Source organism: Caretta caretta, chromosome 25 (genome assembly GCF_965140235.1).
Source record: "Caretta caretta isolate rCarCar2 chromosome 25, rCarCar1.hap1, whole genome shotgun sequence".
NCBI lineage: Eukaryota > Metazoa > Chordata > Testudines > Cheloniidae > Caretta > Caretta caretta.
In genome coordinates this window covers 5,260,533-5,373,994 of record NC_134230.1, presented here as the reverse complement: position 1 = coordinate 5,373,994, position 113,462 = coordinate 5,260,533, and the positions used below count along the sequence as shown (strand labels likewise).

Here is a 113,462-nt window from a genome sequence, read left to right as displayed (position 1 = left end):
GCTCCGCCCTACCCCCCAGTGTTTGCCACCCACCAGCAGGCCTCACAGATCAGTGCCTCCCACCCTCCAGGATCAGCTGTTTCACAGTGTGCAGGAGGCTTTGTGAGGGAGGGGAAGGAGCGAGGAGGAGGAATGGGGTGGGAAGATGTGGGGTGGGGGCTTTGTAGGAAGGGGTCGAGTGGGGGCAAGGCCTGAGGGAGAGCCAGGGTTTGAGCACCCCCCAGCACATTAGAAGGTCGGCGTCTGTGTCACTAAGGTCAATTGCATGGTGCATCTGTGCACAGCTAACTTAGCTGCACTCTACAGCCCCCAGGGCTGGATTTCCAATTAGGCACAGCAAGCAAGTGCCTGGGGTGCCAGCATTCTAGGGGCGCCTTACTGCTCTAAAACTGTGTGCAACACGAAGGTCAACTGTAGGCAGGAGGGTGCTGAAGATGCTGTCCTAAAGTGTAAATCCGGCCCTGAAGCCTCCATTTGCAAAAGTGTCCGCTCATTTTGGATGCTCAATTTTTGGATAGCCACATAGGGTTCAGTTTTGTCCTCAGTTACCTTAGCAGACTCTGTAAAGACCTAATTTTAGACTAGGGCATCACATCCAAAGGTGCTGAGCACCTGCAGAGTCCATGGACTTCAGCTGGAGTTGTAGGTGCTCAGTTCCCTGAAAATATCAAACCCTTGGTGTCTGAACTTGGATGTCCAAAAATGGAGGCCCCAAAATTCATTTTTGAAAGTGTAGGCAAATTGAATCCTCCTGTCCCATGAATTACTCCAAAATGTTTCTGGGAAACACAGGATCTGTTAAAACAAGCCCTTGGACACATGCAGTCTACTGCTCTGCATTCCCATGAAAATGGCCTCTTTCCCTGTGAGAATGAGCACTGGGTTGGGAGCCAGGAGATCTTGAGTTACTTTGTCACCTCTTCCACTGAAAGGTCTCACTTCTCTTTGCCTCACAACCCTATAGTCCTAACCTAGGAAAATAGGCAAATATCATTACTCCCATTACAGATTGTGAAGTTAAGGTTAAGCAAGTCATACAAGGGCACAGAAAGCCTGGGACAAAGCTGGGAACAGAACCCAGAGCTCTGAAATGAGACACTGGTCTTATTCACTACAATATCTCTTGGAGAGATTCAAATCTATGTGCTTAGTCACACTGCCTGTAAAATGGGGTTACCCATGCTGAGCCACCTTTATGTGCTTTAAGATACAGAGGCAAAAAGTGCCATGCACATGCAGGGTATTAAGCCCATTCTACATGGACAAACATAGATATAAAGGTTGCACGATTTGCAGTGGCTGCACTTAGGATTGAGGACTGGGTATTCTGCGGCCAAAGACATTTTCAACAGGTGTTAACTCAGGGGTATTTTGTTAGTTCTAAGGGATATGAACACATACATTAGTTAGGACTTCTTTGTGAGGACATTGCTAGAATCCTTGGGCCAGGTTGGCCAAGTGAAAGTTGGAGTAAGTGGGTCCTGCCCCCATGGACACAAACAGTAGGGTCAGTGCAGCAGGTGTAGGGTTTAGCACTCAAGACAAATGTGTAAGAATGCAATTTATGTATCATGGATTCAATTCAGCCGTCACTATCAGGTGCAGCAATCAGTGAAGTTGCACACCTTTAAATGAGAGAAAACTTCAACCCCGAAGGTTCACACCCACGTTCTTGAGGGCAGAATTAGGCCTCGACAGGACAGAGGTCAGGCCCTCAGGGAGAGATGTAGCAAGAAAACTAACCAACAGGAAGATTTAAGATACATTTTAAAGCTGCATCCCTGACTGTATCTTACACTCAGACCATCCTCAGCGTTCCCACTTGCACTTGCTTATGATAGTCATGAACTGGTCCCCACAATACCAAATACATGTAAGTTACACTCATTTTGCACACCCCTTGCATGGCAAATCAGTGCAAGTTACAGATCTCTGTGACTTTCATTTGCTTTATGGCCAGCTTGCAGCCCCTGCATAACTCTCGCCATTTATTCAATGTGGACTTTGGCTCTTCTTCACTTACTTTATTTTTATGAAGTAAGCAATTCATTGAGAGGTTTTGGACACAAGAAACTGTACTAGCTGTAGTTGCACTGAAGTGAAGGGAATTACTATAGTCATATGATTATTGTATGGTTTTTCTAAGACATGTTAGAGTCTGTGACCCCAGATTAGATTAAACTGATATTTAAACACAACAGTGGTGTGACTACAAAGCAGAGTTAAGGTTGTTTGAGTGCCCTAACTCTACATTTCTGTATCTTAAGGTTAAAGTTAAAACAAATCTCAATGTGTTGATTGCAAATTTCCTCAGTTTAGCATGCTTAGTTTGGGGATAATTATAACATCTAGTAACGTATTTTACCCTAAGTTACCGATACCCGAAGGTTACGATTCTGCCACGGAGGTCACAGATTCCATCATTTTCCAGGACCTCTGGGACATTTTCTGGACCAGGGCTGGAGCAGCTGTTAGCCCCAGGGCCGCCAGAACAGCTGACCAGCGGCCACCCCAGGGCCATTGGGGCAGCAGTCCCCAGGCAGACAGTGGCTGGGGTTGAGCCACAGGAGCAGCGATGGGGCTGGAGCAGCTGCAAGCCCCAGCAGCGCTCTGTCCTCCCCACCACCTCCGGGTAGTTTTAGTAAAAGTCAGGGATGGGTCGTAAGCCTCCATGAAATTTTGTTTATTGCCTGCGACCTGTCCCTGATTTTTACTAAAAATACCCGTTACCAAATCTCAACCTTACTGATACGTGCGCTCAGAGTTAACTCCATCTTACTGTAGTTTATGTCAGGGAATTTCCTTTTAATTAAAAAAGTCACACATGAATACTGAGCAATGATTTGGAGATATGATGTAACAATCAGTTTTTAAATGTCAACTTTTATGGCCAAATTCACCTGTATACTCTGGCTGGTTTGCCCTCACCCTGGAGCAGCTCGAGGCAGCCAAAGCATACAGGCCAGTTAGCTGTTTTGCCAAAGCAGTCGCAGTGTACATCTCACTTTCGCCCTCCCTACTCTTCTCCGTTATGCAGATAGTACATGATCCTAGAGGTAGCTTTTGGAATTATCTATTTAGGATTAATGGTGTTATTTTGCCATTATTTTTCATAACTAAAACTTTGGGCTTGGCTACACTTGCGAGTTACAGCACATTAAAGGAGCCCTGGGCACCCTCGCTCACTCCCCGTCCACGCTGGCCAGGCACATAGAGCGCTCTGACTCCACGGCTACAGCGCTGCTGGTTTCCACCTGGCGAGTGGAATAACGTTTGCTGCGCCCCCACTAGAGCGCCACGGCACCAGGTCTGTTGGTGCACCGTGATCGGCCTCCAGAAGTGTCCCACAATGCCAGTTCTAGCCACGCTGGGCATCACTTTGAGCTCTACTGCCCTGCCCTCAGGTGATCAACCATCAGACCCGCCCTTTAAAGCATCTGGGAATTCTGAAAATCCCCTTCCTGTTTCTCAGCCAGGCGTGGAATGCTCTCAGCGCATCTTCCCAGGTGACCATGCCTCCACGGGCCAGGCGAACCCCACTATGGAGCAACGGCGAGGTGCTGGACCTCATCAGTGTTTGGGGGGAGGAAGCTATCCAGTCCCAGCTGTGCTCCAGCCATAGGAATTACGAAACCTTTGGGCAGATATCAAGGGCCATGCTGGAAAGGGGCCATGACCAGGACGCACTGCAGGGCAGGGATAAAGTGAAGGAGCTGCGGAACGCCTACCACAAGCCCACGAGGCAAACCGCTGCTCCAGTGCTGCCCCCGCGATCTGCTGTTTTTACAAAGAGCTGGACACGATACTTGGGGGCAACCCCACCTTCATGCCGAATACCACCATGGACACCTCAGAGGCCAATGCAACAAGGCAGGAGGAGGAGGAGCAGCAGCAGCAGCAAAGCGGGAGCCAGAGTGCTCCGGCGGAGGAAGACACCCCAGCATCCCTAGGTGCATGCAGCCAGGAGCTGTTCTCAAGCCAGGAGGAGGGTAGCCAGTCACGGCGGCCGGTGCTTGGGGAAGGACAAACACCAGAGGAGGTTCCCGGTAAGCGGCTTTTGTTTAGGGAAGGAAGTTATTGGGTGCGGGCTCTTGGGGCGAGGAGGGTTAGGGCTGCATGCATGCCTAGATGCGGAATAGGGCATTGATCCTTGTCCCAGTCAGGCTAACTTGTCTGCGCCACTGTGCCATGAGAGGCGGCGGGACCATTGCTGCATACAGGCAAGCTGCATATGGGCCAGGGCAGAAGCCATATTGCAGTACAAGACCCTCCCTTGCTTCCCAGGTCACCCTCAGCAGCGAGATCTCTTCCAGGACAAACTCCTGTAGAAAATGTGGGGACAGTGTTCAGTATAGAGGCCCCCTGCCACTGTTGGCTCTCCCCAAGGCACAGAAACCCAGAGGGCAGTACAGCCATGAAACTATCAGTGCCCCTTGCCCCTGTGCTTATTCACCATTTTGGGGCTCCCGTGGGTTGTGTGTGCTTGCTTTGGGACGGGCAAATTATGCCATTGCGTAGACTGTGCTTGCCCTTAAGTACGGGGGAATCATTGCTCTGTCTGGTGTGAACAATGCTGCCTCTGTGAAATGTTGTATTTTGCCTGTACAGATGCAACCTTGAGATCTCAGCCATCCGTGTTAGCACCGGCTGCAAGTTGTGTTTCTTTTCAATAAATGGATTTTTTAGCTTTGAAAACATTCTTTATTACTGCATAAAGTAAAAGATACCTTAGCCCAGGAAAGACACAGGCACTGCAAGTCAGCGTAGCAAACACAGATTCCTACTAACATTGGAACCACTACAATTCACTCCCATGCAGGGCAGCAGACATTACTGGTGGCTTTCAGCCTCAAATTGCTCCCTCAAGGTATCCCTAATCCTTGCAGCCCCGCACGGGGCCCCTCTAACAGCCCTGCTCTCTGGCTGTTCAAATTTAGCCTCCAGGTGTTGAACCTCCGAGTTCCATGCCTGAGTGAATCGTTCACCCTTCCTTTCACAAATGTTATGGAGGGTACAGCACGCGGATATAACCACAGGGATGCTGTCATCGGCCAGGTCCAACTTCCCATACAGAGAGCGCCAGCAGCCCTTTAACAGCCAAAAGCACACTCCACAGTCATTCTGCACTGGCTCAGCCTGTTGTTGAACCGCTCCTTGCTGCTGTCAATGCTCCCTGTGTAGGGTTTCATGAGCCACGGCATCAAAGGGTAAGCAGGGTCTCCAAGGATCACAAGGGGCATTTCGACTTCCCCTATGGTGATCTTCTGGTCTGGGAAAAAAGTCCCAGCTTGCAGCTGCCTGAACAGGCCAGTGTTCCAAGAGGCATGTGTCATGCACCTTTCCGGGCCAGCCTGCGTTAATGTCAATGAAACGCCCACAGTGATCCACAAGTGCTGGAGAACCATAGAGAAATACCCCTTCCGATTAATGTACTCGGAGGTTAGGTGGGCTGTTGCCAGAATTGGACTACGCATCACATCTGTTGCCCCACCGCAGTTAGGGAAACCCATTTGTGCAAAGCCAGCCACAGTGTCATGCACATTACCCAGAGTCATGGTTCTTCTGAGTAGGATGAGATTAATGGCCCTGCAAACTTGCATCAACACAATTCCAACGGTCGACTTTCCCACTCCAAACTGGTTAGCGACCGATCAGTAGCTGTCTGGAGTTGCCAGCTTCCAGACTGCAATAGCCACCCGCTTCTCCACCATCAGGGCAGCGCTCAATCTCGTGTCCTTGCGCCGCAGGGTGGGGGCGAGCTCCTCACACAGTCCCATGAAAGTGGTTCTTCTCATCCGAAAGTTCTGCAGCCACTGCTCATCATCCCAGACTTGCATGACGATGTGATTCCACCACTCAGTGCTTGTTTCCTGAGCCCAAAAGCAGCGTTCCACAGTGGTGAGCATGTCCGTGAATGCCAAAAACAAACTTGTGTCATATGCGTTACTCGAGTCGATATCATCGTCAGAATCCTCACTGTCACTTTCGATCATAAGGAATAACTCGACTGCCAAACATGACGTGCTGGTGAGACTCATCAGCATACTCCTCAGCAGTTCGGGCTCCATTCCCGCAGACCGAAAGGGAAGACAGAGCGCGTTGTACAAAAACCGTTGAAAGATGGCGCCAAATGTGGACAGAAGCAAAGGGAATGCTGGGATGCGAACCGATGCATCACGGGGCATTGGGACAGGACCCAGAATGCCCCGCACCCCCTGCCCCCTTCCCACAGCGCCAGAATGGGAAGAGGTGCTCTGTGGGATAGCTGCCCATAATGCACTGCTCCCAATGCCGCTGCAAGTGCTGCAAATGTGGCCACGCCAGTGTGCTTGCAGCTGTCATTGGGGACTGACTGCACCGCTTTCCCTACTGCGCTCTCGGAAGGCGGGTTTAACTCAAAGCGCTCTATATCTGCAAGTGTAGCCATGCCCTTTTGTCAGCTGAGGCTGGTACGTAAAATCTTCTCCTTAACGGTAACTCCCAAAGATTTATCCTTTTTTCAGAATGGTTATCGTCTCCCATTGTTCTCAGTGGGACTGAAGTCATGAGCTACCCTCAGCTAAGCGTCTTTCAAAACGGCCAGTGCTTCCCATTGTTCCCAGCAAGAGTGAAGCCAAGCTGCCTTCAGAGAAGATGTTGACCACCTATGCTGTCAGCAGGCTGAGGGAAAAATCTCTGAGGAGCAGCTGAAGAGAGAGAGCAGCCATGTTTGCTCAAGGGTTCTTGTGGCCTTAGTCCCCTGAGAACAAGAGGTGGCAGTCATTTTGAAAGTGCAGTTCTACTCTGAATTCTCTGTAGTAAAATATTCTTCAGCCTCAGCTGTAGAAAACATTTTTGGTTTTGCAGAGTGATAGGGAAAAATGACTACTAATTCTAAACGAAAAATTCTTCATATGCCACTTACAGACAAGATTAGTGAGTTTTAACTATATGGGAAGTTTCAGACATCTGTTTCATTCCTTATGGCCATGGGAGGGGCAGGGGGGAAGGAGATCTGACATATTCTACATAGAATCATAGAATCATAGAATATAAGGGTTGGAAGGGACCCCAGAAGGTCATCTAGTCCAACCCCCTGCTCGAAGCAGGACCAATTCCCAGTTAAATCATCCCAGCCAGGGCTTTGTCAAGCCTGACCTTAAAAACCTCTAAGGAAGGAGATTCTACCACCTCCCTAGGTAACGCATTCCAGTGTTTCACCACCCTCTTAGTGAAAAAGTTTTTCCTAATATCCAATCTAAACCTCCCCCACTGCAGCTTGAGACCATTACTCCTCGTTCTGTCATCTGATACCATTGAGAACAGTCTAGAGCCATCCTCTTTGGAACCCCCTTTCAGGTAGTTGAAAGCAGCTATCAAATCCCCCCTCATTCTTCTCTTCTGCAGGCTAAACAATCCCAGCTCCCTCAGCCTCTCCTCATAACTCATGTGTTCCAGACCCCTAATCATTTTTGTTGCCCTTTGCTGGACTCTCTCCAATTTATCCACATCCTTCTTGAAGTGTGGGGCCCAAAACTGGACACAGTACTCCAGATGAGGCCTCACCAATGTCGAATAGAGGGGAACGATCACGTCCCTCGATCTGCTCGCTATGCCCCTACTTATACATCCCAAAATGCCATTGGCCTTCTTGGCAACAAGGGCACACTGCTGACTCATATCCAGCTTCTCGTCCACTGTCACCCCTAGGTCCTTTTCCGCAGAACTGCTGCCTAGCCATTCGGTCCCTAGTCTGTAGCTGTGCATTGGGTTCTTCCGTCCTAAGTGCAGGACCCTGCACTTATCCTTATTGAACCTCATCAGATTTCTTTTGGCCCAATCCTCCAATTTGTCTAGGTCCTTCTGTATCCTATCTCTCCCCTCCAGCGTATCTACCACTCCTCCCAGTTTAGTATCATCCGCAAATTTGCTGAGAGTGCAATCCACACCATCCTCCAGATCATTTATGAAGATATTGAACAAAACCGGCCCCAGGACCGACCCTTGGGGCACTCCACTTGATACCGGCTGCCAACTAGACATGGAGCCATTGATAACTACCCGTTGAGCCCGACAATCTAGCCAGCTTTCTACCCACCTTGTAGTGCATTCATCCAGCCCATACTTCCTTAACTTGCTGACAAGAATACTGTGGGACATTTTTTAAAGACCCATTTTAAAAATAATTTTAATTGCTATACTAATCAATGGATTTACTTGTAAATTCTCAGAAAATTCATTCTATGCTCAAAGAGTACGAGCTGTAATTTTGGGAAAGATAATGCTCTATTTTCCATACATAACAAAGAGGCTGAAGCCCTCTTTTAAGTGCAAAATTCAACTCAATGAGGATCTGCAACTGTTGCCTGCAGAACACTGCCTAGTTCAACTGAGATGCCAAGTTATATTACCTGACCCACTATGAGGCCAACATTTCCCATAACGTATGCATGAATGTGCGCACCCCACCCCAGTCCCTTCACATAGACACATTGAAGATAAACTATTACACCCATTGGTCAAGAAACATTTAACTCTATTTGGCCAAGAGAGTAACAAAAACAAGAAATACATTTCCATAAAAAATAACTACCCTCGGACTTCAGAGGCAGGATCACAATGCTGTTTATTACCACCGAGTTCTAAGGAGATACTAGTACAGCATGGCTATTCCGAGCTATTGCTGTGTTACACAGTGAAAGTCTGAAATGTGAGCTGGAGGTCATATTACATACAAAAATGTATGAAAAAATATGGATTTTAAATAAAGAATTATCACAACTTGAACTTTTTACAATACATTCTTGCTGAGATTTCCAAAGTAGTCTAGGAACAGAGACATCTTCCACGAAAATTTGTCTAGATTAATTTGAAAATTTCATGCCATGTCTTCCAAGGGCCACCCCACTCCGCTGACTCCTTCTTCAGGAAACTCCTTTCTTCCTGGTGAGGTCAGTCCAAAGTACCTAGAAATTCAAAAGGAAATTCAAAAGGGGCAAAGGCAGACTGCACAGATAGACATGAACAAACAGTGGAAACTACTTTACAAGCAAGCAAGGGAAGATGCTTTAACTTATCAAAGCTTAACTAGATCACAAAATTCTAAGAACAAATCTCCCTGAAAGGTATTTCATTGCTGGTGTTCCACTTCACACCTCAATTCAATGTTTTGAATGCTGAATTTCAAATGTTACCAAGACAAGTGGCACATTTGTAGTTGGGCCACTAGCTATTACTAAACTGAAGTCAAAACAGAAAGATCTGCAAATATCTGCTCTCCCTCTGTCAATATGGAGACAATGTATGCAAAAAATTAAACCAAAATTAAACCAACCAGAAACTCACCTTCCAGAAAAGCAAACTCATCAATAACTTCAATGGCATTATCTGTAAAACAAAGTGAATTGAAAACAATTGGCATAGATAAACCAATTCAAGTGCAGAGATATTTTATACACATCAGTATATGATTTTAACAATGACTTTTTAAAAATAGGTTTATTCATTTTGGAGACTATGGGGAGGGGAAGGGGAATATTTTACAGTGTAATATTTGGCAGAAGAGAACTTTTTTCTTTTCATTTCTGGGAACAAGATAAAACTGTTTTAAATCTGCACCCACAATGCCACAAAACACATGGAATCGTCTGGAAAGAGCCTTCAGTCAAATAACATTATTGACAAAGGTTAGCATAACAAAAATGATCTTCTTACCCAAGTCTTTCCTTTGCAGAGTTTTCCTTTTTCCTTGTTGAGCATACACATAAGCATCTTTAGCTATGGTTTCAACAAACAACTCCTACAGGATGGAAGAGACAGATTGTTACAACAAGTGAAAGGTGTGACTGCAACCTGTTGTTACAAGCACAGTTGAGCTCTGAAGGATTAAAGGACAAAATTACACCCTCTCCCCCTCTAGATGCTCCCTTTCTATTGATCAGCTCTAAGAATATTCTATGAAACCTTTAAACTAGACAATTACTGCATATCAGGGACAAGTGTTATTATGGTGCCGGGGGCGGGGGGAAGGGTTGTCTTTAGAGGTCCCTGTGTATATCTGGAGGTGAGGGAAAGGAGTTTCAGAGTAACAGCCGTGTTAGTCTGTATTCGCAAAAAGAAAAGGAGTACTTGTGGCACCTTAGAGACTAACCAATTTATTTGAGCATGAGCTTTCGCGAAATTTATTTGAGCACGAAAGCTCATGCTCAAATAAATTGGTTAGTCTCTAGGGAAAGGAGTGTGAGTCTTGCTTTTCTTCTCTCTCAAAACATCACACTTGAACATGCAACATACTTTTCTGATTCTGTGAACCAGTTATCCACTTTCATGGATTACTGAGGCCCATGGTTAATATTCCTACCCCAGGACCTGCAACTTGCAAAATTATGACATTTGATGATTTGAGCTTAGCAGGCTTTGCTATCCAAAGTAAGTATTTGTCAGGGATACCAGCTACCAACTGCCCATCACTGCACCTTCTGAGAGCCAGTCATATCTGCACAACTTTCAATGGACAATGTAGAATAACCTATCTATAAGTACCTCCACCTACCACCAAATGAGCTTCTTAGTTGCAGCAAATAAATACATCTTGTACTGTGCCCTGAAGTACATGGAACCCAGGCTCTGACTGATCAGAAGAGGGAACAAATTCCACAGCTAGACACTCTCCACTGCCCAGACACCAGACTACAAGAGCACAACCACTGGAACGGAGAGCAAGAGTAGCTCAGCTGATCTCATCAGGGCACAGAGAGACCATTTACAGCCTATCAATCATAACACTTGGAACTGCAACCAGAAGCAAGCTGGAATCGAGTGCAGAGCAGAGGTGTACGGTGCTCACGTCAGCCTGGTGCACTAAGAAAGTGGGTTGCCACATTCTGCACTAGCTAAAGCTCCCAAGTGCTCTTCCAGGATAGCCTTGAGAACATTATAGCAATTCTGCATGCAAGTGACAAAGGATTTCTGCAGCAAAGTCTGCAACCTCCTAGACAGCACTTATAGCCACCACTATAATCTCAAATTAGGAGAACCCGAGGTTGTGGAATTCTTTGACAAAGGGCAGACATGCACCTTTAACAGAGGGAGTAAACAACCTCCTACCAACTCTCCAGACTCTTCTCCCTTCCAGCATCCTCGAGTTCAGGCTGAGCCTTACCCAGCTCATGATCATCCAGGTCCCTATCTTGGCCAAACAAGGCAATGCAGAGGTAGCATAACCTGCTATAGGGAGATGACAGACAGGACCTTCAGCAACTGAACTGCTGAAGCATTCTGGGCTTCTACAATTTCCCTTAATGGTTTCACAAACACTAAACAGCTAAAGGAACAGGAGTACTTGTGGCACCTTAGAGACCATCTTAATTAATTAGCCTCTGACAGTTGGTATGGCTACTTCCACCTTTTCATGTTCTCTGTGTGTGTGTGTATATATATATATATATATATTTATTTTCTTACTATATGTTCCATTCTATATATCCGATGAAGTAGGCTGTAGCCCACGAAAGCTTATGCTCAAATAAATTTGTTAGTCTCTAAGGTGCCACAAGTACTCCTGTTCTTTTTGCGGATACAGACTAACACATCTGCTACTCTGAAACTAAACAGCAAGACTGTTGTGCTCTAAAAAGAGAAAGTTTGAGACCAGGTTGTAACTGACAAGGCAAATAATAGCAAGTGGTGATTTTCTGAGCAAGGTTATAAGCACTGCTTATTAAGGAGAGATTTATCTTGCTCCCTGAGAAGAGGCACCCACTATCCCATTCAGTATTAGATTGGCCAGCTCCCCGCTGGCTGGCAAGAGTCCATCTGACAGGCTGTCATACACCGTCCCGCAGCACGCACAGGCACTTGTTGAGCAGGACCGGTGACATTCAGCTTCAATGCTGCAAATGTGAAACCTGGCAAATCTGCCTCAGGTCTTCTGATCCAATCAGCAAATGTAACTTCTCATAAAACAAGCCCTTAAATGATTGCACCTTTATGCGTACATGTAAAGAGATTTCTATTCTCTTCTGCCACTTTTTCCACGGCACAGGAATGCAGAATTTTTATATGCTACAGTCAGATTCAGAGCAAGCTGATCATCACAGGCCTTCAAGTCAAATTATCTGCCCTAAACCATGGTAACCTGCAACAAAAATCCAGGAAGGGAGAAAAGTGCAGGCTACTCTGTCAGCCAGGAAGAATAAGTGACATTAATAAAATGAAGGAAGCTAATAGATAAGATGAGTTAAACAGGATAATTAGTGAGGGTAACTGAAAGAGAGCTGGAAGAGCCCTGAAAGAGACGATAATAAAGCCACACAAGCCTCAGCACCAATCTAAATGAAAAAGTCTCACAACCAAGACAGAAAATGGACTGACTATTGAATGAAAGCGGAAGCTGGATTATACAGCCAAAATCTCTGCAAAAGGGCTGCCGGAGATATTGCTCTCCAATGGGAGCAAGTGACTGAACGAAACATTCTAAGGGTCCTACAAGGCAATTCATTCACATGCTCATTTTGGAGGTGGCATAGAGCTGCCCCACTCAAGCAGAATTGCTCCTGGAATTCTCCAGGACAGAGGCGTGCACACTGGACCGCTCCGTGGGATGGTGCAGTATGCTTCCCCGCTCTGTGTCCAGAGAGTTCTAATGGCAGCTGCAGGAGTCACTGAGTCACGCCCTGCCTACTCCTCATCACCTGTCGGGTTAGTTTGCCTCCTAGGGGATGCTAAGAAGGAAGTTATCTTAGCTCTTGCCTACATTTCCAAATGGGTCTCTTACTGCTCTGCTCCCTAACAATTCCTAGCCACGTCTCTGACAACTGCCTCCTGCCTTTAATGCTCCTGCTATGCATGGAATAACCTCCCTATTCTGGTCTGTCAAGCTACATTCTCTTGCCATTCAAATCCATCCTAATGGCTCACTTCTTCCACAATGCCCAAGAAGGAAATTAACAACATTACCACTTTTTAAAAAAAATCCTAGTCATTCCCTCTTCTGTTGTTCCCAAAGCATCCTATCTTCTACAGAAAGAGGGATTCTAGATGGACTCCTCCTGAAGGTCGAAACAGCAGACTGGACTTCTACATAGAGTGCTTCTGCCAACGTGCACGGGCTGAAATTGTGGAAAAGCAGCATCACTTACCCCATAACCTCAGCCATGCGGAACGCAATGCCATCCACAGCCTCAGAAACAACTCTGACATCATAATCAAAAAGGCTGACAAAGGAGGTGCTGTTGTCATCATGAATAGGTCGGAATATGAACAAGAGGCTGCTCGGCAGCTCTCCAACACGAGTTTCTACAAGCCATTACCCTATGATCCCACTGAGAGTTACCAAAAGCAACTACAGCATTTGCTCAAGAAACTTCCTGAAAAAGCACAAGATCAAATCCGCACAGACACACCCCTGGAACCCCGACCTGGGATATTCTATCTACTACCCAAGATCCATAAACCTGGAAATCCTGGGCGTCCCATCATCTCAGGCATTGGCACCCTGACAGCAGGATTGTCTGGCTATGTAGACTCCCTCCTCAGGCCCTACGCTACCAGCACTCCCAGCTACCTTCGAGACACCACTGACTTCCTGAGGAAACTTCAATCCATCGGTGATCTTCCTGATAACACCATCCTGGCTACTATGGATGTAGAAGCCCTCTACACCAACATTCCACAGAAAGATGGATTACAAGCCGTCAAGAACACTATCCCCGATAATGTCACGGCTAACCTGGTGGCTGAACTTTGTGACTTTGTCCTTACCCATAACTATTTCACATTTGGGGACAATGTATACCTTCAGATCAGCGGCACTGCTATGGGTACCCGCATGGCCCCACAGTATGCCAACATTTTTATGGCTGATTTAGAACAACGCTTCCTCAGCTCTCGTCCCCTAAAGCCCCTACTCTACTTGTGCTACATTGATGACATCTTCATCATCTGGACCCATGGAAAAGAAGCCCTTGAGGAATTCCACCATGATTTCAACAATTTCCATCCCACCACCAACCTCAGCCTGGTCCAGTCCACACAAGAGATCCACTTCCTGGACACTACAGTGCTAATAAACAATGGCCACATAAACACCACCCTATACCGGAAACCTACTGACCGCTATTCCTACCTGCATGCCTCCAGCTTTCACCCTGACCACACCACACGATCCATCGTCTACAGCCAAGCTCTGCGATACAACTGCATTTGCTCCAACCCCTCAGACAGAGACAAACACCTACAAGATCTCTGTCAAGCTTTCTTACAACTACAATACCCACCTGCAGAAGTAAAGAAACAGATTGATAGAGCCAGAAGAGTTCCCAGAAGTTACCTACTACAGGACAGGCCTAACAAAGAAAATAACAGAACGCCACTAGCCATCACCTTCAGCCCCCAACTAAAACCCCTCCAACGCATTATTAAGGATCTACAACCTATCCTAAAGGATGACCCAACACTCTCACAAGTCTTGGGAGACAGGCCAGTCCTTGCCTACAGACAGCCCCGCAACCTGAAGCAAATACTCACCAACAACCACATACCACACAACAGAACCACTAACCCAGGAACTTATCCTTGCAACAAAGCCCGTTGCCAATTGTGCCCACACATCTATTCAGGGGACACCATCACAGGGCCTAATAACATCAGCCACACTATCAGAGGCTCGTTCACCTGCACATCCACCAATGTGATATATGCCATCATGTGCCAGCAATGCCCCTCTGCCATGTACATTGGTCAAACTGGACAGTCTCTACGTAAAAGAATAAATGGACACAAATCAGATGTCAAGAATTATAACATTCATAAACCAGTCGGAGAACACTTCAATCTCTCTGGTCACGCAATCACAGTCATGAAGGTCGCCATCTTAAAACAAAAAAACTTCAAATCCAGACTCCAGCGAGAAACTGCTGAATTGGAATTCATTTGCAAATTGGATACTATTAATTTAGGCTTAAATAGAGACTGGGAGTGGCTAAGTCATTATGCAAGGTAGCCTGTTTTCTCTTGTTTTTTCCTACCCCCCTTCCCCCCCCCCAGATTTTCTGGTTTAACTTGGATTTAAACTTGGAGAGTGGTCAGTTTAGATGAGCTATTACCAGCAGGAGAGTGAGTTTGTGTGTGTATGGGGGTAGGGGGGATGTGAGAAAACCTGGATTTATGCAGGAAATAGCCCGACTTGATTATGTAAAGAGTTGTCATTTTGGATGGGCTAGCACCAGCAGGAGAGTGAATTTGTGTGGGGGGGTGGAGGGTGAGAAAACCTGGATTTGTGCTGGAAATGGCCCACCTGATGATCACTTTAGATAAGCTATTACCAGCAGGACAGTGGGGTGGGAGGAGGTATTGTTTCATATTCTCTGTGTATATATAAAGTCTGCTGCAGTTTCCACGGTATGCATCTGATGAAGTGAGCTGTAGCTCACGAAAGCTCATGCTCAAATAAATTGGTTAGTCTCTAAGGTGCCACAAGTACTCCTTTTCTTTTTGCGAATACAGACTAACACGGCTGTTACTCTGAAACCTATCTTCTCTGTGTCTCTTGTTTAAACAGTAATCTCCCTGGAGCAGAGACTGTCTGAGCTCGGTGTTCCATAAAGTGTTGAGCACACAGTCAGCAGTTAAATAATAATAAATATGCCATAGCCCAGGGGTCTCCAACGCAGTGCCCGCGGGCGCAATGGCACCCGCTGGGGCAGTTGTGCGCGCCCGCAGGATACCGTGCCGCCGAAATGCCGCCGCTGAGCGCAGCTGCAGAAGAACCGCCTGCCGAAATGCTTCTTGCCACTGCTGCTTCTCGGCAGCATTTCGGCGGCGGGGTGTCTGGCGCCCGCCACAGTCTTCTGGGAATAGGAATATGCTATTCCCACAGAAAGGTTGGGGACCACTGCCATAGCCTACAGCCACAGGCTTCTTATCAGATTAACGAACATCACAAGTCCGTACCTGGGGCACTGAAAGTCCCTTCTCCTGCTTCTTGTAGGATGACAGCCTCCCCACTGGATCAAGTCCAGAATTAACTTCAAATCTTAATCCTCCACTGCATCTATCATCTCAGAGTCATGTTCCTCTGGGACCCAATATTGCTGTTAGTAACAGGCAAACAGTGACAGGGGAAGCTGTACAACCTAAACAGGTTATTTTCAGTTTTGCTTTGCCATAAGAGAGGCATGGACACAGCCCATGTTGTGGCACCATCCAAACTCTAGGAGGCTGTTGTGGGGTAGAGGCCAGAAGAGAAGAGGGAAATTTTTTTAAGAGAGTCTTATTTTACATTGCAACCAGAGAAGTTTACTTTAGTTTCAAATTATATACGAAAAGTTCTTCCAGGGGACAATGTTTCCCTGAAATGCAGCTGTGTGTTAGCAGGATCAGGCTCTGATCTGATCTGACTAAGAATCTCTTGAACACTCAAGTATCAGAGGGGTAGCCGTGTTAGTCTGGATTTGTAAAAGCAGCAAAGAGTCCTGTGGCACCTTATAGACTAACAGACGTATTGGAGCATGAGCTTTCGTGGGTGAATACATGTTGCATCCAACAAAGTGGGTATTAATCTCTAAGGTGCCACAGGACTCTTTGCCGCTTGAATACTCAAGGGTTTCAAAACAGTCTGGCATCTCTTATTTGGTCTTGTTTATGCGGAGACAGTGGAGAGAACTGTGCTAATTTATGCCAATAACTGGAAAGACTTGCTGCAAATAACTGATTTTGCAAATTGATGACACTGACCAATCTCAATTGAAAAAGCAGATTCTGTACCTTAAAGCGCATTTCTCTCTACTTATTTTGAGAGGGTTTTTACAATCTTGGGTATATGCTAGTAAGTGTTCTGTAATGTTTTGTAAAAGTAAAAAAGTTTCAATAGTAAGAGATCTCACTGCTGCCCTATAGGTAAATCATATGTGGAAGTGACAGTTTTATGTGTGAATTATAGAGTGCAGATTAATAACACTACCTAGCTTTTATCTAGCACTTTTTGTCAGTATGCCTCAAAGCACTTTACAAATGAGATCAGTGTCATTATCCCCATTTTACAGATGGAGAAACTGAGTCACAGAGAAGTGAAGTGATTTGCTCAAGATCATACAGCAGGGCAGAGGCTGAGCTGGAGCCCAGTGGTCTGTCCACTGGGCTATACACTGAGATTATGATGGCCTGGCTCTTTGTTGCTTGTGCATGAAAATAAGCAATAATCTGAAATGGACAAGGATCTGTGGGTTACAGTGGGTCACAAATTGAATATGAGCCAATGTCATGATGCAGTTGTGAGAAAGGTGAATATCACTCTGGGGTATATTAACAGGAGCGAGGTATGTCAGACACAGGAGGTAACTGTCCCTCTCTACTCTGCACTGGTGAGGCCTCAGCCAGAGTAATACGTCCAGTTTTGGGCACCACGTGTTAGGAAAGACATGGACAAATTGGAGCAAGTCTAGAGGAGAGCTACAAAAATGATAAATGGTTTAGCAAACTTGTCCTATGAGGAAAGATTAAAAAAACTGGGCATGTGAGAAAAAGCGGAGCGGGGACCCGACAAGAGTCTTCAAACATAAGGGCTGTTATAAAGAAGACCGTGATCACTGGTTCTCCACGTCCACTGAAGGTAGGACAAAAAGAACAGGAGGACTTGTGGCACGCTGGAGACTAACAAATTTATTTAACATTCTATGCATCCGATAAAGTGAGCTGTAGCCCACGAAAGCTTATGCTCTAATAAATTGGTTAGTCTCTAAGGTGCCACAAGTACTCCTGTTCTTTTTGAGGATACAGACTAACACAGCTGCTACTCTGAAACCTGAAGGTAAGACAAGAAGTAATGGGCTTAATCTGCAGCAAGAAAGATTTAGGTAGGTACTAGGGAAAACTTTCTAAACATACGGATAGTAAGAAGTGGAATAGGCTTCCAAGAGAAACTGTGCAATCCCCGTCACTGGAGGTTTTTAAGGACAGGCTGGATAGACACCTGTCAGGGATGGCCTAGGTTTACTTGCCCTGCTCAGTGCAGGGGACTGAACTTGACCACCTACGTTTCTGTGATTCTAAATTCTTCAGGCTTTGAAGCACAGAGTACTTCAGCCACCAAAGAGCACGCCAGTCAGTTTCACATTGGGGCGGGAACATGTGTTGCCTAAATGACAGCAGGACCTATTGCCTGTGACCAGTGCAAGTAACTGACCTGATGCCAAATACAATATAAATCAACGTGTATCCAAGGGCAGCGGTGACCAGCACAGCTTCACTGAAAAAAGCTAAAAGCTGCCTGGGGCAGGCAGTTCAGAAAGGGAGAGAGGGAGGAGAGGAAAGCCGCAAACAGAAGAAATAGCGGAAGAGAGTCAGAGTGTAACGCAAGAGGAAAAGCAAAGTTCAGAAATAGGACAGACCCAAAGCCTCCCCGTGGGCACCCACCCCCAGCTCTGGGTGCTCCCCCCATGGGCATCCCACTTCCCCCATGAGCACCCCACCCCCACCTCTGGGTGCTCCCCCCACCGGCACCCTACCCCCACCCGTGTGTGCTCCCCCCACAGGCACCCCACTCCCCCCACAGGCACCCCACTCCCCCCACAGGCACCCCACCCCCACCTCTGGGTGCTCCCCCCACACGCACCCCACTTCCCCCACACGCACCCCACCCCCACCTCTGGGTGCTCCCCCCACAGGCACCCTACCCGTGTGTGCTCCCCCCACAGGCACCCCACTCCCCCCACACGCACCCCACCTCTGGGTGCTCCCCACCCAGGCACCCCACTTCCCCCACCTATGGGCACCCCCCGGGCTGCCGGGCCGAGGGAGAAGGGGACGGCGGATCTGCGCACCCCCAGCGCCCGGGCAATCGGCCCCGGACGCCCCTCACCGTGGCCCGGGCCAGGACGAACACGGCCTCCTGGCTGGCCAGGCTCACGTCAGGGTCGGCTTTGACCAGCGCCTTCACCCGGGCCAGGGGCAGCCGCGCCAGGCGCAGCGGAGCCGCGCACAGCGACCCCGAGCCCGGCTCCTCCGCGGGGGGCGCGGCCCCAGCTCCCGCCTCCGCTGCCGCCGCCGCCGCCGCCATGCTGGACACGGGCGCCCAGCGCGCCTGCGCACCAGCCGCCCGCGCGCCCCACCGACGAGACCGCGCGTGACCTCCCCGGGAGCGCGCGCGCGCGCTTCCCCCAGGGTCCCCCGCGCGCCCCTTCAGCCCGGGCCCCTCCCCCTCGTGACTCCGGGCCCACGTGTCTCCCCCCGGGAAGGTGGCGCGCAGCCCGGCCCGCTCGGGGGCGCTCGGGGGGTCCCCGGGGGCTGCGCTGTCCGGCCTCCCCAGAGCGGCCAGCGGGGCCAGAGCAAGGGGCGGCCGGGCCGGGTGCTGGAGGGGGAGTGACCGGAGCGGGGCGGGCAGCGGGGGCTCCTGGGCACCGGGGGCGGGGGTTCGTGGCCGGCTAACAGCCATGACAGGCCGGGGCCCTCTCGCGTTCCCCCCGAGCCCCCCGCCCCTGGGCCCCCCACACCCACCCCGAGCCCCCCGCCCCTGGGCCCCCCGCCCTCTCCCCGAGCCCCCCGCCCCTCGGCCCCCCGCCTCCGAGCCCCCGCCCCCTCCCCGAGCGCCCCCGCCCCCTCCCCGAGCGCCCCCGACCGCCCCCGAGCCCCCCGCCCCTGAGCCCCCGCCCCCTCCCCGAGCGCCCCGCCTCCCCGCCCTCTCCCCGAGCCCCCCGCCTCCGAGCCCCCCGCCCTCTCCCCGAGCCCCCCGCCCCTGACCCCCCGCCTCCCCGAGCCCCCCGCCCGCCTCCGAGCGCCCCTGAGCCCCCCCACCTCCCCGAGCGCCCCCGAGCCCCCCGCCCCTGAGCCCCCCCGCCTCCACGAGCGCCCCCGACCGCCCCCGAGCCCCCCGCCCCTGAGCCCCCGCCCCCTCCCCGCGCGCCCCCGAGCCCCCCGCCCCTGAGCCCCCCCGCCTCAGAGCCCCCCGAGGGCCCCCGAACCCGCCGCCCTCTCCCCGAGCGCCCCCGAGCCCCCCTGCCTCCGAGCCCCCCGAGTACCCCTGCCCCCGAGCGCCCCCGCCCCCGTGACCCCAGTGCCCCCGAGCACCCCCACCCCCGAGCCCCCTGCCCCTTCCCCGAGTGCCCCCGACCGCCGCCGCCTCCGAGCCCCCCACCCTCTCCCCGAGCGCCTCCGAGCCCCGCGTGCCCCCGACCGCCCGAGCCCTCCGCCCTCTCCCCGAGTGCCCCCGAGCCCCCCCGCCTCCAAGCTCCCCGAGCGCCCCCGCCCCCGAGACCCCAGTGCCTCCCAGCCCCCCGCACCCCTAGTGCCCCCGAGCCCCCCGCCCTCTCCCTGAGCCCCCCGCCCCTGAGCCCCCCGCCCTCTCCCCGAGCGCCCCCGAGCCCCCCGCCCCTGAGACCCCCGCCCTCTCCCCGAGCGCCCCTGAGCCCCCCTGCCTCCGAGCCCCCCGCCCCTGAGCCCCCTCCCCGAGCTCCCCCGCCCCTGAGCCCCCCCGCCTCAGAGCCCCCCGAGCCCCCCGCCCTCTCCCCGAGCGCCCCCGAGCCCCCCGCCCCTGAGCCCCCCCGCCTCCCCGAGGGCCCCCGAGCCCCCCCACCTCCGAGCCCCCTGCCCCCTCCCCGACCGCCCCCGAGCCCCCCGCCCCTGAGCCCCCCCGCCTCCGAGCCCCCGCCCCTGGGCCCCCCGCCCCCGACCGCCCCCCGCCTCCGAGTCCCCCGCCCTCTCCCCGACCGCCCCCGAGCCCCCCCACCTCTGAGCCTCCCTGCCCCCGAGCCCTCCGCCCTCTCCCCGAGCGCCCCCCGCCCCTGAGCCCCCCCGCCTCCGAGGGCCCCGAGCGCCCCCGAGCCCCCCGCCCTCTCCCTGAGCCCCCCCGCCTCAGAGCCCCCCTCACCCACCCCGAGCGCCCCTGAGCCCCCCCTTCCCGAGCCCTGAGCGCCCCCGCCTCCGAGCCCCCCGCCCTCTCCCCGAGCCCCCCCGCCTCCGAGCCCCCCGCCCTCTCCCCAAGCGCCCCCGAGCCCCTCCGCCTCCGAGCCCCCCGCCCTCTCCCCGAGCGCCCGAGCCCCCCGCCCTCTCCCCGAGCCCCGAGCGCCCCCGAGCCCTCCGCCTCCTGCCTGAGCGCCCCCGAGCCCCCCGCCTCTGAGCTCCCCAAGCCCCGAGTGCCCCCGAGTATCCCTGCCCCCGCGACCCCAGTGCCCCCGAGCGCCCCCACCCCTGACCCCCCTGCCCCTTCCCCGAGTGCCCCCGACCGCCCCCGCCTCCGAGCCCCCCACCCTCTCCCCGAGCGCCCCCGAGCCCCCCCGCCTCCAAGCCCCCCGCCCCCTCCCTGAGCCCCGAGTGCCCCCGACCGCCCGAGCCCTCCGCCCTCTCCCCGAGTGCCCCCGAACCCCCTGCCCGAGCGCCCTCTCCCCGAGCCCCCCGCCCCTGAGCCCCCCCGCCTCAGAGCCCCCCGAGGGCCCCGAGCGCCCGAGCCCCCCGCACCCGCCCCGAGCCCTCCGCCTCCTGCCCGAGCGCCCCCGAGCCCCCCCGCCTCCGAGCTCCCCAAGCCCTGAGTGCCCCCGAGTACCCCTGCCCCCGCGACCCCAGTGCCCCCGACCGCCCCCGCCTCCGACCCCCCTGCCCCTTCCCCGAGTGCCCCCGACCGCCCCCGCCTCCGAGCCCCCCACCCTCTCCCCGAGCGCCCCCGCGCCCCCCGCCCCTGAGCCCCCCCGCGCCCCCGAGCGCCCCCGACCGCCCGAGCCCTCCGCCCTCTCCCCGAGCCCCCTGCCCGAGCGCCCGAGCCCCCCGCCCCTGAGCCCCCCGAGGGCCCCGAGCGCCCCCGCCCCCGAGCCCCCCGCCCTCTCCCCGAGCGCCCCCGCCTCCGAGCCCCCCGCCCTCTCCCCGAGCGCCCCCGCCTCCGAGCCTCCTGCCCCTTCCCCGAGTGCCCCCAACCGCCCCCGCCTCCGAGCCCCCCACCCTCTCCCCGAGCGCCCCCGAGCCCCCCGCCTCCAAGCCCCCCGCCCCCTCCCCGAGCCCCGAGTGCCCCCGACCGCCCGAGCCCTCCGCCCTCTCCCCGAGTGCCCCCGAGCCCCCTGCCCGAGAGCCCCCGCCCCGAGGCCCCCCGCCCTCTCCCCGAGCGCCCCTGAGCCCCCCCACCTCTGAGCGCCCCCGAGACCCCAGTGCCTCCCAGCCCCCCGCACCCCTAGTGCCCGCGAGTGCCCCCGCCCCCGAGTGCCCCCGAGCCCCCCGCCCTCTCCCCGAGCGCCCCCGAGCCCCCCCTCTCCCCGAGCGCCCCCGAGCCCCCCCGCCTCCGAGCCCCCCGTCCCCTCCCCGAGCCCCGTGTGCCCCCGCCCTCTCCCCGAGCGCCCCCGAGCCCCCCGCCTCCGAGCTCCCCGAGTGCCCCCGAGTGCCCCTGCCCCCGAGCGCCCCCGAGCCCCCTGCCCTCTCCCCGAGCGCCCCACCCCCAAGCCCCCCGCATCCGAGCCCTCTACAACCGAAGCTCCGAGCGCCCCCGAGCCCCCCGTCCTCTCCCCGAGCGTCCCCGAGCCCCCCCGCCTCCGAGCCCCCCGCCTCCTCCCCGAGCCCTCCGCCCTCTCCCCGAGCCCCCCCGCCTCTGAGCTCCCCGAGTCCCGAGTGCCCCCGAATGCCCCCGAGCCCCCGCCCCCTCCCCGAGTGCCCCCGAGCCCTAGCCCCCCGCCCCCTCCCCGAGCGCCCCCGCCCCCGAGCCCCCCACCCTCTCCCCGAGCGCCCCCGACCCCCCCGCCTCCGAGCTCCCCAAGCCCTGAGTGCCCCCGAATGCCCCCGAGCCCCCTGCCTCCGAGCCCCCCGCCCCCTCCCCGAGCGCCCCCGAGCCCCCCCGCCTCCGAGCTCCCCGCCCTCTCCCCGAGTGCCCCTGAGCCCCCTGCCCGAGCGCCCCCGCCCCCGAGACCCCAGTGCCCCCGAGCCCCCCGCACCCCCAGTGCCCCCGAGCGCCCCCACCCCCGAGCCCCCCGCCCTCTCCCCGAGCGCCCCCGAGCCCCCTGCCCCCTCCCCGAGTGCCCCCACCCCCGACCGAAGCTCCGAGCGCCCCCGAGCCCCCTGCCCCCTCCCCGAGCGCCCCCGAGACCCCAGTGCCCCCAAGCACCCCGCCCCCGAGACCCCTGCGGCCGGAGCCCCAAGTGCCCCTGAGCCCCCCGAGCCCCCTGCCCCCTACCCGAGCGCCCCCGAGCCCCCAGTGCCCCCGAGCCCTCTGCGGCTGGAGCCCCGAGTGCCCCCGAGCCCCCCCGCCCTCTCCCCGAGTACTCCCGAGCCCCCTGGCCCCTCCCCGAGTGCCCCGAGTGGCGCCGAGCGCCTGAGCCCTGAGTGCCCCTGAGACCCCAGTGCCCCCGAGCCCCCCCTGCTCCCTCCCCGAGTGCCCCCGAGCCCCGAGTGCCCCCGAGCCCTCTGTGGCCGGAGCCCCGAGTGTCCCCGAGCCCCCCCTGAGCTCCCTGCCCCCTCCCCGAGCCACCAGTGCCCCCGAGCCCTCTGCGGCCGGAGCCCCGAGTGCCCCCGAGCCCCCCCGCCTTCTCCCCGAGCGGCCCTGAGCGCCCCCGCCCCCGAGCCCTCTGCGGCTGGAGCCTCGAGTGCCCCCGAGACCCCAATGTCCCCGAGACCCCTGCCCCCTTCCCCAAGCGCCCCCGAGTGCCCGAGCCCTCTGTGGCCGGAGCCCCGAGTGCCCCCGAGTCCCCTGCCTCCTCCCCGAGCCCCCAGTGCCCCCGAGCGCCCCTGAGCCCTCTGCGGCTGGAGCCCCGAGTGCCCCGAGCCCCCCCTGCCCCCGAGACCCCAGTGCCCCTGAGCGCCCCCGCCCCTGAGACCCCTGCGGCCGGAGCCCCGAGTGCCCCCGAACCCCCAAGCGCCTCCGCCCCCGAGCCCCCTGCCCCCTCCCCAAGTGCCCCCGAGCACCCCCGAGCCCTCTGCGGCCGGAGCCCCGAGTGCCCCCAAGCGCCTCCGCCCCCGAGCCCCCTGCCCCCTCCCCGAGCACCCCCGAGTCCCCCGCCCCCGAGCCTCCTGCGGCCGGAGCCCCGAGTGCCCCCGCCCCACAGGGCAGAAGGAGCCCCCGCCGGCCTGCCCCAGCCGTGCCCGCTGGCCCCACCCCTGGGCTGGCCTGAGCACCGCCCCGGCCACGCCCCAAGCTCCAGAGCGGAACGGGGGAGCTGAACCCCGGCTTGCCTCAGAGGAGGGGGGCACAGCCTGGAAGGGGCCACAGCCTAGGTTAGGGAAGGCTTAGCCTTCCCTGGCCTATGATACCCGGCCCCCCTGCTTTTAGCCTTCACAACATCCCCAGCCAAGGGGTTCCCCAGGATGTCTGTGCCTTGTGTGAAGCACTTCCTGAGGTTTGCTTTAAACCTGCTGCCGATTCATGTCATTGGGTGACCCCTAGTTCTTGTGTTATGAGAAGGAGTAAATGACACTTCTCTAGTCACTTCCTCCACCCCAGTCATGATTTCATAGACCCCTTTCATAGTGCCCCCAGGTCGTCTGTTTCTAAGATGAAGAATCCCAGTCGTCATAGGGAAGCTTTTCCAGCTATCCGATCCTTTTTGTTGCCCTTCTCTTTACATTTGTTAATTCTAATTATTTTTTAGATGGGGCGACCAGAACTGCCCACAGTGTTCGAAGTGTGGGCATACCATGGATTTATGCAGTAGCATTATGATTTTTTTTCTGTTTTCTTATTTAGCCCTTTCCTCATGGGAAGTGGAGCCCCACCTCAGGGAGGCTAGCCTCTGGCTCCACCCCTTGCGCCCCCCTCCCTTGCAGCCGGAGCCCCGATACCCCTGCCTGCCCCACATCCCTCTCCCTGAGACCCCCTCCTCGGCCCGAGACTCCCCTCTGTGGCCAGACCCCGAGACCCCCTCCCTCTGTGGCCAAAGACTGCCCTGCCACAGCCCAAGCCCCGAGACCTCCTCCCCGCCCCCCCGCAGCCAGAGCCCTGAACCCCCCTGACCTCCCTCTGTTGCCAGAGCCCCCTGGCCCCCCGAAGCCTGAGCCCATCTCCAGGGCTGGAGCCCCAAGACCCCCTGCTCCTCCCCCACAGCTGGAGCCCTGAGACTCCCTGCCCTGCCCCCTGCAGCCAGAGCCCCAAGACCCCCACACCCCCATAGCCCAAGCTCCAAGACCCTCTCCCCGCTCTGCGGCCGGAGCACAGCCCTGAGACCCTCCTCTGCAGCTGGAGCCCCGAGAACCCCTCCATGGCTGAAGCCTCGAGACCCCCCTCCTCCCCCATGGCTGGAGTCCCTCCCGGTCATCACAACCCAACTCTCTAGACTTCAAGTTCTAACAAGTGAATCCTGCATTACTGTCTCCTGTTTCTTCCTATCCTTGCAACAAAGCCCGTTGCCAACTGTGTCAACATATCTATTCAGGGGACACCATCACAGGGCCTAATCACATCAGCCACACTATCAGAGGCTTGTTCACCTGCACATCCACCAATGTGATATATGCCATCATGTGCCAGCAATGCCCCTCTGCCATGTACATTGGTCAAACTGGACAGTCTCTACGTAAAAGAATAAATAGACACAAATCAGATGTCAAGAATTATAACATTCAAAACCCGGTCGGAGAACACTTCAATCTCTTTGGTCACTCGATTACAGACCTAAAAGTGGCAATTCTTCAACAAAAAAACTTCAAAAACAGACTCCAAGGAGAGACTGCTGAATTGGAATTAATTTGCAAACTGGATACAATTAACTTAGGCTTGAATAAAGACTGGGAGTGGATGGGTCATTACACAAAGTAAAGCTATTTCCCCTTGAAAAGGAGTACTTGTGGCACCTTAGAGACTAACCAATTTATTTGAGCATAAGCATCCGATGAAGTGAGCTGTAGCTCATGAAAGCTTATGCTCAAATAAATTGGTTAGTCTCTAAGGTACCACAAGTACTCCTTTTCTTTTTGCGAATACAGACTAACACGGCTGTTCCTCTGAAATCTGACTCCTTCCCTGAGGCTTTCATCCTCCCCAACAGCACAGAGGCTGCCAGACTGGGACTGGGCCCGCTCTGCTGTGTCCTGGAAAGTCTGGTCTGTCTCGCTGAGCTCCTCTGGTTCAGCCCATATTCAGCCTCTGAGGGCCAGGAGCTGCATGCACCAAATGCACACATAGACCACCTGCCCACAAGGCAGGTAATTGTATATGCTGCATTCAGTGCATATCCCCCACCCTGTTGCTGGCCATCTGCTTATATTATTTTGACTCTTGCAGGGTTTTTGTTCGTTTCTTTGTTCTTTGTTTTTAAGGGGGATATTATGGCTAAGTTTAGCATACGTTTGTTAGGTGTGTCTGGCTCTCATGCACCCTCAAAATTCCCTTGCAAAATTCCCATTTGCTGCTCCACTGGTCACTTAGGAGCTGACTTTTTAAACCCCTCTTCTTCCTGAGTTAGCCCCACCCCTCCTCAAGGGTTCCTAAAGGGAATAGGGATCAAAGGATGCTAGGTAGGGTAGTATTTTCTGCATTTTACAGATGGGGAAACTGAAGCACAGATGGATTAAGTGACTTGGCCAAGCTCATATAGGAAATCTGTGGTAGAGCAGGGAATTGCACCCTGAGCTCCCGAGTCCTAAAGTCTCTGGGTCTGTCTACACAGCAGTTTGGAGTGAGTGGGAGTGAGCCTACTAGCCGGGGTTTGACAAACTCGAGCTAGCAGGGCTAGTGCTGTTGACACTCTAAAAACAGCTGCTCTGACACTTAGGGGGTGGGGTGGGTTTCAGAGCCCGAGCTCCAGCCTGAGGTGCAACTTCAGCTATTTCTAGAATGCTAGTGTGAGCCCCACGAACCTGTCTGTTGACCCAGATGGGGAGGCTTGTGTCTGCTTGCTCCAAAGTGTAGACATACCCTTAACCCCAAGGCCATCCTCTTCCTAAAGTTCATGGGGTGTTCTCTGCATAGAGCTCAGATGGCAGACCAGGGCTTGCCTCCTGCTTCGGAAGCCCATTCGTTCCCTGCCCTCTTGAACCCCGTGTACAGCTGCCGCCTCTGAGACAGCAAAACTGGCCACTGGCCACCCCGCAACAAGAAGAATGGTCTTAGTGCTGACCATAGCGAATTATTACTAACATGTTTAGAGAGCCAGTTTACACACAGGTTTCAGAGTCGCAGCCGTGTTAGTCTGTATTCGCAAAAAGAAAAGGAGGACTTGTGGCACCTTAGAGACTAACCAATGTATTTGTAAGCAGAGTCAGGATGAGCTCCACCCTGACATCTGGTGGTGAGGTGTGGCAAGTTGTGGAAAAGAACTTCAGGGGCTGATCTCATTTGCATAGGCACACCCACCCCACCTAGCATGAGCCCATAGCTGCCCAAATGGTCACTTTGGCTGTTGTGGGATCCCCAGTGTCTCTGTTATTGGGTCAGGAAGAATAAATTGTTATTACCCTGACTATGGGAACTGTGCTTGGAACTGTACTGGGCCTTTTGTTATGATGGAGGGACTCACCATCAACTAAGCAGCACTCGCTATGCAAGAGACATGGGTTCCAAAACTCTGTGAATAGAGAGAGGTTGGGGATAAGTATTAATACTTGGTGGTATGGGCCTCTTGGTGAGGTTCTTGCATGCTAATTGCACTTCGTCCTCTCTCCACTGTGGAATATCAGAGCTAATTTTGATTCCATTAGGAGTCTAGTTACAGGCTGCTGAGCTGAATTCACTTTGGGCTAATGGTGCACCAGCACTGAGGCTCCCCTACTACAAGCTGAATTCACCTAAGAGCTGAAATCACTGAGCGTTGTGTTAAGTAGGCGGGGGAGCCTGAAGATATACTGTGGAGGAGTTTGCAAGGAGTGCTGGAGTGCCTTGTGGACAGGCTGGTGGAGCAGTTTGTAGGACGGTGGGAGCTGCTTGTGGGATGCGGAGCGGAGCAGTTTGTGGGATGGCGGGAGCTGCTTGTGGGGAGCAGAGCCGAGCTGAGCGAAGCAGTTTGTGGGGCAGCTGGCGGGGCGGAGCGAAGCGAAGGCCTGTGGGGCGGTCAGTTTCAGATCATGTAAGATGCCCCTTACCTCTCTCTCTCTCCCCCCCGCCCCCCAGTTGGGAGGTAAAGCTCTGCAGATAAACTTTCGAACTCTGGGGCTGCCCTGACCAGGGACAGAGACTTTTGGGCCACTGGACTTTTGGCACTTTAGGTGATTTGGGGTTGCTGGACTCAAGAACCAAAGGGAAAGGACAAGCCCCAGTTTGCTTGGGGTGCGTTTTTTGCTCATGGGTTGTGTTATGAATCCTGTTGGTGGTGTTTCCCCAACATAATGCCACATTGTTTCTCTCTGTTATTAAAAGGCTTTTTGCTACACTCAGACTACGTGCTTGCGAGAGGGGAAGTACTGCCTCTTGGAGGCGCCCAGCGGGGGTGGTATATATTTGTCCCAGGTCACTGGGTGGGGGCTCAAGCCGGTTTGTATTGTGTTATTGGAATGAATCCCCTAGATATTGAACCCGGCCTTTGTTGCTGCCAACTCTGACGGGCGGAAGGGTTACATATTTGAGCATAAGCTTTCGTGGGCTAGAGCTCACTTCATCGGATGCATTCAGGTTCCTAATGGTCAGGGCTACAAGAGGAGGGTATAACAGTTCTTCATTTTAGGGTAACTTTGTTTTCTGTGGGTCTCTTGTTGTTCTTGTGCTGCTCCTTGGGGTGTTTCCAATGCTTGGCATTGTGCAATAATAAACTAGTGCCCAGAGCTCTATCTTGGTGGAGAAAGGCCATTTGAGATGTTTTCTGGAGCTGAGGCAATACTTAAAGCACATGTTCAGTGCTTTGTTAAATTGTGATCTTAATGCTGTTGAGCACCATGGGTCAGATATTTAGGGAGCTAAAGATGCAGATTGGTGCTCAATGGGGTTTTCAAAAGCAGCTAGGCATCCCACATGGCGCTTTAAAAATCTGCCCGTCTCCTCAGAGTTTTCATCTCCGGACTGGACTACAGATGCCAGAATTACCTTGGGCCCTAGTTACAGCGATTTTCCAATTGCAACTTCTCAGATCCTTTCTTTCCAATAATTCATTAAAATATAAACCTCAGGGAACAGGAATAAGCATATGAAAACCAGCAATGTTTCATAGTAAAGCCCCTTGGAGGGCGGGGGAAGGAAAGTATTTCCAGTATTTGGGGAAGGGCCTCACTTTATTTTCCACTGAATGCATCCGATGAAGTGAGCTGTAGCTCACGAAAGCTTATGCTCAAATAAATTGGTTAGTCTCTAAGGTGCCACGAGTACTCCTTTTCTTTTTACACACAATTGGTGTATTTTGCTGTTGTTTTATCATTTTTCTTAGCTTATCCTAACATGGCACCGCCATCCAGAATACAGGCCTGTACACTGTCGAGAGCTTGAATGTGCTCAAGTGAAAAAAAAGCGGGCACTTTAAATCTTTTAACCAGCAAGGTGGTATAGCCACCAGCCAGCTGGCAACTGCCCTGCTCCACAACTCTCCATAAGCCTTCCCATCCCCCACTTTTGGCACATTCCAACCTCTCACTGTTGCTAGAACCCCCAGTCCAGTGCTAGGTCACTCACACAGCACGTATTATTTGTTTCCCAAATGTCAGTTAATGTGTCCGACCCCACAGAGGCAGGGCAGTACTGTTACCCCCCATTTTGCACAGAGAACTGAGGCTCAGTGAGATTAAGATCAGAAGCAGGTGACAGTTGCAGCTGATCTGTTTTAACTGTCTCAACCAATATCCCATAGGAAGTCTCTGGTAAGCCAGGGACAGAGCCCAGATCTCAAGGGGAGCAGGTGTATGAAGCTACTTCCTTGATCACAAACAAGATCATCCCTTTCCTTCCTATAGGCCTTTTCCTTGGTCATTGCACTGACGTTATTCATAGGTAGCTATTTGCTATCTGCAGTGTGTCTCGGTGCTTCAGAGAAGTGAGTATGCCGGGTTGCTCTACTGTGCACACAAGGTGGCCTGTGGGAAGAGTTATTTTGCTCTGGGCGAGTCCTTGATTCTGCTCCAAGCTGTCAGGTACTTGCCCTACCTGTTCACAGAACGATCTGACTTTTTGGGTAGGTTTTAGAAGATGCAAATCTGCAAATCCGCTTTTAAGCAAAATCTGCTTTAACAGAATTGACAAAAAAAAAGTCCTGATGTGGAACCATACTGTCCCCTCATGGATCAGCAGCAGGGTTTAAATAGAGGCCCTCAGATTTACATCGCAGACAGGTACCCTTCGAGCTGGCATACACTTTGCTCGTGAGCTAAGCGATTATTTGCTCAACAGCAGTAAAAAGGGGTTGGAATCAGGATTCCTGGGTTCTGTTCCTGGCTATGGGAGGAGAATGAGGTCTGGTGTTTAGAACAGAGAATGAAAACAAGGCCTAGCACATTCATTTCAAAAGGCAGTGTAGCTATGCGGAGGAGACTGGAGTCTGCCATATTTAAGACCTTCCAGCTCTACCAACAGTGACTTTCGGCAACTGCTCTAAAATGGGGGAAAGGATAACGGAGGACCCTAAGGTAGCGCGATAACAATAGATGACTGTGAGCTCACATTATCATTACATGACAGCATTAGGGGAGGCAGCATGGTCCAGCAGTGCGTGTGCTAGGCTGGGACTCCAGATACCTGAGTTCTTTCCCTGGTTTTGACACTGCAAAGTCACTTAATGTTTCTCTATCTGTAAAACAGGGGCATTGATACTGGCCTCCTTTGGAAAATGCTGTGTTACCATCCCCTCAGGAACAACTCCCTGCCCTGGCAACACAGTTGCTGATCGCGAATGCCTTGTGCTCTCTGCAAATCTCTTGATGCTCTGAGAAGCAGGAGCAGTGCATTCAGTTTGGCCATTGTAATACTATATGACTCACTAACAAAACTTGTCCAGATAGTCACCCACAGGAGTGTAACCATCTCCCTGTAGTATAAAGAGAGAACCTGAGACATGAGGCATGGTATAAGGGGCCTGAAGTGACGCCTAAGGCCTGAACTAAAGTCAGGCCCTGCTGATATAAAGCAAAGTTAGCAAGAGTCAGGCCCTGTTATAAAACAGATGCCTGTTTACAGGTGCACTGTCCGGCACAGGAACTTGGCAACAACATGGCTTCGTTCCAAAACCACAAGCACTCTTAGGCACTAGATATTCACATAAACACATTCCAGAAGGGTGGTACCAGGACACCCTGATACAAGGTTATGGTATAAACACACTCCCCAAAGATAATACAGGACACACTGACCCCTCCTAAAGAGATAGTAGGATGACAGGGTGATGGCTGGAGATGTTTTGATCGAGCCAACATGCACAAGGTAAAGGGTGGGAACTAACCACATCAGAGGGACAATATGTAACTTGGTTGTATCAGCATAAAAAGGGGCCACAGAGGGGGTGTCTTTGTCTGGCCTAGTGGGGGGCAGAAGATCCTGTCGCTCACCGAGCGGAGTCCATTGTCATGGGCATACATGTATTAGTGGCCCCATAGAGTCTGCCAGGTACTAGTACTGTGCTTTCTCAGCAATAAACCTGGCTGAGCACCTTCGCTACTAAACCAAGTCTGTGGCCTTCTTGGGCAGTTCAATCAAGATCAGCTGTACGGGCTGTCTGCGCAGAGCTGGTGCAGCACATGGAGAGAACACACGCAGCCAACAACTGATAACACATACTTCAACTTCAAATCAATATAAAGTTCTTACATCCAAAGGAGAGCTAAGGGAAGAACTGAGGGTTTGGTTTGATGGCTGAACTGAAAAATCGAGAAAAAATTTGGTTAGTCACAAAACAAAACGGAATTTTTAAATTTTTTCTTGACAAAATGAAATAATTCAGGTCAAAGGAAACACTGTGAATGTTGTCTTGAAATGAAATGCCAACATTTTCTACAAAAGTTTCAAAGTGGTTTGTTTTGAAAATGTCAACACAAAGCATCCTGACATTTGCAATTTTGGTTTTTGGGTTTTTTTTCAGACGAACTATTTGCCAAAGTTGACCCAAATTTGCCAATAATTTTGGACCCTGAAAGATGCATTTTTTGGAGTGAAATTTCTATTTGCCAGAAAACAATTGTCCAACTCTACTCCAAAGAACCAAGGCTGTGTAGCTACGCCCAGCTCAGTGTCAGCAGGACCCGGTGCTACCACTCTGGCACCGACTGAAGCTAGGTCAGAAAGAGCTGCTCCCCCGCCCCTCGCTGCTTTTCATACAGACCACAACTACTTCCTGAAGTTAGACAGTCGCTTGTCACGCACCTGGCAAAAGCCTTTGGTTTGAAGATGCAGTGAAGGCAGGGGGTGATCAGGCAACATACAAATGCTGGATCCCAACCTCCCACGGGCAATTCTGCGTGAGGACATTTGAATCTACATGGAGAGAGGGAGAGAAGCAAGCATGCGGTGACAGAAAATGGTGAGTAATTTACTGTGTCTGAGTTGTTCACACCTGGTCTGTGAGGAACACAAGGGCAGGAGAACAGGACACAGCCAGTGGGGCAGGATTCCTCCATAGCAGTAGGAAAGATGGAGTGTCTTATTGCCAGCCAGACTCAGCAAGAGCAACACAGGGTGAGCCTTGCTCCAGGTCAGAGGAGCAGCAAAAAGCATTGTGCAACACATCCCCGTGGACAGTAGGACTTTTGCATTTGTCCAATGTGGTGCACAAAGAACCACCAGAGGATATCAGATTGCTTTGCAGTGTGAGATGTAAACCAGATGGGGATCACTTCACTCAGCACTGAAATGCAGCCGCCTTCTGGTCAAACCCAGAAGCTGGATAGAGGCACACAGCGACACTAAACAAACTAGGTCAAGATGTGATGTCTTTTTCAAAGCTACACTCTAGTTCAATCACAAGCTGTTGGGCTCGATGCAGGAATCACAGGGCAAAACTGGCTTGTGCAGGGCATCAGACTAGTACAGGGGTTCTCAACCCGGGGGTCGGGACCCCTCAGGGAGTCGCGAGGTTATTACATAGGGGGTCGCGAGCTGTCAACCTCCACCCCAAATCCTGCTTTGCCTCCACCATTTATAATGGTGTTAAATACATAAAAAAGTGTTTTTAATTTATGGGGGGGGGGGTCGCACTCAGAGGCTTGCTAGGTGAAAGGGGTCACCAGTAAAAAAGTTTGAGAGCCACTGGACTAGAAGATTGGGTCCCTTCTTGCTTTAAAATCTATGAAAGCAGAGAAGATTACTGTACACGAGTGACACCAAAGAGGCATTTAGGGAGGTAGAATACAACAACCTGAGTTGGAATTTGATCGGGATATGGGGGTATCAGCAGCTTTAGTTCATAACTGGACTTTTTTTCCATCCTTTTTTTTTTTTTTGGAATTCATGAAATGGCTGCAAAATGGACATTGGCGTGGTTCAAAAAGCAATTCTGGGTCAAATATTCGCACTTGTGAATCTTGAAAAAGCTGGTTTATACAGTTGCTTCTTCAGAAGCCACCTGGCCTGTGGGGGAAGTAAAGACTTGGAGGACAGATGCCACGTTCTGTCTCCATCTGTGCTACTGCTGGCCCGTAACAATACTCATCTTGCAACTGCTGGGGATAGTGGCTACTTCCGTGCCTGCTCCCCTTGATGCCAAAGAAAGCTGGGAGTGCTCCCAGCTTTAGAGATCAGGCAACTCATTTAGGTGCCTACATTTAAGCACTCAAGTTTTAAAATTTTGCCTTTATCTTCTTTGTGTCCAATCCCCCATCTGTAAAACTAAATCATGTACAAGTACAAAGTACAATTTAGGTCTGGGAGTAGCAGGGGGAAGAGCAAAGAGCTTTGGGAGAGCAAATCCAAACGTGCTGATTAGCTGTTTTGTAAAGGGACAAAATAGGTATTGCACGGGCTGGGAAATGACTGGTGGGCAGCTCACGGGATGACCCCTTTGTGGGGATGCGGTCCATGCGATACAAAATTTACAATACAAGCTTTACAAAATTCCAACTACATTACACCTGCTGCTCTCTGGCATGCACTAGTTTGGCAGTGCTACCCCAAAAGCAATCAAGGCAGCCATTCCCCGGGGATTTCCAACACAGAGGTTTCTAGGCCATTTGGGCAGCTCTGAAATGCTTTTGTAGAGGCCAGCCCCTCGCTGGTGCAGTTACTAGCCTGCCTCACTTCACAGTGTGAGCTGAGCACAATACTAACCGCACAGGAAACTCACCAGGCACTGCTCTGAAAAGCGTGAGGAGCTCCTCCCACACAAACACAGGACTCGCTCTCCCAGATGGCGGTGACAGCGAGGGCAAGGTGACGAGCAGAGGCATGCAACTGGGACTGCCTCTGCCTACAGCTGCAGCGGTCACTAGTGAGGCCATGGTTCCCAAATGGCAGCCTAAGCTGACACCCTTGAGTCAGGCTATTGCACCTGCCAGGCTTTGCAAAGAAAAATGCAACTGGGGTACAAGTGAGCTGCCTGCTAGAGCCATGGCCAGTCAGCTGCACCCAGGAGGGAATTTTTCAAAGGGGTGTGTGACTCAAGGGATGCACCTAAGAGCAAGCGGGTTTTAGGGCACAAATACTTTGCACTGGAAATTGCACTTGTAATAGGGTGCAGCCGACACCAGCAACTCTGCATTACCTGTCCAGAGAGGCCCAGCCACACAGCAGCCAATGTCTCCAGGCAGCAGCGGGCTCTCAGTTCACACGGCAGCCAGGCTGACAGGTTCCCTGGGAATCGCTTTGCAGCAAGATGGTCCCAGAGGGACCAGGAGCAGGATGGAGAGGGAATGTGGCTGTCTCCTGACTCCCCTCATTTTGCCATTGACTTCGATTGGGGTTGGGAGCAGGACTGGGCCCTTTGCTCCCTTCCAAACCCTGTGCAGTGTCTGGATACTAAATTCTACTCTTCGCTCTGTTGGTGTCAGCGTGAAGTAACCCCACGGGGTCAGAGTGCCCCTCCCATTGGAACCCCTTCGGAGGGCACCGCGGGAGAAGGAACAGAGGAGAAAAACTCCCCGAGAGTGACCCATGGAGCTTCTCCAGGTTGTTCTGTTGGGGGCTGGGTGCTTATCTTTGCCCCCATCCGCAGAACAAGCAGGAGGTTCAACCTGAGATTATTCAGCCACTGCCATCAGCATCGAGGCCCCGTGGCTCCGCAGCCACGCCAGGGCCCCGTTGGCTGTTTGGACTGTAGGCTCTTTCTCTCCAGTTTTGTGCCGATCCTTACGTAATGGGACCTCTAGTTGTTACTATAATACAAAGAATGATCGTTTGCCAGGTGGGATGTGAAATGTTTGTGGTTTTAATTAATTTTACTCCATGGACATTGTCAGGGTGATTGCCTAGAACTGTCCTTAATGATCCTCAGACACATGTGGAAATTAACGTTGTCTATTCTGTCCTAGGAAGGAGAACGTGTTAAGCACCTACGGGCCAAGTTCCAAGGGAACAGGCAAAAATTCTCTGAAATGAGCAACAGGCCAGGGAGTCAGCTTGCAGCCTCACTTGCAAAGGAGGAGACACACGCACTTAAACCTGGATCTGAGAGGGACCAATCTACTAAATTACCCAAAACCAGGAGGATGGGTTTGAAAAATGCTCCTTTATGTCAGGATGACGTTCCAGGCTTGGGGCCCCTTTGTGAAGACCCAGCATGGGTGACTAACTCCAAGGATGGAAATGCTATGGAATCCAGCCTCCACGCAGCCGTTCTGCAAACAGGAATACGAGAGGCACCCCCTGAACAAAAGGGCACAAGGTGGAATTCAAACCTTCCTGAGAGAAGCCGGACTCAGCAGACCTGGCCACTGATCAAACATGCTAGGAATCAAGGGGTAAATGCTGGTGCCCCCCTGGTTCCTGCCAAAGGGACAGCTGTCCCATCCCTACTGGACTCTCCAAGAAGCATACCAGAGAAATGGCAACCTAAGGTTCCTAAGAGAAAGCCGCTGCCACATGCAACAGCACTGGGAGTCAAGCCAATGAAACCCCAGCGCCCTCCTGAGGTGGATCTAGAGGGGTTCTGGAAGGCTGCTGCTATCAGAACACATGCTTATCCTGCACCAGAGCCAGGGAGAGGCATGAGGCATGGTATGTACAGGAGTACTTTGGTTACATGCGAACCCCCAGGCAGCTAGAGGAGAGCAGCCCTGCAGGATGGGGAGTCACTAGTGCAGGAAGGAAAAGCTGCTAAATTAGGATCTGGAATTTCTTTGAGTGGAAGGGAAAGATGCGGTTCTGGGAAAGAAGAGGCAGGTTTTATAAACATAACAGGATGGGGGAAGAACTAGAGAGGAAGTCGATCCATTAATAAATGAGAAGATGGAGGAAATTAATGAGGACTCAGAAATTACTGAGATGCTGTGCTTGTTTTTGCCTGTAGCAAAAGAAAGACCAGAGTGGTGCCTAGTTAGGAAGTGAGCTGGAGAGAGCTGCTTACACACTGGTTGGCTTAGGTAGGGTTACCATACACCGGTATTTTCCCGGACATGTCTGGCTTTTTGGTTCTTAAATCACCATCCAGGAGGAATTTTTAAATATCTAAAAACATCCGCGATTTTGCCATTATTATTTTTCCCCAAAGAAGAGTTGATCATTCAAGAAAGAGAGTGAATGTTGATTACTCAAGAGAGTGCCCGTTTTTTCCCCCTAGCTCCCAGTGCTTGCGCCACAGAACAGCTGTTTTGTGTGGCTGGGAGGGAGAGGGGAGAAGGGAGAATGCGGCGTGCTCAGGGGAGGAGGCGGGGCCAGGGCGGGGATTTGGGGAAGGGGTCCAATGGGGCAGGGAGGGGTCAGAGTTGGGGCGGGGACTTTGGGGAAGGGGTTGGAATGGGGGCAGGAAAAGGGTGGAGTTGGGGCAGGGGCAGGAGAGGGTGCGAGCAAATCCCTCTTCCCCCGCCCCATGGAGTGTCCTCTTTTTTGAATTTTCAAATATGGTAACCTGAGCTTAGGGAACTAATGAACTTCTCTGTAGCTGGCAGTAACTCACCGGGAACAATCTCCCCCCCCCCAGACAGCCCTGCATGCTCTCTGATACTTTTGTGTAGCGGGTGGAATTGGGAAGGGTACTCTGAGCCAGCAGGAGCATCCGAGTGGGGCCCAGACAGTTGTCATGTTCCTGCTTTTTGTGTCCAGCCTGAATTGCCAGAAGCCACCTTTGGTATTAGTGACTGCAAAGACTTTTGTGTTGGCTCAGTCTGGCAACACTCCTCCCCACGTAGGCAGGGAACAGTGCTCTGCTGAGGTCCTCAGGGTCTAAGCAACTTGCATAAGATCACTGCCCTGCTGATCTTAGCTCTTTTCACAACCCCCTCATTCCACAAGCTTGCTGGGGGCTTTGCTCTCCTTCGCACTGCTCTGAAGGATGGACGTTGGGCCCTTTAGCCAGTTCGTGCTCCGTGTCTTACACTTGGGGCCGGGACGCTGGAGCCTGTGTAGAAGTGGTGGTACCACGGGTGCCCGAGCTGTGGCCTTGCCCCCTGCTCCCCCTCTTCCCCCAGGGCCCTGCCCCTTGGCCAGGCCGGAAGCCAGAGGCTGGCCATGGCAAGAGCCACCCAGGGAACCAGAGCTGCTGTGCGGAGCCCTGAACCCTCGACCTGCGCTGGGCGCTGGGGTGCCCGAGAGCAGACCCCGACCCGTGTCTCCAGTCCCAAAGGTGTGCCGCCCAGCTTCTCAGCTTTCCTACCATGAAGCACAGCAGCCCCTGCTGCCACTCTGCGCCTGCCCAAGGCAGCTACACCCATGTTAAAAAGTGGACAGGCATGGCCCTGCAACCTCCCGATTCTGGCGCCCCTGACTTGGGGCCCTCCTCTGAACTGCACTCTGCTGGTCTCAGGTACTTCTGGCCTCCATTGCTGTAACATCTGAGCACATCACAGTCATTCATATATTTATCCTCGCTACATCCCCTGGGGTAGTGCAGTACTGTTATGGCCCTTGTACAGGTGGGGAAGGCAAGCAAAGAGAGAGTGAGTGACTTGTGTAAGGTCACACAGACCCTATGTGGGGGAAGCAGGGAATCAAACCCTGTTCTTATGAGTGTTAAGGGGTGCCCCTAAACACTGAGCCTAAATCCATACCATAATCAGGAGCCTAAATCCATACCATAATCCTTGTGTCAGCCACGCTCTTCTCCTGCATCCCTGGTGCATTTTCACTCTGAGATGTCTTGCAGACAGGTTCCTCATTCGCTATAATTAGAATCTTTTCCTTACAGGTTTCAGCCGAAACAAATGGTTTCTGTAACTCTTTTACCACTTCAAAGTGTAATTCTTACATGTACAGCTCAGTGATAAGAATAATCACATAACCTTAGTTTGATTTCACACTGTTGCAAAGCTGGGTTTCCTTCTTGTCAGTAATTGGTGCAGTTATTAGGTCACATGACAGTCCTTTCTGAGACAGAATTTCCTTACCTGGCTGTTTGCCAGGGTGCACACGTCAGGGTTTTCCTGGTGTTCTATCTGCACCTATAATAAAGACTATGGATACATCAGGTGTGCTGGCCTCTTTTGCCTTCATCCAAATGGACCTTGTTTTGCTACCTGTGCAGTCAGTAGGCTTTCGTAAAAAGGTTTATCTCCGTCTCTGGACATGTCTCTCTGCCCTCACCCACTGACTATCACACAATAATGATGCACAGTAATTTCAATGCACAATAGTTTCTGCATTGTCCTCTTTTCCTGCTGTTTGTCTTTTCTTTTCTGTGCAGGTGTCCCCCCACTACATTACTGGTTTTGCCTGGGTTGGGCTGAATTCATTTTTCAGGCACAAATTTATAATGTAGCGAATCTAGCTTGGCCTCTCCTCACATCTGAGCCCTGGCATCTGCATCTCTTGTGTCCAGTGCCATGTCGTCTTGTATCAGTTTACCATGCAATGACCAGACATGCCTGCCAGCTGATTCCTGGGTTTGGAATGTCCCTGGCCGGTTGGGTTAAGTGCATTCATACAGTATGTTCCTGGATGGCTGGAAGAGCTTCTCCTGCGCTGCCAGGGGCTCTGTAACAACCTGCTGCTGCGCTCCAGGCAGCATGGGAAGCTGGTAAATATGGGAGCAGGCTGTTCACAGCAAGCCTTACCGAAGGAGCTCCCTTGTCCAGTTCACTTGCAACTTCACAGGCTTCCCATTATGGCTGAAGAAATGCCTGGCTTGCCCTCTAAGGCAACTGGATTTATTTCCGAACACTCAAGCTTCCTCACAGCAAGTCCAGCCCTCTCTGCCTTCATAGAATCATAGAATATCAAGGTTGGAAGGGACCTCAGGAGGTCATCTAGTCCAACCCCCTGCTCAAAGCAGGACCAATCCCCAATTTTTGCCCCAGATCCCTAAATGGCCCCCTCAAGGATTGAACTCGTAACCCTGGGTTTAGCAGGCAAATGCTCAAACCACTGAGCTATCCTTCCCCCCCAAAAAGCCACAACTGTGCATTGGCCAGGAATCGAACCCGGGCCTCCCGCGTGGCAGGCGAGAATTCTACCACTGAACCACCAATGCTATTTGCTGGATATGTGCTGGATATAGGAAGGCGGGCAGTCCAAGGGTGTTAGGGAGCCGGGCCTGGGGAGGATCCATTTCTGGACAATGCTGTCTTTGGGCTGGAAGCTGATTTGTTCTTTACTTGGGGGTCTAAAAACACTCAAATCGTCCCACATTTCAGCAAAGGCATTTCAAACAGCAGTGCTACTGTCCTGGACAGCCACTAGGGGGTGCCAGACACTGGTACTCAATGCCCAGTCTGGTAGCTGGGGACCCAGGTGTGTGCAGGGTCTGGCCGGGGGAGGGAGTCAGTCCAGGGGAGCGCTGGATATAGGAAGGAGGGCAGTCCAAGGGTGTTAGGGAGCCGGGCCTGGGGAGGATCCATTTCTGGACAATGGAAGGGAGAGAGCTGGAATGAAGCTATAATAGAAACCCCTCTAGAATGAGACGGGCTGAGTGTGATGTGCGTTGTCACTGTAGTGCTCTCTGTTGTAGGCTCTTTCACCCATCGGGGGCGGGGGGAGGCTGCGCCTTCCTGCAGACTTTCTGGGATTTTTGCAATGCAAGTCAATACGATCTTGGATTCCGGTGTACGGTGACGTATGGCCTGTGGAGGGCTGGCAGTGGGGTCATCAGGGAAGGCAAGCCTCTTTCACTTTCTTCTGAGAACTGTAAGACTTAATCGCTGCCAGTGATGCAGTCTTCAGGGTTCTGGTTTAATAGCACTTGGGAGCTGTGCAAGGGGCAGGAACCCCCGACCTTAAAAAGTAGGGACTGTGCTGCTTGGACACCATTGATCACTCTGGCCACTAGACCTGCCTCTAGGCCAGTACCGCTTTTCCTTTGGTCCATAGGGAGAACTCGGGTTGTGTGGGGTAGCTACACTTCTGTGTGACCAGCTCTGAAACCATTGTGATGATGTCCTAGTTTGGGCAACTGCCCCCGGTATGTTCTGCTCCGGGGTCCAGCCAGGGCACCCACTCTAGGCTCCAGCCCCTCAGCCATCACCTCTCTTGGGTAGAGACCAAGTCTCTTGCCCTCCTGACCAGGGTTGTTCCAAGCTGCTCACTTCCCTGCCTACACTGTGAGCTCCCCAGCAAGTCAGACTGCCTCAGCCAGCCTGCTTGGCCTTCCTTCCTCAGAGGCTATCAGCAGGGTAATTGCATCATTAGCAGTCACCAGACAGCCCTTTCTAAGGGTAGTGTCTACACTACAGCTTATGTCAGAATAACTTCTGTGGCTCAGGGGTGTAAATAAACCACGCCCCCGAGTGACATAGGTTACACCCACAGACACGCCGGCGTGGGCAGTGCTGTCTGTGGGAGAGCTTCTCCTGCTGCCCGCAGAGGCAGTTTTATTACACCAACAGGCGACACAGCACCCGACTCATTCACTGCAATGCACCGTACAAGCTGTACGTCCAGTGACCTCCCCCAGCGCCTTTCTGCAGCGACTGTGGCCGGGTCTACATGAGACACTTTTTTTGCTACATTTCTATGCCAGCAAAAGCCTTCATGTAGACACTGTTATGCAGTTAGAGTGGCATAAAAGTGTTTTTGCAAAAAGTGGAAACCCACTCTTTTACCAGTCTCAGCTGCATCTCCACTAGGCGGGCTTGCCGGCATAGCTATTCCAGCAAACCCTTCCTAGCATAGACAAGGGCTTTCTCGCTGCCTTTTCTCTCCTTCTCCCAGGGCCAATGGAGAGGGGCTATTAGGGGTCAGTTCTGCTCTGTTCCCACATGCCCTGAAGCCTGGCCTCTCCCTCCCCTCTTCCCAGGGCTGATGGAAGCTTGTGATGGATGGAGTGTGAAGCATGGGGGGGGGGGGGGTGTTTGTGGTTACTGCACCTTGAAGGACTGGCACACAGTGTTGTAAATGGTCACAATTTTATCTCACAAATGAGGTGATATTTAGTGCACTTTGTAAAGCCCCAGCTCATGGGTCATGCAATCAGCTTGCATTTAAAAAGAAAAGTAGCTTTCTAGGCCCAGTGTTTTTTGAGGAAAGCTTGAAAACATGGCCAGAGAGTGCCTTAAAAGAGCAAAAAGAACCCCAGATTTATTAGGATTAAAAAATCCTCTTGTGATTTTTAAGCCAATCTTGAGATTTTGGGGGGCCTGATTCATGGTTTTTCATTGCTTGGGGTTGACGATGCTGTATAGAGACATGTCGTTGGTCAGTGGCTGCAGTTGCAATTAGTTGGCTACTGAACCCAAGATGGAACGAGTGGGCTGGGAGTAGCTTTTTACTTGGGAGCCCCTCACTGTGCTAAGGAGATTTGTATGTATTGTTCCAAGCCAGTGAAAGGCCCTGTAGTTCATCCCAGGGGTGGGCTTGGCTGAATAGAATTCCTGGGAGCAGTGATGGGTGGGAGCAGCCTTTTAATGGGAGACTTTTTGAAACAGCAAGGTGACCGGTGAGGCAGCATGATTAAGAGACCAGAGAACTGCCCTGGCCAGGAGACTGTGGAGGAGTCCATGACTGTGCCTTGCCTAGCGGGCTGGTTTGGGCACAGACCACATCTCCCTTCTTTTCCTCCCCTGCTTTCATGGCCCTCTCCAGTGGGGAAGGCAGGACGACCCTGCATATAGAATGGTCGGGGGCAGATCTGGAATCTAAATACGAGTTTCTTGGTGGGGGTGGAGGTTTGCATTGCCCTGACAAACCCAGGAAACTGGCTTGAAGCCATCAGTGAACTGGCTTTCCCCTCTACCCCTCCCCGTCCCCACAACCTTTGCCATAGGTCACCTGAAGCCAAATTCTGCTGGGTCTTCCCCAGTCCGACTTGCACCTCAAGCTGCTTCATCTCCTCGTGTCCTGAGGTCAGCGGCGGAAGTACTGAGATGGTAAATCTTTCTTATTCTTGCTTTGCACCCCCAGCTGCAAGATGGGCTGCTGCTGACCAAAGGCCAGAGCTGCGGATACAGTCCAGCATTTTCAGAAGTGGCCCCTGAGGTTCTGGATGCTGCAGTTTCTGGGTGCCACATGTGAGACACCTCAGGTTGGATTCCCTGTTGGACAGTCATTCAGACCAGAGCTCAGTGTCGCCATTCTGCTATGGGGGTGTTTCGTACCCACGGTGCACGAGACTAAATGGCACAAGCTGCAGGGCAGAGGAGAATCAGACCTCCGGGGTGTGATTCTTCCGTGATGCTGAGGACCGTGATCTCCAAATGAAATCAATGGGAGCGTCCAGAGAGCAGTAGCAGCCCGAGGTGTCTCATGTGGGAGACCTAGTCACTGGGGGACCAGATAATTTTGAAACCTCTGGCGCTGGTCTCCCTCTGTAGCTCAGGTACCGATCACCATCTAGCACACACCCTGTTGTGGTTCATTGCTACAAGGGAGGCGCAGCACTCTGCAAAATGACGGCACAGCCTGCAGCCCCAAACCACACTCCTTGTGGTGCCTTACAGTGTTGCATGGTCCTGTCCCTGCTGCAGCCCACTGCCAGCCCCAGGGACATTTTGGCCTCCTGCCCCTTGCCATCCACCCTCTTGCAGTGCTGATGTTTGTGACAGTCTGTTAAACTCGGCTCTTGCACTGCAATCACACCCACCACAGCTCAGCTCCCTAATCCCATTCTTTCTGCTGCCCCAGTCACCAAGAGCAGATATATGATGATGTGGAAGCAGTTGGGCCAATTGGCATAGGGAAAGGACGTCCGTTATCGTCTGCTTCCCGGCTCCCAGCAAGTCCCCGCTCTGGAACAGGTACGTACCCCAGACTGGAGCAGGGGTTATGGCAGGGGGTATGTAGCCAGCACTGCAAATAAAAAGGTGGCCACTGCCCACTAGACACTGTTCAGAGCACAGCTCGCGAGGAGCTCACCATCCACTACAAGTGTAGTGTGCAGCTCCACTCTGAAAAGTGAGTGTGCAAACCTGAACCCCCCCTCCTCCCCCGCTCCCTGTGTGCATCAGAGACATTTCTGATCAGCTCGGACCAGGGCAGATGCCATACACTGCCCGAGTCCCTCAGTGGGGGCCCGAATAGCACCTGGCTGAGCTTTTGAGAACTCAAGTCAGAGCGAATAGAAACTGTGTCTTGTGCTTCTGCAGCCTGCTAGCGCAGCATGGGGGAAAGGGGCTGTATTAGCACTGTCAGAGCCTGGCACCAAGGTGCCCTCCCCCATCCACTGCCCCAGGAGTTCAGACACCAGAGGGGTCGTTGTACTGTCCAAGCAGCCACAGGTGCCCAGGAGCAGCTGGCTGAAGGGTCTTGAGGCCATGGGGTGGACGCGGAAGGCAATGGCATCTGGGCCTTGGCTATGTGGCAAAGTTTTATCATACAGTGTAACCCACAAGGGAACCCTCCTGTTCCCTTATAACACTGGCATTTTCTGTTTACCTTAATCCCGTCCCAAGAGACATAAACAGGACTGCTCATACCAGAGTCAGAATGTCCACATGCAGGGATAGAGCAGTCTAAGATACACACCTTGGGTTAGACCCCAAATCCTTCCCCTTGTACCCAAGGATAACAGCTGCACCTGGAGAGCACAGCACCCTCTAGCAGTGGGGTTTGGAAACCTCAAGGGCCAGGGGCCTAGCTGAGTCGTGAGTCAGCTTGGGCACCCAGTGCTAAGAGCAGATTTTCAAAGACAAAGCACAATCCACCTCTGCTTTGAAAGTTCCCCTTTTTGGCTGAACACCCAAAATCCTTTGCAGAGCCCCAAGGTAAAGTCCTCGGTCTCTGTTTCCTGCTGGGCAGAGGCAGGAGCGTGAGTGAATGCGCAGTCAGTGCACGGATGACCGACAGTGCTGTCGAGCAGGGTACCGTGTTATTATGGTGATGTGGTGGGATTCTGGGGAAGCGATGGCTGGAGTTCTGAGTTCCAGCCACATCAGTATCAGAAAGATGTGCATCAATTCGGGGGCGGGGAAGTCAGAGCCAAAGTGAAGGGGCTGGAGAGACCGATTACTGACCCTTCCTAAAGACTGGCTAAGCAACAGCAAAGGAGGGACCTGAGAATAGTCTCCAGGTATTTGCAGAGGACAACATCATAGAAGAAAGAAACTACTAGGGCATTCAGTGCCCTCCTGCCAGTCCAGGATGCCCCCTGCAAGGGGGAGAGGGGCAGGGTAAAATGTAAGCCTTCCTGACAGAGAGAGGGCTCTAGCTGTGGAGTCATCTCCACACAGGAAGCCCCATCATTTGGCACAGAGAAGACAGGGTAAAACCCTGGGGGCCAGGCTCTAGGGCTGGATGGGACCCAGCCTCCACCTCCGATGCCGGCAAAGCATTCCCGCCAGCCACCCCTTTGAGCTTGTCTCAGCACGCGGCTTTGCCACACCAGCCTCACTGACTCCTCTCCATGCACTGTTTGTTTGTACAGGTGCCAAGCTGACCCTTGACAGATTTCCCCCACCGCCCACTGAGCCCAGGTAATCAATGGATTTATTTATTCAATGCTGCTCACATGCCAAAACATTGGGCATCACCTAGCGCATTTGCTGTGCTTCTGCAAGGGCCGCTGTTTTAGCTGAGCCCTGCGGGACTGAACCGGGCAACCACAAGAGCTATAAGCGTGCGGCTATAGCATGAGCCACAGCTGCCTAGCCAGGGCTCCAACAGCGTCCTCTGCTCTGGGGATCTGCAGAGAGGCCCCGTAAGAGCCTCAGGCAGCCAGCACGGTCAGGTCACATTTCCAAAGTTCTCTCTTTTCCAGCATGGATCTCACCCTATGGCCAGGGCCAGACTACAGCGGGACAGCGCCACGTCCCACACCAGCGGAAGGGGTTTTCCTGTCAGTGCAGTTCACCCTCCTCTCCAAGGGGCAGCAGTGGGGTTGACAGACACTTCTGTTGACCTAGCTGTGTCTATAGCTGGGGTTAGCTTGATCCACCCACGTCTCACAGGGTTTGAAATTTTTCACAGCCCTGAGCGATGTGGCTAGGTCGGTCTCATTTTTGGATGTAGACCAAGCCTAAACTGCACAGCTGCAGAACTGCAGAGCAGACGTGGCTCTGGGCAGAGATTTCCAGCTGGGCCAAAACAGGACAGAAGACTGAGCTCCCCACTCATGGGATCAGCACAAACTTCTCTTACTAGGGCTCTGTGCTAAATGCCCTGTGTGTCTCTAGGGGCCCTGGGCTCAGTCCCTATCCAAATGCTTATGTGTGTGTTGGTGCCGTTCCCAGTCCCCTGGGCCAAGCTGGGCAGGCGGAAGGGAAGCACTGTTTGGTTGATAAAGGTAACTGTGTAGATGTGACATGATTTTTGCTTGGGAAACTCAGCCATGAATTCGGTAGAGCACTCTGTATAACTGTGCATTTGGCTGTATTAAAATTCAACAAACCCAAATGTTTCAACCCTACCTGAATGAAATACTTTGTTTTACTTTTTCTGATGGAAAATTAAGGATTCAGCAAAATTAAAATTTTCCCACTGAAAATTTTGAATTATCAAAAAGCTGCATTTTCCACTATTTGGATGAAAAATTCCTGACTCGCTCTCTCCATGGGGTTGCCAGCTCAGTCTGGGCCTCAGGGCTCTGTGGGGCATTGGTTCTCCGAGTCCTTGTTATCCAGACGGAAGTGAGAGCCCGGGAGCTATAATATAAGAAAACAATTTTAAAAGCCTATTTAAAACAGTCTGTATCATAAAGAAGCCTGATGGTTATAACCCCATGTTTGGCTTTGCAGTTCATCTTTGAATAAGAGGCCCCCACATGGGTGGCGTTAAAGAAAGGAACTGAGCCTTCACCTTTAAAATTTCAAGTTGTAGTTTCTTTATCTTCACACTGCATTAAAGCCAGGGCTTGCTGTGGTGGTTTGCATGGAATATACCTTAGCTTAGCAAATGGATTGGTGCAGATTGATTCTCCAGGTCATCTATGGGCTCGATTCACTATAGACCCGCCTCTTGCGCAGTCATTTACATCAGACATGGGAGTGCAAAACAGGCCAGGGATGTTTCACTCTGGCTCTGTGCCGGAGTAAATACCTGAACACACTGCAGGGCTGTGAGTCAGGCCTGATAAAGTTAAACACAAAGGCACTGATTCTGTGCTCCAGTTCACTGGCGTAAAGCTGACACAGAACCAAGTGGAGAATCTGGCCCGAACAGTTTAACTTCTCTGCTAGTTTGGAACGCAGCCCCAAAGCCCTGGACAGATGGAGACCTTGGGCTGTAGTGAGGCATCCCCAGCAGTGGAAGCGGGCTGCGGTGTTATTGCCATGGATGATTTATTATGAACTGGACAAGGGAGGATTGGGGGGGCGGGCTGCCTCTCCTGAACATTCCGGAAGATCACTGAGACTTTTCCTGGCTCTGCAGAAAAGCCCAGATTTCAGAGCTAAGCAGGAAACATGTGAAGAATCTCAAACAGTGCAAGAAAGAAGAGCAGACGGACAAGGAATTTCGGAAGAAATTCAAGGTGAGCAGCAATGGGCCCTTCTTCACAGCAATCCCCCCATGAGGTGCAGTCAGTCATTCATTCCCCTCCTGCAGCCACAGTGAAGGTGGTGCCCTATGTGACAGGGATTTCGCACAAAGCTAGAGAGAGATCTCCTCTATAAAACAACTCTTAATAGGAACCCAGACCAAAATCTTTGTTAGCTTAGACTTAACAGTCTTAGGTCCCCCACTACAAGATCTGCCCTAGCTCAAGTAGAAATGATGGGCTCAGTGAAGAAATAACAGTGTCAGGTTCCCAGCGGTGAAGTCCTGAATGGCCACCTGCCAGAACACCCCACCAGCGTGACCTCACACACCCCGTACTTGCAAGGTCACGTTCTGCAGCCAAAGTGCCGGTCCGCCATTCCGGTGTGATCCGGCCCCATCCAGCACAGCCGTTCTCTGGCCAGTGCCGTCCAGCCATTGCCGTGCAGGAGGTGAGAGATGATCTTAGAGATCCGGCCTGGCCTTACAGTCTCTGGTGGCATATGAGCACCTCTCAGTCTTTAACATGTGTATCCCCTTAACTTTCCCGCACACGCAGTGCTGCTAGCCTCAGGTTGCCGATGGGGAGCTGAGGCACAGAGAGGCTTGGCCAAGGTCCCCCAGGACGTCTGTAGGCCAACAGGAATTGCAGCGAGGCCTCCTGCCTCCCAAGCTAGTGCCCAAAGCACTGGGCCATCCTTTCACTCTGTCAGAGCCATGGCTGATTTGGGCGCTTTTCCTGTCAATGCAGCCCTTCCTCCACCGCATCCCCTGCAGAGCTGTCTTCATCCCCACAGGCGCTCTGCCCCCAGCCTCCTCCCATCCCACATTCTTCAACATGCCCTCGCACCATGCGACACCACTTCCCTCCCACATCCACTGTCTGCTTCCTGAGACGTGGCCTACGGGTGAGAGCGGACTGGGACAGTGGGCCGTGGCGGGGGGGAGGAGTTGCTGGGGAATGAGGCTGTGTCAGGGTGCAAGGGGGAGCACGGCTGTGAGCAGGGGTATGGGGCTGTGGAGAGTGCATGGTAATGGGGGCATATGGAGAAATGGGCCACTATCTGGGGGCTGGGGGAAGGGAGATGAAGAGAGAGCTCGTCTCTTCTCCACTTCTTCTACCCCAGTCTCACCCCCCAGCTCACTTCCCACGTCTCCCCCATGCTGCCTCCACAGAACTGCTCTGTCTGCCCTCGCCAGCTCCCTCATTCACACTGGGTCATGTGAAGCTGCCACCTGGTGGGGAGGGGGGGCGAGCGGGGACGTGGGAGGGGATGACGGAGGGGAGCGGAAACATGGGGAGGGAATGATGAGGGTGAGTGGGGACATGGGACGGGATGATGGGGGGTGAGCGGGAACATGGGGAGGGAATGATGGGGGCAAGCGGGAACATGGGGAGGGAATGATGGGGGGCGAGCGGGAACATGGGGAGGGAATGATGGGGGCAAGCGGGAACATGGGAGAGGATGACGGGGGGCAAGCGGGAACATGGGGAGGGAATGATGGGAGCGAGCGGGAACATGGGGAGGGAATGATGGGGGCGAGCGGGAACATGGGGAGGGAATGATGGGGGCGAGCGGGAACATGGGGAGGGAATGATGGGGGAGAGTGGGGACGTGGGACAGGACGATGGGGCGTGAGTGGGAACATGGGGAGGGAATGATGGGGGTGAGCAGGGACATGGGAGAGGATGACGGGGGGTGAGCGGGAACATGGGGAGGGAATGATGGGGGAGAGCGGGGATGTGGGAGGGGACGATGGGGGGAGCAGGAACATGGGGAGGGAATGATGGGGGAGAGCCGGGACGTAGGACGGGATGGGGGGGGCGAGCGGGAACATGGGGAGGGAATGATGGGGGAGAGCGGAGATGTGGGAGGGAATGATGGGGGTGAGTGGAGATGTGGGAGGGAACGATGGGGGGTGAGCGGGTATGTGGGAAGGGAAGACGGTGGGTGAACAGGGACACAGAAGGGGATGACAGGGGTGAGTGAGGACATGGGTGAGCGGGGACATAGGAGGGGAAGACGGTGGGTGAACATGGACACGGAAGGGGATGACTGGGTGACCGAGGACCTGGGCGAGCAGGGACGTGGGAGGAAATGACGGGGCGAGCGGGAACGTGGGTGGGGATGACGGGGGTGAGCAAGGATGTGGGTACAGTGCCAAAAGTGAAATCTCTGCAAGCTGTGTGGAAACTTTTTAAATACACCATAATAGAGGCTCAACTTAAATGTATACCCCAAATTAAAAAACATAGTGAGAGAACCAAAAAAGGGCCACCGTGGCTAAACAACAAAGTAAGAGGAGCAGTGAGAGGCAAAAAGGCATCCTTTAAAAAGTGGAAGTTAAATCCTAGTGAGGAAAATAGAAAGGCGCATAAAGGCTGGCAAGCAAAGTGTAAAAATATAATTAGGAAGGCCAAAAAAGAATTTGAAGAACAGTTAGCCAAAGACTCAAAAACTAATAGCAAATTTTTTTAAGTACATCAGAAGCAGGAAGCCTGCTAAACAACCAGTGGGGGCACTGGACGATCGAGATGCTAAAGGAGCACTCAAGGATGATAAGGCCATTGAGGAGAAACTAAATTAATTCTTTGCATCAGTCTTCACAGCTGAGGATGTGAGGGAGATTCCCAAACCCAAGCAATTCTTTTTAGGTGACAGATCTGAGGAACTGTCCCAGATTGAGGTATCATTAGAGGAGGTTTTGGAAAAAATTGATAAATTAAACAGCAATAAGTCAATAAGACCAGATGATATTCATCCAAGAGTTCTGAAGGAACTCAAATGTGAAATTGCAGAACTACTAACTGTAGTCTGTGATCTACCACTTAAATCAGCTTCTGTATCAGATGACTGGAGGATGGCTAATGTGACGCCAATTTTTAAAAAGGGCTCCAGAGGTGATCCCGGCAATTACAGGCCTGTAAGCCTGACTTCAGTACCAGGCAAACTGGTTGAAACTGTAATAAAGAACAATATTGTCAGACATATAGATGAACATAATTTCTTGAGGCAGAGTCAACGTGGTTTTAGTAAAGGGAAATCATACCTCACCAATCTGCTAGAATTCTTTGAGGGAGTCAACAAGCATGTGGACCAAGGGCATCCAGTGGATAAAGTATCCTTAGATTTTCAGAAAGCCTTTGACAATGTCCGTCAGCAAAGGCTCTTATGCAAAGTAAGCTGCCACAGGATAAGAGGGAAGGTGCACTTCTGGATTGATAACTGGTTAAAAGATAGGAAACAAAGGGTAGGTATAAATGGTCAGTTTTCAGAATGGAGAGAGGTAAATAGCAATGTCCCCCAGGAGTCTATTCTGGGCCCAGTCCTATTCAACATATTCATAAATGATCTGGTAAAAGGTGAGATGGCAAAATTTGTAGATGATACAAAATCACTAAAGATAGTTAAGACCTAGGCAGACTGCGAAGAACGACAAAAGGATCTCTCAAACCTGGGTGACTGGGCAACAAAATGGCAGATGAAATTTAACGTTGATAAATGCAAAGTAATGCACCTTGGAAAGTATAATCCCAACTATACATATAAAATCATGGGGTCTAAATTAGCTGTTACCACTCAAGGAAGAGCTCTTGGAGTCATTGTGGATAGTTCTCTGAAAACATCCACTCAATGTGCAGCAGCAGTCAAAAAAGCAAACAGAATGTTGGGAATCATTAAGAAAAGGATAGATAATAAGACAGAAAATATCATGTTGCCTCTATATAAATCCATGGTACACCCATATCTTGAATACTGTGTGCAGATGTGGTCGGCCCATCTACAAAAAGATATATTGATTTTGGAAAAGGTTCAGAAAAGGGCAACAAAAATGATTAGGGGTATGGAACAGCTTCCGTATAAGGAGAGATTAACAAGACTGGTACTTTTCAGCTTGGAAAAGAGATGGCTAAGGGGGGATATGATTGAGGTCTATAAAATCATGACTGGTGTAGAGAAAGCAGATATGGAAGTGTTGTTTACTCCTTCTCATAACACAAGAACTAGGGGTCACCAAATGAAATTAATAGGCAGCAGGTTTAAAAAAAATAAAAGGAAGTATTTCTTCATATAATGCAGTCAACCTGTGGAACTCCTTGCCAGAGGATGTTGTGAAGGCCAAGACCATAAGAGGGTTAAAAAAAAAAAGTAGATAAATTCATGGCTATTAGCCAGGATGGGCAGGAATGGTGTCCCTAGCCTCTGTTTGCCAGAAGCTGGGAATGAGGGACAGGGGATGGATCACTTGATGATTACCTGTTCTGTTCATTCTCTCTGGGGCACCTGGCACTGGCCACTGTCGGAAGACAGGATACTGGGCTAGATGGAGCTTTGGTCTGACTCAGTATGGCCATTCTTATGTTCTTATGTTCTTATGTGGGTGAGCGGGGACATGGGAGGGAACAACAGGGGTGCGCAGGGATCTGGGAGGGAATGACGGGACTGAGGAGGGCATGTGAAGGGACAACGGGGGTGAGCGGGGACATGGGGAGGGGATGACGGGGTGAATGGGGACGTGGGAAGGGATGATGGGGGGTGAGTGTGGACATGGGAGGGAACAACAGGGGTGAGCAGGGACATGGGAGGGAATGATGGGGGTGAGCGGGGACGTGTGAGGGGAGAACCGGGGTGAGCGGGGACATGGGGAGGGGATCATGGGGTGAGTGGAGACATAGGGAGGGGATGACGGGGTAAGTGGGAACATCTGAGGGGAAGATGTGGGCAAGTGGGCGGAGGGGACGATAGGGGCAAGCAGGGATGTGGGAGGGGACGACGGGGGTGAGCAGGGATGTGGGAGGGGACGACGGGGATGAGCAGGGATCTGGGAGGGAATGACGGGACTGAGGGGGGCGTGTGAAGGGACAACGGGGGTGAGCGGGGACATGGGGAGGGGATGACGGGGTGAATGGGGACGTGGGAAGGGATGATGGGGGGTGAGTGTGGACATGGGAGGGAACAACAGGGGTGAGCGGGGACGTGTGAGGGGAGAACCGGGGTGAGCGGGGACATGGGGAGGGGATCATGGGGTGAGTGGAGACATAGGGAGGGGATGACAGGGTAAGTGGGAACATCTGAGGGGAAGATGTGGGCAAGTGGGGGGAGGGGACGATAGGGGCAAGCAGGGATGTGGGAGGGGACGACGCGGGTGAGCAGGGATGTGGGAGGGGACGACGGGGGTAAGCAGGGATGTGGGAGGGGACGACGGGGGTGAGCAGGGATGTGGGAGGGGACGATGGGGGTAAGCGGTGATATGGGGAAGGGGTGAGCGGGGCTGTGTGCAAACCCCTAATATGGATGCATCAGATCAGCACAAAGACAGGTATTAAGCAAGTTTCCAAATTACACCCCACTTTGTGCCAGTGAAGGACGTCTATATTAGGGGTTTGGACCAGAGAGTACATTGATGCAGTTGCAAAAGGGCAAATTCCCTTAACAGAGACCAGGCTTCACGTTCAGGAATTTACCCAATGAGGTAGGGCAGTGTTATCTGTAGCGGGGTCAGAACCCAGAATTCTCTGCCAAGGAAAATTCCACAATTAGGAAGGGAATTGCTCCGCATCAGAACAATATCTTGAAATGTCAGTTTCCCACGGACTGGAATTTTCAACACTGTTCAGAAAAATCAAAACAAGATTATGTTCCAACCTTTGCAAAATATTTCCCCAGCTCCCATCCTAGAAGCCCCAAGAATCCCAGCTCAAGCAGAGGCTTCCAGGGTCCCAGCTCCACAGCTGCCCCCCAGGCAGGGGGCTGGGAAGATGAGAGAGCGGACAGGAAACCAGGCTGGCTTCCCTCAGAAACCCACCTCCATTCCCACTCGCCACATTCCCGTGACACGTTTGGATTTGGATGAATCCAAAGGAGAAGCAGCCTGACCAGCTCCAGTGCTCACTCCTTTCACCCCGGGGGAACAAGGCACAGACAGGCTGACGGAACAAGCCTGGCAGAGCAAGGATTACAACCCCTCTCGCCTGACGCTTAGTTCTGCACTTTTAGCTCCAGCCCATTCTCCCGGAGGAAAGACCCTCCCCGCTGCACCCCAGTAGGTCTAGAGCACCAGTAGCTGCAGGGCCCAAGCAGTTTCTCTGTCAGCCTCTCCGTGGATTCCCTCCCATTCTCCAATGAGGTGATGACTGATGTGAAGTCTGCTTGTCCATTCTGGTACTCTGACCATGCCAGCTGGACTTGTGGGGGACTCAGCTCCCAACCACAGTCCCTGTTCAGTGCCACTCGTGGCTACCCCAGACCCAACGTCCAGGAGTGTCGTCCCTGACTGCTCCCTGTGGCTGTCGGCAGCCCCTGCAGAGCGTTCGGAGAGTGACATGCTAGTGATGGGCACAGTGCTGTCAGGTATGACGGTTAGCACCAGTTGTGAGAAATGAAGACCTGTAAAAAGGAGCCTGGCCTAAGCATGGAGGCATCTTCAGGGCTGCTGTGCCCCCAACTCCATCCACCTATAGGGAAAGTATGTTAAACTAGGTCACCACGGCTGGGGAAACAGTTCCTAGTCCACTGGCCTCCTGGGAGTGACCCCGCCGAGGAAAGACACGGCCACACCAGAACTGCTTGGCCAGCCCTCACCTCGGACAGGCATCTTGAGCCATCATCAGTGATGGAGCCATTTGCAGTGTGTCTCCTTCCTGCTCGCATTACAGTTCGAAGGGGAAATCCGTGCTCTGACCCGAATGATGGTCGATCCCAACGTTGCTGAGAAGAAAGGGGGAGGGAAGAATCTGCCGCTCAAACGAGGAGAGATTCTGGATGTCATTCAGTTTACGAGTCCCAAGAGACTACTCTGCCGGAACAACCAGTGGAAGTGTAAGTCTGAGGCGTTCCGGTGCCCAGTGTAATGCCTTGCTTCTCGGGTGGGTTGCTGGTACCAGGGATCGAACCGGGGATATAGGGCTCTGAAAAGCCCACACCGCCAGCACCTGAACTGACACACCCAGCTCTGTCAGCCCTGGCCGTAGGAGCTCATCAGCCTCTCCCTGTGACCCAGCCACCACTGGAGGGAGACAGTACCCTGCGGAGACAGTACCCTGCGGAGACAGTACCCCGCTGAGACAGTACCCCACTGAGACAGTACCCTGCGGAGACAGTACCCTGCGGAGACAGTACCCCTGAGACAGTACCCCGCTGAGACAGTACCCCACTGAGACAGTACCCTGCGGAGACAGTACCCTGCGGAGACAGTACCCCTGAGACAGTACCCCACGGAGACAGTACCCCACGGAGACAGTACCCCTGAGACAGTACCCCGCGGAGACAGTACCCCGCGGAGACAGTACCCCTGAGACAGTAACCCGCTGAGACAGTACCACTGAGACAGTACCACTGAGACAGTACCCCGTGGAGACAGTACCCCACTGAGACAGTACCACTGAGACAGTACCCCGCGGAGACAGTACCCCGCAGAGACAGTACCCCTGAGACAGTACCCCGTGGAGACAGTACCCCACTGAGACAGTACCACTGAGACAGTACCCCGCGGAGACAGTACCCCTGAGACAGTACCCCGCTGAGACAGTACCCTGTGGAGACAATACCCCTGAGACAGTACCCCGCTGAGACAGTACCCCTGAGACAGTACCACTGAGACAGTACCCCGTGGAGACAGTACCCCGCGGAGACAGTACCCCTGAGACAGTAACCCGCTGAGACAGTACCCCACTGAGACAGTACCACTGAGACAGTACCCCGCGGAGACAGTACCCTGCTGAGACAGTACCCCGCGGAGACAGTACCCCGCGGAGACAGTACCCCTGAGACAGTACCACTGAGACAGTACCCCGTGGAGACAGTACCCCGCGGAGACAGTACCCCGCGGAGACAGTACCCCTGAGACAGTAACCCGCTGAGACAGTACCCCACTGAGACAGTACCACTGAGACAGTACCCCGCGGAGACAGTACCCTGCTGAGACAGTACCCCGCGGAGACAGTACCCCGCGGAGACAGTACCACTGAGACAGTACCCTGCTGAGACAGTACCCTGCTGAGACAGTACCCCGCGGAGACAGTACCCCTGAGACAGTAGCCCGCTGAGACAGTACCCCGCGGAGACAGTACCCTGCTGAGACAGTACCCCGCGGAGACAGTACCCCTGAGACAGTAGCCCGCTGAGACAGTACCCCGCGGAGACAGTACCCCTGAGACAGTACCCCGCGGAGACAGTACCCCTGAGACAGTACCCCTGAGACAGTACCCCACTGAGACAGTACCACTGAGACAGTACCCCGCGGAGACAGTACCCTGCTGAGACAGTACCCCTGAGACAGTACCCCGCGGAGACAGTACCCTGTGGAGACAATACCCCTGAGACAGTACCCCGCTGAGACAGTACCCCTGAGACAGTACCACTGAGACAGTACCCTGTGGAGACAGTACCCCGCGGAGACAGTACCCTGCTGAGACAGTACCCCTGAGACAGTACCCCGCTGAGACATTACCCCACTGAGACAGTACCACTGAGACAGTACCCTGTGGAGACAATACCCCTGAGACAGTACCCCGCTGAGACAGTACCCCTGAGACAGTACCACTGAGACAGTACCCCGCGGAGACAGTACCCCGCGGAGACAGTACCACTGAGACAGTACCCCGCGGAGACAGTACCCTGCTGAGACAGTACCCCTGAGACAGTACCCCGCTGAGACATTACCCCACTGAGACAGTACCACTGAGACAGTACCCTGTGGAGACAATACCCCTGAGACAGTACCCCGCTGAGACAGTACCCCTGAGACAGTACCACTGAGACAGTACCCCGCTGAGACAGTACCCCGCGGAGACAGTACCCTGCTGAGACAGTACCCCGCTGAGACAGTACCCCGCTGAGACAGTACCCCGCGGAGACAGTACCCCTGAGACAGTACCCCGCGGAGACAGTACCCCGCGGAGACAGTACCCCACGGAGACAGTACCCCGCGGAGCGGGGGTGGGTTATGTGGACGTGGTATGCATGCCAGCTAGGCAGATATGGAGACGGGCTGTTAATGGCTCTTTCAGCAACCCCGGACAGTAAAACACCTGGCTTCATACCTGCATTTTGAACTGAAGGAAAATCTACGCCAGGAGACTGTGAAATCTGCCACTGGGGAGAACAGACCCAAGTTTTATCCTAGATCTCAAACATTTCCAAATTTAGGGGCCAAAAAGCTCAGTTCAGTGTCCTGCTTTTCCTTCCCCACAGCCCCAGCATTTGCTGAAAACCAGCTGGCGGCCTTGGCTGCTGACAGTCTGGCATCTCTCCTGGGCCAGCTGCAGCCTGCACATCGTAAGAGCTCCAGGGCTTCCTGGTGGGATGTGTGTGTGCCCGAGTGAGGGGGAGGGCCTCTTTCATCTCATTCCTGTCACAGCCAAGAGCCAGAGCCAAACCGTCCGTGCTGTGCCCAACGTGTCATTAAGAGGGGGGCTGCTGGCGGGCTGGGGATCCTGGGAATGGAGAGATGGAGCCTGGGGAAAGGACAAAGGAAATGGATGAGTGGGTTGGAGGAGGATGGGAAAGGGTTGAGTGGCTTGGAGGAGGATGGGAAGGGGATGAGGGGGTTGGAGGAGGATGGCGAAGGGATGCTCAGGAGGATTTGAATCCTGGGGGCTTCTCCAAAACTCCAGCCTGTTGGAGTTCTCGTTGCTCCAGTCACAAGACTCAAAATAGCCCTATTTCCACTCATGCACATTCTGATTAAATGGGCCTTGGAGCCACCAGACGTCAGGGCCCTGCCACACACTGGACCTTCTTCTTGGTCCTGTGGCTACCCCCAGCAGAGGCAGACTCTTCCCAGCCCTTCAACCTTCATAGCAGGTAGACTCTTCCCATCTCTTTCAGCACGGGGTGTCCTTTTCTAGACTGCCAGACTTTGCTAGTGAGATTCCAGCCAATAGGGCAGGCTGGGTGGAGCTTCCCTAGATCAAAGTGTCTCTCACTTTGCTGCCCCCTTTGGCCACTGCCAGAGACCACACTGGCTGCTCAACAGAGGATCCAGCTTAGCTTCTCCAGGCCAGTCTTGCTTTTGGTGCAGGCTTGCAGGGTTGTTACTGTTCTCCCTTGCACACCCAGATCTAGGGCCTGGCACTTACACCAGCCCCATACAGCCTGCGTCAGTCTCCAGTCCCAGCACTGACTTTCTGTGCATCCATCTCCTGCCCTGCTCTGCTGCCCCCTCTGAGAGTGGACATTCTGCTGAGGTTGTGGCCCTCTAGGTCTGCTTGCCTGATTCCTTCACTGCCTGGGTGAGAATTTATATTTCCATTAAATGTGTTCCTTCTGCTGTCTGTTCCAGATGGCTACGTCCCCAGGGTGACGCTGCTGCAGCTGTGAGTACAGATACCTTTCTCTCTTGGTTAGACATTTATTTTCAAGCTCTAAAGATCAACCAGACTAGCTGACAATGGACAATAACAGGCCCAAAAAATGCCACCATGGCTAAACGACAGAGTAAAACAGGAAATTAGAGGCAAAAAGGCATCCTTTAAAAATTGGAAGTCAAATCCTAGTGAGGAAAATAGAAAAGAACGTAAACTCTAGCATGTCAAGTGTAAAAGTATAATCAGGCAGGACAGAAAAGAATTTTAAGAGCAACTACAAAAAGACACAAAAACTGACAGCAAAATTATTTTTAAGTACATCAGAAGCAGGAAGTCTGCCACACAATCAGTGGGGCCACGGGACAATCCAGGTGCTAAAGGAGCATTCAGGGAAGACAAGGCTGTTGCAGAGAAGTGAAATGAATTCTTTGCATCAGTCTTCACTGGAGAGGATGTGAGGGAAAGTCCCAAACCTGAGCCATTCCTTCTAGATAACAATTCTGAGGAACTGTCCCAGATTGACCTGTCAATAGAGGAGATTTTGGAACAAATTGATAAACAGTAATAAGTCACCAGGACCAGATGGTATTCACCCCAAGAGTTATGAAGGAACACAAATGTGAAATTGCAGAACTGTGTTCTGCAACCTAACATTTAAATCAGACTCTGTACCAGATGACTGGAGGATAAATAATGCAATGCTGATTTTTTAAAAAGGCTCCAGAGGCAATCCTGGCAATTACAGGCCGGTAAGCCTAACTTCAGTACCAGCAAATTTGTTAAAACTATAGTAAAAAAGAGAATTATCAGACACATAGATGAACATGATTTGTTGAGGAAGAGTCAACATGGTTTTTGTAAAGGGAAACCATGTCTCATCAATCTACTAGAATTCTCTGAGGCAGTCAAGAAGCATGTGGACAAGGGGGATCCAGTGGATATAGTATACTTAGATTTTCAAAAAGCCTTGGACAAGGTCCCTCACCAAAGGCTCTTTAGCAAAGTAAGCTGTCATGGGATAAGAGGGAAGTGCCTCTCCTGGATCAGCAAATGGTTAAAAGATAGGAAACAAAGGGTCGGAATAAATAGTTTTCAGAATGGAGAGAGGTAAATAGTGGTGTGCCCCAAGGATTTGTACTGGGACCAGTCCTGTTCAACATAGTCATAAATGATCTGGAAAAAGGGGTAAACAGTGAGGTGGCAAAATTTGCCGATGATACAAAACTACTCGAGATAGTTAAGTCCAAAGCAGACTGCAAAGACTTACAAAGGGATCTCACAAAATGGGGTGACTGGGCAACAAAATGGCAGATGAAATTCATTGTTGATAAATGCAAAGTAATGCACATTGAAAACATAATCCCAAGTACACATATAAAATGATGGGGTCTAAATTAGCTGTTACCACTCAAGAAAGATCTTGGAGTCATTGTGGATAGTTCTCTGAAAACATCCACTCAATCATAGAATGATAGAATATCAGAGTTGGAAGGGACCTCAGGAGGTCATCTAGTCCAACCCCCTGCCTAGAGCAGGACCAATCCCAACGAAATCATCCCAGCTAGGGCTTTGTCAAGCCTGACCTTAAAAACTTCTAAGGAAGGGGATTCCACCACCTCCCTAGGTAACGCATTCCAGTGTTTCACCACCCTCCTAGTGAAAAAGTTTTTCCTAATATCCAGATGATGGGATGGATCACTCAATAATTGCCCTGTTCATTCCCTCTGAAGCATCTGGCCCTGGCCACTGTTGGAAGACAGGATAATGGGCTAGATGGACCATTGATCTGACTTACTATGGCCATTCTTATGTTCTTATGACCTTGATATATTAGGCATCACTGAAACATAGTGGAATGACACAGCTCACTGGAACACGGGCCGACTACCCCAGGAGAATAGGTCAGGTTGTGGAGGTGGGAGAGTAGCGCGTTACCACAAAGAAATCATCTGAAAAACTCTTTAATCTGCATTAGTCTAAGGATGTCCGGGAGAGACCATCCTGCACCTAGTCTTTTCAGGTACAAAGCTGAGATGCTGTCTGGTATTTAAGGTGTCACAAGGGAGCATACTGGATCAAACCGATACATTAGAGATCAGCAAATCCTCACGACGGGTTGGTCTATCTGTGAGTTCTGGACACTTGCCCAGCTCTGTCCAGTGACCGGAATGGTCTGACACGGATGGCAACACACCAAGAGTAGCCCACATCAGCCCATTCACTCAGCAACTTGGAAGGGACCCTCCCTGTCATGCAGCAGACTGTGGGGTTCTACAGTCCCTTGGGTTATAGAGGCAGAGCCTGGAAGGCACCAAGACCCAAATCTCAAAGGTCTGAAATTTTGGAGGATTTGTGCTCAATATCTTTAGCCTATCAGCTCCTCCTGTGACTTGTGAGCAGGCTTAGTCCACCTGTTACTCTCCAGCCTGGAGGATTCCTTCTGTGAGTGAGAAAAATGGATAAAGGAGACTTTTAGATGACGTAATTTTGAAGCCTCTGACAAAGTCTCTCCAATGAGGCTACAAAAGAAGGGAAGGGAAGGGAAGGGAAGGGAAGGGAAGTAGTTGCGGTCCGAGAGGTGATGTATTATCATGGATCTAAAGCTGTCTGAGACAAAAACAAAGAGGAGGAATCAGTGGTTAGTTTTCAGCACAGGAAAGGTTCAACAGGGGGATGTCCCAAAGTCCTGTAAATGGACCACTGGTATTTCATAGCCTTAGTAGTGGTCTTGAAAAGAGGGCGAATGCCATTTATAGATGACATAACATGAAATAGGTTACTCAAGACTCGAGAAAAATGTGAGGAACTTTAGAGGGAGCCAACAAAGGTAGGTGAATGGATAGCACAATGGCAGATGGAATTCACCATTGACAAAGGCACCGTAGTGGACATTGGAGGGGATGATTAGATGACTCATACACATTCATCATCAATCACACGTAGTCTACGACGGACCACTGCGCCAGCCAAAGTGACCAAGGGTGATGGTGTTGCACTTGGCTTTGTGTAGTGAAGTTCCCAGATGTGGTTCAATCCCGTGAATCCACGAATCTCTGGGGTGGCCTGGCACCGGGTAGGGTCAGAGCGCACACCCCTTTGCGTGTCAGTGCAGATTTTGAGAGCTCAGGGTGCAGGGATGTTTTTGTCCATCCTGGCCACACAGCTGAAGAACATGCAATACCACTGCTGAATATAATGAGCAGCTGAAGGAAGGCCAAGTCTTTGCGAGACTGTGACATTTTGCACAGTCAAACCACTTGATGCTCAGGATTTGGTGCTGACAGTGCATATGGACTGCCTCTAGCTGTTCCAAGTCTGCCTATAAGAGGGTCCAGGTCTCTGACTCATATAGCAATACAGATGGTACACAGGTCTGCTAGATCCTACATATTGACAGGTTCTAACGCAATATTAGCTTGCATAAGGAATGTGACTGAAGATAATGCTGAAAATGCTATAATGCCAGTATATAAAAAAGGGAAGGCTCTGAGTTACTACAGTGAATTCTTTCCATGTGTCTGGCTGGTAGGTCTTCCCGACATGCTGAGGATCTAACTGATCACCATATTTGGGGTCAGGAGGGAATTTCCCCCCCAGTCAAATTGGCAGAGACCCTGGGGTTTTTTGCCTTCCTCGGCAGCATTGGGCACGGGGCACTTGCTGGTTGAAACTAGTGTAAATGGTGGATTCTCTGTAACTTGAAGTCTTTAAATCATGATTTGAGGATGTCAGTAACTCAGTCAGAGGTTCTGGGCCCATTGCAGGAGTGGCTGGGTGAGGTTCCGTCGCTTGTGATGTGCAGGAGGTCAGACTAGATGTTCACAATGGTACTTTCTGGACTTAAAGCCCATGAGTCTATGTAAATCAGTACCCCTCCCCGCCTCAGAGAGCTGTGTTCAGTTCTGATGTTTCATATCCATCTCCAAAGGCTGCCGAGGAAATAGAGAGAGGTTCAGAGACAGGCCACAAAATTGATTTAGAGGCCTGGAAACCTCTCCTGTGAAACAAGATTGAAAATATAGCGACAGTTAAATCCAGACAGGAGACAAATCCAGAAGGGACATGAGAGAGGAACAGAAAATAACAAATGGCTTAGGGAAAAGAAAAGGAGTACTAGTGGCACCTTAGAGACTAACCAATTTATTTGAGCATAAGCTTTCGTGAGCTACAGTTCACATCGATGAAGTGGGCTGTAGCTCACAAAAGCTTATGCTCAAATAAATTGGTTAGTCTCTAAGGTGCCACAAGTACTCCTTTTCTTTTTGCGAATACAGACTAACGCGGCTGCTACTCTGAAACCTGGCTTAGAGAAAGTCAGACACCCATTCCTATTTGCCCTTTCTTATAATGCAAGAAATCAAAAAGTAAGACATTGGAAAATGATAAAAGGAAGTACATGATGCAAAATTAACCCATAGAACTAGCTGCCACTACATACCACTGAGACCAAGAGCCCTGGAGGATTCACAAAAGGACTGGACCTTTACTATGGATAATGAGAACACCATTGTTACATTAGAAACGTATACCACCTGTGTCAGGCCTCATCTGGAGTATGTGTCCAGTTTTGGGCCCCACGCTACAAGAAGGATGTGGAAAAATTGGAAAATGTCCAGCGGAGGGCAACAAAAATTATTAGGGGACTGGAGCACATGACTTATGAGGAGAGGCTGAGGGAATTGGGATTGTTTAGTCTGCGGAAGAGAAGAATGAGGGGGGATTTGATAGCTGCTTTCAACTACCTGAAAGGGGGTTCCAAAGAGGATGGATCTAGACTGTTCTCAGTGGGAGCTGATGACAGAACAAGGCGTAATGGTCTCAAGTTGCAGTGGGGGAGGTTTAGGTTGGATATTAGGAAAAACTTTTTCACTAGGAGGGTGGTGAAACACTGGAATGCGTTACCTGGGGAGGTGGTGGAATCTCCTTCCTTAGATATTTTTAAGGTCAGGCTTGACAAAGCCCTGGCTGGGATGATTTAGTTGGGGATTGGTCCTGCTTTGAGCAGGGGGTTGGACTAGATGACCTCCTGAGGTCCCTTCCAACCCTGATATTCTATGATTCTATGACAGGACACTGGGCTAGAAGGACCTTGGGTCTGATCTGGTCTTGTTATTCCCATGTTCCTATGCTCTGTATTTAAAGCTTTTTTAACTTATTACATGCCCGTGTGACTCTGCCTCTACCTGTCCATGGCTTCCCAGAGACACATGAGAGAAGCAAAACAGCTGTCCAAAGGCCATAAATCTCACAGTACCTTGTTCTTTTCAATCGTAGGGACACTGACATTTACGATGACGTTGCCTTTTGTGGTAGGTATCCAAATTAACCCCACTTCCCCTTCCCCACCCCAGATTCAGAGGTGACTACAGGGCTAAGCGCTTGTAATTTACAGTGAGACAAGTAGCCTAGCTCACTGGAGATATTTGAGTCTGGATATGATGCCTCCTGCCCACCTCCCATCATGGCTAGTGGCATTAATTTCATCTGCAGGGGAGTAGAGCAGATCCTTTGCAATGCAGAGACTGCTCTGTGGAGGGTCCTACCAGACCTGCCCATGTTGGGCCGCCAAATATGCGTACTATTTGCTTATTAATAGTAGATAGGAATTTGAGTATATTACATTGCCCAGTCTCCAGGAACCAGACAGCAGGCTCACCCTTGCCCTCTCCAGGATCTCACTCCCCTTCTCCCTTCTTTGGGGTTTCCTTCTCCCCAGTCTCTCTTCCCTGAGAGACCCCATCTCTCTCTCTCCTCCCCAGAGGTTTCTGAGCTCCTGGCAAGTTTGACCTGCTTTGTTTCCCTTCTCATATGGCTTTCCCCCACTGTCTCTTCAGCTCACCCCCTCTGCCCACCTCCCTTGAATCCACAAAGAACCACATGAGAGCAGATCCACTCTTTGCCGCTTTTATGAGAGCAGATGTTACTGGTTGGGCTGGCTGAGCCCTTTCACCTTTTCCTGGCCAGTTGTTCAGTGAGTTCGCTAACTCTGACTGCTCCCCGGCAGACATGTAGAGTGGGAACTGGGGAGAAAAGCTCTGCATACCTACACGGATGGGTGGGTGCAGATCTGCTCTGTACAGCAGATCTTTAATTATTAGCTCTCTAATGGATACATATATTCTCTGCTTATCTTCCTCAGATGAAATTAATTCTTCCACCAAAGTCAGCAAGTGATTTCACCAGCAGAGGGGGGAGGCTGTGAGGACAGAAACATGAAAACATTAAATGCAAGTTTCCTTCTTCGAAATGGGAGTTGCCTTCTCCACAGTTAGTGTTCCAAAAGCAACGTGTCCTTTGTAACATGGCAGGGTGGTTCATTTTTTAATATGTTGGGCTTCTGGAAGGATTTTGCCCCGCATTCAGCAAAACTACTCAAAAGTAGGACAGGAACCACAATAGTGTTCAGAGAAACAGGTTACAAGTGAGCTGCAAATAAAGAATCTGCTGTGTGTCTTGTTTTTGTCTATGTAAAGTATGGTGATGACCTGAGAGTTTTTTTGGGTTTTTTTAATTTTGCTGGTTGTTTAGCTTAGAAATCCAGATCTCGTCCGTCTTGTTTTTCCTGAGAAGAATCTGATATCTCTGCTTCCAAGTATGTGAAGCCTCAGCAACTTAGGGCTTGTCTACACTGGCAATTTACTGTAATTGTCTACACTGGCAATTGAAAAAACACCCCCTCTGAGTGCAGCAAGTTTCAGCGCTAGTGTAGACAGTGCCCCACTACTGGTAGCTACGCCCCTCATGGAGGTAGTTTTCTTAGAGCTCTTGGAGAGCTCTCTCCCAGCGCTGCACCGCGACCACACAAACCACGCTAAAGCACCGCCAGCGGAGACTAGCCCTGAGAAGGGACGGAGAGTCCAGTAACACTGAGTTACACAGGTGCAAATACAAAACCCAGTTGGGAGGAAGGATATCTTTGTTAATGATTCAAAGCCCCATCCCTTGAACTGAGATCTGAGAAGGCTCCTGCTCCATTTCTGCCACCCGCTAAGGTGGCATGTAGCAAAACTAGGAAAGGCCAAACAGGATAGTCCTGATAGCTTGAGGGGAAAGACAAGGGGAGTTTTCAAAAACCATTTAGGCCTTGATAGCTCAGAATGGAATAAAAAGGGACAAGCCCAATTTCTTGTTCTTTGCAAGTGAGCTCGTGACAATCCAGTTGAGTCTTCCCCTGGCAGCTGGCCACAGAGAGATAGAGGTTGATCTTGTGATTAAAGCCCTGTCCTGGGATTTGGGAGATTTGGTTTCAGTTCTTGGCTCTGCCACAGACTCCCTGTACAATCTTTGTACCGTGCTCTGCCTTGTTTCCCATTTGTGAAATGGGGAAACTGGTTCTTCTTCTGTCTCTCCTGTTTGATTGTGAACCCTTCGGGGCAGGGACTGTCCCTTACTATGTATATGTACAGCGCCTAGCACTGTGGGGCCTGAACTTGGCTGGGGCCTCTAGGCACCACTGCAAGACAAATAAAGATACTAATACCCTGCCGCCTTTCAGTACCTAATTAACAACATTCTTTGAGGCATCCTAGACCAAAATGTGGTTGCATATCTGGATGATATTCTAATGTACTCCAAAAAGAAAAGGAGTACTTGTGGCACCTTAGAGACTAACCAATTTATTTGAGCATAAGCTTTCATGAGCACGAAAGCTTATGCTCAAATAAATTGGTTAGTCTCTAAGGTGCCACAAGTACTCCTTTTCTTTTTGCGAATACAGACTAACACGGCTGCTACTCTGAAACCTGCCGTAATATACTCCAGTGACCAAGCAAGCCATGACCAACATGTCTGCAAAGTTCTCACAAGATTACACCAGCATGAGTTGTGCGCAAAGCTGGAAAAGAGCAATTCAATAAGTGATCCTCACATTTTGGGGGTTCATCCATCAGCAGGAGGGCTATGGATGGATCCTCAGAAGGTGTCAGCGGCTCAGGACTGGGCAGAGCTCTGGATTATTTGACACATTCAGAAATTCATGGGATTTGCCAACTTCTATAGATTTATCTCCGACTTTTCAAACGTCACATTTCCCATAACCACCATCCTTCATAAACCTGCTAAATTTCACTGACTTCCCGAGGCCTGTCGAGCTTTTGAACTTGTGAAGGTAGACTTCACCTCAGCCCCAGTGCTAGCCCACTCTGACCCCAACCAATCTTTTATCCTTAAAACTGATGCCTCTGATGTAGACATTGGGGCGGTACTGTCCCAAAGAACGGGGTCCCAACAGGAGATGCATCCCTGTCCTTCCCCCCCCCCCCCTCAAAAACTTACTTCAGCTGAATGCAATTATGAAATAGCTGACAAGGAATTACTCACAATCAAGGCAGGGCTCAAGACATGGCAACTCTACCTCAAAGGGGCAAAACACCCCATACTAGTCTTAACAGATCACAAAAACCTGGAATATATATGATCCATCAAGGCTGTGAATCAGCAGCTGTTATGCTGGGCCTTGTTCTTTTCAAGGTTTGACTTCACAATCGCTTACTGCCCAGGCCACAAAAAGGGTAAGGCAGATGCCCTTTCACGGAAGGGAGATAACTATATGGAACCTGTGAATCCCGAAGAACCACCACCCAACATAGTAAAACCACACCTTTGCCTTTGTGGAACTGTCATCGGGCTTCTTTACCTCACGTCAAGTAGCTCTTCCTCATGGTCCTTTTGTAAAGCTCGTAACATTATCCAAGGAGGGCCTCCTTGGGACCACCCTACACCATTACTTCTGGTCCGACAAGCTCTTCTATGTTAATGACCACCTGTATATCCCCGAGGGTCCCCTGTGACTCGAGGTACTGCACATTCACCATGCCACCCCTTGGGTGGGTCAGTTTGGACAGTCCTAGACTTGGCGTGCAGTAGCTCGCTCATTCTGGTGGCTGCAGATGCAGGATGATGTGAGGTCCTATGACACCTGCACTCTAAGACCTCCAAAAGCAAGTCTTTCAGCCTGATACCATCCAAAACCTCTTCCTGACCATGGTCAGATATAACTCTTGATTTCTTAGTCGTACAGAAGCAGAACAACACAATATCATATTAGCCATATTCGATCAGCTCACCAAAATGGTGCATCTTCTTCCACGTGTACACCTCTCAAACACAGATACTACCCACAACTCCTAATTATGCATGCTTTTCAACTCCATAGTCTCCCCAATCATCTTACCGCAGATTGGGGCTCTCAGTTGACATCCAGGTTTTGGAAGGAAACGTTTCACCTCCTGGATTTCCGTTCTCATACATCCACCTCCCATCAGCCCCAGACAGCTGGCCAATCAAAACAAGTCAACCAGGTACTTGAGCAGTAGCTACACAGTTTCCTGAACCAATGCCAAAATCACTACATTGCATTACTCCCATTAGCCGAATTTACTTATAATAATGCAAAACATGCTTCTACCAAATTCAGTCCTTTTTACTCCAAGTATGGTTTTCATCCGTGGCTCCTTCCCTCTGTCCCCCACCACCTGTGGCAGTTTCTGCTGCCTCAGATCTGGTACAGTCTATTCATAAGATCCTAACCTAAAGGAGCACGTAGAGCAGGGGTGGGCAAACTATGGCCTGTGGGCCAGATCCGGCCCGCCAGCCGTTTTAAGCCAGCCCTCGAGCTCCCGCTGGGGAGCGGGGTCAGGGGCTTGCCCTGCTCCGGCACTCTGGCGCTCCAGCCAGGGAGCAGGGTCAGGGACCACTTCATGCTGCCCCCGGAAGCAGCGGCATGGCCCCACTCCAGCTCCTATGTGTAGGGGCAGCCACGGGGCTTCACTCTGTATGCTGCCCCCACCACAAGCGCCACCCCCAGAGCTCCCATTGGCCAGGAACTGCGGCCAATGGGAGCTGCAGGGGCAGTGCCTGCAGACAGGGCAGCACGCAGAGCCACCTGGCCTTGGTTCCGTGGAGGAGCCGGAGAGGGGACATGGCCGCTGCTTCCGGGAGCCGCATGAGGTAAGCACCGCCCAGACCCTGCACCCCTGAGCCTCCCCATGGCCCAACTCCTGCCCCAGCCCTGACCCCTCTCCCGCCCTCCGAACCCCTTGATCCCAGCCCAGAGCACCCTCCTGCACCCCAAACCCCTCATCCCCAGCCTCACCCCAGAACCCATACCCCCGGCCGGAGCATCAACCCTTTCCCACATCCCAACCCCCTGCCCCAGCCCTGATCCCCCTCCCACCCTCTGAACCCCTCGGTCCCAGCCCAGAGCACCCTCCTACACCCCAAACTCCTCATGCCCAGCCCCACCCCCAACCCTGCACCCTACTCCCCCACCCCAGCCCCGAGTCCCCTCCTGAACTCCACATTTCTGGCCCCACCCTGGAGCCCACATTCCCAACCAGAGCCCTCACCCTCTCCCATACCCCAACCCCAATTCTGTGAGCATTCATGGCCTGTCATACAGTTTCTATTCCCAAGTGTGGCCCTTGGGCCAAAAAGTTTGCCCACCCCTGATGTAGAAGCTGCCAAAATAGCCTACAAATGTCACACTGACAAAAACTGCCAAGAGGCCCCACCTCGGAAGGATGGTCAAAAAGTACGGCTGTCCACTAAATGTCTAGATTGGCCAATCTGCACACAAATTGGGCAACTGAAACACAGGCCCTTACCCCATTCTTCGGCAAATCAATCTGGTGGCATTTGAATTGATCCCTCGATTCTGAAAGGTCCATCCAGCATTTCATGGATGCCTCCTGAAGCTGTTCCTGGATGATCTGGTTCCACTACCGCTGCCCCCCATTCGCGTCCAGGCCCACAAGGACTATGCACTTCGGAACGTGCTGGGTTCCCAGACGCAGAAAGTGCCGCACTGTTTGCTTCTCTGGGGAGGTTAGGGGCCTGAAGAACGTCCTTGGAGCCAGCCCATCATGTTCATGCCCCTGCAAAACCATGGGCCGCCCTGAAAAAAGCTTCACCCGAAGGTACCTCTCCAGGGGGAGGGCAGGTGTCAGTCACTAGAGGTCTCGACCCCAGGCTGGTGGGTTTAGTAAGTAGGAGCCTTACTCACTACACCACCAGGCTGCAAGGCCACTGCAGGAAACTGTCGCTGATGCCCCACGACAGAGGCTACTGCTGACTCAGTGGGATCAGCTGAGTAGTTCTTAACATAAAGCTTCCTGTTCCTGTCAAACACCTGTTGGCCAGACCCCCGAGACCAAGTTCCTGCTCCCTTGTCCGAACCCCAGTCACGACTCTGGCTTTGACCCTGGGCGTGGCTTCTCCCTGGGATACTGCTTTGACCCTGTGTGTGATTCTGGCCCAAGACCATGGCTGTTGGAATTATTAATAATATTTGAAATCACTATTAATATGGGAAAACACCAATTTAACTGTAAATTCCTTTATTAAATCCAAAGGCCAAATGGTACTTTGAGCAGCTGCTCTAAACATGCCTAAAAAGCCTAACTAATAAGTAATTTACTACACTCAAACAGTAACAAAAATTTTCTAAGAATTTGTTCAAGATACTCACAAATGGGCGAACCCCAGAGGTGCTTAGACCCTTATTGGTCAGCTCCAGCATGGTCAGGCAGGTATTAGCAATGAACCCTTTCAGAAATTACTCTTTATACCCTTTAACAAACAAGTTGTTGGGGACACTGGGGCATGGCCACTAGGTAACTCGAGGGGATGGAAGACCACGAGTGTCGATGAAGCCCCCTCGCACTAGGCCCAGGTGTCCTTGGCCCCCCCTCCCGCCTTGAGGCACTCACAGCAGCTCTGCGTACTAGGCCCAAGTGTCCTTGGCCCCCCCGCCTGGAGGCACACACAGCAGTTATGCTGAGAATCTGCAACAATATGTTCCAGAGTCAGACTGCCTGAAACTAAACAAGGCCACACAGGGCAGATATGGAAGAACAATGTTGAATAAAGCAGCTTTATGTATAGTTTAACAAATGATACAGAGAACCAGGGAACTAGCTGGGAACTGGATTGGCTGGCTATATGGATACTTGGGGCAGCTTGCTGTTGGATAAGTATGCTGGGAAAAAGGATGTATAAAAGCCTGTGTAACTTCCTGCTCTGTGTACAGGATTTGAGATTCAAATCTCCCTGTACCTTTTTGAAGCTTCAAATAAACTTTTCTGCTTCTCCACCCTGTTGTGATTATTGGGTGTAGCACACCAGGTAACGAACCAACTTCAGCTGTTGTTTAGCCTCTTGGCACTGGGTGCCGGCAACAAAGTGATGTTATTGCCAATGATTGACCGTCTAAAAACCAATCTGAGATAGTTCCCCCTTATTTCCAGTCTTAATCCAGATAAGATTTACAACTGCCTTTCTCCCCAAGGCCTTCCTTCTACTTGAGTCAGGGTCTTTCTTTGGAGCACAGATATATTTCCTTAACCAAAGCTAAATTAACTTTAATTCTTTAATTGTATACTTATCCTGCAACAACTCTTCTCTGGGCTTTTTATCATGTATGAGCCCTGACAGATCTTTTCTGACCCTTCTGGGCGCACGGGGGATTATTGGAAGGCACTCAAGGACGAGCACCACTGGCATGGAGCAAGCCTGTGCTCACGCTGCGTAATGGTTGTGTTAGCAGCCGACAAATTATGCTCACTTGGGCTATGCCCCTGGTGAGCCAGCTTACTCAAGCAAAGAGGTTTAGCATGGGGACAGGATTCAAGTTGACTTGAGTTAACTTTGCAGTGAAGGCAAGCCCTAAGATATGATTACATCAAGGGACACTGCTCCTAACAAGACCTCCTGTGGACCTCGGTATTTTCCATCTGTCTTGTAACAGGCTTTGCTAAGCTTAACAGTTGCACAGTTTTAGCTCTCTGTTCACACATTTCTGACAATACCGTGTTTTACCTAAAGAAAACTTATCTTTGCATTAAGAAAAGGAGGACTTGTGGCACCTTAGAGACTAACCAGTTTATTTGAGCATAAGCTTTCATGAGCTACAGCTCACTTCATCGGATGCTTATGCTCAAATACATTTGTTAGTCTCTAAGGTGCCACAAGTCCTCCTTTTCTTTTTGTGAATACAGACTCACACGGCTGCTACTCTGAAACCTATCTTTGCATTATAGCTTTAGAAAATCTTGTAATATCTCAGGTGACTGTATCTTTCACATCACCCTTAGGTGTTGTATAGGTTGGGATCTTGGTACTACTTTAATTCTTTGATTTGCCTTATTAATGATCATAGTGAATATTCTTAGTTTTGCAAATCTCTCTTATGCTGCAGAGACCCTTATATTGATCCATCAGTGGGACTTTGGGGCTACAGTAAGAACAAAAGCTGCAGGATCTAATTATGATTAAACAAAGATATTGCAGGGGCACCCAGAGGCCCCAGACAGGCCTTGTTATATTAGGGACCAAGAAGGAAATGTGCAGATCTCGGTTCTCATGATCCAAGTTCCAGTCACTGCTGTCAGCCTACTAAAGCCCCAGTGTGTGGGGACGCTCGACCTGTGACCCTGTGCAAAGCTCGTACACCCCAGTGAAAGCTCTGTAGGATCGACCATCCAGGACTAGCTTCCTGGGCAGTGTGAACGTCCTCTAACCTCTCTGATTCCATGTCCACGGGGAGCGCTGCGGAGAGTGTACCTGGTGCAACCACATAGCAATGAAGGGGTTAACCTATGCATGTTTTTGTCATCAACCTTTCTTCCAGCCAGCTAGAAAGCTTGGATTAACTAGTCTAACATGTCACTTTCCATTAAGGCGAATGGGTCCCAAATAGCAGTATAACACTGGTTCTCCCTTTGGTATTATGTGAGAGAGAGTTCTCTGATTCTGATCTGGTTTCTGGTGGGTTCTGAACCTGGCAAAGGGAAATGATTCTGCAGAACAAGAAAGATCACTAATGATGACTACTAGCAACCTTGGGAATATTAGCAGCATCAAAGAGACATTTTGCTCGGAGTGGAACTTTCTGGACCTCTGAAGAGGATCATGTGGGAACGTATTAAAAAAGCCTTGTTAAACTCACTTTCCGTTAGCTGCTCGGCCATCTGGAACTGGATCCGAGCTTTCTGGAGAAAGAATGGCCTCTTGACTCTTTCGATGCTCTCTGTTGTAACTGGATGCCTGCTCGGATTTTCGCTAAGCGTTCTGGAGCTGACAGAGCTGGTAAGTGGCAGAAACACGTTGTATGTGCAAAAAAATTGGGGTGGGATCACAGGCGGACTGGGGGGGGGTGTTTCAAACTCCTCAGTGTAAAGAAGCTGTTGCTATAACACTTCTTTTGTGTAGAAATGTGTTAAGCTGCACTAAATTAAACCTCACACTATGAATTGTGCAGAGGAAAACACCCGCTCATCTCATCCCTGCTCCCCAGCAGAGCTGTAGCCGCAGAGCCAGCCCATTAGCAGGCTCTCTTAGAACTAATGCTTATTTATTTTCACAAAAGGTACTGATTGGCACAGCCTGAAGGTTTGCATAGGAATCCAACCTAAACTGCAACTGCCAGACTAAAGGCCCCTTTGGTGGGGAATCCTCCATGCAGTCTCAACGTTTCTCCACTTACTGATCTACAGAAATCATTCACTCACAGTGGGGCAAACCCTGCCCCTCCCTCTGCTAGGGCGGTGTCCCTGTCTGAGGAACCAGTGCAGTTCCATTGCACAAGATGGGGACAGGGCAAGCCAGCATGGTATGCAGCCCAGTTCTGCAAGGGCTCCTTGTCTGGCAGTGTGCAGATAGGTGTAGGACACTGTGTCCAGTTTTGGGCCCCACACTACAAGAAGGATGTGGAAAAATTGGAAAGAGTCCAGCGGAGGGCAACAAAAATGATTAGGGGGCTGGAGCACATGACTTATGAGGAGAGACTGAAGGAACTGGGCTTATTTAGTCTGCAGAAGAGAAGAATGGGGGGCGGGATTTGATAGCTGCTTTCAACTACCTGAAAGGGGGTTCCAAAGAGGATGGATCTAGACTGTTCTCAGTGGTAGCTGATGACAGAACAAGGAGTAATGGTCTCAAGTTGCAGTGGGGGAGGTTTAGGTTGGATATTAGGAAAAACTTTTTCACTAGGAGGGTGGTGAAGCACTGGAATGGGTTCCCTAGGGAGGTGGTAGAATCTCCTTCCTTAGAGGTTTTTAAGGTCAGGCTTGACAAAGCCCTGGCTGGGGGATGATTTAGTTGAGGATTGGTCCTGCTTTGAGCAGGGGGTTGGACTAGATGACCTCCTGAGGTCCCTTCCAACCCTGATATTCTATGATTCTATGACATGGGTAGGTAAGGGGAGAGGCAGGGCTAGCTTACCCAGTGCTGTCTGGTCTTTCCCTGGGAGAGGCTACGCCAAGTTACTCCACCAAGGAGCTACAGCAGCCTTGGGAAATAGTTCATTTCACCACCCCCTCTCCACACATCTGCCCTGTTCCTGGTTCAGTTACTCAGGCTCGCTGCTGGGGGCAGGATTTTCTCCACTGTGCAAATGAGCCAGGTTCTGTTGTCATAGTACTTAGCACATGCATAGCGCTTTACATCTCTGTCCAAAGTCTGAGGAATCCTCCCACCAGCTCTGGGAAGTGTGTCAATAAATAGTGAGCCCCATTATAGGGATCTGGCAACTGAGATGAAGAGATTTGCCCAAAGCCACACCACTAGTCAGTGGCAGAGGTGGGATTAGAATTTAGCAATTTCTGATACCTGCCATCATGCTGCCTCTTGTCTGTGAGCTTCTTGTAGAGGAATTAACTGAGCCAAAATGTAATATACTAATCCGATCTTTCAGCATTTCCCAGGACCCTTTGGACCATGGACAAGGAATCTGGCTCTGATGCAGTGCTAATGAATAACATAAATTAAAAATACGTGTTAGATTCATTGGTTCTCTTAGAATATACAACAACTCTCTCCCGATTTTTGACAAAGGCATTATTTTAGCTGGCTCTGATGCTAGGTAGCTGAGAGGCGCCTTTGTTTGGTTGTTACCTCTCAGAGCTCCGCTCATTCTGGAACAACCTTATTTAATCTGGCAGGATTTAGAAATGTCTGTCACTTCAATTATGTCTCCCAGCATGCTGCCCATAGCAGAGATAAGCTGGTTACTTAAGTGGAGCAAGCCCCAAGCCTGGTGATTCTCAGGGCCCAGTGACACCCCATCTGACACGTCTGCTGAGCTTTGGAGGGAGTCTCCCTGCCTGCTGAGCGTCTGTGCCCAATGACCCACTGAGGTTCAGTTTGCTGTGTTCCCGTGCCCAATGAGCCCATGTGCCCCAGGGCTAGGGCCCTATCAAATTCATGTTCCATTTTGGACAATTTCACAGTCAAGGATTTAAAAAATCATGCATTTCATGATTTCAGCTATTTAAATCTGAAATTTCACGGTGTTGTAACTGTAGGGGCCTTGACCCAAAAAGGAGTTGGGGGGGGGGTCACAAGGTTATCGTGAGGGGGTTGCGGTATTGCTACCATAAAAGGTGATGCTAGGGAGGGGCAGGAATGGTCACATGCCCCTCCCCAAAAAGAAAAGGAGGACTTGTGGCACCTTAGAAACTAACAAATTTATTTGAGTATAAGCTTTTGTGAGCTACAGCTCACTTCATTGGATGCATGCTGTCAAGGTTCCTCCCCCACTCTGAACTCTAGGGTACAGATGTGGGGACCTGCATGAAAAAACCCCCTAAGCTTATCTTTACCAGCTTAGGTCAAAACTTCCCCAAGGTACAAAATATTACACCCGTTATCCTTGGAATGGCCGCTACCACCACCAAACTAATACTGGTTACTGGGGAAGAGCTGTTTGGACGCGTCTTTCCCCCCAAAATACTTCCCCAAAACCTTGCACCCCACTTCCTGGACAAGGTTTGGTAAAAAGCCTCACCAATTTGCCTAGGTGACTACAGACCCAGACCCTTGGATCTTAAGAACAATGAACAATCCTCCCAACACTTGCACCCCCCCCTCTCCTGGGAAATGTTGGATAAAAAGCCTCACCAATTTGCATAGGTGACCACAGACCCAAACCCTTGGATCTGAGAACAATGAAAAAGCATTCAGTTTTTTAAAAGAAGACTTTTAATAAAAAATAGCAGTAAATAGAAATAAAGAAATCCCCCCTATAAAATCAGGATGGTAGATATCTTACAGGGTAATTAGATTCAAAACATAGAGAACCCCTCTAGGCAAAACCTTAAGTTACAAAAAAAGTACACAGACAGAAATAGTTATTCTATTCAGCACAATTTTTTTCTCAGCCATTTAAAGAAATCATAATCTAACACATACCTAGCTAGATTACTTACTAAAAGTTCTAAGACTCCATTCCTGTTCTGTCCCTGGCAAGAGCAGCACACAGACCCTTTGTTCCTCTCCCTCCTCCCAGCTTTTGAAAGTATCTTGTCTCCTCATTGGTCATTTTGGTCAGGTGCCAGCGAGGTTACCTTTAGCTTCTTAACCCTTTACAGGTGAGAGGAGCTTTCCCCTGGCCAGGAGGGATTTCAAAGGGGTTTACCCTTCCCTTTATTTTTATGACACATGCAGTGGAAAATACAGTGGGGAGATTTATATACATAGAGAACATGAAACAATGGATGTTACCATACACACTGTGACAAGACGATCAGGTAAGGTGAGCTATTACCAGCAGGAGAGAGAGGGGGAAAAAAAACCCACCTTTTGTTGTGATAATCAAGGTGGGCCATTTCCAGCAGTTGACAAGAACATGTGAGGAACAGTAGTGGGGGACTGGCCTGTCTCCCAAGATCTGTGAGAGTGATGGGTCGTCCTTCAGGACAGGTTGTAGATCCTTGATGATGCGTTGGAGAGGTTTTAGTTGGGGGTGAAGCTTACGCTCAAATAAATTTGTTAGTCTCTAAACATCACCTTCGGCCCTCAACTAAAACCTCTCCAAAGCATCATCAAGGATCTATGACTTGTCCTGAAGGACGACCCATCACTCTCACGGATCTTGGGAGACAGGCCAGTCCTTGCTTACAGACAGCCCCCCAACCTGAAGCAAATACTCACCAGCAACCACACCACACAACAAAAACACTAACCCAGGAACCTATCCTTGCAACAAAACCCGTTGCAAACTGTGTCCACATATCTATTCAGGGGACACCATCATAGGGCCTAATCACATCAGCCACACTATCAGAGGCTCGATCACCCGCACATCTACCAATGACAGGTTTCAGAGGAACAGCCGTGTTAGTCTGTATTCGCAAAAAGAAAAGGAGTACTTGTGGCACCTTAGAGACTAACCAATTTATTTGAGCATGAGCTTTCGTGAGCTACAGCTCACTTCATCAGATGTTTACCGTGGAAACTGCCGGTAAACATCTGATGAAGTGAGCTGTAGCTCACGAAAGCTCATGCTCAAATAAATTGGTTAGTCTCTAAGGTGCCACAAGTACTCCTTTTCTTTTTACATCTACCAATGTGATATATGCCATCAGGTGCCAGCAATGCCCCTCTGCCATGTACATTGGCCAAACTGGACTTGACTTGAAAGGTTGAATCATCACTTGGACCTCTGGGTTGATTAAATTGGGGTCCATTAAGGAAGCATGGATAGCCGACATTTGTGCTCCGGTGTCCCTACACCCTGTGACCTTCTTCCTGCCCACACTCACAGCTTCCCTCTGCTCTGAGGGTATCTGGGAGGTATCTGGGCCTGAGGACCTCTGGTGTGATTCTGGTGCAATGAACTGTAATCTGTTGGAGTTCTTGGGGCAGTTGGCCTTTACATGCCCCGGCTTGTTACATTTAAAACATTGTTGAGCTGATGGGTCACTGGGGCGAGGTGGGTTGCTGGAGAACGGTGTGGCAGGATGATAAGGTGTCTGGAGTGTTCCTTGGGGTGTAGTTGGGACCTTGGGCTGCCCCCAGTAGTAGGGTGTGGTCTGGGGGTGTCCCTTCTGGTATCCGTTCCAACTGCAACCAGGGTTGTTTCTCTCTCCTCCCTCCACTTATTTTGTTCCAGTTTGCCCCGCCTCTCTGGTGGTCTGGGACTGCTCGTATTGATCAGCATAAGAAGCAAGACTTTCTGCTGAGTCCATTTTCTTACCCCATAAACACTGTTTTATATCCTCCTTGGACATATTCAGGAATTGCTCCTGAGTCATCAAATCACACATTCCTTCAATGCTAGTTACCCCCTTCCTTTGACCCATTTATCTAACAGATCCTTCATCTGGTTTATATAAGCCACATTACTTAGTCCAGGTCCTTTCTTAAGGGCTCTAAATTTTACTCTGTAAGTTTTAGGTGTAACTTGAAATTGTTTTAAAACCAAATCCTTGAATTTATTATAGTCAGAAGCCTCCTCAATAGGCATCTTATTGAATATGTACTGTGCTCTTCCAGTCAATTTTGTGACCAATGTGGTCACCTTGTGAGTTTCAGGAATTTGATGGAGTGTGCACAGTCTCTCAAAGGTGAGAAAATATTCAGCAATATCACTGGATTCATCATACTGTGGACATAGTTGCTCCCATTTGTGGATTGTTGGGGAAGGATTGTTTGGGTTATCCAGTAGATTCCGCTCAGCCCTTACCTTCTCCAACTCCAGTTCATGCTTCCTCTCTTTTTTCTTCTCCTCCATTTTTTTAGCCTTTGCCTCCATAGCTCTCCTGTGGGCAGCTTCCCTTTCATTTTCTTTGGCTGCTTGTGCATCCATCTCCATCTGTCTGAGTTCTACTCATCTTTTATGTTCCTTTTGTCTTTCCTCAGCCCCAGATCTGGCTAATTCCAGTTTCTGTTGGGTATTGCTTTCTGTCATTCTAACCTCTCTGTGTTTAACCTAGCTATACCCGAGAGTTAGAAAGAAAAAAGCAACCTGGCTTGTAAAATTTTGCTGTGCTGTAACCTGATACCTATTTTTTTTTCCTGATAGCTGGTCTCAGGCTACAGAAAAATCCTTTTGTTATGCCTGCTGCTCTGTCCCCCAGGCAGAGAGACAGACTCTGCAGCTGCAATCACCTTTTACAAAACCTTTTAAAATCCTGCTGTGCTTCTGGTTCAAAATGATCTAAAAATGATCCCACTGCTCTGCCACCATGTCAGGGTTCCTTCCCCACTCTGAACTCTAGGGTACAGATGTGGGGACTGGCATGAAAGACCCCCTAAGCTTATTCTTACCAGCTTAGATTAAAAACTTCCCCAAGGTACAAACTTTGCCTTGTCCTTGAACCGTATGCTGCCACCATCAAGCGTTTTAAACAAAGAACAGGGAAAGAGCCCACTTGGAGATGTCTTCCCCCAAAATATCCCCCCAAGCCCTACACCCCCTTTCCTGGGGAAGGCTTGATAAGAATCCTCACCAATTTGTATAGGTGAACACAGACCCAAACCCTTGGATCTTAAGAACAATGAAAAAGTAATCAGGTTCTTAAAAGAAGAATTTTAATTAAAGAAAAGGTAAAAGAATCATCTCTGTAAAATCAAGATGGAAAATACTTTACAGGGTATCCCGATTCAAAACACAGAGGATCCCCCTCTGGGCAAAACCTTAAAGTTACAGAAAACAGGAAGAAACCTCCCTCTTAACACAGGGAAAATTCACATAAAACAAAAGATAAACCAACCCGCCTTGCCTGGCTTACCTATACTGGTTGCAATATTGGAGACTTAGATTAGGATGGGTTGGAGAAGATGGATTCCTGTCTGGCCTCTCTCAGTCCCAAGAGAGAACAACCATGTAAACAAAGAGCACAAACAAAAGCCTTTCCCCCCTCAAGATTTGAAAGTATCTTGTTCCCTTATTGGTCCTTTGGGTCAGGTGCCAGCCAGGTTAGCTGAGCTTCTTAACCCTTTACAGGTAACAAGATGTTGCTTTTGGCCAGGAGGGATTTTATAGCACTGTACACAGAAAGGTGGTGACCCTTCCCTTTTTATTTATGACACACCTCATTCAATTGATGAAGTGAGCTGTAGCTCACGAAAGCTCATGCTCAAATAAATTGGTTAGTCTCTAAGGTGCCACAAGTACTCCTTTTCTTTTTGCGAATACAGACTAACACGGCTGTTCCTCTGAAACTCATTCAATTGGTTTGCTGTAGGGCTACAGCGTATTCGCCCTATTCCCAGAGTAACATTGTGGTGGGCTTGCTATGCAACAAGAGAGCCACTTCATGCTCACATTGGAAATACAGAAAGTAGCATTGATGGCAATGTTTCCACTGCAAAGCGTTTGCCAAGAAACGATAAGGACAAAGTGTTGTTAGCTGCTGTCTCCCACCAGGTGCAAATACACAACAGCCGTGCAGTGATCCTGAGTGTCACCTTATTGCACCCATGACTGCTGTGGCTGCATGTTACATGGATACATACTTCAATATTATTTCTCTTACAATATGTGGATACCTAATAGGGGCTTATAAATTACAAGCTCTGAAAATACTGCATACAGAGTGGGGTATTAGAAGGTATGCTGTAGTGTAGACAGTGGTGGGCTGGAAAGTTTTGGCATATTGTGTACAGTGGGGTATTGGAAGGTATGCTATACTGTATTGTATATAGTGAGGTATTGAAAGGTATAGCATATTGTTGCACTTCGAAAGCTAGGGGTATAATTAATCTGTTGTAATTCCACTGACTCCAGTGAAATTACACCAGGGGTAAAATTGGCCTAGTGATTTAATTCTTTTTCTGTACTGCTGCAAAAATATCTTATGACTTACATTGTTCCAGAAATCCTCAGCAAATATACATTAGTTATTGTTTGTTCCCTGCACTTTAGTGTAACAAAAACTAAAATGAAAAGAGAAATTTAAGGCTGAAGCCATAAAGCTAGTAGGTCAAATGTATAACTGAAGTGACTGAGCATTAATAATCATTAATAATCTGGAGGATGGCATGGATTGCACCCTCAGCAAGTTTGCAGATGACGCTAAACTAAACTGGGAGGAGTGGTAGATACGCTGGAGGGTAGGGATAGGATACAGAGGGACCTAGACAAATTAGAGGATTGGGCCAAAAAATACCTGATGAGTTTCAACAAGGACAAGTGCAGAGTCCTGCACTTAGGATGGAAGAATCCCATGCACCGCTACAGGCTAGGGACCAAGTGGCTAGGCAGCAGTTCTGCAGAAAAGAACCTAGGGGTTACAGTGGATGAGAAGCTGGATATGAGTCAACAGTGTGCCCTTGTTGCCAAGAAGGCCAATGGCATTTTGGGCTGCATTAGTAGGAGCATTGTCAGCAGATTGAGGGACGTGATCATTCCCCTCTATTCCGCATTGGTGAGGCCTCATTTGGAGTATAGTCTCCAGTTTTGGGCCCCACACTACAAGAAGGATGTGGAAAAATTGGAAAGAGTCCAGTGAAGGGCAACAAAAATGATTAGGGGGCTGGAACATTTGAATTATGAGGAGAGGCTGAGGGAACTGGGATTATTTAGAAGAGAAGAATGGGGGGGAATTTGATAGCTGCTTTCAACTACTTGAAAGGAGGTTCCAAAGAGGATGGAGCTTGGCTGTTCTCAGTGGTGGCAGATGATAGAACAAGGAGTAATGGTCTCAAGTTGCAGTGGGGGAGGTCTAGGTTGGATATTAGGAAACACTATTTCACTAGGAGGGTGGTGAAGCACTGGAATGGGTTACTTAGGGAGGTGGTGGAATCTCCTTCCTTAGAGGTTTTTAAGGGCAGGCTTGACAAAGCCCTGGCTGGGATGATTTATTTGGTGTTGGTCCTGCTTTGAGCAGGGGATTGGACTAGATACCTCCTGAGGTCTCTTCCAACCCTAATCTTCTATGATTCAAGTATTTGATGCAAAGTGGAACAGCTCTAACAGGAGCGATTGAGAGAGGCCCAGGCCCAAAATGCCCAGTGAGTAGGACACTCACCTGGGAGGTGGGGGACCTGCATTTAATTCCCTGCTATAAGTCAGGCAGAGTAGGAATTTGAACCTGGGCCTCCTACGTACCAGGTAAATGCTTTAATCACTAGGCTATTGAGTGCAGGGGGAACCTCTCCCCCCATTTTTTGTGAGAAAGGCCTGGCCTGCCTTAGGCACCTCTATTTCCAGGGTAGAGCTGTGCAAATAATCAACTTTTTTGGTTTGGAGGCAAAACAAAAAATTGAGGAAAAAATGTTTTGGGTTAAACCAAATGCTTTGTTTCATTCTCAAGGGTTGTGCTTTTTTTTTTTTTTTTTTTGGCTTTTTAAAGCAACTAAATGAAAAATCAAAGTAAAATTCTAAATGAAAAGTTATTTCAAGTCTAAACGTCACTGTTCTATTTCAAAAATGCCAGAACAAGATGTTTCTGCTTTGTTTGGATTTTATTTATTTTTACCCAAAAGAGAACATAGCATTAGACCAGAACACCGAGCTTTTCCATCAGCCTTCAGACACATAAACCCAGTGATTCAGTTTAGTGTCACGGTTTGTCACCTAGATTAAAATGTGAAGAGGTGCTTAAATAAGCCCTGGCTGGGATGATTTAATTGGGGATTGGTCCTGCTTTGAGCAGGGGGTGGGACTAGATGACCTCCTGAGGTCCCTTCCAACCCTGATATTCGATGATTCTATGATGATTCTATGTGTTAGATCCTGAGTTGCACCTGCAGGACACTAATGGCCATCGCGAAGAGCACTTCATCTGCACCTGGTAAGACGAGTGTGACCTTTTCTCCAATAGTGACCATGCCACAGTTATCCCGATCTTTGTCATCTCAAAATTAGATTGCTGTAAAATGCTGTACATGGGGCTTTTCCTTGGAACTATTCAGAAACTGAAGCTAGTGAAAAATGCTGCAGCCCACTCAAGTGGAATTGCATGCTGGGAACTCATAAGACCAGTGCCCCGCGATATTCACTGGTGTGCAATAAGCTTCAGAGTAGAATTAAAGGTGTTGATTTTAACCTATAAAACCCTAAATGGAAGCTGATTACCCGAGAAACTGCCTTTCTCCCCAGGACACTGCCACAGTTGAGTCACCAGAGGCACTGGAACGCCCTCGATACACGGGAGAGGTGGCCACTGGCAGGATGTCATCCGTGCAGGGTTCTTGGTTTTGGAACTTGCTCCCTGCCTTTGTCTACCAGATCCCAGTTTTGTTACTCTTCCAGGCATGCTGCAAAGCCCATAGTCCCTCCTTCATTAAGGATGCTGGGGGAGGGGCACTTAGGCAGATCTATTTACAGGCAGTCCTTTAGTCACGTTCATGTTATGATTTTTAATGCATGGGGTTGGTACCCAGAACACTGACTGACACCTATGTTGCGTCTCAAAGTTTTGAATACATAGATGACCAGACCAATATGCTTACCAGATTACTTTTGCTCCCTCATGTGGATCTACAATTTATTTTGTGCATTGGGCAACTAGTGAAAAGGTTGCACCCAATTGCACTTGATGTCACTTGCAATTGCCTGTTTTACATATGCAAATAAGGCCCAACTTCTTGAGAGCATGTAACCCTTCTGCCAGGTGGAGCCAGCAGCAACCTAACTAGCTGCTCGTTCTTCTCACCACCTCTCCAGCCACTCATTCCCCAGCCCACTGTTAGTCGCCTTCTGCTACCACCTGCCTCTCTGCTGTGACCTCTGCACATCCCTCTCTTAGTGATTTTCAGCTCTTTGAAGGCTGGGCAGAGACACTGCCCCATCTCAACTGATTTCAGCTCTCAGTGATGGAGCATTTAAAATAACAAAAGAGGCTCCTCATGAAGCCTATTTAGCTCTTTCTTTGAACAGTGGGAAGGAACAGGTTAAACCAGACCAGGGGAACCCTTGGGGAGGGTGTACAATCCTTTTAGCTAGGATACCTGTCCCCACCCTTCTTACCTTCCCAGGGCTCTGGCATTCGAGCCCCTGGCTTAATGAGGTCCTTTCAGCTGAGGGTGACCCCCCTCATTTGGGACACCTTAAGCACAGTTCTACTCCCCTTTATCCATACAATAATAACACTGGTAACGGCATTTCACTACCCCTGCATTCAGTACTAAAGTGATTTGTAAGCCAACACCAAACAAAGTTGATTACACCACTCTATCTGCTGGATATCTCAGCGGAGTAGGTGTGTTCATGTTCATGCGTCCAATGAAGTGAGCTGTAGTTCACAAAAGCTTATGCTCAAATAAATTTGTTAGTCTCTAAGGTGCCACAAGTCCTCCTTTTCTTTTTGTGGATACAGACTAACATGGTTGCTACTCTGAAACATGTAAATACAGTTTGTTCTTGAAGTCTCTCCCCCTCTCAGCTAGATGTCAAGGAAGAATTCATTCAGACCCTGCTTACATCTATAACCAACAATGTCCAGGAATTAATATTACTAATAGTTGTTGAGAAAGTGATTCTGATTATTGCTACAGGACCATGGGGACAGTGTACTTCCAATGACTCCTTCAAGTGCAGTAGTCTAACATCCTTTTCCATCTTTGCCTTCATTTTATTACACTCTATTTGTTGTCCATATTGCCAGTCCCCGTACATTTCCCCTATATAGCATAAAACCAGATAAGCCCAAAAGATTCATTTCTGGACAATGGGGGTGGGGGGGAGAGAACAGATTTTTAAAAAGATACAAAGTTGGAATTAGGGATCTGTTGCAAGAATGAGAATCTGTAATTTTTCTATCTTTGAACAATGTGTATATTTCCATTATTTACATCTTGCCAGCTGATTCTCCTGCCTGATCAATCTTTGTTCTTTACACAGGAGAAGCAATACTTTTCTTTTCCTGGAGAGCTCCTTATGAGGATGTTAAAAATGCTGATTCTACCCCTCATTACTTCTAGGTAAGAACAATTCTCTTACTTTAAGAATAAAAAGTCACTTTTATTAAATTGTGCTGAGCAAATGTATTTACAGGAGCCAACCCATCCTCTTTACAAAGCCGGATAGAGGGAGACACTCAGATCCTGAAACCATCCTCTAACCAAGGATCAGTAGGTTGCACATTTGCATGCATTGACATTGTAATATATATATTTATATTAATTCAGGCATGACTTATCAGAAGCTCACAAACCGGGTAGAATTAGTGGGGGAAGCAAAAGTGGATGGGAATCTGGGAGGCAGTGACCATGAGTTGGTTGAGTTCAGGATCCTGACGCAGGGAAGAAAGGTAAGCAGCAGGATACGAACCCTGGACTTCAGGAAAGCAGACTTCAACTCCCTCAGGGAACGGATGGCCAGGATCCCCTGGGGGACTAACTTGAAGGGGAAAGGAGTCCAGGAGAGCTGGCTGTATTTCAAGGAATCCCTGTGGAGGTTACAGGGACAAACCATCCCGATGAGTCGAAAGAATAGTAAATATGGCAGGCGACCAGCTTGGCTTAATGGTGAAATCCTAGCGGATCTTAAACATAAAAAAGAGGCTTACAAGAAGTGGAAGGTTGGACATATGACCAGGGAAGAGTATAAAAATATTGCTCGGGCATGTAGGAATGATATCAGGAGGGCCAAATCGCACCTAGAGCTGCAGCTAGTGAGAGATGTCAAGAGTAACAAGAAGGGTTTCTTCAGGTATGTTGGCAACAAGAAGAAAGCCAAGGAAAGTGTGGGCCCCTTACTGAATGAGGGAGGCAACCTAGTGACAGAGGATGTGGAAAAAGCGAATGTACTCAATGCTTTTCTTGCCTCTGTTTTCACTAACAAGGTCAGCTCCCAGACTGCTGCGCTGGGCATCGCAAAATGGGGAAGAGATGGCCAGCCCTCTGTGGAGATAGAGGTGGTTAGGGACTATTTAGAAAAGCTGGACGTGCACAAGTCCATGGGGCCGGACGAGTTGCATCCGAGAGTGCTGAAGGAATTGGCGGCTGTGATTGCAGAGCCATTGGCCATTATCTTTGAAAACTCGTGGCGAACGGGGGAAGTCCCGGATGACTGGAAAAAGGCTAACGTAGTGCCCATCTTTAAAAAAGGGAAGAAGGAGGATCCTGGGAACTACAGGCCAGTCAGCCTCACCTCAGTCCCTGGAAAAATCATGGAGCAGGTCCTCAAAGAATCAATCCTGAAGCACTTGCATGAGAGGAAAGTGATCAGGAACAGCCAGCATGGATTCACCAAGGGAAGGTCATGCCTGACTAATCTAATCGCCTTTTATGATGAGATTACTGGTTCTGTGGATGAAGGGAAAGCAGTGGATGTATTGTTTCTTGACTTTAGCAAAGCTTTTGACATGGTCTCCCACAGTATTCTTGTCAGCAAGTTAAGGAAGTATGGGCTGGAAGAATGCACTATAAGGTGGGTAGAAAGCTGGCTAGATTGTCGGGCTCAACGGGTAGTTATCAATGGCTCCATGTCTAGTTGGCAGCCGGTATCAAGTGGAGTGCCCCAAGGGTCGGTCCTGGGGCCGGTTTTGTTCAATATCTTCATAAATGATCTGGAGGATGGTGTGGATTGCACTCTCAGCAAGTTTGCGGATGATACTAAACTGGGAGGAGTGGTAGATACGCTGGAGGGGAGGGATAGAATACAGAAGGACCTAGACAAATTGGAGGATTGGGCCAAAAGAAATCTGATGAGGTTCAATAAGGAAAAGTGCAGGGTCCTGCACTTAGGACAGAAGAACCCAATGCACAGCTACAGACTAGGGACCGAATGGCTAGGCAGCAGTTCTGCGGAAAAGGACCTAGGGGTGACAGTGGACGAGAAGCTGGATATGAGTCAGCAGTGTGCCCTTGTTGCCAAGAAGGCCAATGGCATTTTGGGATGTATAAGTAGGGGCATAGCGAGCAGATCGAGGGACGTGATCGTTCCCCTCTATTCGACATTGGTGAGGCCTCATCTGGAGTACTGTGTCCAGTTTTGGGCCCCACACTTCAAGAAGGATGTGGATAAATTGGAGAGAGTCCAGCGAAGGGCAACAAAAATGATTAGGGGTCTGGAACACATGAGTTATGAGGAGAGGCTGAGGGAGCTGGGATTGTTTAGCCTGCAGAAGAGACGAATGAGGGGGGATTTGATAGCTGCTTTCAACTACCTGAAAGGGGGTTCCAAAGAGGATGGCTCTAGACTGTTCTCAATGGTATCAGATGACAGAACGAGGAGTAATGGTCTCAAGCTGCAGTGGGGGAGGTTTAGATTGGATATTAGGAAAAACTTTTTCACTAAGAGGGTGGTGAAACACTGGAATGCGTTACCTAGGGAGGTGGTAGAACCTCCTTCCTTAGAGGTTTTTAAGGTCAGGCTTGACAAAGCCCTGGCTGGGATGATTTAACTGGGAATTGGTCCTGCTTCGAGCAGGGGGTTGGACTAGATGACCTTCTGGGGTCCCTTCCAACCCTGATATTCTATGATTCCTATGAAGCACATTTGTGCCCATTTTTAAGTATGCTGTAACAAACTCCAACATGGAGTTTACTTACTGAAAGTACTTCTCTGCCACCTTTCCAATCTCACTGCTCCTATTCTTTTTTTCATGGTGATAAGTCCTGAGAAGATGGGGAACAAGTAGTAACATCCCCAAATTAATTGTCACTTAATAAATCATCAACATGTGAAAAGGAAATGCAGAAATGTAAAAACAGTTTCAACAGCTCTGTGATGGTGATACTTTAAAGTTGATACCGGAAAAGTAGGAATCCAGAAGATGCAGGTTTCTTTCCTTCTCCTTTTTGTGCAACAGAACAGAGTTTACTTGTATCGGGGATCGATTTATCGTGTCTCGTTTAGACACGATAAATCGATCCCTGAATGTGTTCCCCATCGACTCTGGAACTCCAGCTCACAAGAGACGGAAGCAGAGTCAATGGGGGAGCAGCAGCGGTCGACTCACTGCCATTCTCACAGCTAGGTAAGTCGCTACAAAAGTTTTTTTCTCCTGCTTATAATAGCTCGTCTTAATTAATTAGCCTCTTACAGTTGGTATGGCTACTTCCACCGTTTCATGTTCTCTGTATATATATGTATCTTCTTACTATATGTTCCATTCTATGCATCCGATGAAGTGGGCTGTAGCCCACAAAAGTTTGTGCTCAAATAAATTTTGTTCATCTCTAAGGTTCCACAAGTCCTCCTGTTCTTCTTTCAACACATGAATGTGGTTAGCCCTCTTGAGTACATTTGCCTAAGAATCCCCGAGACATTTGTTTGCAAACATAAACTGTTCTTTGTGATTTGCTTGTTTATCACAAGATACATGTTGCAGAAATCCTTATAACCTTAGTGAAATTCTTATGCTAACTCTCATTGCTTAACTGCTAGACCTTGCTAAGCCTTAACCAAACTTATTGCAAAGCCTGTCCAAAACATAAATGTATATTAAAGTGGCCACCTACTTTTGTTACAGCTTTAAATGCTCATATTAAGCATTTTGGCATTTAACCTGTGCTTCAATTCCAAATAGCCCCTTTAAAGATCAGGTCATTGGTCAAAGGTCAGCACTGCTGTAGTGCGCCTGCTTTGATTGTACTGGGCCCTGACCAAGCCCAGGCTCCACCTCTGCCCCCCACATTGGAGGGACAGAGATTAATTTATGCTGCTGAACATTGTTCACATTTCTGCTCTGGTGAGGACCTGTCTGCACAGGCACACAGCGAACATAATCAGGGCTAGCACTTCATTTGCATAACTCTGCCTTCAGTCCTCAGTAGCCTCTGGGAGGGAGTCCTGAATGGTCACTGCTGGAATGGCAGTGACTCCTGTATTTAGGTTTCAGGTATTTAGGGTTTGTCTACACTATGAAATTAGGTCGAATTTATAGAAGTAGATTTTTAGAAAGCAATTTTATACAGTCGATTGTGTGTGATCCCACTTAAAACCATTAAGACCATGAAGTCGGCGGAGTGGGTGCACAGTACCGAGGCTAGCATTGACTTCCAGAGCGTTGCACTGTGGGTAGCTATCCCACAGTTCCCACAGTCTCCACCACCCACTGGAATTCTGGGTTGAGATCCCAATGCCTGATGGGGCAAAAAACATTGTCACGGGTGGTTCTGGGTATATGTCGTCAGGCCCCCCATCCCTCCCTCCCTCCACAAAAGCAATGGCAGACAATCATTTTGTGCCTTTTTTCCTGGGTTAACCGTGCAGACGCCATACCACGGCAAGCATGGAGCCCGCTCAGCTCACCGTCACCGTACGTCTCCTGGGTGCTGGCAGACATGGGACTGCATTGCTGTACAGCAGCAGCTCATTGCCTTGTGGCAGCAGATAGTGCAGTATGACTAGTAGCCGTCCTCGTCATCTCCTGGGTGCTCTTGGTCAGGTCGGTTGAGGCACCTGGGCAGACAGGGGTGCTCCTGGCGAACCTCGGTAAGGTCTGTCAGGGGCGCCTGGTCAGATATGGGTGCTCCTGGTGGACCTTGGTAAAGTCTGTCAGGAGTGCCTGCACATAAATGGGAGTGACTCAGGTTATTCTCTTCTTTAAGTTTTGTCTAATAGAGATTCAGTCCTGCATGGAATATTGGGAGAGAGATAGCTCAGTGGTTTGAAATTGGCCTGCTAAACCCAGGGTTGTGAGTTCAATCCTTGAGGGGGCTGTTCTGCCTCAGGCTGCTCTCCCAGCCAGCAGCACTGTCATGGACACAGACTTCTCTCAAAGTACGAGCCCCGGCAATTTGGCCATCCTGGTGGCAATGGGGCAGGCTCATGCCATGGAGTGCCGATTCTGGGCCCAGGAAACAAGCACAGACTGGTGGGACCGCATCGTGTTGCAGGTCTGGGACGATTCCCAATGGCTGCAAAACTTTCATATGCGTAAGGGCACTTTCCTGGAACTTTGTGACTTGCTTTCCCCTGCCCCGAAGCTCCAGAATATCAAGATGAGAGCAGCCATCACAATTCACAAGCGAGTGGTGAGAGCCCTCTGAAACCTAGCAATGCCAGACAGCTACCAGTCAGTCGGGAATCAATTTGGAGTGGGCAAATCTACTGTGGGGGCTGCTGTGATCCAAGTAGCCAACGCAATCACTGAGCTGCTGCTATCAAGGATAGTGACTCTGGGAAATGTGTGAGTCATAGTGGATGGCTTTGCTGCAATGGGATTCCCTAACTGTGGTGGGACGATAGACGGAACGCGTATCCCTATCTTGGGACCAGACCACCAAGGCAGCCAGTACATAAACCAAAAGGGGTACTTTTCAATGGTGCTGCAAGCACTGGTGGATCACAAGGGACATTTCAACAACATCAACATGGGAAGGCCAGGAAAGGTACATGACACTCACATCTTCAGGAACTCTGGTCTGTGAGAACGGCTGCAGCAAGGGACTTACTTTCCAGACCAGAAAATAACCATTGGGGATGTTGAAATGCCAATAGTTATCCTTGGGGACCCAGCTTACCCCTTAATGCCATGGCTTATGAACACAGGCACCCTGGACAGTAGTCAGGAGCTGTTCAACTATAGGCTGAGCAAGTGCAGAATGGTGGTAGAATGTGCATCTGGACTTTTAAAAGCACGCTGGTGCAGTTGACTGACTCAGTTAGACCTCAGCGAAACCAATATTCCCCTTGTTATTACTGCTTGCTGTGTGCTCCACAATATCTGTGACAGTAAGGGGGAGACATTTATGGCGGGGTGGGAAGTTGAGGCAAATCGCCTGGCCGCTGATTATGCACAGCCAGACACCAGGGCAGTTAGAAGAGCACAGCAGGGCGCACGGCGCATCAGAGAAGCTTTGAAAACCAGTTTCATGACTGGCCAGGCTACGGTGTGACAGTTCTGTTTGTTTCTTGATGAAAACCCACCCCCATGGTTCACTCTACTTCCCTGTAAGCAAACCGCCCTCCCCTCCTCCCTTTGATCACTGCTTGCAGAGGCAATAAAGTCATTGTTGTTTCAAAATCATGCATTCTTTATTAATTTGTCACACAAATGGGGGGATAACTGCCAACGTAGCCCGGGAGGGGTGGGGGAGGAGGGAAGCACTGGGTGGGTTGGAGAAGGAGGGGAGGATGGAAGGACAAGGCCACACTGCTTTTCAAAACTTATTGAATGCCAGCTTTCTGTTGCTTGGATAGTCCTCTGGGGTGGAGTGGTTGGGTGCCAGGAGGTCCCCCCACCGCATTCTTGGGCATCTGAGTGAGGAGGCTATGGAACTTGGGGAGGAGGGCGATTGGTTACACAGGGGCTGCAGTGGCGGTCTGTGCTCCTGCTGCCTTTCCTGTAGCTCAACCATACGCTGGAGCATATCAGTTTGATTCTCCAGTAGCCTCAGCATTGCATCCTGCCTCCTCTCATCATGCTGCCACCTCTCCTGTCACTCGTCCCTCCTCTCCTCTCGCTCGTCCCTCCTCTCCTCACCTTCATTTTGTGTTTTCCTGGACTCTGACATTGTCTCCCTCCATGCATTGTGCTGGGCTCTTTCAGCATGGGAGGACTGCATGAGTTCAGAGAACATTTCATTGTGAGTGCGTTTTTTTCGGCTTCTAATCTTTGATAGCCTCTGGGACGGAGATGATAGGGGGAGCATTGAAACATTTGCCGCTGCAGGGGGGAAAAAAGGGAGATTAGTCTTTAAAAAGAGACATTTTAGAGAACAATGGGTAGACTCTTTGATGGTGAGCCAAGCTGTTAACATTACATAGCACGTGTGGTTTCTTTACAAGGTCGCATTTTGCCTCTTATATCAAGGGCCTGCCGGTATAGTGTGAGAGATCACACATGCAGGGCCGGTGGGCAACAGAATTCGGCTTGCAGACAGCCATGGTAAGCCACAGTCTTTTGGCTTCTTTAACCTTCCTACCATGTGGGAATGGTTTCAAACAGCAGCGCCCCCATTTCCCATACCAAGCACCCGTTGGATTGGCCATTTAAAAGGAGGGGCTGCGGTTTTCGGGTTAACATGCAGCACAAACCCAACTAACCCCCCCCCCCACACACACACACCCAATTCTCTGGGATGATCACTTTATCCCTCCCCCCAACGCATGGGTAACAGCAGGGATGATTTCTGTTCAGCCACAGGCAAACAGCCCAGCAGGAACAGCCACCTCTGAATGTCCCCTAAATAAAATTCCCCTATTTCAACCAGGTGACCATGAATGATATCACTCTCCTGAGGATAACACAGAGAGATAAAGAACAGATGTTGCTTGAATGTCAGCAAACACTGGGACCATACGCCATACTTTGTTATGCAATGATTGCAGACTACGTGCTACTGGCCTGCCATGGTAAAGTGACCTACCATGGAGGACGGAATAAGGCTGCCCTCCCCAGAAACCTTTTGCAAAGGCTTTGGGAGTACATCAAGGAGAGCTTCATTGAGATGTCCCTGGAGGAATTCCGCTCCATCCCCAGACACATTAACAGACTTTTCCAGTAGTTGTACTGGCCGTGAATGCATCCCAAGTCTTCAGGGCAAATTAATCATTAAACATGTTTGCTTTTAAACCGTGTATTATATTTACAAAGATACACTCACCAGAGCTGCCTTCTCTGCCTTCGAGGTCCGGGAGCCCGGGTTGGGAGTGTTGGCAGGGTATTGGCTCCAAGGTGATAAACAGTTCCTGGCTGTCGGGGAGAACGGTTTCTCCGCTTGCCTGGTGTGCACTATCTTCAACCTCCCCCTCCTCATCATCTTCCTCATCCCCAAAATCTTCATCCCTATTGCGTGAGACTCCCGCCTTGCAGGAGTCCACGTACAGGGGTGGGGCAGTGGTAGGGGTGCCCCCTAGAATTGCATGCAGCTCATCATAGAAGCGGCATGTCTGGGGCTCTGACCCCAAGCGGGCATTTGCCTCTTGGATTTTTTGGTAGGCTTGCCTAAGCTCCTTAAGTTTCACACGGCACTGCTGCAGGTCCCTGTGATAGCCTCTGTCCTTCATGCCTTGGAGATTTTTTCAAATATTTTGGCATTTCATCTTTTGGAACGGAGTTCTAATAGCATGGATTCGTTTCCCCATACAGCAATCAGATCAAGTACCTCCCTTCGGTCCATGCTGGAGCTCTTTTGTGATTCTGGGACTCCATTGTCACCTGTGCTGAAGAGCTCTGCATGGTCACCTCTGCTGATGAGCTCACCACACTAGCCAAACAGGAAATGAAATTCAAAAGTTCACGGGGCTTTTCCTGTCTACCGAGTCAGTGCATCTGAGTTGAGAGTGCTGTCCAGAGTGGTCACAATTGAGCACTCTGGGATAGCTCCCGGAGGCCAATACCATTGAATTGCATCCACACTACCCCAAATTTGACCCAGCGAGTTCAATTTCAGCACTAATCTCCTCATTGGGAAGGAGTACAGAAACTGGTTTTAAGAGCCCTAAAAGTCAGAAAAAATGGCTTCGTAGTGCGGACGGGTGCAGGGCTAAACAGATCTAACGCTGCTAAATCCGACCTAAACTCATAGTGTAGACCAGGACTAAGTCTAACGAGACTAATCAATTAAGGTGGGCTATTATCAGCAGGAGAAAAAAAACTTTTGTAGTGATAATCAGGATGGCCCATTTCAAACAGTTGACAAGAAGATGTGAGTAACAGTAGGAGAAAAATTAGCATGGGGAAATAGTTTTTAGTTTGTGTAATGACCCATCCACTCCCAGTCTTTATTCAAGCCCAATTTGATGGTGTCCAGTTTGCAAATTAATGCCAGTTCTGCAGTTTCTCATTGGAGTCTGGTTTTGAAGTTTTTTTGTTGAAGAATTGCCACTTTTAGGTCTGTAATTGAGTGTCCAGGGAGGTTGAAGTGTTCTCCGACTGGTTTTTGAATGTTATAATTCTTGACATCTGATTTGTGTCCATTTATTCCATTTGTCCGGTTTGGCCAACGTACATGGCAGAGGGGCATTGCTGGCACATGATGGCATATATCACATTGGTAGATGTGCAGGTGAACGAGCCCCTGATGGTGTAGCTGATGTGGTTAGTTCCTATGATGGTGTCCCTTGAATACATGTGTGGACAGAGTTGGCAACGGGCTTTGTTGCAAGGATAGGTTCCTGGATTAGTGTTTTTGTTGTGTGGTGTGTAGTTGCTGGTGAGTATTTGCTTCAGGTTGAGGGGCTGTCTGTAAGCGAGGACTCGCCTGTCTCCCAAGGTCTGTGAGAGTGATGTGTCATCCTTCAAGATAGGTTGTAGATCCCTGTAGATGCTTTGGAGAGGTTTTAGTTGGGGGCTGAAGGTGATGGCTCATGGCGTTCTGTTACTTTCTTTGTTGGGCCTGTCCTGTAGTAGGTGACTTCTGGGTACTCTTCTGGCTCTGTCAATCTGTTTCTTCACTTCAGCAGGTGGGTACTGTAGTTGTAAGAATACTTGATAGAGATCTTGTAGGTGTTTGTCTCTGTCTGAGGGGTTGGAGCAAATGCGGTTGTATCTTAGAGCTTGGCTGTAGACGATGGATCATGTGGTGTGGTCTGGATGAAAGCTGGAGGCATGTAGATAGGAATAGCGGTCAGTAGGTTTCCGGTATAGGGTGGTGTTTATGTGACCATCGCTTATTAGCACCATAGTGTCCAGGAAGTAGATCTCTTGTGTGGATTGGTCCAGGCTGAGGTTGATGGTGGGATGGAAATTGTTGAAATCATGGTGGAATTCCTCAAGGGTTTCTTTTCCATGGGTCCAGATGATGATGTCATCAATGTAGCACAAGTAGAGTAGAGGCGTTAGGGAAAGAGAGCTGAGGAAGCATTGTTCTAAGTCAGCCATAAAAATGTTGGCATATTGTGGGGCCATGCGGGTACCCATGGCAGTGCCGCTGATTTGAAGGTATACATTGTCTGCAAATGTGAAATAGTCGTGGGTGAGGACAAAGTCACACAGTTCAGACACCAGGTTTTTAGGTTCCTTATCATTTTCCATTATAAACATTTTGTTCTTGCTATTTTTTAAAAGAACTGATGTCTCCATGGTTTACATCAGGAGCTTGAAATTAGACAGGGAGTTAGTCTTGGGGTCTTTTGCTCTTCCCAAGAAAAATCCACCCAGATTTGGTCAAATTATAAACTACCAAAATCGCTGTTTCCCATCTGTGTTTTCCTTAGTAGAGTTTGCTCCAGGCTTGCAGCTAAAATAGTTGGGGGAAATAGTATGTGATCATGTAATTAAAAACTCATCATAATTCATATACACAAGGAAACAGAATTAAGGCTACACAGGAAACCATACTTCTGTTATTTCCTAACTTTTGAGAGCTTGACTTGACAATCATAATGTTCTTTTAACAGTTTTTTTTTAAAGTAATAGCATATATGCACCAGGGGATTCACTTAAGCTACTTTTGCAAGCCAAAACTCAGTTAAAGATGAGGAAAGGTTGAAAGTGTTTGAATGGAGCCCGACTAGTACCAAAAACCAAGAGAATGCTTATTTTACAAAAATTCATCATCTTTTTAAAATACCCAAATGTTAGAATGTCTTGAAATGAATCGGGCTGGCTGGAAAACAAGAATTACATTTCACCAAAAATGTGAAGGTTTGATGCAGAATGAACACAACAAGACCTTTTGAAATTGTTCATGACAAAAAACAGAGAAAGTTTCCTGATTCAGAGCTGAGCCGTGAACGTAGGTCCAATCAGCGGGTTATAGTCAGGCTCTGTAATGCTTTCTTAATGTGTCCTGGTGGAGCTGTTCCACTTTGTAAAGAGAATTAAATATCTATTGGATCAGAGCATAAAGATCTAGCTCTGCCACCCAGTGGGTAGCACACTCATTGAGACGTGGCTCTGAGGTTTTTAATGTGGCACAGATGTTTGTACTGACAGCACATAATTGCATTGCACAGGTCTTAAGGGGACAGCTGTGGGTTTTGACAGCTAGGTGGGGAGCAATTGGGGCTTTTGGCACATCAGACGGCAGGGGAGGGGAATTGGGTTTCAGAATTAAGCCCCACTGAGAGGAGAGGAAACAGGGCACTGCTCTGAGCTACTGTTTCAGGCAGTCTTCAGACTCAGGCAGACAGCTTCACTCGGGTAATGCTCAGTTCAGAGTTTCAAGGTTATATCACAACCATGAGGCCTAGTCCAGGATCACATTTTGTGTCAAGAGGTGGCTTTTGCAGAAAATACGACATTACAAATAGCCCTGGGTATTATGCCTGTTGCCTCTTTCCTGGGCAGTAGCAGACTTCAGGGGATTTCTGTTGGAAGACAAACCTGTGACACAGAGTCTGGTTATTTTCTTAGCGTAACCTGTTTTATTTATACCTAAACGCCAGTCCTGGAACAGACATAGTCAAACAGCATGCAGGGAAATTCCCCTTTTCAGGAGTCTCAGCCAAAACACCAATGCCAAGTTCCTAGGGCATAATTCTGCTCTAAGAATTTACGTGAGTTACAGGGAGCAAACTGACTACTGTTTGCAACAGCTTCTCAAAATAGAAACTACATCATAAAAGTAACAACAATGCAGCATTTAGAACTAGTAAAACTATGTAGAATAGCACCAGCTGGTGATTGCTTTTACAACATGCCCGTGAAAGACATATCACCTTCAGAAGCCGGGAAGAGACACCATGTCCTACATAAGCAACAGGTGTAGCCAGTGCAGCCATCCCAGTATGACCTCCCTCCCACTCAGAAATGCTCCCTCTGGTGCCTCTGCCCCCCACACTGCACTCCTGAGCACTGGGAGCCAGATTATTCCTGGGGCCCAGACAGAATTTTGCTCAGGGACCCAGGTTACCTGCCCGGCTGCCCCAGATTTGAGTGGGGTTGTGACCCCATGTGCCAGGTTACAGTGCCACTTATTCAGATTTGGCCTGGCTGCAGCGATGAGCTGCCAAAATCTTAACAACCGGTTCCCTCCTCCCCACATGAGGGTGTCGTGGCTCACCCCCGCCCCCAGGGACTCCTGCCCCATCCACCCCCCTCCCCTGTCCCCTGACTGCCCCCAGAACTGGGCAGGAGGGTCTCGTGGGCCACCGTAGTGGGTGCCCACCCCGCCCCTAAGAGCCAGAGGGACCTGCCGGGGGCGAGGTGGGGACTCCTGGTGGTGCTTACCTGGGGCAGCTCCCAGGAAGCATCTGGCAGGTCCCTCTGGCTCCTAGAGGCGGGGGAGTGTAGCTTGGGGGGGAGCAGGGGGAGCGGCCGCTGCCCCCACTGATCACATCAAAAGTGGCGCCTTAGGCGCCGACTCCGTGGGAGCTCCGGGGCTGGAGGCCCCAGGGGGAGAATTTGGTGGGTGCAGAGCCCCCACCGGCAGCTCCCCGCCCCGCGCCCGGCTCCAGCTCACCTCCTCTCCGCCTCCTCCCCTGAACACGCTGCCCTGCTCTGCTTCTCCCCCCACCCCGCTTCCCAAGAATCAGCTGTTCATGCTGGAAGCTGGGGAGGGCTGAGAAGCAGGCGGCGGCTTCACGCTCAGGCCCAGGGAGGTGGAGGGGAGCTGGGGTGGGGAGCGGTTCCCCTGCCCCCCCCCCCGGGTTACCTGCTGCGGTGCGGGCAGCCCTCCTTGTGCCCCCCACCTCCCACCCCAGTATGCCGGAGTTCAGACCAGCCCACTAGCTTTATGCATCTGAACCAACAAAAGCTGCATGGAAAAGACCCCCGCGAATGGCCTCGTACATGCTGTAGGGATATCCTGGCTTCCAACCTCACCCGCCTCAGCCTTAACATACAGCAGTCTGCAACATCGCCAGAAGACCTGATCCAAAATGTACACACTACACTCTACCTGCAGGAGACTGAATGAATGGATGGGAATCAAGTCTTCTCTCCATTTCCCCCCACCCGCTTGATAACCTGATTGGCAAACTAATTCACTCATCCCAAACCAGGATTATTTGCATATGAATCGCTTCTTCAGCCCTTCTGGGATTGCAGTCAGACAGCTGAGGGTAATCACGGTGTAGAGGGATACATGTAGCTGGGCAGCAGAGAATGAGGAGGCTGGTCATTTTGGAGTGGGGAATCTGAATTAAGTGCACAAATTCCTTACGTTGATGTTTTATAGGAATGCCCATACAACCCCCCATCTAGTTCTATCCCATTCCCGGCTGCCCCCACTGCCCTTTACACTGACACAATCCCCTTTACTCTGGAATGAGGATACCCACGGTGTAATCCCACTGCCAAAAGCAAAAGAGACTGCACAACACACACTGTCTTTTGTCAGTATTGCTGTGTGATCTCGTTTGATCATCCAGCACTGACTGCCCTGGCAGATCCAATCAGCAGCTTTTACACCTATACACCGTGAGTCCAAATTGTCTCTGGCATGTGCCTATGAGCAGTGACACGTGCCCCTCACAGCATTAGCCTCCTCTCATTTCCATTTCCAGCCCGCTCCAGTGACTTCCCTGCAGGAAGCCCACCTGATCATTTGCTACCAATAACATTGTCAACATAGTACAGGCACTGTCAGTTACGGCTCCATGCATTGCACCTGGCTGAAGATGGAGCTTCGGAGCTTTGTTTTGGCTGGATATTTTACTTGCCCGTTCGATGCACAAGTGTTGTCCTTTCTATGAACTGTTGTCAATTGGTTCCTGTGTAATGTGTTTCCAGAAACTAACCGCTGGATTTCTTTATTCTTTCCTGGCTTGGCGCTGGTGCTATCTGAACTACCTTACCTGGGATTCAGCTTCGTGGTTTGTGTTTGTAATTTCCTTTTTTTAAAAAAAAGTGTCACCCTGTAGAATTATGGATATAAATAATGACATCCACATAAAATATTTAAATTTAAGATTAAATTTGAGAAATTAGTGCCTCTAATCACCAATATTTAGCTTTGTTGAACACTCTGAAAAATTGATTCCTGATTCTAGAGAGGTCATTAGAAAATGTTCCAGGAATTTGTTCATAATTAATTCTTTCACAATATTTTTCATCATCTAATGTTTCACATCAGAGTCTGATTTCTATTTTTCCTTTCAGTTATATATATTAGGGTTTTTTAAAAAACATTTTTTTATAGACTGTGTTCTACATTATGGCCACATCTGTGAATTTTTGGGAAGTTTATATTTTTTTGAATCAGCACTTCTAAAATTGCTTTCCTCTTAGAATCATAGAATCATAAAATATCAGGGTTGGAAGGGACCTCAGGAGGTCACCTAGTCCAACCCCCCTCTTCCTTTTATTGTTTCAAACTCCTTGGCCTGATTTGTGGTGTTGTTGTTTAGGGGGTTCTACACTCTCATGTCTCCCTCCATGTGCTCGCCAAGCTTAATGACAAGTCTGAAATGTTTTTGACACATATAGGGATCATGGTGGACAGAGTGCAGTACCCCTGTGCAGCCCAAGGCTCTGGAGGGCAATGGACTGAGCTTAGCCAGGGAGCTCTGCAGGACTCTGGGAACTAGGGAAACAAGGGGTCAAAGATCTCCGCAGAGCTTAGGAACTCTGTGGGATCCTAGATCCACGAGCTCCCTATCCGCTTTCTGTGAATCAACTTTCCACTCCTGTGCTTCTGCAACCTCCCCACCTCAATTCCTGCTCCACTTCCCACCTCTGAGTTCCTGTGGACTTTCTGAAGTTCACGGGGTCTGCTGTAGAACTTAGCAGGCCATCAGAAGCCATAGGCCCAATGTGGACTCTGCTAGAGTCCACAGGAGACAGTCCTGCAGACTTTAGAAAAAAGGTGGGTTCTAGAGAAAAGATAATACAGGCTGGGGCTGTGTTTTAATCTCTGGGGCATATACTCAGGGCTGGGCCGAAGGAAGGGCAATATGCAGCCCCCTGACCATCCCTGGTCTGCCCACTCCTCCTATCTGGCCCTCCCAGATTTTATCCTGCTCCCCTGCATGCATCCCTAGGCTTCAGACTTTTGCAGCAAGGAATGGCGGTCCAGAAAGATGAACTCCTTCCAAACTTGGAGCAAGCATGATCTGGGCCTAACGCATTGCAGGGCAGCCATCTCTCTGCACACTCTCCAAGTCAGAGCCCTTTGGCCAGAGATGGCTGGCAGAAATTTACTTAACTGCCTTGTTCACTGGAGCAAATGCAGCTGTTTGACAATGTGCTGGTTCAGAGTACTGTAATTTCATGCTGGAGCTGCTGACAAATAACCAGAGCAACGGTTCACATTAGCAGGATGTTGAGACCTTTATAGACCAGGTTTGTTTAAAACAGCCCATGGTCTAGTCCTTCCGAAAGGCCACGTCTATGCCAGCGGACTTACAGCTGTATAGCTGTGAGGCTGGAGCTGCTCTGTTCTGCCGAGAGAGAGAGAAAACGAGCTTCTGTGAACATCATAAAACCACCGCAAGGAGCAGCAGGAGCAGCTCTCCCACCAGCACAGTGCTGTGCACGTGAGCCCTTATGCCGGTGAAACGTACGTCACTTGGGGCGGGGGGTTTCCACACCCCTGAGCGACATACGTTTTGCTGACATACGTGGCAGTGTAGACATGGCCTGAGGCTCTGTCTACACCACAGTAGTGCTTCAGTAAGTGCAGCCACTTCCTACAGCAATGAGAGAGGCTCTCCTGGCGTTGGCGGTCGTCCACCTCCCTGAGAGGCGGCAGCTCGGTCGATGGAAGAAGTCTTCTCAACCTACCATGATCTACACTGGGATTAGTTGGTTTAACAGTCTCTCAGGGGTGTGAAATGTCGCTATGCAGATGTAACGGTGCGGTGTAGACCAGCCCTGCATGTACAAGGAGTTTGGATGTGTAAAAACAAGCCCATTGGGAGAGCTCAACAAAGGCTTTTGCAAAATTCAGAAACATTCCATTTTCCTGTAACTCAGGAAGAGCTCCGGACCATGGACATTCCAGACTGCCTCTGATGGGTGACTTGTGGTAGGTGCCCAGAGGGCCAAGTGCCCCTCTAGCAAGGTCAAGTGCCCCCAGCAGCCAGCCTGGGTGGGGAGAGGAAGGAGCAGGGGCAGGGCCAGAGCCTCTCCTCTTCCAACCCCGCTGCCTGGGAGAGTGCCTGGCTGTGGCAGCAGCAGGCTGCACCCCACCCAGACTCAGCGTCTGAGCATGCCTTGGGGGGCATGAGGGGAGTCCGACTCGCTCAGCCGCTGTCCTGGGGGCCAAGCCTGGAGGGAGGCAGCCCGGCGCTCTCCCAGGCAGTGGCTCCAGGACCTGGCTGCCAGGAAGAGCCGGGGGGAGCCAGCGCAGCAGGAGGACAGAGCCCCCCCCAGGTAACGTGGGATTGGGAGGGGACGGGGAGAGCACAGGGGCCCCGAGCTGGGGGCAGGGGGGGAGGAGTCATGTGGGGAGGTCACGTGTCCGCCCCTTTGTGTCCCTCGAGACACCAGGCAATGGGATCCCCCGGCTCGGATGCTTGTTGGATGATAACCAGGACCAGCTGCCTCAGAAGAAGGTGCAAGAAACCTGTTGTATTAATTTCAGTGAAATAAATGGACAAAGCCAGTCAAAGATGCTCACCTGACCCTGTCACTGTACAACACTGAGTTTTAAACCGAATGTGGGGTTCTGAGTACAGAGACCCCAGCTGGCTTAGTCCCATGGAACACAAAACTACAAATCTCTCTGGCCTTTTATTAAAGATCGAGAAAAAGAAGGAAAAACAGCTAAAGCCTTAAAAATGAAAAGTGTTAAGTAAGGCTTTGAAGAGCATTCCTTCTTCCTTTCCCTTAACTGTCGAGAGTTTTTAGAAGGAAAACCCCCCTGTCTGGCAGTCTCTTCCACATATGCAGTGTAGCTGTAGCTGTATAAGTCCCAGGAGATTAGTGAGACAAGGTGAACTGCACCCCCCCTAGCTCTCCAGCCCTTAGATGGATTAAAAGTGGGAAGAACTTTCCTGGTTTGGGACGCGTGAGACAGAAAAAAGGGAGATGAGCTGGAGCTGTTGCTGGTAAAGTCCGATCCTGTTTCCCAGAAAATAAAACAAACCAGACCCCAACGGGGAGAGAAAAGAGCAGCTGGGAGAGAAAATGCAGCTTCTCTCTAATGACGCCTGTTCAGACCCTGGCAGTGGCGGATTGGCCCCCAGGACCCTGGCCAATTGGGGGGGCTCTGGAAAAATGGGCACCCCTGTGCCCTGACCTGCTCCACCCTCCCTGGCGCTCCTGCCAGGGAGTGGGGAAGGGAGTTACCTCACAAGTGGAGAACCAGTGTTGACAGGGCCCATTCGATCCGGCTGGATGTAGACATGCAGGTGAATGAGCAACACCATCAGAGGACCCAACCACATCGGCCACACCATCAGGGGCTCGTTCACCTGCACGTCCACCTGTGTGATACATGCCATCACGTGCCAGCAGTGCCCCTCTGCCATGCACATTGGCCAGACCGGACTCCCTATGTAAAAGAATAAATGGACACAAATCGGACATCAGGAACGGTAACATACAAAAGCCAGTAGGCGAACACTTCAATCTTCCTGGACATTCTATAACAGATTTGAAAGTAGCTATACTTGAACAAAAAAACTTCAGAAATTGACTTCAAAGAGAAACAGCAGAACTAAAATTCATTTGAAAATTTAACACCATTAATTTGGGCTTGAATAGGGACTGGGAGTGGCTGTCCCATTACAAAAGCAGCTTTGCCACTCCTGGAATTAACACCTCCTCATCTATTATTGGGTGTGGATTACATCCACCCTGATTGAATTCATAGAATCTCAGGGTTGGAGAGGACCTCAGGAGGTCATCTAGTCCAAACCCCCTGCTCAAAGCAGGACCAATCCCCAAATTTTGACCCAGATCCCTAAATGGCCCCCTCAAGGATTGAACTCACAAGCCTAGGTTTAGCAGGCCAATACTCAAACCACTGAGCTCTCCTTCCCCAGGCCAACACTAGCTCTCTGCTTGTGAGGTAACTCCCTTCCCTTCATGTGTCAGTATATAATGCCTGCATCTGTAATTTTCACTCCATGCATCTTAAGAAGTGGGTTTTACCCACAAAAGCTTATGCCCTAATAAATCTGTTCGTCTTTAAGGTGCCACCAGACTCCTTAAAATTTGTTGCCTTTCAGTTTCACTGACTGTCTCATTTATGAGTCATAGACCATTATGATCTGACTTCCTGCCTGACATGGTCCGGAGAATCTGAGAACTCCTGGGTCACCTTATCTAACCCTCTGTCATGTCACTGCTTATTTCTCTTGTCTCTGAGGCCTCACATGAAGTCTCTCCAGGCCTCTAACCATTTCTGTTGCCCATTTCAAATGGCGTGACCAGCGTTGGACATGGAATCCCAGGCGGAAGACGCCCAGTGATTGATATAATGGCTGACACGACCCTATTTTCAGCATTGTTCTCCGTTCCTGTCATAATGGAAGAGAACATGTTGTTTGCTCCTTGTCCAGCCCTGTGCACTGAGCAGATGATTGAGCTCAATGAGCTTAAGTGGATTGGAGTTCAGGACCTTGGCGGGGTGGCAAGCACCCTGCAGATCTCATGGCCAGTGGGGGCTCTACCGGGGCAAGCACTGCATGGAGCTGGTGACTCGGGCGGTCTTTGCCAGAGACATGTCTTGTGCAGTTCAGTTGTGAGAGTTCGCTGAGCATGTTCTTTTCTCTTTCAGTCTGATGTCCAGCTTGGCCACCATAGACTCCAAGGCCTGTGGGAAGATGGGGTTGATCACACTCACCTATTATCTTTGGACTACATTCATGGCTGTGACTGTTGGGATTGTGCTTGTGATCAACATTCATCCGGGCGCTGCTGCCCAAAAGGAGGAGTATACCGTGGGCAACGTGGTGTTAAGCTCTGCAGACGCCTTACTGGATTTAATCAGGTACTCTCTAGCACCTTCTGGAATAGCCCTGATTTTATAAATACGGGTCCTGTTTTATTGTTTACAGCCAAGATCTTTGCACGGTAAATAAGCTTTTAACAAGACTAATGGCTCAAAGAACATTTAAGAAGAAATTGGCCAAATTCAGCCCTGGAGTAAGTGGGTACAACTCCAGGCATTTCACCAGCGGGCACTTGTTCACACTACAATTGACTCTGACTGCAATCCATGCAGCAACATTGATGCCTAAACCCCTCTGTGCAGCACCATAACGACCCCCAGAACTCCCATTCAGCTGCTGCCTAACCCTGTGGGCACCTAAACTGCCTCAGCACCTCACTCTCTGCGGTAAAAGTTCCCTAGACAGTAGATACCCAAATTTTAGACTGTGGGGCGAGCATGCTGCCGCCTCTCTAGGCATCCAGACACCAATCTCCTGCGTTAAGCCCCAGAACAAGTCATGAACTGGGGGGAGACAGGCATTCGGCTCCCTAAGTTGTGCGCAGAGCCCAGTCTGTATGTGGTCTCTGAGCAGGCCTACTCGATTAGGTCCCACTCTAAATCTGGCTGGAGGAGGAGGTGGCATTAGTACCCACCCACCTTATAACCTTTAGCCCAGTGGTTAGCACACTCACCTGGGGTGTAGCAACACCAGGTTCAATCCCCCTCTCTGCCAGGGTAGTGAAAGGATTTGAAGAGGGGCCTCCCACCTCTCAGGAGAGCGTGCTACCCACTGAGCTGGGGATGTTGGGTCCCTGAAGCTGGTCTACTGTGGCTCAATTACAAAAGAGTGACTGGAGGAAGGGGACTGGGCCCCCGGGGTCTCCCACCTCAGGGCCTGAACCACCAGGCCACAGAGTGATTTCCAGTCTCTCCGGCCCCATGGCCATTCCACTGTGGATAAACACTTAGTTATCGTGGAGAGGAAGGTGGGAGTGAGTGCAAGAGAGGCACTCTGTAGTCCAGTGGTTGGGCACCCATCCAGGATGGCGGAGACGCCTGTTCAGATCCTGGCAGTGGTGGATTGGCCCCCAGGACCCTGGCCAATTGGGGGGACTCTGGAAAAATGGGCACCCCTGTGCCCTGACCTGCTCCACCTGCCCTGGCGCTCATGCCAGGGAGTGGGGGAAGCCCCTGTGCCCTGACCCCATTTCCCCAGCAGGAGCAGGGGGAGGGGGGCCCCCTCTTGCTCTGGCCCAGCACCCTACACATCCGTAATCCACCTCTGGATCCTGGTTCCCCTCTGGCAGAGATGGGGGAGCTGAACCTGGACATCGCACATCCCAGGTGAGTGCTGCAACCACTGGGCTAAAAGTTAAGGTGGCCGTCACCACTGCTCCTCTGCTGGCTGTTCGGTGTGGGCTGGGGTCATCGTGTAGGAGCCGAGGCACCTAACTTAGTGTTGTTCCTGTGATTTTCTAGGTGTCCAAAAGTTAGGTGCTGTGACACTTGGCACTGCAAAGCCCACAGCCTTCCGTGGATCCCACCCCAGGTGTCTACGGTCAGTGCAGTGAGGGGGCGCTGCTCTTGCCCAGCTGCCACCGAGAAGTCACTCCCTCAGCTGCAGCCTTCTGCTTTCTCCTTACTCCCCACGGGCAGGGGGCCCTGCGATGAATGCACTCATCGTGAGCCCCAACAAAGTCAGTTAATTCTTTTCTCCCCCCCACAGCACCCCCCATCAACTCATCATCTCCCCCACGTGCATGCACTGAGTCAGCTGCCCTCCCTCTCCTGAGAGATACCCCAGTGGGGGGCAGGTAATAGCCCCACAGCCACTCGCTCTGGGGCTTATGCTCAGGGAGGGCAGCTTTGAGTTCCAGCCTGGCCTCCACAGGAGCCCCACTGGCAGAAACTGCCCATGTTATTTACTCCTCATAACATAAGAACCAGAGGTCACCGAAGGAAATTAATAGGCAGCAGGTTAAAAAAAAATAAAAGGAAGTATTCACACAACACACAGTCAACCTGTGGAACTCCTTGCCAAAGGATGTTGTGAAGGCCAAGACTATAACAGAGTTAAAAAAAGAACTAGATAAGTTCATGGAGGATAGGTCCATCAATGGCTATTAGCCAAGATAAGCAGGGATGGTGTCCCTAGCCTCTGTTTGCCAGAGGCTGGAAATGAGCAACAGGGGATGGATCACTTGATGATTACCTGTTCTGTTCATTCCCTCTGCGGCACCTGGCATTGGCCACAGTCAGAAGACAGGAGACTGGGCTAGATGGACCTTTTGTCTGACCCAGTGCGGCTGTTCTTATGTTCATGGATGGAGTCATGATGAGTGCAGCTCTTGGGCACCCTGGCCACCATCTTCCTTCCACTCTCCCACTTCAGCCAGCCGGCTGCAGGCCTCTAGCAAGGGCTCTGAGTGGCTTGTGTCTGGCAGCCAGGCTTTGGCAGGAGTGACCAGAGCACAGCCAGTGACATGAAGGGAGCAGGTTATTAAGCGCTCAATGAATTCTGAAATGTAGAGAAATAGTTTGTATGCCATGTAGTTGTAGCCCAGGATATTAGAGAGACTCGGTGGGTGAGGGAATATCTTTTATTGAATCAACTTCTGGTGGTGAGAGAGACACACTTTTGAGACACACAGAGCTCTTCTTCTGGTCTGGGAAAGGAACTACATCAAAACTCACAGGAAAATGCAAGGGGGAACAGCTTGTTTAGCATAAGCAGTTAGCACATATTGTAAGGGACCATTCAAGGTACGGTGGCCCGTTAACACCTCTGCAGTCAGAGGACAAAAAGAGGGGGTTCGTGGGTTACAGACTGTTGTAATAAACAATAAGGGTGTGTCTACACGGGCAGAGTGGGAGCGCCGGGAGTTCCAGCACCGCTCAGAGCGCGCTGAAGGGAAGCCGCTGTGGTGTGTTCACACTGTCAGCTGCCTGCACAATAGCGTGTTCACCCTTGTGGCACTTGCAGCGGTATTCGGAGCAGTGCACTCTGGGCAGCTGTCCCACCGAGCATCTCTTCCTCTTCTGCCACTAAGAGTTGTGGGAAGGCGGAGGGGGTCATGGGGCATCCTGGGTTCTGTCCCAGTGACCCATGATGCATTGCTTCGCATCCCAGCGCTCCCTGGGCTTCCATCCGCATTTGGTGCCATCTTTCATAGAATCATAGAATATCAGGGTTGGAAGGGACCTCAGGAGGTCATCTAGTCCAACCCCTGCTCAAAGCAGGACCAATCCCCAACTAAATCATCAATGGTTTGTGCGCTGTGTGCTCTGTCTCTTCGGGCTGCAGGAATGGATCCCAAGCTGATGACCAGGATGCTGCTTGCTCTGACCAGCACATCATGAGTGGCAGTGGAGTTATTCCTTAAACTACAGAGGCAAGAGGAATGTGACATTGATCTTGCCACACGTAGTAGCTATGACATGAGATTGCTTGTGGCATTCATGGAGGTGCTGACCACCGTGGAATGCCGCTTTTGGGCTCAGGAAACAAGCACTGAGTGGAGGGATCACATCGTCATGCACATCTGGGATGATGAGCAGTGGCTGCAGAACTTTTGGATGAGGAAAGCCACATTCATGGGACTGTGTGATGAGCTCGCCCCAGCCTTGCAGCGCAAGGACACGAGAATGAGCGCTGCCCTGTTGCCGGAGAAGCACATGGCGATTGCACTGTGGAAGCTGGCTACTCCAGACTGCTACCGATTGGTTGCTAACCAGTTCGGAGTGGGAAAGTTGACCATTGGACTCGTGTTGACTGAAGTGTGCCGGGCCATTAATCGCATCCTGCTCCAGAAGACCGTGACTGTGGGCAATGTGCGTGACATTGTGGATGGCTTTGCACAAATGGGCTTCCCTAACTGCGGAGGGGTGATCAATGGCAAGCATATTCCAATTCTGGCACCAGATCACCTAGCCACCGAGTACGTTAATTGGAAGGGGTATTTCTCTATGGTTTTCCGGGTGCTTGTAGATCACTGGGGGCATTTCACAGACATTAACGCAGGCTGGCCCGGAAAGGTGCATGACGCACGCATCTTTTGGAACACTGGCCTGTTCAGGAAGCTGCAAGCAGGGACTTTCTTCCTGCACCAGAAAATCACCATAGAGGAAGTCAAAATGCCCATTGTGATCCTGGGAGACCCTGCTTACCCCTTAATGCCATGGCTTATGAAGCCATACATGGGACAGCAGCCAGGAGCAGTTCAACAACAAGCTGAGCAAGTGCAGAATGACTGTGGAGTGCGCTTTTGGCCTTTTAAAGGCCTGCTGGTGCTGCCGCTGTGGGAGGCTGGACCTGGCCGATGACAATAATCCTAGGCTTATAGCCACGTGCTGGACGCTCCGTAACATTTGTGCAGGGAAGGGTGAAAGCTTCACTCAGGGCTGGATCGCAGAGGCTCAGCGCCTGGAGGCTGAGTTTAAACAGCCAGAGATCAGGGCTATTAGAGGGGCACAGCACGAGGCCATAAGGATCAGGGATGCCTTGAGGCAGCAATTTGAAGCTGAAAGCCACTATTATTTGTTGCTATGCTTGGGAGTGCAATGCTCATAATGCTAGGAGGTGATTGTGATCGGTGCAGACGATGCAATATGAAGATTTAACATCATCGTCTGTTGCTTTGCAGCGCTTACCCCCGGCGCAGGGAGCTCGACGCCTCTCATCAGGGTGGGTTTTTTAGAGCGCTGCAACTGCGCAGTTTCTGCGCACTCAGGGGCTTGGCAGTGTGCTCACCTCGGGAGTTACCGCGCTCACAGCTGCTTTACTGCGCAGAGACTTGCCAGTGTAGACAGGGCCTAAATCCAGTGTCTCTTGTCAGTCCGCGATTTTTAGTGTCTAGTAGAGTAATGCATTTAAGCTCCCAGGGGATGGGGTGTTTTTGTCTTTTGTCATTTTCCTGTGTAAGTGCATTTGAGAGTGTAGTGATTGTCTGATTTCATAGAATCATAGAATCATAGAATATCAGGGTTGGAAGGGACCTCAGGAGGTCATCTAGTCCAACCCCCTGCTCAAAAGCAGGACCAATCCCCAATTAAATCATCCCAGCCAGGGCTTTGTCAAGCCTGACCTTAAAAACTTCTAAGGAAGGAGATTCCACCACCTCCCTAGGCAACGCATTCCAGTGTTTCACCACCCTCCTAGTGAAAAAGTTTTTCCTAATATCCAACCTAAACCTCCCCCACTGCAACTTGAGACCATTACTTCTTGTCCTGTCCTCTTCCACCATTGAGAATAGTCTAGAACCATCCTCTCTGGAACTACCTCTCAGGTAGTTGAAAGCAGCTATCAAATCCCCCCTCATTCTTCTCTTCTGCAGACTAAACAATCCCAGTTCCCTCAGCCTCTCCTCATAAGTCATGTGTTCCAGACCCCTAATCATTTTTGTTGCCCTTCGCTGGACTCTCTCCAATTTATCCACATCCTTCTTGTAGTGTGGGGCCCAAAACTGGACACAGTACTCCAGATGAGGCCTCACCAATGTCGAACAGAGGGGGACGATCACGTCCCTCGATCTGCTCGCTATGCCCCTACTTATACATCCCAAAATGCCATTGGCCTTCTTGGCAACAAGGGCACACTGCTGACTCATATCCAGCTTCTCGTCCACTGTCACCCCTAGGTCCTTTTCCGCAGAACTGCTGCCTAGCCATTCGGTCCCTAGTCTGTAGCTGTGCATTGGGTACTTCCGTCCTAAGTGCAGGACCCTGCACTTATCCTTATTGAACCTCATCAGATTTCTTTTGGCCCAATCCTCCAATTTGTCTAGGTCCCTCTGTATCCTATCCCTGCCCTCCAGCGTATCTACCACTCCTCCCAGTTTAGTATCATCCGCAAATTTGCTGAGAGTGCAATCCACACCATCCTCCAGATCATTTATGAAGATATTGAACAAAACCGGCCCCAGGACCGACCCCTGCGGCACTCCACTTGACACCGGCTGCCAACTAGACATGGAGCCATTGATCACTACCCGTTGAGCCCGACAATCTAGCCAACTTTCTACCCACCTTATGGTGCATTCATCCAGCCCATACTTCCTTAACTTGCTGACAAGAATACTGTGGGAGACCGTGTCAAAAGCTTTGCTAAAGTCAAGATACAATACATCCACTGCTTTCCCTTCATCCACAGAACCAGTAATCTCATCATAGAAGGCGATTAGATTAGTCAGGCATGACCTTCCCTTGGTGAATCCATGCTGGCTGTTCCTGATCACTTTCCTCTCATGTAAGTGCTTCAGTATTGATTCTTTGAGGACCTGCTCCATGATTTTTCCGGGGACTGAAGTGAGGCTGACTGGCCTGTAGTTCCCAGGATCCTCCTTCTTCCCTTTTTTAAAGATGGGCACTACATTAGCCTTTTTCCAGTCATCCGGGACTTCCCCCGTTCGCCACGAGTTTTCAAAGATAATGGCCAATGGCTCTGCAATCACAGCCGCCAGTTCCTTTAGCACTCTCGGATGCAACTCATCCGGCCCCATGGACTTGTGCACGTCCAGTTTTTCTAAATAGTCCCTAACCACCTCTATCTCCACAGAGGGCTGGCCATCTGTTCCCCATGTTGTGATGCCCAGCACAGCAGTCTGGGAGCTGACCTTGTTCGTGAAGACAGAGGCAAAAAAAGCATTGAGTACATTAGCTTTTTCCACATCCTCTGTCACTAGGTTGCCTCCCTCATTCATTAAGGGGCCCACACTTTCCTTGGCTTTCTTCTTGTTGCCAACATACCTGAAGAAACCCTTCTTGTTACTCTTAACATCTCTCACTAGCTGCAGCTCCAGGTGCGATTTGGCCCTCCTAATTTCATTCCTACATGCCCGAGCAATATTTTTATACTCTTCCCTGGTCATATGTCCAACCTTCCACTTCTTGTAAGCTTCTTTTTTATGCTTAAGATCCGCTAGGATTTCACCGTTAAGCCAAGCTGGTCGCCTGCCATATTTACTATTCTTTCGACACATCGGGATGGTTTGTCCCTGTAACCTCAACAGGGATTCCTTGAAATACAGCCAGCTCTCCTGGACTCCTTTCCCCTTCATGTTAGTCCCCCAGGGGATCCTACCCATCCGTTCCCTGAGGGAGTCGAAGTCTGCTTTCCTGAAGTCCAGGGTCCGTATCCTGCTGCTTAGCTTTCTTCCCTGTGTCAGGATCCTGAACTCAACCAACTCATGGTCACTGCCTCCCAGATTCCCATTCACTTTTGCTTCCCCTACTAATTCTTCCCGGTTTGTGAGCAGCAGGTCAAGAAAAGCTCCCCCCCAGTTGGCTCCTCTAGCACTTGCACCAGGAAATTGTCCCCTACGCTTTCCAAAAACTTCCTGGATTGTCTATGCACCGCTGTACTGCTCTCCCAGCAGATATCAGGAAAATTAAAGTCACCCATGAGAACCAGGGCATGAGATCTAGTAGCTTCCGCGAGCTGCCGGAAGAAAGCCTCATCCACCTCATCCCCCTGGTCTGGTGGTCTATAGCAGACTCCCACCACTACATCACTCCTGTTGCTCACACTTCTAAACTTAATCCAGAGACACTCAGGTTTTTCTGCAGTATCGTACCGGAGCTCTGAGCAGTCATACTGCTCCCTTACATACAGTGCTACTCCCCCACCTTTTCTGCCCTGCCTGTCCTTCCTGAACAGTTTATAACCATCCATGACAGTACTCCAGTCATGTGAGTTATCCCACCAAGTCTCTGTTATTCCAATCACGTCATTTCACCCACACAGCTGTTTTGTGGGCATTGTTAGTGCACTGGACGAGGTACACGAGATGTTGTGATAGGCGTGTGTAGGATCCATAGATCCTGAAAGGTGTGTTGTGGGGGGTGTTGATCATCATAGCAGTGGAGATATGGCTGCAGGTTTTGCATCTGTTGTTCTGGCAGGGTCTGGTGCTGCTTTGAGTTGGTGAGTACTGATCAATGGAGAGCTTACTTCTGATGCTGAGCTTGGAGAGGTTACAGGGTGTTTGAAGGTCAGAAGTGGGGGTTCAGGAAAAATTTCTTTCAGAATGGGGTCCCCATCAAATATGGGTTGTAGTTGTTTGATGATACCCTATATGGGTTCCAGACTGGGGTGGTAGGTGACAACTAGGGGTGTGGGGTCAGAAGGGGTTTTATTTCTGTATTGAAGCAGGTTCTCTCAGGGCACTTGGGTGGCCCAGTCCATGATCCAATCTACTTCTCTGGTGGGGTGCCCTTGTTTGGCGAAGGCGGTTTCAAGCGTGTTAAGGTCGATATCCCGGACTTTCTCCTCTGAGCATATTCTGTGGTATGTGAATGCCTAGCTGCAGCGAACAGATTTCTTGGTGTGTTTGGGGTGGTTACTGGACATGTGAAGGTCGGTGTGGTGATTGTGTGTTTCTTGTATATAGTTGTCTGTAGGATTCCTTTGTTGAAGCTGATTGTGGTGGCCGGGAAGTTGATGCTGGCGTGGGACTGTCCCAGAGAGAGTTTAGTGGACGTGTGGCGGTGGTTGAAGTTGTTGTGAAAATCTGTGAGGGAGTTTAAGTCGTCTGTCCAGAGGACGAAAGTATCATTGATGTCTCAGGTAGTTCACTGGTTTCCTGGTGCATTTGTCCAGAAATTGTTCTTCAAGGTGGCCCATGAAGAGGTTGGCACATTGGGGAGCCATCCTAGTACCCAGGGTTGCTCCCATGGTCTGGACAAAGTGTTTGTTGTTGAATGTAAAATTGGGAGAGGCGGAAATGGAGGAGTTTGGTGAGGTGTTTGGGGTGGATCTCTGAGTGTTGTCCATTGTCGTGTAGCTATTTGAGGCTGGCAGTGATGCCATCATTGTGAGGGACGTTGGGGTACAGGGAAGTGACATCGATGGGGGCAAAGATGGTGTTCTGAGGGAGGCTGTTAATGTTGTGGAGTTTCTGGAGGAAAAGAAGGTCCCTAGGGTGTGTTCATGGGGATGAGTTTGTAGAATTTTCTTGGAGTTGTTTGGGGAAGGATTTGATTATGTCCTTAAATTCCTGGGTGAATTGTGGTATAGGGTCATTTTTGGGTTCTTTATAGTAGTTGGTGTCAGAGAGTTGTCAGCTGGCCTCATTAATGTAATCATTATGGTTGAGGACCCTTTTGCTGGTTCGATCCCTATCTGGTGGTTAGATTTCAGGGACTGTACAGCTGTCCTCTTGGCAGTGGAGAGAATATGGTGGATGTGATGTTAAGGATTTTGCAGTCAATTTTTTGAGAAGTTTCACAAAACTCATACCACTGCTGCCTTCCCCCTGCTGAATTTACAATGTTGAGCACATCTGTGGGCCAAATCCTTCAGTCCCTACTACTGTAAATCTCCCATCCATGTTACCTGGAGTTTTCCCTAGGTAAAGACGGCAGGATTTGGCTCAATAGCCAATGAAAACACCTAGTTAATTCTATGACAAATGGGTTCTCAGAAATACAACATTAGCCTCTGGGTTTACATATTTGGCTCAACGGCCATGTTATCACTTGATTTTTCAATCCCATTTCTGCTCCTGATTTAAACTTGGAACAGGGACAGTAGAACTGAATGAGCATAAGCCATAATGTACTTTACTCGCCTTAATTCTACAAATGTTAATCCTGCAAAGAGGTTCTCCAGTTTCTTTTCAAGCTCATGCGGCTGATTCATTCCTGTCTCATTCATCTCTTACAGAAATATGTTTCCTTCTAACCTGATTGAAGCTTCATTCCAGCAGGTGAGTTCCCTTGATTCTGAGCTCCTAAGTCACCTCTAGGCTCCTGAGAACAATCAAAACAGCCTCATGGGGATGGGTCACATGGGCAACCCTGTGGGCTTGGGTGGCTCTCTCAATATCAGTGATTAGCACCTTTTGCCATAGGAGCTTGGCTGGGAAGAAGCATCCCCCCTTCCACACTCACCCACAGTGACTGTGGCTCATCACAAGGGTGGATCCCGTCTCGTGGCGCATGATTGGAAGCTTCAACCCAGCCGTGTGTGCTGGGGCTGCACATGTGCCCTGGCCAGGCTTTGAGCCCTCCTGGCTGGGAGGCTGCACAGTTGGTGGGTGGGGGTTTCCTCGCTGGTGATATGTCCCATCCTCCCCAGACTCAGCCTCCGTACACATGGGGAGTTAAAAATGAAAAGGGTCTTCTGCTCTCCACTAGAACGAGCCACTCCCCGTTCTCATTACCTAGGGCCAGATTTCCCAAAGACCCGCAGGGCTCAACTCCTTTGGAAATCTGGCCATTAATGCTGCTCTAAACCGAGCTGTTCGCTTTATCTCTGGCCCGAGCTCTTGTTGGTACCAGATGGCAGAGCCTGCAGGGAAAGGGCGAACAGCAGAGCTTCTGCCTCCTGTCCAGATGCGCCATCCCCACCCCGAGGGGCATGTTGGGGTACGGGTGGGGAATCACCAGGAGGTAGGGGCAGGAAGGGTAGAGAGCTGGGAGGAGGGCAAGAAATGAAGAGTGAGGAGCCAGAAAGGGAGAATGGATGGGGACTGGAGCGGGGAGGGAGAATGAGCCTCTCTGTGGGTGCAGGGAGGCGGCCTAGGGGAAGGAGGCTGCATGTGTGGTGGGGATGGAGAGGGGAGGCAGACTGGCACGTGTGGATTTTGCAGGGTGGAGGCTGTGTCACAAGGACTGTGTGGATTGGGTAGAGGGAGCCTGCGGCAGGTACCAGCCTATTCCAGGCGAACGTGCACCTGTGGTTGGTAGTTGTTGGGTTTTCCTAGGGAGGCAGTAATTGCAGGGTGAAGGGAAGAGAGTGATTTTGGGGGGGGTGAGGCAGAAGAAAGCATGGGAGAGACGGTGAAGGTGGGGAGAGCCCAGGGCGGTTGGAATGTGGAACACGAGAGGGGGAGACATCTGAAGAGGAAGAGAGAAGGAAAAGAGAAGAACTGTTCCACAACCGAGAAAAGTTGCATAGAGCAAGAAATAGACTGAAAAAGTCAGGGGGAAAGATCATAAGGTCAATGAGCAAGGAAAGGAAAAAAGAGAGTGAAGCAAAAAGGCAAGAGAGAGAAATGCGAGGGAGACATAGGAAATGCCGTCCTGGTGACTGCAAAGCAAGGCCGACCCCTCCTAGTTGGGGGCAGTTGTCACCACAGCCCGAGCTGTTCATCTGAGCTGCCCCCCGCCCCCGTGCAGAGCTGGCTTGAGCCTTAGGGGATGCACCCCACACGCAGGACTGACCTGGGCCCTGGTGTCACTGCTTGAACAAGCCCCTCTGGCAGGACTGTCCCTAGCTATTTTGGTGCCCTACTTAGCCTCCCCGCACAAGGGGGCTGTGTGGGGCCCTGCCCCAGGCCTCCGCGGTGTGGGGGAGGAGGGGCTGGCCACTTCCTGCGGGAAGTGGAGTGACATGGCCCCAGCCTGCTCCGCTCCCCTGGCTCCCAGGCTTGGGGGGAGGGGGGAACCGCCCCCCAGCACTCGCCGGCGGCACTGCTGGGAGCCAGGGGAGCGGAGCAGGCTGGGGCCGGGTGGCTCTATTTACCGCCACCAGTGAGAACAGGCAGGACTGCTTCTGGAGTCCTCAGGGGAGAGGGGCGAGGCGGGGGCAGAGCAGGGGTGGGAAGAGGCAGAGGTGGGGGCCCTGGGCAAGAGCCGGGGTGGGGGCTGGAGCAGCAGACAGCTGTACAGGGCACCAGGAAATGTGGTGCCCCAAATTTCCTGGTGCCCTACGCAGCTGCGTACTTTGCGTATGGGTAGGGACGGCCCTGCCCTCCGGGTGAGGCTCGCACTGCCGCTCACTCCCCCCGAACATTCCTCCGTGCCCCAGGAGGGGGCAAGCCCCATTTTTTTGCAAAACCGGGCATTTGTCCCATTTGCTTTTGCTGACGCTCAGTTGACAAGAGCAAATGGGACAAATGCCCAGTTTTGCACACACACAAAACTCGGGACACCAGGGACAGGGCTTAAAATGGACTGTCCCAGCCAAAACAGGACATATGTCACCCTGTCTATCATGCAGGTAAGTGACCTGTGCATGTACCTTCAAGTGCATCCTGTACACTGCATACAGGGATGCTTGGGCTGTGATCTGAAGGAAACAAAAACACTTTCCCATCCTGGTTTCTTGCTCAGGTCACAGCTCGTCTCTTTTATTTTCAGAGGTAGTTCAAGCTGATCTTTATATCACTCTCCCTCATGCAGAAC

At 50.6% G+C, this 113,462-nt stretch overlaps 2 protein-coding genes, 1 long non-coding RNA gene and 1 other non-coding gene across 6 annotated transcripts; 1 reads left to right on the top strand and 3 right to left on the bottom strand.

Moving 5' to 3' along the window:
- Positions 1–8,588: 8,588 nt before the first annotated feature.
- Positions 8,589–19,048, bottom strand: POLE4 (DNA polymerase epsilon 4, accessory subunit). Its single transcript, XM_048831165.2, has 4 exons — positions 18,836–19,048; positions 9,694–9,778; positions 9,325–9,366; positions 8,589–8,945 (listed from the first exon to the last, which is right to left on the bottom strand). The coding sequence occupies exons 1-4, from the start codon at positions 19,031–19,033 to the stop codon at positions 8,932–8,934; spliced, it is 339 nt and encodes a 112-aa protein (XP_048687122.1). The 5' UTR covers positions 19,034–19,048; the 3' UTR covers positions 8,589–8,931.
- A 13,071-nt stretch (positions 19,049–32,119) lies between these two features.
- PRAM1 (PML-RARA regulated adaptor molecule 1) lies at positions 32,120–64,491 on the top strand. 3 transcript variants are annotated; one of them, XM_075123176.1, is made up of 11 exons: positions 32,120–32,294; positions 35,236–35,920; positions 42,054–42,156; positions 42,911–43,023; positions 44,649–44,697; positions 46,592–46,691; positions 53,355–53,517; positions 55,891–55,974; positions 56,981–57,014; positions 62,280–62,314; positions 63,145–64,491. In XM_075123176.1, exons 1-11 carry the CDS (start codon positions 32,292–32,294, stop codon positions 63,177–63,179), a joined length of 1,404 nt encoding a protein of 467 aa, XP_074979277.1. In that variant the 5' UTR covers positions 32,120–32,291; the 3' UTR covers positions 63,180–64,491. The 3 variants fall into 3 exon arrangements, with proteins under 3 accessions (XP_074979277.1, XP_048687108.1, XP_074979278.1); XM_048831151.2 differs by lacking the exon at positions 55,891–55,974; XM_075123177.1 differs by lacking the exons at positions 55,891–55,974; positions 56,981–57,014; positions 62,280–62,314; positions 63,145–64,491 and adding an exon at positions 56,758–56,930.
- On the bottom strand, positions 39,256–39,326 carry TRNAG-GCC (transfer RNA glycine (anticodon GCC)). The gene has a single exon. It is a non-coding gene; the product is annotated as a tRNA-Gly (tRNA).
- On the bottom strand, positions 45,632–74,358 carry LOC142070109 (uncharacterized). The gene is made up of 4 exons (XR_012666057.1): positions 74,210–74,358; positions 72,612–72,749; positions 70,951–71,087; positions 45,632–45,864 (listed from the first exon to the last, which is right to left on the bottom strand). It is a non-coding gene; the product is annotated as an uncharacterized LOC142070109 (long non-coding RNA).
- Between the last annotated feature and the right edge of the window lie 39,104 nt (positions 74,359–113,462).

Bases quoted from the DNA above. Each gene is read 5' to 3' on its own strand.
- POLE4 (XM_048831165.2), bottom strand. From the start codon at position 19,033: ATGGCGGCGGCGGCGGCGGCAGCGGAGGCGGGAGCTGGGGCCGCGCCC. The intron at 9,779-18,835 runs GTGAGGGGCGTC...TCCATCCTGTAG, and splicing joins TCGTCCTGGCCCGGGCCACG to GAGTTGTTTGTTGAAACCAT. The intron at 9,367-9,693 runs GTAAGAAGATCA...TTTGTTTTACAG, and splicing joins TCTGCAAAGGAAAGACTTGG to ATAATGCCATTGAAGTTATT.
- PRAM1 (XM_075123176.1), top strand. The intron at 42,157-42,910 runs GTAAATCTTTCT...CTGCTGCCCCAG, and splicing joins GCGGCGGAAGTACTGAGATG to TCACCAAGAGCAGATATATG. The intron at 46,692-53,354 runs GTGAGCAGCAAT...CTCGCATTACAG, and splicing joins AATTTCGGAAGAAATTCAAG to TTCGAAGGGGAAATCCGTGC.